The sequence below is a fragment of the Numida meleagris genome, chromosome 2 (genome assembly GCF_002078875.1).
Source record: "Numida meleagris isolate 19003 breed g44 Domestic line chromosome 2, NumMel1.0, whole genome shotgun sequence".
Classification (NCBI taxonomy): domain Eukaryota; kingdom Metazoa; phylum Chordata; class Aves; order Galliformes; family Numididae; genus Numida; species Numida meleagris.
In genome coordinates, this window is record NC_034410.1 from 123,354,849 (window position 1) to 123,499,027 (window position 144,179).

Consider the following 144,179-nt stretch of genomic DNA (forward strand, 5'->3'; position numbering starts at 1 on the left):
AAATAAGAAAGTCTACAGACTACAGGAGTTAAATGTGAACCTCGTATATACAAAAGAATTGTATCTCTAGTCCCATCAACACGACTGTGGGATAAATCACCCGCCCACTAGAAAACAGACACAGAACATTATCTGGTGCAATGATGACTCAAGAAGTTGGCAGCAGCTAATGGTGCAGAAACCGGCTGTTGTTTTCAACCTGCTCCTTCACACCTACAAATGCAGGACTAGCAGCACGCAGAGCAGTAGGAAGAGTCATGCTCACTGCAGTCAGAGCATTCTGCATGTTGCTTCTGTTCCCAGAAACCACTGATAGCATTTAGCCACTGACTCTACAAGCCTATTTTTGGTAACTTTTTATCCCATACGCTTTACTTCTGTCACTACAGAGCACTCATGCAAATTTATGTATGGAGGTTGCTGTTACAAAGCCACAATTTATTGGCCTGCATTAATTTTACTATAGTAGATTATGACAGACAGAAATTACCATGGTAAAGATGTCTTCATTTACACAAAGGAGACCTCTTCTTTTATTCCTAACTAGAATTGCAGTTATTGTAGAGCTTATTATTATTATCTATTCCTGATTACACATCTGTCACTTCTTTTAGTCTTGGTGCTATTCAGCTAACCATATTTTTAGAATAATGGAGGAATTTTCAGTCTCAATTCAGAAGTAGTTCATGTTGGAAAATATAATCTTGATTGGCAAGAAAATTGTTTATGTGATTAAAATTTTTTTCCAGCCTAGCTTCATGTCAGTACATTACCATAACTGCTAAGCTCCTTCTTGGTCATCTTGACACTAGCTGCTTTCAAAAATCTTAATTTAAAATATTCACTTCTCCCTAATCACATTGCATATACTCAAGATTCCTTCATTATCTATCAGATGTTTCAACTCAATCAGTGCCAGCTGATCCCTTCCGTTAGAAAACATTCCATTCATTTAGTGGTTTGTCAGATGTTACTCCACGGTTGCTTTTGAATAAACTTTTAATTCCCTTTTTCTACTTTTGTCTTCTTGAATGGATGGATATTACAGAGTGTGCTTTTTTATATACTTCTAGATTTGAAGATACTTCTACATTTTAGTTTATATATGATTTTCATTCTATCATTGATTTTTGACTGGGGGGTCTTGTGGGAGGAACGACAGGGAAGAAGCGGATTACTTTTCTAGCCAGAAATGCCTCTTAGTCAATGGCTAGATAGGTGACATTCAAGAAAAATTGTTGAAGATCTAAAATGACTCCTGGTGTTTCAGTAGATGGCACTCTCCTCTAAGGAGGAATGGAGCTGCTGTATATTTGTGATGCTAGCTAGAGACTAAGTATAAAGAGGTAATCTTAAAATTGAAGTCAGGGTTATGATGACTTTAGATCATGAGGTATCCCATGACAGGTATCACAAGAATAACAGCATCTTGGTGAAACTCCACTTTGGTTAATTATTCTTCTGACTTGAATTCCCTCTGCCATTTCAGTCTCAAAGAGCAGCATTCTTCATTTTCAACCAGAACTTGTTTCACACAGCATTTTAATTAAAGGCTTACTGCATTTCAGGAGTGGATGGATTAACATAAATGAGTTTATGATTTGCTGAGGACAAAAAAAAAGAGTAACAAGGCCTGTTATTTTGTGAGTATTGATATCTATTCTAAGTAAGTACAGTCTCTCTGATGATCTAATGCTTAATATGTTCATGACAGTATTTCAAGTTGTATTGCAAAGACTGTTGCACACACACATAAAATCACAGAATCCTTAGAGTCGGAAGGGACCTCTGAGGGCCATGTAGTCCAGCTCCCCTGCAATAAACAGGGACACCACAGCTAGATCAGATTACCCAGGGCCTTATCCAGCCTCACCTTGAAAGTCTCCAGGGACAGGGCATCAACCACTTATCTGGGCAACATGTTACAGTGCCTCACCACCCTCACTGAAGATTTTTTCGTTTTATCTAACCTAAATCTACCCTCCCTGATCTTGAAGCCATTTCCCCTTGTTCTATTACCACAGACCCTGTGTCTGTCCCTTTCTTTCTTGTAGCTCTGCTTTAGATACTGAAGGGCTGCTATCACGTCTCCCTGGAGCCTTTTCTCCAGGCTGAAGAGCCCCAGGTTTCTCAGGCTGTCCTCATAGGAGAGGTGTTTCATTCCGTGGATCATTTTTGTGGCCCTTTTCTGGATGCAACAGGTCTATATCTCTGCTCTACTGAGGACTCCACATCTGGATGCAGTACTCCAGGTAAGGCCTTACCAGTGCAGAGCAGAGGGGTAGGATCACCTCCCTCACCATGCTGGTCATGCTTCTTTTGATGCAGACCAGGATACAGTTTGCTTTCTAGGCTGCAAGGGCACATTGCTAGCTCATGTCCAACTTCCCATCCACCAGTAACCCCAGGTTTATCTTGGCAGGGCTATGCTCAGTCCTTTCATCTCCCAGCTTGTATTGATAATGGGGGTTGCCTCAGCCCAGGTGCAAGATCTTGCTTTTGGATTTGTTGAATCTCATGAGGTTCACCTGGGCCCACCGCTCAAGCCTGTCTAGGTCCCTCTGGATCTCATTCTGTCCCTCTGGTGTGTCAACCTTACCCCACAGCTTGGTGTCAACAGCTAACTCGCTGATGGTGCACTTGACCCCGCTGTCAATGTCATTGATGAAGATATTAAAGAGTATCAGCCCTAGCACCGACCCCTGGGGGACACCACTCATCACTGGTCTCCATCCAGACATTGACCCATTGACCACCGCTCTCTGGAGTTGATCATATATGGATTGTATGGATTGAAATGGCATGGTGCTGCCCTTCAAACTTAATTGCAGTTGTTAATACAATGCTCATATGTGAGCATAATTCTCATATGTGATCAAAACTATTCAGTTTTTTATTCAAAGCTGGCAGTCTTTGAATCACTAGCACTTTGAAAGTAAACATTTGAGATCAGACCGGGGGAGTGAAAATGCTGGTGGTGGCCCTTCTCCAAGATAAGCTTTATGACTGGGAGCTGCCAAAAGAGATGCTTCTGAAGGAATGTGAATGAATGAAAACCTTAAAGAGCACTGGGTGCCTTGAGCATGGCTTTGTTAGGGCTCCAGGTTCAAGGTGTTAGGAAACATTCACGTAACTTGATGTGTGTTTGTATGAAGTGGAGAGTGAATTTACTGTGAATACCCAGAAATTATGCTGTTTGCATGTTTGCATCTAAATACTGGCTCCATCTACATGACCTCTTTAGTTGATTCTTTTCATAAGGAAATCATTTATTTATACAAATACATAATCCTATTGTGTGTATCTCAGCATGTGATGCCAGGGTGGCAATAACTAGTCTAATCACACCACCAGTAAGAAGAAAATTGTAATTAACTGCAAAACGTAGCAGCAATGTGAAACCAGACAAATTAGAAGCCTGGAGGGACTCCAGCTGCTAGAAAACTGAATTTCCACCTCTAAGAATAATGGATTCTTTTTTTGATCTCTGTCTAGATGTTATCAGTATATACTGAAAATGGAAAAGTGAAAAAATAGGTTATTAAGGGAAAAGACGTGACAAGTGAGTGATTTGCAAGGACTAATGCCTGAACACTAGAGAAGCTGATAAAGGCTTGATGAGTTCATTGACATCCAATGAGAGGACAACAGCCAATGGGTGCTAGCTGGAACATAGGAGGTTCCACATAAATATGAGAAAAATCTTCACAGTAAGGTAAGAGAACACTGGAACAGGCTGCCCAGAGAGGTTGTGGGGTCTCCTTCTCTGGAGACATTCAAAATCTGCCTGGACACGTTCCTGTTTGACCTAATCTAGGTGTTGCAGCTCCAGCAGGGGGACTGGACTAGGTGATTTTTCAAGGTCCCTTCCAATCCCCTACATTCTGTGATTCTGTGATAAATTAATGCATAGGGAGAGCATTTCTTGCATGAAGCCAAGAGATGTGGAGATGTGTCTTGAAGAAGGTTTCCAGGGAATCAAAAGCAGAACTGCTCAACATCTAAAACTGAGCAAGGGCATAGCACAGGCTGAAGGAACGTGTTAGGCAGAAACACACCAGGAACATCATGGTACAGTACATACATTGTTGAATGCATGAAGGATTGAAGGAAAATTGTTTAGTATTTGGGGACCACAGCAAAAAGAATAAATGAAAAACACTTTCTTCATGTTCCAGTGGCACAATATTGATACACTGCCAACAGCTATATAGTATTACTGCCTAGCAGTGACCCATACAGTGGATGATACCTTTAGGCATACTGTAAATATGCGATTAGATCACAGCTGAGGAAGTTATTGCTGAGTACATTCAATTATAGAGGATGCTAATAAGAGAGGGACTATGATGTAGATGTAGTTGCTCGAGAATATCACCACTGGAAGGTACAAAGAGCCAAAGAGCAAGAAAAACTTTCAAATCAGATTCACCAGCGTGCTAATACCTTCACTTTTGATATTTCAAACAAACCAACAAAGCATGAACAAAGCGGAGTGCAACAGGCCATAAAATAATAAATACTTCTACGAATGGACAGCTTTCAACAAGCAGATGCTAGAGGAGGCTGTAGTGAGTGATGACTAATGTGGGCAAGAAGCGATTTTGTTTAAAGTGGTCAATGAATATGTATGGCAAATTTAAAAGCTGACATCAGCTGTCATGGATAAAGTTGATCTCTCATGTCTGAGAAGATGCAGAGACCTCCACTGACTGTATGGATACTCACTTGACATGGAACAGTGCAAAGCATGCTAATATTACCATGATCTTCAACAGAATAACAATATACTATTCATTGATGAAAATCCCAATATTATCCTTAGGAAGGTCTAAACATAGGTGTGAGCTCCTTATTCCTATCAATTGACCAGCGTTGAGACTGTTGGGAAAAGATACAGGATGTATAACAAGGAGAAAGAATAGTAAATAGTACAATCGGGATAACAACTGAATAGAAAAAAATCCTTTTAGCAGTTCTACAAACAAGTTTCAAGATCCATACAATTAAAAAAGGTGCAATAAAGTGAATGTAACTTCCATTGCAGCATCTTTAAAAGTAGTTTTCCTAATGAAGAGTGAATAAATATGGAACCTTTGCACACTGTTATTCAGCAGATAATGGCATGAAAAGATTCCTGCGATCTCTTCACCTGGAAAAAAAGAAAAAGAAAAAGGAAAAAGAAAAAAAAAGCACAAGAGAGTTGTTCCACTATATCTCTGCAGAAGATCTTCAGGTGTACAACAATGTTGGGACCCAATGACCCAATTTCCTTGTGATCTTGCCATCAGGTTACTCGCTTAAATTATATTTTGCTCTCTCCCGATGGAGCTGGAAGATGTTGCATTCTGCTCCTATTTATTATGCATATAGCATTACAGCTATTAGGGAAAGTTCCAGCTTCACTTTTAACCTGCAGGCAACTATCACTAGTCTGTCTTCTTTCCATAATCCCTCCCAGATGACCTACTATATCATTTAGCTCCCTATTATGCTATCTATTATAGATCACAAAAAAATGTTGCTTCCATATGAAATCTATAATATCTATGTTGTCTGGTATATCCTTAACATATGAAAGCCCCATGGCATCATCTCTGGGCACTTTACTAGAACAGATGATCAACCAAGAACGTGAACAACTCTTCAGTGTGTCTGGAGAGCATGCTCTTTGAAGTTGTGGACATCTGGAGTTCAAAGACAGACAAAGAAGACCAAGGAAGCAGAAAATGCAGTTCTGGGACAGACTCAAGTCCTAAAAGCAACGTTCCTCAAAAATAAAACAAAAACAACTCCTCTCTAAAACAGCAACAATGAAGGAGTAATGGCAGTTTTTTCATGTTAGTATTGCTTTCTTTAGGTATGGAAAAGGATTTTTTTGTGAAATACATAACAAGATGAATAGATGTAGGCATCAGCTTTGTTTATTTATTGCTTTGGCTTTGAGGAAACTGCTGGATTTTCTTTTTTCTTCTGTAGGGTTATACTGACATTAGACAGCAAAGGCATACAGAGCTTTGGCAGGTGCTTATTAATAGGTGCTATAAATCTAGAGATAAAACTTCATGAAGCAATTTGAAGGAAACATTGAAAGATGGTTTACATTAAGTGCCGACACTAGTTTGACACAATGGACGTAGTACTTTCAGTCTTGCAGCCCCATAGTCATAATATGATTCTTCTGACCTATTCTCTTTATTTACCAAGTGCTGTGCCCTCCATATGCTCTGCACCTTTTCAAATAATTAAACTGTCCTTATTGTTTAATCATATGTTGCTTTATTCCATCTCATCAGTCTCCGCAATTCAGTCATAACTCACTCCCTGTAGAGGCTGTTCATTCTAACAGGCTGGAAGAGCAAACAAAAGTCTGTTGCCAAACTCATCAACTACTTAATCAGCTCTTTGTTTGTAAATGTTGAACATAGGGTGATAGTTTTCTTTGGAGTGAGCACAACAACATCTCTGCATGTCAGTCAGTATTTGTGTATTTGTGTAGCCTACTCTCCTCGGAATCGCATTGAAGAGTTTTGGAGTTCATCCATCTGCTTTGTAAATCTCATTTAACTATTTCCTTGCCCCGGTACTGTTTTTCCACTCCAGGTCCTTATCCTGTTTTGTCCCTTTGTCTTCCATGTACACAATTCCTTAATTCTCTCTCTGCTCATTCAGTTTATCTTAATTTTATCTTGCAGCCTTGCTTCTTGCCAGAGCTATTTCCCTACTCCACCTACAAGAAACAGGGATCAGTGATTCCCTGTCATCTTATCCTACTAATTCTAGTCCCATTGTTCATCCCATACTTTAAAATTTCCCTCTCTCTGTCAAACATACCTTCTCCAGTTCCTCTCCCATTTTCTGTACTAGCTTCCAGACTGTAACTCCTCACAGCCACGATCCTGCTGTCCAACTACCTCCTCACTAGGCCAATGCTCCTTTCACAGGGTTGCCCTGTCTCTTCCCCTTGTCTGGGTCTCCAGACTCCTTTTCTGACTTCTTTTCCTTGTCCTTAGGGCACTTAAGCTGGGAAGATGCATTTCTACCCTCCTTGAGTATGAGCAGTGGGCTCCAGCACTCAGACTCATAGAGGGTAACTGCAGCCAGGCCTTGCAGGTAGAGCTCAGGTTTTGCCTGTGCTTCAGCCTTAGCCAGAATGTGCTCCTCCAATCTGCAGGACCCCTCATGCTCTGCTGAAGTATGAGGGGCTCTGACACAATCTGAGAATAAACATTTTCAGGCAAGATTCCTACCAGCCATGTTCACAACAAAAAAGCGTTTCCAATAACATAGCTAGTTAAGAATCTGTTCTGGTGGTTTCTTCAATCTTGTGCTCAAACATTAAACTGAGCAAGCCAAATACTTACTCCTAGGTTAAGTGTGCTTTATGCTCTATTGTAGGCGAAGGTTCTACTCACAGATCTAAACATGTGAAAGTCTTTATATACATTAGATGGGATTTGGAGCTATTCACAGACCACCAGCATTTAGGATTGTGAGCCAGCTGGTTTATTCTTGAATCTCCCATGTCCCCCTCATTGCTGTTGAGTACATCAGGTGTGTATGTAGGTTCTCTGCTCAACCATCTCAGCTGTTTTTCTGATGTGGACAGAGTTGTGACAGTGATGGAGAGAATCAGACAGTGGTTTGTATATTGGACACCTCTGGTCTGGAGGAAGGTGCTAACTGTATTTTCTCTATATATGGAATGATATTGCACTAATTACAGTACACGTTTTTAATGACATATTTTTCCTGAAGTCTGTTTATGTACACATAGAGTGGAATTTTAGCTGAAGTTCCTGCTATTGAATGATACTTGGACAGTTTTAGAGATTGTAATAACTGCCCAGTTACACTTTTTAGCAGTTTAAGGAGTACCTAGGATTCCTCTTTTGTTCTCTTTCATTATCATGAGATCTTGGAAGATTATCAGATTACTGGGAATAAAAGTCTGCTTACATTAAGACATTTTCTTTCATTGCTTTGTAGCCATAACACAGGTAGCACTTGGCAATACCACAGTCTAGATAGTAAATAACTATCACAGTGAAAATTACATCAGCTTCAAGGGGTTTAGCAGAGCGTGGATTGTTGGCCAAGGTTCTTGCCAAGACTACACCAGCAGAATTTGATAACATCCAATACTAGCCCTGTGAAACCTGATTCACTCTCTGCTGAATGTATTTAAATGGTTGTTAGTACTGGAAATCCCAAAAGTCTAATTTTGAAACAGTTTTTTTTTACTGAAATGTAGGGTAAAGAGCTGGAGCTGGGCTATTTTATTTTATGTTATTTTATTTTATTTTATTTTATTTCATCGTGTTTTATTTTTTGCTTTTTATTTCTGACAATTTAGTATGCATTCAAGTCACTTCTTGGCAAACATAGGTTACATCTCTTGGTCACATAGCCAAGAAAACTGCTTAAAAATCCAGACTCAGGCTTTCATGAAAACTATTCATTCTAACTGCTGTGCTAAGAAGACATTTGCAGGGCCTGGCAAAATTGTGCTACCACTAACACACACACTTCTCAGTAGCAATCTTCACAGAATTCAAGGACATCTCCAGATAACACCCACAGTTTCTCTGTTTCCCAGTGTTTGTAAGATAACTGTGAATAACGAGTGACCCTGAATCTGTTTGCATTTGCAAAGAAATCTGAGATTCTTTTTACACTTTCTAGTCCAACAGATAGAAGGGGTAAATAAATTTGGTTTTGTGAGCACCAAAATGTCGAATTCAGAAGTAAGCCCCACTATTTTATTTAACTGATAAATGTGACTGATTACTGATTGGATTTGCATTAGGTCTTGACACTCAGAATCACAGCATCATTTAGGTGGGAAAAGACCCTTAAAATCATTGAGTCCAACCATCACTTAACACTACAAAGTTGACCATTAAACAGTGTCCCCAGGTACCATATCCACATGTCTTTTCAATATCTGCAGGGATGGCAAATACCACCACTTCCCTGGGTAGCCCATTCCAATGCCTAAGCACTCCTTCCATGAAGAAATTATTCCTGATATCCATGTAAACTTCCCCCCTTACTGCAATCTCCTTACAGAGTTATAGAGTGATTAGGTCTCTCCTCAACCTCCTTTCCTCCAGATTTAACAACGCCAGTTTCCTCGCATTCCAATCTATATGTCTTGTTTTCTAGTCCGTTCACCAGCTTCGTTGCTCTTCCCTTCACCTGTTCTAACAATTCAATGTCCCTCTTGTGGTGAGGAGCCCCAAACTGAATACCGTATTTGAGGTGTGGTCTCAACAGTGCCAAGTACAGAGGGACAATCCCTTTCCTAGTCCTGCTGCCACACTCTTCCTATTGCAGCCCAGGATGCATTGGCCTTTTTGGCCACCTGGGCACATTGCTGGCTCATATTCAGCTGGCTCCCGACCAGCATGCCCAAGTCCTTTCCTTCTGGGCAACTTTCCAGCTACTCTTCCCCAAGCCAATATTTGTCAGATACAGGGCTATACTTGTCAGAATTGTGTTGATAAAATATTAGAAAACAGCTTCACAGATCAGTGATTTTAGCTACAGGTATCCTGTGACTAAAATCTGTTTGCACTGATACCAGAAAACATCAATTTGTCAGTACTCTGATCCATGGCTGGCATTTTTAAGGTAGAAGGTTGACACATGGAATCAAAACATCTTAACATGCATGTAAGCCATGTTAGATTTTGGGAGCAAATAAGAAAGTGCCTCATGTTCTGTGGAGGCTTCAATGTAATTTAGTGTACACTTAATTCACATAGAATAATAGCAAATGTTACTACAATCTGATTTTATGGCACCAAGTAAAGGAAAATTTAACTATATCAGATCCCAATTGACTGCTTACATATTGCATGAGTCATAAAACTCAATAAAACCTCACTGAAACAATAAAGCCACTTTAAGAGTTTTGTGTATGGCTGCAACCAGTCTGTAATCTATTTTAATGCCCAATGAGCAAGAAACATCTTGGAGATAACAGAGGGAAATGAGATAACACATATACCTGAAAGTGGTAAGACAGATTCTTTGCTCAACCAATGTTTTATACACCACTTAGCTGGAGTAAGATTTGGATGCTCTTTACTGCTGTCATGAAAACTGTCTGCTACACAGCATTAACTTACTGGTTTTGGCACTGAAGAAGCAATTGAGATTTTCACAGTACCAGAAGTACCACACATCCCACTCTGATTTCCTTATAAAATGCCAGCGAACAAAAGACCTTCCTGAATTTCAGCATGTTTACTAAGTACTTGGAAACCATCGGGAGGAAGATACTCAAAAGGCTGCTGAAGTGTAATGCTGCAAACAGTCATGCATGCTTTCCTTTTCAGAAAATAAATATGAAATCAAGAGAACATAAGAGCTGATAAAGTCATTGTCCTAGACAGCTGTTATCAAAGGTAACCTTCAGTCACTGGTTTCAGTGACTACCTTGTCAACATTGAGACACATTTCAAAACTGCCCCTTAATTCTGAAAATATCTATTATGACAGTATGCAAAGCAGACTGTGCTTAGTACAAATCATCTTATAGCTATCATTGGTTTGGATGAGAAAATAGAGTTTCTCTTAATGAAATAGATTAATAAAGTTGTAGGTTTTTCTATCAGAAAGACCATTATGATAATCCAGTCTGATTTCTTTGAATTCTGAGAGAACTTAAGAAGCATTTCTTGCATGGAGCCTGTAACTTACAGTTGAACTAATCATATCTACAGGGAAGCACTCACAAGTCTTGATTTAAAGACTTGTGTGTCAGTGAATGTATCATATCCTAGATAAAGTGCTCCAGAGGTAGTACAGTTAGTTACCTCAGATTTCAGTTCTTTTTTTTTTCATTTTGGCTTCTAGTCAATAGATTTTATTATGACCTTATTGTTAAACTACCCTTTCTGTCCAGAAATTGTAATTAACCAAACTAAGCTTAGACACAGTAAGGCTTTATTTAAGCATTTTAATGATATGTCAGAGAAGAAAAAGGCATAGTTTTTTTTGGGGGGGGGTGGGGGAGAAATGCATGTACATAATCCTGATGTACATGGTCCTGAAAACATCCTTGAGGAGCCAGGGATTCTGGAACAAGCAGGCAGGGAACATCAGGGCCCTTGGCACAGACAGGGAGAGCAGTGGCACACGTACAGCCCTGGCAATCCCACAGAGACTTCATGACTGCAGATCCCATGATGATAGTTTCCTCAAATTAAGAAGTTAGTCCCTTTAAAATATGTTTTCTAGACAGCTGGCAGTCTTTGCTCTCTGCCCCCTAAGCTATAAGCATACCTTGTGATAATGGAGAGCCTTACTTTCTCAGGTCTCAGCAAATGCCTTCTGTTGTTTGGTTGTTATTCTCTTGCTTAACTACTACTGCTGCTTTTCTTTGGCATGCTCTGAGGAGTTTTTCTCATAGCTTGCGATGCTGTGTTTTTTCAGTGATTTGTTCACACTTTTGCATCTTCTATTTTCAACCTGTTCTGGTATTTTCAAGGCCTTTGTTGCTATCCCACATTACACTCCACAATAGATGTCTGGCACCAACCTCCAGTTGAAAGAGCAGGTTCTCACAGCAGGTTGATAACCAACCCAACAGGTCAGGATTGAGGCCTTGAGAAATTGGGATTAATCCTGATAGCCATGGCAATGCTCTTTAATAATTCTCACTTATTCTGTTGCATGGCACCAAAGGAATTTACTCTCTCATGCTTAATGGAGGGTCCTAAACCCTCCAATCCTACATAACCTTGACTTCAGTTGTGTTGAGTGGTGTTCAAATAGGGGTGACATATCACAGAATCATAGAGTCATTATGGCTGGAAAAGACCACTAAGATCATGTAGTCCAAACATTAACCCATCACCACCATGCCCACTAAACCATGTTCCTCAGTGCCATATCTACACCTCGCTTGAACACCTCCAGGGACGGTGACCCCACCACTTCCCTGGGCAGTTTGTTCCAATACCTCACCACTTTTTCTGAGAGGAAATTCTTCCCAGTGTCCAACCTGAACCTCCCCTGGTGCAACGTAAGGCCATTCCCTCTCATGCTATCACTGTTACCTGGGAGAAGGGGCCAACCTGCACCTTGCCACAACATCCTTTCAGGCAGTTGCTGACAGCGATAAGGTCTCCCCTGAGCCTTGTCTTCTCCAGACTGAACAATCCCAGCTCCCTCAGCCGCCCCCAATAAGACCTGTGCTCCAGACTCTTCACAGCTTTGTTGCCCTTCTTCGGACATGCTCCAGGGCCTAATCATGAGATCACTTCAATCAATCTGCCTATATTATCACTTAGCACTTCACATTTGGTCACCTGAGGATTTCACTGGTATTTATTTTATATACGTTTCAGATTATTGCTTGAAGTATGACAGATGTCTGACAGAAGGAACCAAAATGTAGGAGGTAACAACAGCATTTATTATTTTAAAATATAAAATATTTTTAAGGACATGTATTGTATGTGAGCATATTCATATATGCATACATGTGTGGACAACAGTGTTACTAACATATACACATATATGAGGGCTGCTCTGAAAGTAGTGTCTCGTATTTTATGATGTTGAGCCATGATGAGGTGGACATTGGCTGTATGACAGTAGAGGTTGAACCTTCCTGCCAATATTCTGTTACACATTTTTGCTGCGTGACAGATGGCAGCAGAGGGGCAGTCTGACAAAATGGTGTCTGACATGGAAATGCATGTGAAGCAAAGTGTGGGAATGAATTCCTACACGTGGAAAAAAATGGCACCCATTGACTTTCATTGATCCTTGCTGAACATTTATGGAGACCAAACAGTGGATGTGAGCACAGTGAGGCAGTGAGCAGTGAGTTTCTGCAGTAGTGCTAACAACACTGGGTCATTTCCATTGGAGCAGATTTTTATGAGCGCGGCATGCAGGCTCTTGTTCATTGCTGGTGAAAATGTATAGCTAATAGTGGCAATTGTGCTGAAAAATAGTGTTTTATAGCTGAGAGTTTGCTCGATCAAACAGCACTATTGTATCTGTTGTGCTCTTTCTATCTGCTGTAGTTTCCATGGAAATAAACAGGAGGCATTACTTTCAGAGTGAGCTATGTACTTCTTTCCGTTTCTAAATAGACCCATAGGCAGCCTTGGATCAGACAGGAGATTCGAGCGAGCCGCTCCGCAGTTATTTTCGCCAAGCGACAGTAATGTAGAAGGGGAGTGCTTCAGCCTTAATATCAATCAGACACGAACGGCAGCGGCGTCTCCCCGGCTCGCCTTCCTGCGCTCTCACACTGCCCACCAAAGAAACGCTGCCACCGGCCAGGCTCACGGCCCGGAACGCGAGGGCTAACGAGGCAGGGAGAAGCCGCTCATCTCACCGGCGGGCCCACCCCACCACAAACAGCAGAGCCCGGAGCTGCCCGAAGTCGGGGAAGCCGAGACACTCCAGGCCCGCCTGCAGGGCGGGGCCGGGCGGCGCGGCGCTGCCGGAAGCACGCGGCTCCCGCCGGGGTCGGGCTGAGGGCGTCCGGCGGGCGCGGGCCTGCGGGGGCCCATGGAGGGCTCCGAGGACGATGAGGCGGAGGTCGGCGGGCCGCTGCAGCAGCTCGTCAAGCGGCAGCGGAGGGAGAAGCGCGAACTGCAAGGTGAGGCGGGCAGGGTTCGCGAGGCCGGGAGCGGGGAGCGGCCTGCCCGCTCGGCAGCTTGTGGGGCGCCCGGCAGCGAGAGAGGCCGAGGGGAGTCATCGAAACATAGAATTAGCTAGGCTGGAAAGGACCTACAAGATCATCCAGTCCAATCATCCGCCTGCTACCAATAACCCCACTAAACCACGTCTCTCGACATCTAAACATTTCTTGAACGGGAAGGCGGCGGTGGGCGCTTTCTTACGTTAGCGTGTCTCCCGGCCCGGCGTTGCGCTTTTTTCCTTTGTTGTGAAGGGAGGTGCTCTTTTATGAGGCACTTTAGAAGCGCTTGCCGAAGGGACCCGGCTGGCCGCATGGCCGCGTGTCATCGCTCACGGTGCGCAGCGGCCTCCGGGCCCGTCCGGCCGCGGTGACATACGGACACTGCAGCGCTGCACCTCCCGGCGTGCTGGGCTACGTTAGCCTAACTCGGAGTTCCTTTACATGGATTCCGCTGAGCTTCGTAGTTGACCGTAGCGTTTTCGTTAAGCATTTCCCATTGTTGATGTATCAATAAGGCCTTTTCCTTATTTGGTTTCTTTAGTATTTAATGAAAGAGATGAATCTGCGGCCTTTAATCAGAGGGCTAATTTGGCCATGTATTGTCATTAAATCTATAGGAAGATAGTGTTTTGGGATGCATTTTCATCCGTCAGGTAAAGCTGGTATTAAAAAGAGAGGCAGTAGTCAAGGGGTCCTGGTAGATGAAAAACTTAACATATGCCAGCAGCGTGCTCTCGCACCCCAGAAGGGCAACTGCGTCCTGTGCTGCATCATGAGAGGGGTGGCCAGCAGGGAGAGGGAGGGGACTGTCCCCTCTGCTCTGCCCTTCTGAAGCCCCATCTGGAGTACTGTGTTCAGGTCTGGAGACCCCAGCACAGGAAAGATGTGGAGCTCTTGGAATGGGTCCAGAGGAGAGCCACCAAGATGATAAGAGGGCTAGAGCTCCTCTCTTATGAAGGAAGGCCGAAGGAGCTGGGCTTGTTTAGCTTGGAGTAAGCCCTGGAGAGACCTCACTGTGGCCTTCCAGTACTTGACGGGAACTTATAAACAGGACGGAGATTGACTTTTTACATGGGTTGATAATGATAGAACAAGGGGGTTTTGAAGTAAAAGACAGGAGATTCAGATTAGATGTTGGGGGAAAGTTTTCCACTGACAGGGTGGTGAGGCAGTGGCAGGAGCTGCCCAGAGAGGCTGTGGATGTGCCATCCCTGGAGGCATTCAAGGCCAGGTTGGATGGGGCCCTGAGCAGCCTTATCTGCTGGGTAGCAGCCCTGCACACAGCCGGGCAGTCCTGTGTCGGCGCTTGGTCCCGTTACAGAATTCCCTCAGTCAGTGTGGCATCAGAATAGCAAGTCTTCTTTATTGTGTTTTACGCACACCTTATATATCCTTCATTCGTAAGCAGTAAATCCACTCACGGTTAATTATCCTTAAGTTCTTCACAACAACGTAGACAAAGGGTTGCTTAACTGTCCCAGAAGTGACCACATTAGCTGTGCATACTAAAGAGTATTCTGTTTACACCTTAGCCCTGTCTCCAGACTCCAGAGGCCTCATAGAGATAAGATCTACCAGAGTCTGTTGAGCTCTTTGTTGTTAAGTCTCCCCCCACAGTCCTGCTTGAATTACTCCATCTTGAATATCCATTCTGCTTTATATAATAGTAACATAGTACACTTCAGATGTCATGATTTCACCTGTTAAGAAAATACATGTGATTTAAAGTGTGATAAGTGTGATGCCCAGCCTGATATCTAAACCGTTAAAGCATACCGATATCTTGAAATATGTAATTTTTTCTTTTTGACTCGCAGTCCTTTAAGCCGTGACTGTGGAGTTGCTGTAACATTTTATCACACTAATTCCTTAACAGCAAAAATTCAAGGCATGAAAAATGCCGTTCCCAAGAATGATAAAAAGAGACGAAAACAGCTGGCTGAAGAAGTCGCCAAACTAGAGGCAGAGCTTGAACAGAAGCACAAGGAGGAATTAAAGCAGCTGAAAGAAGCTATGCCTGAGCAGAATAAGGTATGTTCTTTAACTTCAGCTGAAGTTGTGTGGATACAATTTGAGTTAGGACTTCTTTTAACTTTTTAAAAATTATAATTAAGTAATGTGTAATTTTTTTTAAAGCATTTCTACCTTTCCTTGCAGTATTTCCTTGCAGTAACTCTTGCAATCTTTCGAAAGATCCAGCTGCTATGTTGGTTAGGCAAGCATTGCTGGAATGGGCATTTTGTTGTATTTGTGTTGGTGAGCAGTATTTGGTTTTACCCTTAAGGCTAAGTTAATAGCTAAGTCTTAATAAATAATATGTATTTTTATAGTTCTTCTGTTGTCATTCTAATTATCTTAAGTAGTATTGGACTGGTGGACTTCAATAGGCAATTGAAAAATGCATTCTGTTTGGTTTTGCAATTCTGAGAACAGTATAGGTGACGTTTTTATTCTTTTTTTGCAAATACATTTTTTGTGGTCATGAGAGTTTTGACTTAAGTGCTACTGTTAGGCCATGTTGGCAATATAGCTACTTACTTCACTGCTTCCAGTGTGCTGTTTCATGGCAAACCAATTAATTTTTAACAGAAGCTTAGTATTATTCCAATTTAACTGCAGGAAATACTGACGAGTAAACTATGTATGAGCATTTAATTGAATAATGTACAGAAATTAACCTATGTTTTAGCGATTACTAAATAAAGTAACTGAAAGTCCCATTGCAAAGAATTTGCATTCCATAGACTTAATTCTGTATATCCAGTACTGAAAGGAACCCTCATTTGTATCATGTGCTTGAGTTTAAGCGCAGTTTGTGCAAGCAGGCCTGTTCATATACTTTCTTCTGTCTAAATGGCAGTACAGCTTGCAGCTAAATTGGCACAACATTGGCACAACGTAGTTTTCTCTGACTGATGCTATGCTCCATGCTTATCCATCTCCTTAAGTGACTTTCTGTGTCTTTTTGCTGTGTAAATCTTGTAAAGAAACAAACAAAAACCTGTCTCTGCAGTGCTTTCTGAACTCAAATGGTTTCTGATTTCTAACTTGAGGAAGTAAGCAGGTTGGCCTTTTGTTTGAAAACAAGAGTGAAAAAGATTAGTGAATGACTTTCAGGGAAATAGGCTTGACTGAGAAGAATCTGCTGAGAATCCTTTTGAAAAGTATTTTCAGTTGCAAGCACTATGGCCATATACAAATGTTATGTAGTGGTCTTTAATCAGATTCTTAAGCAGGTGATTAACTTATAAGCATTAAACATAATGCTTCTTACATTTTTTGTCTCATTGGTTTGTTTCGTTTTGCCAGTGAGTTGTCAAAAGCTAAAGTTCCTGTGGCAATCATAGATTTCCCTCAGAGGCTTTTGGTTTGAGATATATGGGTTCATTCGTTTCTCAGCTTCTCTATTCAGACCACAAGAACACCTGTGCTTTTCAAGGTGACATCTGGTTCGTACCATAATGAGATTAGTTTTGACATTCTGTCTCAGAAATGTCAATTCTCCATCTCTTCCAAGAACTACTTGTTCTTTTTTAAGAAGGGTGGAGCCTTCTGCTTTAATTGGCACAGAACTTGCTAACAGCTCTTTGGCTACTTCAGCTTAACGTGTATCTGTGCGTAAGGAGAGGAAAACTCCCCGGCAGCAGTAAGCTGTGTGGAAGCTTGTAAGAGAACATATGGATTAAATATGAGCTGTGCAGTTCACAACCGTTTATATTTTGAGATTAGGAGAAGAAGAAGGTAATCAGACGGGTTGAGATGTGAAATGCTTGACTATCAGCTTTGAGAGGCTTTGTGCTACATTGATCTCTGTGGAAAAAACATTGTAAATATACATTGAGACTACCTGGAAACAGCATAAAATTGTTTCAGGAGATGCAGATCTCAGTTATTTATACTGATAAGAACTTTCAACACTATTTTTTTTTTCTCTTTTTAGATAGATTCTATAGCTGATGGGGTTGCAAATTTCGAGCTTGAGGGACGGGAGCAGCAGATTCAGCATCCACGAATATCAAAAGCACAGAAGAGACGGGTATGATATAGCATTTAAACATTTCACAAATATTTGATTAAGTTGTTTTCAATTAAACTAAACTGTAGAATCATAGAATCATAGAATCATAGAATTAGCTAGGTTGGAAAAGACCTACAAGATCACCCAGTCCAACCATGCACCTACCACCAACATAACCCCACTAAACCAGGTCTCTCAACACTATATCTAAACGTTTCTTGAACACCTCCAGGGACGGCGACTCAACCACCTCCCTGGGCAGCCTGTTCCAGCGTCTGACCACTCTTTCAGAAAAGTAGTATTTCCTAATGTCCAGCCTAAATCTCCCCTGGCGCAACTTGAAGCCATTCCCCCTCGTCCTGTCACTAGTTACAAGAGAGAAGAGGCTGACCCCCAGCTCACTACAACCTCCCTTCAGGTAGTTATAGAGAGCGATGAGGTCTCCCCTGAGCCTCCTCTTCTCCAGACTGAACAATCCCAGCTCCCTCAGCCGCTCCTCATAAGGCCTGTGCTCCAGACCCCTCACCAGCTTCGTCGCCCTCCTCTGAACACGCTCCAGGGCCTCAATGTCTTTTTTACAGTGAGGGGCCCAAAACTGGACACAGTACTTGAGGTGGGGCCTCACTAGGGCTGAGTACAGAGGGAGAATGACTTCCCTACTCCTGCTGGCAACACTATTTCTGATACAAGCCAGGATGCCATTGGCCTTCTTGGCCACCTGGGCACACTGCTGGCTCATGCTCAGCCGAGCGTCGACTAATACCCCTAGGTCCGTTTCCTCCATACAACTTTCCAGCCACTCTGCCCCAAGCCTGTAGCACTGCCTGGGGTGAAACTGGTAATAATTTTACGGATGGCATCACCTTGCTAATTCAGCATTGATTTTGCACCTACAGGGTGTTGTGAAAACTTGAAAGTTGCTACATAGTCATACATTAGCCTTTTTAAAATAGTTGTACTTTTTTACATTCAGCAATGGGCTGGGCTGGAAGTCTGAATAGATCAGGAGACTGAAGACAGAAAAAAAAACAAACGATCTAAACCAAACAATTTTGTAAGAATTTCACTGGAAGTACTAATAAAGAAATAAAGTAAAATAACATAGAATACGTGGAAAAAATGGAAGTAGTAGAACACCACAGTTTTAACAAAAGAACCTTAATAGTGAAGTTCTTGTAAATTTTTGAGTTTTGGGATTTATTGGTCATTTAGCATTTGCTGAAGTTTGGGTTTAGGAGGTTTCTGAGACTTAGTAGTACTGACTCAGGAGAATGTTTCACAAACTTTAATGTACTGAGGAAACATTTGAAGAGTTAGAGACAACTGCTAAGCGAAGAGCTGTACAGACACCTTCTGAATCTTAATATTTGATATCATTTGTGTTTACAATCTAAGGAAAAAAAAGCTGCCTTGGAGAAGGAAAGAGAAGAAAGAATAGCTGAAGCTGAGATAGAAAATTTAACAGGGGCGAGGCATCTTGAAAGTCAGAAACTTGCCACCTTGTTGGCAGCAAGGCAATTGGAGATTAAACAGATTCCTTCAGATGGCCATTGCATGTACAGAGCTATTGAAGATCAGCTCAAGGATCGCCAGAATTCCTGGACTGTTGCAACTCTGAGAAATCAAACAGCAAAGTATATTCAAAGTCACTTTGATGACTTCCTGCCATTTCTTACAAACCCCAACACTGGAGACATGTATAGCAAAGGTAAGAGTTGTACTGTAAAAGATTATAGAAAACATACTATTTCTGAGAATTCTTGCCCTTGTTACAGCTGAGATGTGACTAACTCATCGTTATATATTTGTTCCTGAACTCGTTAGTTTATTGGTTCTGCTGTGTTCTAAATGCTGTAGAGGTTAACAACAGTTTGGCTTATTTGGAATTTAAAAAGCAACAACAAAAAGCAGCAGATGAACTACATATAGTTACAAGATATTAAAAACATATCAAGCTAATATGAGAATTAAGCATAATATCTGCTTTCACATTCTATTCTAGACTTAATACATTTGGAAACATGTATGCAATTTCATGGTTTTTGTTACTAACAATTCCTTGATAAAAAATTTACATTTTAAACTTCTTTTTTTTTCCCCCCATACTTTTTCTTATTCCTGTCTTCAGTCTTCATTTTTCTTTTCAAAACAGTTAACGCTTTTTCTTTTTTTTTTTTGGCCTCTTGCTTATCTTTCCCTTTCCCTCTCTTCAGTGAACGTATATATTTTCCTGTGTTTGGACTTTTCATATTCTAGTTGTTCATTGTCCAACCATTATTCTTCCTCAGTTGCTTGTTCTTAAAGGAGAGAACTACTAACAGCTGACTTTTTTCTTTCCCCACAGAGGAATTTGAGAAATACTGTGATGATATAGCAAATACGGCTGCGTGGGGTGGTCAGTTGGAAGTAAGTATTATGTTCACTCACTTCAGAATTTTGCAAATTATCAACGTATCTTCAGAAAAGGACTTCTTAAGAAATAGTACCTGTAGATAGAGAAACATATTCATAATTTTCTTCTGTGGTTATAATTTTCCTCATATCAGCTTTTCTGGTGGTCCCCTGATGTTCTGTTACATTTGACAACATAAAAGGTAAAAAATTCAGTAGCTTAAAATATTGTTAGAAAGGATGACAGGAGGGTTAGGGGAAAACTCTTTCTTAAGGGGAGGAAAGCATTTTCTTGTGCAGACTTGCACAGTAACAAAGCTGGCTGTAATGGAGCAACGCTGGGTTTTTGTAATAAACTTTGAGGTTGAGAAAGTACGTTTTAGTTTGTGCCCTTTTTTTTTTACTGCTTTCTGAAAGAGTAGTTATTACTGTCGTTAGCACAATGTTGCCTGTTTTTATCAAGACAATAACTTAAGGCAATTTGTTTTTAATTATAGTTGAAAAAGTTGAAGCTATTTTGCTTTTTAATCAAGTTTAGTTTCTAACAAAATTTGAAATATTATACCTAAACTCATATTCGCTATAATTAAATAGCATGTATGCTCCCCACCTGGATTTAATTGTATTACTGAATCTTTTTCTTTGCCTTACAGCTAAGGGCTTTGTCGCATATTTTGCAAACACCCATTGAGGTAGTGCAGATGGATTCCCCTTCTATTATTGTTGGTGAAGAATATTCAGGCAAACCAATAACACTTGTGTAAGTATGTAATTTTTTCCATTCTTAAACTTCTTACTAACTTTAAGAAAACTTTTTTTTCTTTTATTCAGAGCTTATGTCAATCTGTGTCTGAAAGTCAGCAACATTAAAAACTGCCTTTATTAATACTCTCCTTTTTTTTAGTGGCCATTTATTTTTCTGTGCTAAAACTTGAACTTATTTAAACTGTCTTCCAGTGCTGCTTGACATGCAGTATATTTTAGCTAAACTAAATATTTATTTTCTAACTTTTTTCAGGTATATGAGACATGCTTATGGATTAGGAGAACATTACAATTCTGTGAAACTTCTAACAGACATGGCTACAGAAATTGGCAGTTAGCACTAAAAAAAAAAAATCCACGCTGATAACAGTTGCATCTTGATATGCTGGGCTCCAGACAATTCTTAGATGGACTAGAAAGTAAAACTACCTGGAATGGATAAAAAGTGAAAAAAAGATGTACAAGGTTTTGCTGGAATTCATAATCAGCTCTTGATTTGAAACACACAAAAAATTCCAAACACAACAGTATTTTGAACTTGTTGGTGTTAATCATATTTAAAAAAAACTCTAAAATGCTGACTGTGTGGGTCAGAACTGTTTTTTTTTTTTCCTCCTAGAACTTAATCCCATGCCACAGTGAAAATAGTCAGCAACAAATGGTTAATCTGCAAAATACTAAAGAATTAAGGTTACTAGAAAGGTTGCTGTTGCATTATTTCTTGGAGATTTTCATGATCACGGAAGAGTTGAGGACTTCAAAATAATTGAGTTGTTTAGATTGATGGAGTATCCTTTGCTGTTTGTTAGTTCCATCAGACTCTAGCTTTAATACTATAGTAGGGATCCCCTTTGTTTGGGCAGGGAAGAGTTTCACTGAAGGAATCACAAAAAGTGTCTTAAAATTTTACAGACTTTTATCAAGTTTTTTTACCAAGATCTGAGGGCTTCACTTTAATTTTGCAGTAGGAATACTTGATGCAGTTCCTAGTTCTGACAGATAGAGAACTGTTGACGACTGTACATCATAACACGGATGTGAGTCAGCTGTGCTGTTCATCTGTGTGTTTTGATGGTACAGAGATCTTACAAACAGGTCCTCAGTCTCCTCAGCTCAGGTAGTGAAACTTACCTGAACTCATTATATATGGATCTACTGATCTACATGTGGCCTAAAATGCATTATTTTATAAGACTTAAAAGAGCTGGTTGCATACAAGTTTAAAAATAACAACCTTCTCTTGTATCAGTAACTTTAAAGGTGATATGCAAAATAATTTATGTTTTCCTTATTATGCACAGAGAAGACTTGAAAGGTTTTTTTAAATGGTTTGTTTTTTTACATTGGAAATGTAGGTTTTTGTCTTGAGGTTGCTATGACTCCAAAACTGACAGCAAACTGTAATGCAGTCAGTTGCTTTTTAACAATAGAAGTGTTGTTGCTCTTAAAGCTGTAGTCAATAACGTCGTAATTGTCTGCATTATTTTAGTGCTGATAAGTTGCTTTGGAGAAAAGCAGTTCTCATCAGATTTAAACATGTATGCCCTCAACTGAAGATTATGAGGTAACAGTGCACATATTGTAATCCTTTGGTGAATTTAGCCAGTGGATTGACATTCCTTGGACTTAAAAATTGCAAATCTGCTCTTCATCAAATAGATAAATGTTCACTTTATGGATCAGATTATGTCTGAGTTAAAGCACTTTGAGAAAGGTAAAAGTGAAAATAAAAAAGCAATCATAGCAGAGGTCTGTGGGTAGCAGAGGTGCTGGTTGAACAAGCAGAACATGTATTAAGAGTTCTTTAGAATGATGCCTGCTGGGATAACCATGTATTAACAAGATCAAGAATTTGTTGCATCCTTATTTATCAGATACAGCATAGCAAATATAGCTCTATTTATAGCAGCTGTTCTACTGCAGAATTTGGCTTACTACCTTGATTGTATGAAACCACATTTTTAATTTCAAACAAAAAAAAAATCAGATATGTTATTATGGAAAAGGTGTCTCTATTCATAATACCTCTATGAATATCGCTAAAAATAATAGTTTCAAATACTATTCTCAGTGTTACTTAAAATTGGCATGATATGAAATGCATACGCTGCTTTTCATAGATACCTTGTGAAAGAAGTTCTTTGGTTTATTGGGTTCTCATTTTTTTAATTGGCGGAGGAAAATGTCAGAATCCTGGAATGCCTGTACTAACAGTTCGTGCTGTTTATTATGTTTACAATCTGTATAAAGAAAAAGAATGTTTTAATATAGTGAGCAAAAGATCTTTGCTCGTGCTGTGTGGAACTTGCCAAAAAGTAATAAATTGGTTTATATGTGGCAAATTTTGTTGTGGTCACTTCTAATTTTGTACATGAATTGTTCACTTCTTAATTTCTAGTATTAATAAATCTACTAATTTTTATGTCTTCAGGATCCTACTGTAGCATGAATTCTCTATGACTCGTCCCATTCAAGCAGACAGAACTTTGCTCTTTGTAAAATTGTGTTTATAGATGAGTTTTATGCTCAACTTTGTAGTAATTTACAGAAGAATTTATTTGAAAATATTCTTGAACTTCTCTGTATATGAAAATGACCAAGTGAAACAGAGTTCTCTTCAGAATTTTAATTTCCTGGTGAACCTGGGACATCTGTCTGTACCTGTCACCATCAGCCTCCCCCATCACATGCCCTTCTTAAAAGTCTCTCCCCAGCTTTCCTGTAGGCCCCCTTGAGGTACTGGAAAGCTGCTATAAGTTCTCCTTGGGGCCTTCTCTTCTCCAGGCTGAAGAGCCCCAGCTCTCTCAGCCTATCCTCGTAGGGGAGGTGCTCCAGCCCTCTGATCATCTTCGTGGCGCTCCTCTGGACCTGCTCCGATATCTCAACGTCTTTGTGTTGGGGGCTCCAGAACTGGATGCAGTACTCCAGGTAGGGTCTCACAAGAGCAGAGCAGAGGGGCAGACCTTGACCTGCTGGTCACCCTTCTGTTGATGCAACCCAGGATACAGTTGGCCTTCTGGGCTGCAAGCACACACTGCCGGCTCATGTCGCATCTTTCATCAATGAGCAGTCCCAAATCTTCCTCCTCAGGCTACTCTCAAGCCATTCTCCACCTGACCTGTATTTCTATTCCTTGCTGTGCTGCGTGTCACCTCATTGCCAAGTTGGTGGTGTGGGCTGCAGCCAGTCCCAGGAAGCAGAGCAGGTGATGGCAGAAGGGGGAGCAGGTATGTTCACCCCGTGTCCAAGATTTTTTTTTGTAAATTATTGCTTTATTGAATTTCATATTTTTTATTTATGTTCCTTATGTGTACATGTACAATTTTCATAATCCATTGTGTTTACACAATGAAATATGATACTGGAGCTAAAGCACTGGGAAATGGGGAATCTGTTTCTTAACAGCTTTCCTCGGGGCAAAAATGTCATTAGAGACACATTATTATTACAATGGTTTGTCCTTACCTTCTGTTTTTCACAGGCAGTTTAAGAGGAGCTGTGACAGGCCACAGTGAAAAACCATGAGACTGGAACTTAGACACATGGGGAGCTTGTCCCCTGTGCTCCTGCTCTGTCTCAAAGAGTAGGAGGCGCTAGCTAAGTGTGTGATATGATCAAGATTCTTTGGTGTGTGGCTTGGATTTGAGTAACAGAGGTATTTTAGGAGAGTCTTCAATGAATAACTCCCTCAGGAAATTGATACTTCTCTTGGGATCTGAACTTTATTGATCAAAGTTTGAATCCAGACCCTTATGGCCTGTTCCAAAGCAATGACTGTTTGAATGTCCATTGAATTCAGTTCTTAGTCACAAATCTGGAGTAGTATTAGCTGTTCCTTGAGAACTTCAGCAGGGATTAAGGACTGCATTGACTCAGGAGGAGTTCCTTAAACACAAAGATTTTTTGGCCTTTAGCTGGTAGAGACATAAATAAAGTTGGCCTATTCTGTACATAAAGGATTTTTTTGATTGTTAACTGAATACTTTTTGCCAGCGCTATATGTGATAGAAACTAATGTAAAAATGTTCACTTACGAGTTGCAGATTTCATTTTAATAGCAATTATTGTAAGCATACTGGAGGTAATTTTTATATTGTGTGGGAATTTTTCAGTTGATTAATATGTGATTTACAGAAATATAAGCTTAGTCTTTGTGCAACAGGAAGAGAGATTTTTTTTTTTTTTTTTTTAACATTCTTGTCCACATGCTGCACTTGTGGCAGCTTATGGCCCTGAGCCTCGGTTGGCGGTCCCAAGCCTTCTCTTGATGGCCTAGCCCCTCAGGTTTGGGGCCCAGGGTCTCCTTTTTTTGTGACCAAAACCTCCATGTTAGGGCCGTGGTACTCATTTTTGAATTCATGGCCTTTCCCGGGTCTCATTTCTTAGGGTCCACAGCCTCGTTTGAGATGAAGAATTGTTGTTTTTTTTTTTCTTGTACCTCAGGGGATCATTCCAGGGGCCAAGGCCTGAATTTTAGGTCTTTTAAAAGCCTCCTTCAGGGTCCAAGCATCCATCCATCAACAGCCTCTTGTTCCTATTTCATGTATAATAGGGTGCAACACTCCATTTTTAAGGGTCCCGAGCCTCAGTGTTTAGTGTCCAACGTCTTGTTCTCAGGCTCCAAGCCCTTACTTTCAGGGTTCACTGCCTCCATTTCCTGAACCTCGCCTTTTAACGGCCAAAGCCTGACTTGCGAAGCCCTGAGGTTCAGGCTCGCCCCGGGGGCCTGCCATATAAGGGCAGCGCTGGGTAGTAGAGGCGGCGGGTTCGGCCGGGTGCGTGGGCCGGGCCCGTGAGGGCTGGGCCTTGGTGGGGTGTGGGGCTGTCTGGCGGCGGGGGTGGGAGGACAGCCCGAGGTTCTCCTTGTCGCAGCATGTCTGAGAGATGGGAGAAAAGGCACTTCCCTGGCCGAATCCAGCCGTTGCCCCCAGTTATTGCCACCGGCAGGAGGGAGTAGAGGACAGGCATGTCCTCTGAGCCTTTTTCTGATCTGTCTTGTGCTGCCCTCTGAGCTCTGGGGACACATGGCCCTGTCAGCCATCCTAGCTGCTCCCTGGGGCACAGCATTGAGGGGCAGGGACAGGGGAAGCTCTTACTAATGCCTCTGGAATCACAGGCACTGCTGCTGTGGCAGCACTTTCTCTGGGAACTGGGGACACCCCTGCCACTCTGAGGAAGGAGTTCTTACCTGGCCATCTCCTGCACACCCTGGAGGTGGGTTGAGGCACTGAGAAGCATGTCTCAGCCACCCCACTCCTAAATGGCCTCCATCTGGCTTTGGAGGCCCGTGCTGCAGAGCAGCATCTTTGAGTTCTCACACCAGGAGCCCCAGCACTGGGTCCCTGGGAGGAGCAGGGGGATGGGGATGTGGCACATGATGTGAGTGAGTTGGTCATGCTGGTGCTCCTTCCAGAACATTGCCACCTTCTGCAGTGTCAGCTCTGTGGTGAAGGACAGTAGCAAAAAGGAGGGCCAGGAAGAGCTGGGGGAAAATGGCTTCCACCTCCTTCATGACAGGAGGCAGCTGGAGTGTTTTGGGGATGGTCCAGTCTACTTTGAGAGTTGTAGGGATGGAAGGACAGATAGGGAGGAAGATCCCTGAGGCAGGTCTATGAGTGTGTCCCAGGCCAGGGACAAGCCAATGGGGTGGACAAGAGAAGGGGAGCAGGGACTCAGCCTCAGATGGGCAAGTGAGGAGCTCACGGCCAGGATAAGGAGATGTGCCCTGTGGATGGAGCTGTGTGCTGCAGAGAATGGTTCATGAGCACCATGGCTGGGAGCTCCAAGAGCATTGCCCTCCAAATGGTGACGGCAACACTGAAGGTCCACGGGGCTGTCAGCATGGCTGCCCCTTCCTGGGTGATGGCTGTGGGGTGGGGAGGGGAGATGAGCCCTGAGGGCTGTGGGTCCCATACCTGGTACACGTTAGAAAGCAGCCCAGCAGACTGGTAACCATCTCCCTGAGCTGTGTGCTGCCCAACAAAGACATGAACACTGTCAAAGAATTTATTTACAGAACTCTTTGACAATTGCATTAGTAACTACTAAGACATTTTGGTGATAACTGGGTTCCCTGTGCTCCCTTTGTACTCTGTCTTTTGCTGGACGAGTTTCTCTCTCTGCACATCAGATAGGCAGGGTCAGCTGGGGCTCTCCTCTTCAGTCTAGTTCTTTGTTGGCTGTTTTGGAGCAGCTGGGCATCATCTCAGTTGAAGATGGGGTTACAAGAGAAGAGTAAGTAAAACAAATGCAAAGGAGAAGTGTTAGTTGCCGCCATAAAATCAGAAAGATGAGAGAAAGAAGACTTTGAATTGCAAAAGAGAAAGCTGTACATAAAGAGGCGTATTGTTTGGATTCAACCTCCAATTCAGGCTAACGCATTTTGAAACTGTCATAATTCCGTGGGTGTTTTCACCCGAGAAGTGCCCTGAGCAAGAAATGAAGATGCAGAATGTTTCCTGCCATCCTCATCTCCACTGCCCAGGCTTATTTCATGGGAATGTCCCTCCCTGCCAGGAGAGCATTCTGGGAGCTGGGCCATGTGCAGAGACATGGACATTCCTTGGTCTGAGCAGAAACTGTTCTCCCCAACGCTTGTTGCCCAGGCCAGGGCTTTCCCAGAGTTTGCGCCTCTGCTGGGTGCTCTTGGCAGTCCTGCGGCGTTTGCTGGGCACACCAAAGGCCGAGCAGTCATCAGCTTTGTCCTAGCTCTCCCCAGACAAAAGGTGAGCGCCTGTCTGGGTGCTGTGGCCCTTGGTGTCACCTCAGCAGTCCTGTAGTTGTTGTGCAGGTGCTGGGGCAACATCAGGTGCTGTTCCAGACTTGCATGCTGGAGGGGTGGGCAGAGTGGCCCCTGTGGCCTTAAACAGCTCCTCTGCAGCCGAGGCAGATGGAGTTTGTCCCACAGATGACTCCCTTGCCATGCCCTGGGTCCACATGTGCTTATAGTGGGCCTGCATGGCGCAGAGTAGCCAGGCTACATCCTGCTGTCTGCCTGCGGATCCCAACTGCCACCAGCCAGGGTTCCACTGGAGGGGTTGCAACAGCCCCTGAGGCCCATGTGTCATGGCAGCCACATCCCCATGCCACGCCCCAGGCCTGGCTGGCTGGAGCAGCCTGAGCAGGCACTGCTAAGCAGCTGTGCCTATGAGTCCTGCACAGAGCTGTGGGTGCTGGGTTGTGGGGCCAAGGGGAGAAGGAAATGGCACTGAAATGCTGTAAGCAGTGAGAGGTGAGTGCTGTGTACTGTTGTTTGCAGGGGTAGGGAATCCCTTCAGTGACTTCTCCTGCTCTAACGCAGCAGTGATGCCACATCCACTTCCCACTTCGTCATCCTATCTGTCTCTGGGTTGGTCCAGAGAACCCAATCAGTCCCTGGTGCTGACAGCTCCAAGAACAAACTGATCACCATAAATCAGTGAGGGCACCTGCCAGCTCACTCACCCCACCGATCCCAGAGGGTAGAAGGATCCCAGATGAGCCCTCAGGTTGTTGGGAAAATTTCTGCTCAAATAGGCTTGCTCAGTTATTTTTATCCCCGAAATAGACAGTAGAGAGTCTCCAGCTTTCTTTATTTGAATAAAGGCAGAGTCTGCTGGGGGCACTTCCCCCATAGGGTCTCTCAAGGTATCAGGGGTTCTAGCCCCCTTTTTACCCTCATCTCCCAACCACATTGTCCCTCCTCCTTTCCTCATTGGCTGAAGTACTCAGAGGTTATGTGGACAACAGGTTGGCCATGAGCCAGCAGTGTGCCCTGGTGGCCAAGAAGGCCAGTGGCATCCTGGGGTGCATTAAAAAGGGCGTGGCCAGCAGGTCAAGGGAGGTGATCCTCCCCCTTGACTCTGCCCTGGTGAGTCCTTGCCTGGAATATTGTGCCCAGTTCTGGGCTCCCCTGTACAAAAAAGACAAGGATCTCCTGGAAAGAGTCCAGCAGAGGGCCACAAAGATGATAAAGGGCCTGGAGCACCTCTCTTATGAGGAAAGGCTGAGCGACCTGGGTCTGTTCAGCCTTGAGAAAAGAAGACTCGGACAATGTCATTGTATAGACAATGTCTATAAATATCTAAGGTGCAGGAGGCAATAGGATGAGGCCAGACTCTTTTCAGCAGTGTGTGGCTATCACCACAAGGACAAGGGGAAATGGCCACAAACTGAAGCGTAGGAAGTTCTGCACAAATGTGCATAAGAACTTCTTCACAGTGAGGGTGATGAAGCACTGGAACAGGCTGCCCAGAGAGGTTGTGGAGACGTTCTTCTCTGGAGACGTTCAAGACCCGCCTGGACGCCAAGCTGTGTAACCTGGTCTAGGGAGCCTGCGTTGGCAGGGAGGTTTGACTTGATGATCTCTAGAGGCCCCTTCCAGCCCCTACAATTCTGTGATTCTGTGATTCTGTTACAGACTTCCTGGTCTGCCTAATACATATTCCCCCTTGTATGTGACCCCCTTTTGTATCACTCATCACATGTGTAATTGACTTCCACTTTATGCAGCCCAGGGAGGAGAAGTTAATATTAATTAGCCTATTAAGCTTGCACAGTAAGTCCAAAGTTCGTAAGTGCAAGTTATCAATTGACCTTTGTAACATAAAAACTTATTCGGTGAGAGTGTACAGACACCAAGTGGGGAGGAATTTGCAGGCTTCTGCACAACATCTTGTGATCAAGGGCATTTGTTTGCAAGCCTCTGTGCAAATAATTATGTTTGCAAGGATATCTTGTTTGTAATTTTTTTAATCTCAAAATGAATAGAAAAACATTACACATTGGAAAAAAATTTCCAAAATTAAACTTAGTATGTTAACAAATCCTCAGTTTTACATGGAATCATTTGCCAAGCCAGGTTTTATCAGAAACATATGGTGAAAAAGAGAGGAAAGAGGAGAGAAGAGAGAGGAAAATGTGAAAGGAGAGCTAAAGAAAATTGTCATTTGCAGTAGTTATATTAAAGGTAAAAAAAATGACTTTCTCTTAAGCATCTCTCCTTACCAAACTACTGCTTTCACATACAGCATTACTATAGAACAGTTTCAGACCAAGACTGCGGATTGAAAGAAAAAAATTAAGCTGAAGATTGTCCAAAAACATCTCAAGTGTTCTCCTACACAGTACTCATTGTGAAAAGCATCTCTGAAGAAATCCCCAAGATAAATAGGTCTGTGTTTAACATCTGCTGTTTAAAAAGAATGTAGGAGAAGTGATAGAATGCTAGAAAGGTATCCAGTAAGCATCTTAAATAAGTTTTCTGACAAGACACCTTCAGTGGAAAAAGAAGCAGACAAAGAATATAAATGACATGAAAACCTTCCATTCTGGGGATTAGTCCTGACTGTATTACTTAATTGACAAACTGCTTAACTTCATCAGTTTGTATTTTTATTGCTGACAAATGGAGTTGACATTGTTTATAAGAAGGGCTTGAGAATCCATCTTCCGGCATTTGACTTCAAAAAAAAACAATTTGACTTCGTAAACGCAGAATTTGTGCTGTGTACAGAGCTCTGGTGAAGACGATTCTGAATCCTTTTCTGATGTACACCTACACAGATGCATTTATAAAAAGAGATTAAAAAATAATCTTCTCTGTACTTAATTTTAATCTACACTTTTGAAGTTTCATTCTGGCCGAGGAAAAATGTAGATTTTCTGGACATTACTCTGCTCAGGATAGTGTTAAAAGGTCACGGACTTAAATAATCTTTTCGCACAAGGTGTATTCCTTCCCAAGTTGTCATCTGAAAGATGCATGAGAAACACCCACTGACCACAGAAGGGAATAAATAACTTAATGGACAAAGGTGACAGCTGTTCAACCATATTTTCAATTCCACATTTATCCAGGACAGTGAAATATTTGGTTCTTAGCCTTCTGAAGCTGTCATATATGGTCTTTCCTCACCACAGCCAAGAAAAATGAAAGGCAGAGCACTCCGACATCTGATTTCACTGAAAAGCCAAACATCTAATAAAACAAAGAAGTCAACTTCTGCTTGTGGCAGAATTTACAAAACCCTTTGCCACTGCTTGAAAGGCTGGGTTTGTTTTGTTTTCTGTTTTTCTACCTCCTGGCATGTGCTTGCAAAGACTTGGGCAGAACTCGTTTTTAGCATTCAAATTACATTTATCTGTGGCATGTTTGGAAAAGCTCCAAGACAGCAGGGGCATGCAGGCTTCTCTGTGCTGCAGAGTACACGGTCACCGTGATCTGCTGGGACACCGGCAGCACTCTGTGACTTCTCTCCTACAGTGACTCAGTGCAGAAGGAAGTACAAAAGGATGTAAACAGTTGGGTTTAGATTTATATTTTTAGGCTCTGAACAACACCTTTGTGCTATATGTCAAAAAGAGAAAAACAGAGTCATCAGCGGTCAGTCTTAGTCAATCACGATTTCTTTAGTTCCTTAGTTTATTTTGATGTCCCTGCAATATTTTCGATGAAGTATTTTTGTAACTTTCTCTTAATGAAGCAGTGAGGAAAACAGAGTACCTTTCTGGCAACAAATCACTACCTGAAAGGACTCAATTTACTGAGGTTTTCTTTAAGTCCTGTTACTAAAACACAGGCTGCACTTTGCCAAAACCAAGATGTTACTGTTATTAAAAAGTGGATTAACTTCAAAAGATAGTTATTCCTAATGCCCAAGGAAGCACCCCTTGATCTGCAAAGACAGTTAACAGCTGAGAGAGCAATTAGATTGTCCTGAACAGGACAACATTTCAGCTGACCTTCTCATAGTTATTAGTAGTTCACTTTCCTCAAAGGAAAAACAAGCTACCACAGATTTTTCTCCCCCCTCACGTTTGTATTAAAGAATGGATTTGTGGGCCAGTTATACAAGCTCCCTTAGAATTCTTTTTAAAAATTTGCATGTGGTAAAACAGAAGTTTGTCCGAAGAATTTAAGCTGTCAAAAAGTTCTTAATTGATCCACTAATTTAAACAATTTTTTGCTTTATTTTATGAAGTGAATTAGGTCATATTAACAGATACGGTCATCACTGCCTTTCAATTTTGTTACTGCTCAGCGTAAGAAATCAGACCAATTCTTCTTCTGTATCCCTTTCTTATGTCATTGTAGCCGACGCACTACCTCCCTAATGGAAAGAAATCCTTTTGCATATTTTAAAAATGCACTTTTTCAGAGCATGTAAACATTTCTGCTGACAAACCATGTTCTGAAATACTAACTTCATTGATAACAACTTAGACAATCAAAAAATGGTGTGTCACTGGTAGGTGAACACTGTCATTCATAAGTATTTTACAGTCAGATGTAGTAAGAATACAAGAGATAAGTAACAAGTCCCTCAAAATGAAAAGGCATTATGGCTTAAGAAACATGAAATCACCTTTTACCTGTTTTTTATTATTTAGTTAGCATCAGGAATACATAGGTAAAAAGCATACCAAATATTCTTGGTATCCACATCACATTCTGTGTGAAAATTCCTGTAATAACAGAAACTTCGTTTGAATTATCCTTTCCAGCATCCCAGTCACTCCAGGTATCCGCTATTTCTGGCTAGCTATCGTTTTGAAACAGTCAAAACCCAGTAATTTTGAAAATATAACTTATACATATCACCACAGTTATCCAGTACAACAAATGTGATTTAACAATATCCAAAAGGATGTGTAGCATCTACCCTTTTGTGCAGATCTTCTGCTTGAAATAAAAGCATACATACACCCAGAACTACTAAGATCTACTAGTCACTCTGGAGAGCTACTTCTTCTGCAGACAGATAGCAGTAGGACAGGGGAGTATGGTTTTAAACTAAAAGAGGGGAGATTTAGCATAGATGTTATGGGGAAATTCATTACTCAGAGGGTGGTGAGGCGCTAGCACTGCTGTCCAGTGAGCTGTGGGTACTCCATCCCCGGAGGTGCCGAAGGCCATGGAGGGGGCCCTGGGCAGCCTGATCTGGTGGGGTGCAGCCAGCCCACAGCAGGGGGTGAGGCTGGAGGTGTCTTTAAGTTCCCTTCCAACCAACCATGCTGTGATTATGTGGTAGTTAACTATTCTGTAATAGTTACAGGCAACAGAGCTGAGTATATGACTCGTGATGACACAGATCTGATGTAGTGAGATGGTGGCACTCCATCTGCTGTAAGTTGACTGTGTGTAATGCTTTGATGAATTGCAATTGTGAGAATTATCGCTATATGTGCTGGCAGCAGGCAGGGTAGGGACACTGCCTCTTGCAGCTGGCAGGGTAGGGACACTGCCTCTTGCAGCTGGCATTGGCTGTATGGATTTCTCCCAGCTTTCCAACCTTCCTCCTTGGCTGTCTGTGGTCACGTTGTGAATTCACTGCTAGGAAGATTGAGTAAATGGAGATGGGCAGCAGCTCTTAGAGGCAGTCTGGTGTCTTTTAGGAAGCCCTGATCAGATGTTTCAGATGGACCTGTTGAAGCACATCCAGAAGAGGGCCACAAAAGTGATCTGAGGGATGGAACACCTCCCCTATGAGGACAGGCTGAGAGAGCTGGGGCTGTTCAGCCTGGAGAAGAGAAGGCTTCTGGGAGACCTGATGGTTGTCTTTCAGTATCTAAGGGGGTTGTAAGAAAGAAGGGGACAGACCCTGCTAAAGGTTTTGATAGGAGGAGATGGTGTCAAACTAAGAGGGAAGATTTAGATTGGATATAAAGAAAAAAAATTTTACAGTGAGTGTAGTAAAGCAATGGCACAGGTTGCCCAGAGAGACAGTGGATACCCTGTCCCTGAATACACTCAAGCTGGATGAGGCTCTGAGCAACGTGATCCAGCTGTAGGTGTCCCTGTTCGTTGCAGGGGTTGGACTAGGTGACCTTTAAAGGTCCCTTCCAACTCAAATGGTTCTGTGATTCTATGTATTGCCTTGCTGTGTAGGAGAAGTGGCATCTTCAGGGATGCAGCAGCCTTCATGCAAAAGGCACGGATGCCGAATGCCTCAGAGCCAACCTGAAGGCTTTTGTGAGAGCAGGATTGAGGATGTCCCAACTGCATCATCTGGTTAGTCCAAAAGGCAACACTTCATATGGTCTTTTTTTGTAAGCCGTACAATTGTTTCCTGTACAACTTTTTATTTTTAGTTCTCAGACACACGCTGCCCTTTATCTTCCAGCTGATCTCCTGTGATGCATTTATTAATGACAAGCAGCCTGTGTTGATTACTTAATCTATGTAAGCAGCTGAGCAGACTTAAAAATAGGGCCCGAAATAGAAAAGGCATTTTCTCTGCTGCCCTTGGCTCTGAGAAGAATGCTAACCCACCAATTCCTTTGTTTTGAGAGACTAATAAAAGCAGCAGATGGGTTATGATTAATCACGAGAGGCATATGGTATAGGTACTTTCAGATACAATCTTAGCAACTGCCTCCGTATGTTATAAGTAGGTATATCATAAGAACTGTTCACACACCAAAAATCAGTAAAACCACAAATAGACCAAGGTAATCTCTGTGTTCCAAATTAAATGCATCAACAGCGTTGTCCGAAAAGCTTTATCCTCTTTGCACGTTGGAAAAATTGAAATGTGCACCTTTAAATAGCAAAAAATAAAAATTATATATATCTGTTTCTAGGGAGCTATGTTTTCTGCAAAGTCTTCCCATATTTTATCTGTCCCACAAACATTTTGTTGTGATATCTGAAGAGATCAGATTCATGAAGAGTCTGAAGGTGCTGTGCTGGTTCGGAAACAAACTTAAGGACCTTCCAGATGAGAGTAGTATTATTTTATTTTTAAGGATTTTTTTCCTTTGGTAGAACACTGTTGTCTTATTAAAGATCCTTTTGATGAAACTAATGGCATGGAGATTTTAAACTAACAGCTCTTCCTCATGTACACACGTATCTTATAAAAATAATACTAAAAAAACCCTTGATACTTAAAACCCTTGATACTGTAAATAGGCAATAATTTGTTGTAAAATTCTAGTGAGGCTGCACTAAATTTGCAATCAGTGTGGGATAAAGGGTGGCACATCTAGTAAAGAAGTGGTTTTTTTCTTACCCCTGTGCTGAGTGTTGGAGCACGAAACACCGAAAGTAGAACAGAGAAGGCTGTTGGAAATCATAGAATCATAGGATCATACAATGGCCTGGGTTGAAAAGGACCTCAAAGATCATTGAGTTTCAACCTCCCTGCTGAGTGCAGGGTTGCCAACCACTAGACCAGGCTGCCCAGAGCCACGTCCAGCCTTGAATACCTCCAGGGACGGGGCATACACAACGCCCCTGGGCAACCTGTTCCAGTGCGTCACCACCCTCTGTGTGAAATCGGGGATGCCTCTGTGAATAGCATAAAAAGGAACAAAGAATACAAACTTGTAGCCACAGTAGCTGTAAAATTAGCCAAGAGACAGTAAATGAAGCCAGAAGCATGTTTTCCAGAAACAAAGCGTGATTTGCACAGGTGGGTCATGTGCTACTCCACAGGTTCTATTTTCCTGCTAAAATATGGTTCTAAAATGGGAAAGAAACTGAGACAGGTGTTTGCCGCAGTGCTTTTACTGCTTTTACTAGCTCATAATTTTCTTAATAATATGAAAAATACCTGTATACAGGCAAGAAGTTGGGGAATGGAGTAAGAACGTTTTAAATCCTACTTGCAAAACTGCACTGTTTAGAAAATGAAAAAGATCCTCAAGGAAAATTACCTACCTGCTACACCAAAAGTTTACTTTTTCTGTTTTAGTTGTGGAAATCACAGAAAAATCTTTGTTTGCTCATTTTTAATAAAGAAACTGGATGTCACACTTCTTCTAACAGTGCACTCCGTTCTTGCAGACCATTATTTCTAAAGAAGTGATAGCTTTCCCCGACATAACAGTGAGCCTCCCCCTCTAGTGCAAGGACGTGTAACAAACATTGTGATAAGGGTCTTATTCTAGTTGGACAGCTTTTAGTTTGTATCATCTTCACTGACATAGCCTTGATGCTGTCTGTAGGAATAGTGCTGCAGTTGTGGGGGTTTTTTTTTTGTTTTTTGTTTTTGTTTGTTTTTTTTTTTTTAATTAAAAGGTGCCCTTACATGACAGTCCCTTCAGAAAATTATCTTAGCTATAGAGTTTTTCCCCTGATGATGGAAGCCTGTGGACCATTGCGCATCTAGGACATTGTCATAGATAAAGAGAGACGAGCGTGTGTTGGGTGCAGGCTGCCTGGGGCGGGCAGCTGGGACATGAGGAAGAGCATTGTGCTGTGCAAGGAAGAGCAGCTCAGGTGTGCAGTGCCCTGCTGTGGGACCAGGACCGGTCTTTTCACAGCTTGTGGGCCAGAATGAAGGGGGGTAGGTGCCTGCTACACACCAGCCGGTATTGAAGAGGAGGTGTGCAAAACCTTTAGAACAACTGGGAGAGCCTCTAAAAGCCATTGGAAGAACCTGTAGGACCAAGCAGAAGAAATTCCTTGTTTGTGGGCACTGCAGTCAGATTCCATCACTGGTAAGTTGATTGCATGCATGGCTTCATGAGGACTGTAGCACACCCACATGACCTATTTCTGTCCATCAGAATGGCGATGGTGGAATTCAAGGTCTTGGGATTTTGATGACTGACAAGTAATATGAGCACAACCTTTCTAATCATTTTCTAGGATGCAGACTTTTTCCCTGTGTTCCTGATGTAATATTTGAGAACTTTTCTAATTACGCTTCCTACAGGCTTGACTTGAAAATGTGTTCAGTTGATAGCTCAATTTCTGTCTAGACAAAAACACTTGAAAATGCAGATAGCAAATGTGTGCTTAATAAAGACATGCTGAGAACTGTAAAGATAGCAAAACATGACCGTACTTTTCAGACATAAAAAAATGTTTTCACAGGCAGGAGTGTAGTAATTGAAAATGTATTGTTTGAACAAGGTCAAACATTATTACTTCCGATGTAATTTTTCTCCTGTAAGCAATGCACAGTTGTTTTACTGGCCTTTCCATAAAGCAATTAAATTTTTCCATTTGCTTCATTTGTCGCAACTCCCGGAAGAAACTAGCACATTGTAAACTACCATTTCCTTACAGAAGTTCCCTTGTTCACTTCATGCCTCTAGTACAAAATATAGGGCAAGACTGGGCCAACCTGAATAATTTCTAAAAATCAATACTTGGTACTGTTACTCAGGAACATGAGATGACCCAACACATTTTAGCAGGAAAACCTAAAATATGGATATGATTTTGTATAGTCAGCTACACTTTAATGCATCTTCAATGGAGTGAAAGCCTATAATTGTTCATTTAAATTTAAAAATGAATTCCTTTTTTTTAAATTTCCAATTACAGATGCTAATGATATCTACAGAGATAATTTCTCTGTATGTACTTGTCTGTTTTTAAATTTTGTTTGCTTTCTAGAAAGGTGCTAAGTCATGATTTTCAGATGACAGTAGATATCCTTTTTTAATGTGTTCGTTCTCAAAAGAACATCCCATTGTAATTTTCCCCAAGCTCCCTGACCTCTCCTCGGATGTCTACCTTTATTTCCTAAAAGGAAAGCCTTTCAAGGCTTCTCTCCTCTATCTCCTCTTCCTTTCCGTCCCTTGAGTATTGTCAAATACTTGAGCATTGATAGGGATCATGTCCTTGCGAATCTGATCTATTCAGAAGATAATCATAAAACATCATAGCAACTAAAGAGGAAAGTACCGTAACCCCATAACAGCTCGTGATCTGTCTACATCCCGGTTTACTATGGGATCATAATATATGAGCTGGATGTCACAGCAGACTCCAAGTGGAATTTGAGGCAACAGTGCTTTCTCTCCACTAATAACAGAAACTGCATTGTGGGCTACATTCGGAGAGGTATAGCGAGCAGATACTCTTCTGCTTGGCACTGGTGAGGCTACAGCTGGGATAGCATTCCCAGTTTGGGGCTGATGCACTCAAGAAGGTCCACTGGAGAGCCATGGAGTTGGTTGGGGGCCTGTAAAATGAACACTTTGAGATTGAGGGAATTGAGTTTGCTGAGTATAGAGAAGATGCTAAGGGAGGAACTAGTCATAATCTACTAATGTAAAAGAACTACAAAGATGATGGAGCCAAACTCTCTTCTGGCTTTCTAGCAGAACAAGTGGCAACAATTAAAGCTGTATTTTGAGATGTTTCAGGTAAAGCTTTGGGCCTAGGAGGCAAGTGCAGCATTGGTGCAAGTTATCCAGAGAGACTGGAATATCTCTTTGAGTACTTCCTACACATGGCTAGACAAACCGGAGCTGACCAGGTCTTCCATTGTCAGGAGCCCCATTTCAAGCAGGAAACTTGATGAGATGGCCTTCAGAGGTTACTTCCACCACCACACCAACATAATTTTACTAAGAGTGTTTATTACAGTTCCCAGGCTAATTCTAGACTTTCATCTAATAAGAAGACAGAGCATGTTAAGTTTGAAAACAATTGCATAGTAAGTACCTTTAATAGTAAGTTCTCCATTTAATCCTGTGTATGAGATTCAGTGTCTTTTCCTGAAAGATTTATTTATATATTATAAGAAGAACGCACAAGATAGCCTATTTGTATTTGTGACAGATGAAAAAGGATCTCAGTAGATGTTTTCTTGTATTATTGCTTACTCCACACAGAGTGTGAATATGCACTGTATGTAAGAGTAAATTTTGTCAGAGAGGCAAGCTAAGGTATTACCTTCAAGGACTGGGCTTCCCCAGATTGATAACAAAGGTTACATGATTTAAGAAGAGCCTTGAGCTGTTTTTACAAATTTCAGCTGCAGCAGCATGCAAAATTTTTCAGATCAGAGCAGTTATAAACGATCATTTCAACGACCACCATAAAATATGCGTTTCAGTGTGTAAAGAGCCCAACCCTGTGCAGTGTGCTGTAAAAGGAGATGAGAACATCTGAGTAATGTTACAAAACGTAATCCAGCTGAGTAGAGAGCAAACAGGATATTGGTTAGATGTGTAATTTCTTAACATTTTTATGCATAAATAAAGTACATTTTGTGGGCTAGAAGTTTCTTTATCTAATTAAAATACCACCTTGAATAGCATGATTATGATGCAGTGTTAAATACGAATATTTCCCAAGGTTCCTGTAATTCAGTTTTCAAAGAAACTAAGCACAGATCTCCAAAGCCACTTGCCTGTTTCTCAGAACTTATTTCTCACAAACCACTGACTGGTGCAAGACCTGTGATTTCTTTTAAAACAATAATTTTCAAAAAAATCCTGCATCAGTACATTAAGTGGTGCAAACTGCACCTTCAGAGTGATGAAAAAAATGAACTTCCAAACAGTTGTCTACACACATCTCTGCCTCTGATTGTGTCTGCATTCCTGCTTATCGCAAGAGTGGGTATCACCAGAAGAAGCAGCACAGAATAACATCAATAAAGAGGATAATGTGGAGTTTCTCAAAACGTTTTGCATTACTGAAGAATTCTTCCAAATAGCTGGGTTCGAATGACTTCAGTTATAGTAAAAGCAATATTCGAATTACGTCATTGTAATCTTAAGAGGACAAACTTGTTCATTCAGAATGATACTGATTGGCTGTTCCTAAGGCAATGGGTTCCTCTCATTCTCTTTTATTCCTTCTTTTATTTCAACAGAAATTGCTGATATCAATAACTGAGCAGTTTGGCTGCTTCAGTTTACATTAACTCTTACAAATTAAAAAGCAATTGAAGGAAGTAAAAGCATGAGAAATAGACAGGTGCTCCAAGAAGTAAAAGCATAAGAAATAAAGGCAGAGGTTCTAAGCAGTATGCTAAGTTAGAGCTCCTCTTCCTTTGAAAAAATTTTAGGAGCACATAGTCCCCTAAAGCTTCTAATAAAGAGTTCATGTACTTTAATCAGACAGCCAATCCTCATTTGCTCTACTAGATTAATCTTGTTGCTTGAGTGACAGCTTGCTGGAGACTTAGAAACCGCCCAAAGTAGCCCATTGAGGATGCAAAGTAAGATCAGAGTAGCTGACATTAGCTCATTAAAATGTCTTCTGCTTGACTTATTTTTAGATGTACTTAACTTTTGTTACCTAGAACTGTTTCAAGGCATATTACTGAGCAGTTGAATAGTATACTCTCTTAGCAGAGAAACACTTCTTGCTTCCAATTTTTAAAATGAAAGTTGACAGATCATTAATTAAAGCACCGTGAAAATTAATTATGCATTGTCAAGAATATAACTGTCAGTAAACTTTGATGGAAGAGGCTTAAAAATTATGGGAGCAACTGTAATTTTGATTCTGCATATAGTACATTTAACAAACATTTGCTTTTTCCCAGAAATACAGAAGTCTGGGAATGGGTAACCCGTAACTATACGTTTATATTTCAGTTTAGGAAACAATAATTTGAAACATAAATACCACTCATCTTCCCCTAGGCATGTAAAAAAATCTTCTACATTGTCTCTGTTTCTGCCTTCTTCTAAAGCAAAAGAGTAGTACACAAGCACAGTTCTGGAATCAATGCTGAGCACACAAGGTTAAAGCACATAACATTTTCTTCACTCAGTGAGTGTCCACAAGAATACTTTACCAAATATTTGAAGGACTGTACACCAAGATAAATGACCTGTATTAATTCTACTTTTTATCTCTAAAAGTTAATAATGTGTTTTAAAAGAACGTAGAACAAAAAGTGAGCTGGAGTGGAGTTCGAATATAGTTATTGGAAATGGGCAAAGAATTCTTAACAGGGTTATCAGTGGCCTTAGTGACATCCATGTTATGATGAAAGTGAGCTTACCACTCAAGTACCTTGTAACAGCTGGTTTTGTAAATGGCAAAATTGAATCACGCTTTTCTAAAATTCGGTACAAAACAGATGAATGACTGTGAAGCACTAATTTTCATAGTTAGATTCAGTTCTAATGTATCTTATGAAAGAATTGGAGAATATTTCATTTTTGAAGAGATCCCCAGAGGCCTTCCAAATGAACATCCAGATCAGAGCAGCACTGCTGTCAAATAGATCAGATTACTTTTTCTCTTTATGAGCCTCATCCTGCATGCGAAAAACAGAGGGGAGGAAAGGATCGTGACAGCTTTGTAGGTCCAGACAGGAGAAGCACTTGTTCTGCATGTTTCTGACTGCAGTTCCCATATTCCTGTGGCCTGTCTGGTCAATGGGACTACACTTCTGAGAAGTTCTTCAGTTGAGGGTTTCCTCGTTTGCGTTGAGTTTTACTGCTTCTCTGGGTTCTGCTTCCTGTGTCATAGTGAAGGAATGGGTTGGGGTTTTCTGCTCTCTTACTGTTTTAGATTGATAGAGCCGACTGACAGACTAGAACAGCTTGAGAGATATTTCTGTCTCTTTGGGCTATTTCTGATACTGGTGTGTTGTGCTCAATTGGACAAAATCTTCTGATGCTGATTCCTTTAGACAGGTCTTACATTCAGTCCATTCTTATCCTTAACCTTTCTTTAATGAGCTCTCATACTTGGGTCTTTTCAGATTAATCATTTTACTGGAAAAACTGTTAAGGATTTTAGTGCTGTCTTCTCGTCTCTTTTTAATGGGGCTGGGAACAGTTGAAGTTGTTACCTAAGAAGATCCTTTGTTTGCCCTCAGTCCTTACTTGAGGATCCCAGAGCTGTCACCTGGGAACACATCCCATGCAAAGAGGTGTTCTTGCCACATTTGTGCAAATGGTGAGGATCTCACACTTCATTATCCACTTCAATTTTAGTTTGTTATTTTTCATTTGTATTTCCAGAGATCTCTTTATTATAGTATCTCTCTCCAATTTAGCAGCAGCTGCACATCTTATTAAAGCATTTTCTACTTCTTGCACCTCATTAAATGAATGTTGCATAAGTCGGGGCTGGACAGCAGTAATGTGCTTTGTCACACAGCATTAGCTGTCTCACTTAGATAATGCCGTGTCCTGCAGTTTGCCCTGAGTCTATTTATTTCATGGAGCTCCAGCCCCAACAATTATGGAGCATTTCTGGAAGATTTTGTTATGTGGCACTGAATAAATCACTGGCTGTTCAGACCTAAAGTACTTAAATCATTACTCATTCAGTATGACTTACATCTCTTTTCAAAGAACTTCCCTGTCTTAGAGTAGGTAACAATTTCTCTGCACAGTCAGTGCTTAATGCTTCTGCTGCAGCTGCCAGTAAGGGTTCTCACTATGCAGTGAATTTTCATGAACCTGGGCATCATCCATGAGTATCTGGATTGAGACCAGGGAGTGAATACCAAACAGTTTGTTTTTACAACTCTCGATTATTACTCACTGAGTAGGTAGTGAAAAAAGCGACTTGAAAGTGAAGATCCTAAATTCCTTTGCCATCTCCTGCAGCCATACAGTCCCCAGGACACGCTTTTATACATATTTACTTTCTCCAGTACTGATAATCCCAACTTTTCCCTAGCTCCTCTTAAAGTTATAGAATTTAGGATTCATGCGTTGGGTAATGAACTTTCAACTCTGTCTTAAATGATGTAATGCAGTTAATAACTGCTTTTGAAAGAGACTTAAGTGGATATTCCTCATCTCAAATGTGAGTGACTTAAAGGATCACACAATGGAAAAATAAATGCAGTTTCGTAGCCGTAATTACTTTAGCTGACATGTTTAGCTGAGCAGCAATAAAACATATATCATCTTAATGTGTATTGTTGTTAATCTTGCCAGTGATTTATAACATGCCAGCTAAAATTACCTCACCAGGTTGGACAGAATGAAGTCAACGAAAAGCAGCTAAGCTTGATAATAGTGCTTGAGAAAATGTCAAGCTCTTTTTTTTCCCTGCTTACTATATGTATATTATTGTCATATGTTTAAGTGCTAAGAGACAAAATGAATTTCCTTATTTTTAGCTGTGATTGGTCCTGCTGTGAATATGTTTGAATAAAACAAATTTCAGTTATTTCATAATACTAAAAACACAGTGTTTTATTTTATTTCGTATAATCATTTGAGTTGGAAGGGACCTTTAAAGGCCATCTGGTCCAACTGTCCTGCAGTGAACATCTACAGCTAGATCAGGTTGCTCAGAGCCCCATCCAGCCTGACCTTGAGTGTCACCAGGGGTAGGGCATCCACCACATCTCTGGGCAGAGAGAGATTTGCAGAGGTATGTTGGAATTTGCTGACATTTTACATTAAGAAATACCTCTAGCCTTGAAATCTTCTGGTAACTTGTGGAAACAAAGGAACAAAGGAGAACTTCATTGTTTGTTTGTTTTTGTTATTTTATTTTGTAGTTTTGTTGTTTCCTTTGGTAGCATTTGGGATAGGGCATTCTTGTTTAGTTGTTTTTCTTGTTATTTTTTCTGATCTAATGCAAGCATAGAGGTGATAGGAACTGGGGATCTTTGTAATAACGAAAAGTCAAATTGCACAATCGTTTACCCCCTTCCATTTGAAGATAATTATTATTATTTCAATCAGATGGACAGGATTTTTATACTTATCAGCATGCCTTCACGTACTTTACAGTAAAACCAGATGGTTATATTTCATCTGTTAACTATGTTGTGTTTTTTTTTCAGTTTGGCCTTTATGACTGTTTCTGTAGCAGTGTTGTGTGAGACAGACTTGTCAGCTCACTAATTTTTTAAGCATCCCATAGTGGAAATGAGAGGAATAACTTCATTTAAATCAAACTGAAAATTTAGAAGGAAACACAATCCATCTGTCTTTATTATTATTATTACTCTTTGTTGCTGCTGCTTGACATTCCGTAAGAATTTGGAGCAGTGTCTTAGTCAAAGATTTCCAACAGGGCATGGTTGGCTTCTCAGTCACAGGCACACAGCCACTTAAGTGCGCTAACACTTTTGTACACCACTGAATACAGGGAGGTAAGTCACTTCAAAACAAAAGCCTGATTAGATAGCTCCTGTTCCATCTTCTCTTAGTTTTTGTTCATCACTGAGTTGTAAAGGATGTGCTCTTACACAAACTTAATTTTTATGAAATGTTGTGATTTATGATTGCTCCTTCTGTACTATCAGTTGAACACAGGTGCATTGTGATGTTAGTTACACAGGCCACTGCTTTGCTATAGTAGATAAGGTCACAGGTTAAATGATTTTCTGTAGTATGATGAATAGTACAACAGAAAATGGAATTGGGTTAATCGTGAACGTCGGTTGGGAAATTGAGATGGAACTGTAAATCTGCAGGAACCATTTGGTTGCGCAGTACTGAGAAAAAGGAAATCCTGCTCATGCCCATCCAGCATGAGCTTATGTTTCTTTGGAAGTAAGTGGGTTTTAAAGGGGTGGCAGAAATTTCTGAATTTGAAGCTCAATTGGAGGATCCTAGATTAATCATAGAATCATAAAGGTTGGATAAGACCACTAAGATCAACCGCCAGTAAGCAGACTTAAGTGCTTTTCATTGGAGGACTTAATATTTGGTTGGTTTCTTACACATCTGCCTAATCAAGTAAGGTCTTACAGTACATTCTGTTCAATGATTTATAGGGTTACAAAGCATTTGAAGACATCAGATATGAATGCCTTGCATCCCAATGCAAGTGTTGGCAGGGAGGGATGAATATGCTCAGCACCTTGGAAAATCAGATCTACTTAGAGCCAGCTGAAGGTGACCTGTTTTATAGAGGACACATAAGCATGTTATAGACTGCAGCATGAGGATTTTTAGTGGTCTGTGGGGATGTACAGACTTCTGGGATATAGTATAGAAGCACTGGAAATGCAGAAGAACTGAAGAAGCCTTATTCATGCTGCCACTGGCTGCATTTTTTGGAGTGATCCCTCCTCCTAACTCTGCACAGTTACTTGGAGCAGTCCCAAAGACCCAGCAAATGAGTTAAAAATGACTCAGTATAATCACTGAGGGTCCAAGGTGTAATTTCATTTTCAGCCTTCAGACTATTTATTGGAGCAGATATTTTCCATGGTGTCCAGTCCAGACAGGCCTATCATGTTCCCATGCAATGATATGTTAATTTCTGCTCCTTAAATTAAACATAATCTAAGTTGCTTCTGTGTATTTAAGTATCTAAGTACTTCTGTATATTGCAGATACAAACTTTTCAAATATGAAGAAGAGATGTTATTTTTTGAGGCAGATTTCCAGCTTTAATTATAAAAATGTCTGAATTACAGAGTTGGCGTCAGCAGCTGCATAATAAATAAACTTTAAGAAACTAATTGCAGATCACCCTGAATAAGGCAGTGGCTATCTAGAGTCTCTGGACATGAAGTACAACCATTGGCTGCCACTACTTAATACATTGTTCATTTAGGTAGTTTAAGGGATCAAATTCCTTAATATCATGTAATACTACCTTCTGTTATAAGGTATTGAATTCTGAAGTGTATAAAAATATAACAGTTCCAAATATTGCCAAATCTTTTCATAGGAGGTCATCATTTGACAGGATTGTATCCTAATGTTTCAGTCATTCTTACAAGAAATATTGCTGTCTGCTTAGTGTTGAATATCACCCAGAAGATAGCAGTGGTCCCCGTCCTAGTGATCTTTAAATACAAATGGTTTAAATGTCTTAAAGACAAAACTTGAGTTTAACTTGTGCTCTTGGAAACCTTTGTGCCTTGTAATCTGTTCTGAAAAGCTAACGGTATTTACAGAGTGTTTGACAGAATAAGAATTCAGCAGTATCTGTGGTAAAAAATACTGGAAAGTGATTTCAAAACACAAATGTTACAGCTGTTCTTCAAAAAGTATGTAAAATATCAAAGGATTTTACATTAAAAAAGGAAATATTTCCTTATCCGCTCTTACTATGAGAAGAAAATTAAAATAGTTCAAAATGTACACCTGCTGCCTTCAGGGTCTTTGCTATGCTCCAGTCCAGCATGGTCTTTGCTGCAACTGCAGTACAAAGCAAGGAAGGAATATGGTCAGTATATCAATCAGATTGCTCTCTTTCGCATTGTTTACAATGATTGTTAATTAGTTTCCTAGCACAGTACCTAATTTGTGGTCAAAATAAGATGTACACCAGATGGAGAGAAAATTAATTCTGAAGTAGTAATCTATCCATATATATAATTATTCCTTGTAACTGTGTAATGGTCGTGGTTTGGGCTGTTGGAACTTCAGCAATGCATAGATCAAGTGGATGACCTTTCTTAAACATTATTCAGGGTTTTATTGGGTAAGCTGTAAACAATTGAAATATGATTGCTTTTTGATTGGCTTCTTCTTGTGATCCATGTACTTTAACGAGATATCCTGATTAATGGTTTTCTGTTTAAAGACTTTGGGTTCACATGTTACTTGTAATACATTTTGCCATTTCCGTTATAAATCCTACTTTTCATATGTTTATAAATTGCCTTTTAGATTTTGGTACATAGATGTCTTGATAGAGAACAAAATGAAGAAATAAAGGAAAAAAATGAGGTAAATCGATCAGGTTTGAGACGTTTAGCGGTTTTGTGGCTTTTTTTTTTCCTGGAACTACTTTCAACTTAAGGAGGCTCCTATACCTCATAGAAAGCATTGAAAAAATGTAAATTATTTTATCTTTAGAAATTCTGTACCTGTACTCATTGTTTCAATTCCTATGCATGCTTTTATGTGGAAGAAAAAATATTCTTACTTTCTTTTTTGGTAAAAATCAATGTATTTGTGTCATTTCTCCCTCCCTTAAATTACAGCTGTTTGTCATTTCACACCTTTTGGAAATAATCATGATAGTACACAGACAGAGTGGGTTCAGGAAACAAACTCCTAATCCTGAGTATCTAACTTGTCAGTAGTGTCAGTGAGATTCCCAATGTGCCTGAACTCAGAGATGTGCTTTGTAGTCTTCTGCTGCTGCTCCAAAGCTACTTTGAATTTACTTCACTAATGACTACTGCTATTATAGATATCGTAAGGCTTAAGAATTAGCAAGTAGAAGTTCCATACACATGCAGATTCTTCTGTAATTGAAGTACTTCTGTAGGTTTTATGCTTAGAATACAGAATCACAGAAGTGCAGACTTTTCTGGAGACTTTACACCATATTATGATCTTTTCACTTTGAATGGTGTGAATTGCTGAGAGAAGGTGAACTATTAGTTGGACTGGATGATCTTGTAGGTCTTTTCTAACCTTGGTGATTCTATGATTCTATTATACAGCTGTGCAGGCTGTTAGAAGTACGGGTAGTGTCATTGCAGGAAAGCTGCAAATATTCAGTCACCTTCCGGAGTCTGAGTGTTTGAGCATAAGGGTAGTTTAAAAGCACTTAATTCATTGTTGACATTAAGACTGAAAGGTTATGAGAAATGTAAATATGGCATATTAAATTAATGCGTATCATATTACGAAGTTGTTAAAAAGACTGTGAGGGCTGCCCAGATGTATGGGAACGACAAAACCGAAACCAGTGGGGTGATCCTAGTGGTGTTTTTCATTTAAGGTCTTCAGAGACTGGTGTTTTATGTGCAGTCTGATTGTGGTTCCAAATATGAGAAGATCAGAGCTAGGATAGTTTCATATCTGACTAGTCTAAGAGGTATGAAGGTAAGGTAGGAAGGTTGGTATATCTCTATGTCATCAAGCATTATTTCAAAAGTTAATGAGAACCTATGCCGATTTTATTTTTTATGTGCACCTAATCTATTTATATAATGTTACATGACATTGATTTAAGCTGTTGGCTCTTTAAATAACATGCCTTAAAAACCACCGCACAAATGCAAATAAGGCAATATAAAAGTGGCAGATATTAATTACATATGCAAATTAAGTAATTGTTAGCAGACTGAGCCCTCATTTATCAGACACGGAGGTCTGAGATGGCCTGAAGCAGCAGGAGGTAAAAGAAAGGAAGAGTTGAAAATCAAAGTTGTGGTCTAACAGCTGCCCAAATCTTTGGTCTGTCAGTGTTGGTTCCCTTTACTTCGCTTTTGTTCTTTACATTCTGTGTCAATGAAGGTCTTCAGGGCATGCCACCATTTTCCCTTTTTGTCAACTTCTCTGTAACATTTGTTCCTTTGATTCAGAGGGCTCATTCCATCCATTGTAATAGAAGATCACAACTTTGGCCCACAAAGACTAACGTTTTAGTTGAAGATGAGAAACTGATGCCACCTCACAAAGGTGCCATACTGCTCATTCAAAATGTTTGAGTGTACACACCACATCTCTTTGAAGTATGGGAAGACACTGAATTATCTGAGTTTCTCTCACTACAGATAACAGGTTTTCTGCAGAAATTATCCTAAGGTATGTTTTAAACAATTTTTTGTTGGTAATTGTATCTTGGAGAAGGCTTCCCCTCTCTCCGCTGAAATCCTGTTGCAGTTCTAGCTTTGGCAAAATGAACTTATTACAGCTCAAAGCAACAAGTTTGTGCTATATATGCGCTCTCTGAGGCACTCTTCTGCCTAACTTCAAACTTACAAACACTGCGCATTTCTGAAGGACAAAGAAAGACTCGTTTGAGGGAAATAATTCCAAAGCAGGAAACTGAATAACTGACCTGCGGGAGAAAAAATCAGTAAATAATCAGTGAAAATCCCATCCCATCAGCACATTTGAGCACGAGAGAGATTTTAACAAGGTGGAAGGGAAATGTCTGTATGGAGTATGAGAGTCAGAGCATCCTCTTCCAAAAGAGGAAAATGAGCTGCAAAACTGTGGGACAGAAAACAAAATCAACACAGGATCTAAAAAATCGAAACTTCAAAAGTAGAAATATGAGGGGAAAAGGCAGAGGAAAGTGGTTTGTGTCATTTAAGAAAATAAGGAACTAAACAAAAGCAACTCCTGAGCACCTGAATCAGCAAACTATCCTGCCAGATGCTCAAGTGCATTTTTTATTTAACAAAGCACTCCACAGTAAATTAAGCAACCACTGGGGTTTGCAGAAATCTTTCCATAACTGCTACGAGAAACAGTTTAATCCCTTGGACGTCTTTTGCACTTCAGTAAGACATAGGTTTTGCGTTCCCACTGTTTGTGGGATTACAGAAAATGAGGCTGAGAAGATGATTATAAAGATTTTTAAAAGTTTATATCAAAGATTTTTAATGCAAATACACTAAAAAGCACAGTCTTCCTGATGACTTTGAAAAGTGCATTTGGAAAATGTACATATAATCAATCAGTGTATTTCTGTTTGGACACAAAATAGTCCCAGCTGCCTGTGCTCTCTTGCCATAACAAGAGAGGGATGACATCTTCTTAAGAGCTGGGGCTGATACTGATTATTAGGAAAAACAACCGTCGTTCTGCAACAGTTGTGAAGCATGTGGTGGATTTCTTTTGCCCTGACAAGCACATTTCAAACATCTTAAAATCATGATTTAATTAAAATGCACTAAATTCAGTCAGATAATAACAAATTAAATGTTTCTTTTTAATGGATAATACATGACCAAAGGTCTTATCCTTTCTCCCCACTCTCCCAAGTGAGGTTTAACACTGTATGCCACAGCCATGCCAAGCATGCAACCAGTGGCGACAAAGATGATGAGGAGCTTGGAGGGGCTTCCTCATCTCCCATGTGAGGAAAGGCTGAGAGACCTGGATACGTTCAGCCTGGAGAAGACGGAGAGGTGTTAATCAATGCTTATAAATATCTAAAGTGTGGTGGGCAATTGGATGAGGCCAGACTCTTTTCAGTGGTGTTTTGTGATAGAACAAAGAGCAGCAGCCAAAAAACTGGAAAGTGGAAAGTTCCACACAAATACAAAAAAGAATTTATTTACAGTGAGGGTGACAGAGCACTGGAACAGGCTGCCCAGAGAGGTTATGGAGTCTCCTTCTCTGGAGATATTGAAGATCCATCTGGATGCCTACCTGTGCAACCTGTTGTAGGGAATTGCTTTGGCACTGGCTTGGAGTGGATGATCTCTAGAGGTTCCTTCCAACTCCTGTGATCCTGTGATTTTGTGATCCTTCCCAGCTGTTCTCCATTCTCTGATTGCTGCCATTTTCATACACCTGGGAAAAGCTATACGTACTATGTATGTGCTGTAGCTTAGTTCCCAAGAAGAGTCCTATTTTTCTTTATTTGTTTACGTATTTATTTTTAATTCCGCTCTCCGTCCTTTTCACTCAGAGTTTTGGCTAGTCTCAGCTAGGACAGAGTCTAGTGTTACACCTACCTACTAAGGGCACCATATTGCACCTAAGATATAGCTGTAGCAATTTTAACCATAGATTACTAACTTGATTACAAAACTGTTTTGTCCGTTCCAGGAAAGAACTGTGTCTAATTTTAAATTGTCTAATCTGAGAAGCAGCAGATACTTAAGAAAGCAGCAAAACAAGCATTTCTTCATTCTCTAACTTAAGCCATTCTATTATTATATCATTTTATGATTCATATATGCAATCTTTGGTATTCACATAATAAGTGAACAGAATTAGATCTTAATAAACACATGAGGCAGAGGTACAAGGACAGTATGCATTGCTCAAGGTGATCTAGAATAGATTTTTCTGTAGTAAATATAGGACACTGAAAACTGGAGCATAAATGCACAAATAGTAGTGTCTAGGCCGTGCAAGTCTTTCTCACATACTTGGTCGTATAACAGGTACCCAGTGGCATAAAATGGGTAAGCAGTTGCATTTGGTTGTGTTCTCATCTCATTTATTCTGTATTTTCAAAGCAAATTTAAAATTTGGAATGAGGGAATATACATCTGAATAGTGGAAATTTAGAATAAAGTAAATGGAGTTGTCTGGATGTAGACCTTGAATAAGTCATGGCTTGTTAAGGACCTGGCACGCAGAGTCACTGTGTGCTGGGTGACTGCTCAGAGTCTGCACTGGTTTTGTTCCCAGCACTTGGGAAGAAAGTGCTGGAGAGGTAGCAGCAAAGTTCCCGACTTCTCAGCAGTTGGCAGGTACACCTGGTGGCTTACTCTGACTTATGTCTTAACCATTAGCATTTATAATTTTTTGATAGCTGTGGACACGTCTATGGAGTAGTTTAAAATACTTCATGTCAAACCTAGTTATTTTATGCGTGTCTAGTCTAAGCCACAAACAAGGCTAAGATTTTTTATTGAAGGAAGATATTTGTAACAACTCTTTGCTGTATTAATTTTCTGAGGCTACTGTCCTCTTTAGTAGCTAAAATTTTTAGAATAATATTCTTATGAATATATATATCTTTACGGTTTATATTTAGAATCAGTAAATACTGATGTTACAGAATATTATTAACAGCAGTTTTTGTCTTCTCTCTAACTTCTTGGCCACTAGGATAGCAGAGTATAAATATGTTGTGTTTTCATGTGTAATTGATGACCATTTTTAAGTCTATTTAGCAAACAGGTTATGGAATGGAAAGCATTCAAGTGTTTTTGGGCTCATGCTTGAAAATGAAACAATTTTTAAAAAATTAATGTGAACTGTACATTGTTCATGTGGAACATTTTTGTAAAGTATGCAGATTACAAGATAGTAGTTTCATAAAATACATTTTAAGACACTTTGAATTGCCATGAGAAAACCAAGGATTTCATGAATGTGTTATTACTTTTAGATCTTTTTCAGGAATTGTTTTAGCTGTTCCTTAGTTTCAGGGAATTCATTTGGTTGCCACTTTGTAATTCCATTGGCTCACTGTCTCAGAGGGCAATAAGATGTTAGCTGCTTGATTAAACTAAATTTTAATTACTATTCTTTATAGCCTTTCCTTTTTGAATGGCCATATTTTCTGTCATAAGTTATAAAATCTATTACAATTGTGATTTATATAATGACAGCCTACAGCTCTGGATTAATATGCTGCTTTATAAATAAACAGTTTCTTCAGTTAAGTGATTGAGTTTCTATTTCAGTTGGACAAAATTAACCCAATGAATAAAGCCCATGGACTCTAAAGCTGCCAGTTTTTGTAACTAACACTTGCACTGAATCATACCTCTGTAAAATGAGTAGCAGTGGCACAGTGTGTAATAAGGTAGGTAGAAATTAAGCATTCATAGGCTTTCACACAGAGAAAAAGGAATATGATAAAATTATCATGGGATGCAAAATAAGGAATTTCATGTGCTGAAGCATCTGGAGGTAAAGTATTGTTGATTGTTCAGACAGCAGTAACTTATCTCTGTAACACTATCAGAACAAAAATTTACTTTTGAAAGAAGGCTGCAAAAAATGGGATATTTCAGTATTCTTTTCCTCTTCTGTGAAATTCATTTTGTTGATCTGTTTGCTCATGATTCTGCTGGCGGTTAAGGTTTTCCTGGTTTTAGCATGCCCACAGGCTCTCGTGGCTGTGGGACTGGGTGCGGCCTTTCTTAGTAACACATTACTGAGTTTCCAAGACTGAAAGTGAAGTTTGTTCTTAAATAAACATTTTGTGTCTGAAGGCTTAGAATCGACCTATGCTGTCAGTTGATATAAAAGTCAACACAAAATGCAGCAAGGGGTTAAGCATTAAAAAATATCCATCCTTGGAAGTTTTCAGAACACTGCTGAACAAGGTCCTGAGCAAATTGATCTGAGCAACTTGATCTGACATCGCAATTATCCCATATTTGAAGAAGTATTTTGATTAGCTGGCCTACGGAGGTCCTTCGCCTCCTAAATGAGTCTGACTCTAAAGATAGCTGGAGATCAGATTCTTCAGGAATGCTTGTTTCATGATAGTTCCCAAATAATTCTCTTCTAAGTCAGTGAGCACAAATGTTCTGTAGTTAATGAGAACATTATATTTACTCAGGTAAAAAGTAGCTGGATGTATGAGTCCTTTGAAGGCTTGGGAACAGTGTGTTGTACCATATGAACAGTTACATTTTAGGCCTATCTGCTGCTTATCTAGCTGTCAAGGCTGCTGCACCCCAGTTCCAGCAGGCCCTGTCACGGGAGGTTGGATTTGATCTTCCCAGCGCATCAGTGCCTTGATGTCCCACAGCCATGGGTAGGCCAGGACCCAGGACAAATCTCAGATGCAGAGGTGGATACTTCTTCGAAAAGTTTAAAAGCTCAGCATCCAGTGATCTTAAATGGAAGAAGATTTGTAGTGAGTAGAGGTTTTGAACCTCATTCTCTGGAGGTCAAGGCTAGAACTTGAAGCCAGTGAGCCTCTGCTCACAGCCAGCCAGCATAGTTTGAAGTGAAAAGAAGTCACTTGAACTTGGGAAAGAAAAATACTGAGGAAAGCCACTGGATGTCAGTGTTGCTTCACACAGCTTTGTATAGCACGGCGTAATTAGAGAGCGCTGAAAACCCATTTCCAGACAAGATCCGAAAGCTGAGCCCAAGCCGTGTGGGTCAGGACCCGACTTCTGTGCTGCCTGGAGGTTCGCCTTTATCTTGTAATAACTCCGGTTCATCACAGTGTGTCAAGCCACGGTGTCTCCTGAGTGTGCTGCATGATGAAGGGATCGAGTTTTGGCTTAGTGTCTTCTGTGAAGGGCTAGGATCTAATCTTTTTCAATCAATATCCACATTTAAGTGTTTGAAATCAGGAGTATTCTTAAACTTAGCACCAAATAAAAGCATTACGTCTGATTTTGAAAGATACATTGGGAAGCTTTGGACTTTGTGAAGTATATGTTGTTTTGACACCAAAATATTAGAGGTGAAGTTTCTTAAATTTCAACGGTAAATGATTAGAATACTTAAAGGAATGCAGCTTCTGCGACCCAGTTTAATGTTTTATGTAACAAATGATTGATAACTTGCTGGTTATTATTATTATTATTTTTTTAATTAATGCTCAAAATCCAGGAATGCATTTCTGAAGGTACGGATTTTTTCCACTGCTTTAGTCTTGTTCTGTTTTTCAGCACCCTCCTCCCAGCCACTTCAATAGCTTCTATCGTATAATAGTTGTTGTTCAAATGGTCTAAGTTCATACATACCACTGTTTATTTTAAATATGACTGGCATTCTCAATGTTGTCAAACATTCTTGGAAGTTTTTAATATTATTTCTCTTGGAATTTTAGCCAGCTTTCTTAATGAAACATTGTTCGTATACCCAATATTTATACCCATCTTTTATTCTTAAGTCTTTCACCTGGCACCCTCTGAATGCTTTGGCCATTTTTGTCTGAATATGACAGAAAGTTAGCAGTATTAAAACTAGATCGTAGAAATCAGGGTAGAGGACAAGAATGAATGGAAATTTCGTTCACTGCTGAAGAAAAGATGAGGAGACCTCAATATATGTTTTTGATTACTCACAGCGTGTACTTTCCCTTGCCCAGTGATGGTAGATGAGAGACAATGGGGAAGTGACTTGGATGCACAGGATGTTCTTAGGGAACAAGTGATGTTAATCAGCAGGAGCATAGGTTTGGTTAGTCCAAAGTCCAGTCGGATTAGGGTTGGCTGTTTGCAGATATTCAGTGAGTGATCTGTCTTCCTGAGAAAAGTTAAAAAGAGCAAGTCACCACATCATTTCCATCATAACACTAAGGTACAAAGAGCTTCATTTAACTTCTGAAGGACATGTAAACATATTAATAGTTATTGAATTTTCCTGCTAGTTTACGTGATGACTAAAAGCAATTATTGTGCAAAAGTTAAGTGATTTCCTACAAAGCCTGCTTCCATATGACATGGGATGCCTGAATTTCTCTCTCTTTTTTTTTTTAGGTTAGATTTTTTTCATCCTTTGAGGTCAGAGCCAGAAAATAAAACCTCCTATCTCTATGTATCCATCATGCATGTAAATACCCAAGGAATGATGAAAATGCAGGTTGTCCTCACAGAGAATGTACACCATTTTTCACTGAATCTATTTTAAACCAACTATGAGAAGCCCACCAAATGTGTAGTGCAATATTTTTTCCCTTTTATATTATCTTTATTCTAAATGTCAACTTATGTAGTTACCTTTTTAGTATTGTATATATGTCCATTGTTAGAATAATGGTACCATGTATTTTCCAGAAAAACAAGTGTCTAGTCACTTGAAAATAGGTGTTAGCTATTGAAGACCATCAAAAGAGCTAATTGTAAGCAATCCAACCTTACAAATGTCTGTGTGAACACACTGACTTAAATGCATAAAGTGAAGGATTTCTCATGCTTATCCGTTAGTATTCCATAAAACTGTTTTATGCACCTGTTTCAGGAGGAGAGGCTCTCACAGTCCTGGTAGACATTGTAATGCAGTTTGAAGAATGACACGTTTGTGTATTTTAGGGGCTTATAGATCGCAGGTTTATAGGTTAATGACAGCCACCTGGTGTGACAGTGTTTGTTTGGTATGGTATGGTGTGTGTCTCAGTTAGGGTACTGTTGTGTTTGACAAAAGAACAAAAGAGTTTGTTGATGATTCCTTATGGTTGCACTACTTTGTAGTAAAGAGATTTCTATTTTGTGCACCTGTGCATCTGCCCTCCCTTAAAAAATTTGATTTCTTTGTCTGGGCTGTTGTAAATGATGTATCGCTTTGTGTCGTTGGTATGAACACTTAATTAATTTCAAAGTTACAGTGAGGAACAATGTTTTCCATGACTGGTGATGATGTTGATCAACTTCAGATTTAATGATACTTCAATCTGTCTTTTACTCGTCAAAGCAGTTGCTGGAGTAAAATCAAATTTCCACACAAACGCCACACTGGCATGGACATCCCAAGGACTTTGCGTGTGCAATTCTGTCTGTGTCCAACTAGCAGTGCTTATTTTCAAGCATTAGCTGTAAGATGCTTGCATTCATGCATGCACGCAGCCACAGAGAGAGAAACCATCCCTTGTTATTGAAGGTGAGCAAAAGTCTGTTGACACGGCTCATCCTAGGAGTTCAGATATCAATCTGGGATTGACAAAACTGTCCAAATTTACTGACTCTGCAAATACCAGGTGGGAAAATCTCAATTACAGACTCTCAAACAGTTTCAGCATTTGACATGAGAAGCCCAAAGACTGGGGTTTATATTCTTGTGTGTTTAATCATGAATCTTTGCTTTCATAATGTGTTTTTTTCTGACTGTTCCAGAATACTCATTCATAGCTCCTAGTGAGCCATGATTTTTATTAGGTTAGGATTAGTCCATCTTACATCAGTACTTATATTTTGTACATGCATATCTATGTGTAGAAATGTATTTACATGCATTTTTGTTTAGTAAATGCTCTTACAATTGGCGGTACTGAACGTTTAATCAGAACCAAACAGTTCTTGGCAAGCAGAAGTTCTTGGCACTGTAGCTAGAAGGATTCCTGTCCCCTTCTGGTCATTTGAAAATACGCAAAGGTCTGTGCTGTGAAACACTTGACAATTATAAAAGCTTCAATTTTTAAGTCTGGTAATTGTAGTTTTAAGCTATAAGCAGGCGAAAAACAAAAGTTGATATCTGGAAGTTTATTGCCATGAACACAGTAAAATAAACGAGTTGTGGGTGTTTTGTTTGCTCTTTAAAGGATGTACATGTTTATAGGATGAGCAGGACAAATAATAGGTACACTAGAATATTCCTACATGGAAGCTTTGGCAAAAGCAATCTTTTTGTATTTTGGTAAACCAGTTTTTTCCACTTTTGAGTGATAGAAGAGCGCACACCACATGAGTGACATGGTAGAATGATTTGTGGTGCGTTTGCCCTTGTGCTTTTTCTCTCTCTCTCGTTTTTTCTTTTTTATTTGAATACAGGTTGTGCTTTTTTAAAAAGTTTGTGATTGCCTCCATTTCTTTTCAAAATTCGTAGAATTCATTTTAAGGTTCTACATTGAGTAGCCACAAAGCTTTTTTTTTTTTTTTTTTTTTTGAATATTTTATGTTATATTTTTGGTAATACAGTTTTGTAACACAAAAGCATGAACTAACCAAACAAAGCTTTTACATGTTAGAAAAAAAACACCTGTTATCTGTGATCTGTACTGATACAATATGGGAGATGTAATAATATTCAGAATAAGAAAAATGGAAGTGGAGCATAAAAAAAAGATGTAACATACGTTATAAGAAACCATTTTGGTAATATTCAGGAGACTAATGAAGTTATATTAAGCTCAGATTAACTCTGAAAAGTTAAATGTATAATTAAATATTTGCAAAATTGGAGCTTTGTTTCAGAACCACCAATGCTGGCAGTAAAAAAATTGAGTTAGGTTTCAGAATATTGGGAGATTGAGTTAATAGTCTAAAAATGAAATTTAAATATTTTGATTTGCCACTTTAAATTTCTTCTAACGTTTTTCTATGGTCTCAGGGACTATGAAATGGCTTTTATCTGAGATGAGAATTGAGATCCCATTTGAAATGAGTGTTTTGAGCTGAATATCAAAATTATGAATGGATGATGCTTCAGTTTTGTTCATCTTAATCTAAACATTAAAATGTAAATTAATTTATATGAATACAACTAAAATATTTAACAATGTATTTATTTTTATTGCTTACTCTGGAATAGTGTTTGGGAGGGCACTTTCACAAGGGTAACAGATCTTACATTTTGATCTGAGAGGTTTTTTTGGCATCTAGAGGTACAGATACTGTAGATCCCCTGTGCCCTTGTTCCATATGGAAGGAAGCATTTAAGCATCTTGACACTTGTACGTGTATGCTCTGTGCAGGAAGTTATTACTCTTCCAAAAGTTACGTGGTGAACTGAGCTCTGTTCTGCCCCGTAGAGGCAGCAGGGCTGATGGAGCTGAGCCCGATCCCTGACCTCAGTGCAGCACTGGCTCTGGCGTGACCCTGCAGTGGCCCTGAGATGTCCCCAGGTCTGGCACCTCTCCCGGCACCACGTAGCCCCTGGCGCGTGCTCGCCCCGCTGTGCCTCACGTTCCCGCTGGACTGAGGCCAACAGCACAGCGCTGCCCAAATATAAAGCGGGAGGTGACGGGGGAGAGCCACAAACTGACAGGAGAGGAGACGAGCTGAAAATGTGAGCTTTGCTCTGAGTGCTTTACGTGGCTATTTGTATGATTATGGCATTTAGTAAGTGCTTTTATTGAGCATAGTGAGAGCACAGCTGCAGAAAATGTGACTGCTTCTGTGTTGTTGTGTTTTTTTTTTTATTTTTTTATTTTTTTCCTGTAGTCTGGGAACCACAAATTCTCAGAAGAAACCTGGAGAACAACCCAGATCAGAGCGGTTTCTCAGCCACCCGTTCTTCTGCCCAAGGAACTTTTGGGGGTTTCAGGGATGACGGGGACAGAGAGGAAAAGGAGTGCAGTATGGGGGAAGATCCAGGCTGTTCGCTGTGAAGATATCAAGGAGTGGTGCGTGAGGCGGCTGCCCATCTTGGAGTGGGTGCCCGTCTATGACTGGAAGGAAAATCTGGTTCCTGATGTGGTGTCTGGGATGATGCTGGCCATCCAGCAGGTGACTCAAGGTACAGTTACACTTCTGAGACCCATATCTTGAAATCCAATCCTGCTGGATATGTCTGGTTTTCTTTTATACCCTCCTCCTGTTCATATTATCTTAAAACTTCGGTTAAGACAACTTATATACTTATCTATCAAAAGTTGATTTGATCTAAATAAAAATATAAGAAAAAATCTTAACTCTTATGTGTATACAAATGCAGATGGAAATACATGGTGTTATTTGAATAGATTTCTGTGAACCAAAACTTACTGTATATCCCATCCCTTTGACAACTTTTCAGACTTAATACAAGAAATGAGAAAGCATAACTCTATTCACACAGCATATGATTACATATAAGATTTTATCAATTGTGTGACCACATTTCCCTATTTTATGTGAAAAATAAAATGTATCTACATGGTAACTACATTATAATGTATCTACATGATGTCTGCATTTTAAGAAAATCTCTTCAGGAGTAATCATTGAGACTACACTATTACCTATGGAAGGCCAGTGCACAACAGTAAAAGATAACAGTGTTCTGTACTAAAAGGGCACTTCTGTCAGAGACATGACCCATGGAGAGAGTGTGTGCATACACAGCTTGCATATTTCTGCTTCTGTGTTGATTTAGTGCTGTATTACATTACCTATCTCGTCTCTTGCCAAGCAGCAGTACAAAGTGAGGTGGAACTAGACTCTATTTGGCATCATAAACATAAACAATAAAAATAAAAAAAGGAAAAGAAAAAGCTCCTAGAAACAAAACTCTGCAGAATAACCTGCAGAAAACAAAGGTCCCAGCAATCTTGAGTCTCCAAAGTGGTTGCAATTGGGAAATAAATGCTTTGGTCTGTTTTTGATATGTCTTCTGTAATGTCACTTCTTTAGGCAATATTTTGTACTTGTCTCAGATAATCCCAGCTGCTTGTCTGCCTCAGATAAATTTAAATCCCTTCCCTTACGTAAACTATACATATATATGCTATTTCTTAACAATTCCCCATATTGGCTATGCTTAACTATCATTTATGATGTTAAATTATAAGCACTATTTTAATTGAATTATTCTGCAGCTGAAAACAACTGGCTTGTGTAAGTGTTTGTGCTTCCAAGGTAATTAGTAACATCTGCATTGGCATGACTGAACTTTAAGAACCTTAATACTATAACACTGTAAAGTGCCTTTACTATAATTGTAATTTAAACTTTTAAAACAGTATGTTGAAATTCATCAAAAATATGAAGTTAACAGCAGTTCTATAATGCTAGTAGTTTTAGATAGAACTTTCTTGTTTGACTCTTGTACTAAAAAATAATTTAATGTGACAGATACATTTGAGAAGATCTAATGAAGATAGAAAATACTGCTTTTCTATATAATTTGTATGAAATCTAGTAATAATCTTACACTTTTTCTAAATGAGTGTATTGAAACTCTTTCCTCCTACTGACCTATTTCCTTTCTTTCTCCTCACTGCTTCTTCAGGTTTTAGAAGGCTTTTAGGTTATGGAAAAGGAGATGGGCTAGATACCAAAACACTTTTTATCATGTTTGTGGTGTAACTTGAACCCAGCTTACTTCTCTAGAACTTGCTGCATTAGCTCTTTTCCTGGTGCTGTAAGCCTTCCAATTACCATCATCCAGTGTTTTCAGGGAGTGACGTATAGAGTAGTTCAGAATAGTTGTTCTTATGTCACTTTTTATTTTGGGCAACATTTTATAGAGCTACTGTCACTCATTTAGTGATTTTCATGGTCAAAAATCTTGATATCTAAGTGTGACATATGCCTTTAAACCCAGTACCCAAATCAGGTACTTGAAAGTTAAATTACTTGAGCTCACATTCTGCTTAATTTAGGATTAGATGTGTTCCATCATGACACACACAAGCTAGAAACTATGTCCTGTGGGGCAGAGCCTAGGAACAGTGTACGAGAAAGGCACGCTACCTGAATATTTAGTTGTCTTTACTTCTATGTGCAGACCTTTAGAAGGCGTGAAGTGTTATGCATACTCTCTCCAATCAAATTCTCTGTCCAATTAAAATACAATCGTTATCAAATTAAGTCACGTTCAACCAAGTGGTCAGAACACACTTATCAATAACATCCCATGTATCCAACAGATCAAATTCTGATGTAGGGGAGGCAAGACAGAGGGAGGTAGAAAGATGGGAAGGAAAATAATGGGATTACCACGATGTGCTGCTTGGCATTTCTGAAGAATGAGGGCTCACACCAAGTCATTGCTGAAAACAAGCAGTCCTTCTCTGCATGTTCCTGTAGTTTTTTTATTGCCTGCTAAAAATGCCAAGTTAATCTTAATTAATGGGCCCCAGAATTCACTGCTATTTACCTATTGAAACAATACTTGTACAGTCTCTATGCATGTCCTTTAATATTAGAGCTTTTTGCTAATTCAACAGAGGAGAGAGAAAAGGGGTATGATATTAATCATATTTCTATAAATTATATGGACAGTTAAAATATACCCTATGAGTTTCAAAAAGTGATAATGGAAACTTCAAATGCCCTAATTACTGAAAATATTCAGCTGAAGCTTGCACTGTCTCAGACTGCAAAGCCAGTCAACCTTAGGTGTAAACCAATAAAAGAAACTAGGCTTCATTAGTTCAAGAGCACAAAACTATAATTTAATAACACACTTCTCAACACCTCATTTTTCAAACATAGAATCATTATTCTTACTCTGGTACCTAAGGCTGAAAAGTAACCTTAGAATCTATAATGAACATTGTCTCCCATCTTGAAGCTTGCTGTGTGCTTTCACAGATAGTTAAGAAATTTGAGTTTTCATGTTTTGGTAATTACTAACTAATTTGTCTGTGTTTCTGAAAAATCTATTTTTGATAGACTAGAGAAACAAATGTGTTAATTAACAAATAAATCCTCCATTTGCTTCTCAGACTAACGGTTCATTTCCCTTTTAAAACTCATTAATACTCCATCAACACGAGGATGATTTTAAAATAGGAAGAGTTTTCTTTCTGTTTCATTTGTTGTTCCTCTCCCATACACACAAGTACAATTACTGTCTCCATGTAGATGATTCACAAGTTCCTAACATGTTTTTTTCTTTCCAAAATGAAATTGTGTAAATAAAACAAATGTTCTGCATTGTAGTTGTCAGGAAGCTGTTCTTGCATTCCTCAGAAGTCAGTGGAGATCTAGTTGTAAGGGTTAGTGGAAGTTAGGGTGTTTGATCTTCTGGGAGGTAGCAAACAATTGCTTTTATATAGCTTTGTATGTTTTTGGTTAGTTCTCTCTTTTCTTCACTTATTAAACTGTCTTTATCATGTCCTGGAAGTTTTCTCACTTTTGATTTTCTGATTCTCTCTCCTGTCCTTCAAGGGAGCAAACAGGAGGCTGGGGATGTTTAGCTGCTGGCCAGAGCCAACCCACCCCAGCTGTGATTCCTATGAATCCAGGCATCTACTTTGTTGAGGGTAATTGATAATACTGAGAAGATTATATTGATTAGATTAGATAAGTGTAACAGGAGACTGGCTCAGATGTAAGCATAGACAATGCAGGATTCAGGTGAGATGTTTTCCCAGCCATTATAACTATGGCATTGTGGGTAATAAACTGTGTTTAAAAAAAGTTTAAGATCTTTTTTTTCTTTCCTATATCTCATCCATTAACCCGACATACTAACACCAGAATATTGCTTGTGTTTTTTTCATGTAACCTGGATTTCATCTACTTGGACAGAAAGTGTATTTTGATCAAACCATATCTGAATTTTTCTGAGTTTTCTTGCATGATAATATTAAGATGCATTATGGTGTAGTCTTTTCATGGAGCTAAATCTCATAAACCTGTCATCGTGCTTTCTGTAGCCTCCTGAACATGTACTATAGCCCATACATATCTGTTCAGAATGCACCTGCTTAGCTCATTTTCACAGTCTGTGGTAACTTTTTATTGCACTAAGCAAGTAATTCATCTTTACTTTCAAGGCCTTTCACAGGTGATCTTTCCTGGCATCATTTATTCATTACCAAGCTGTTGGTCTGTCTCTGATTAATCCATTTTCCTATCCTTCATCTGGTCTTATCTTGTCAAACAAATACCTTTGTGGCTTCTTTCAGTATTTGAATTATGCAATTACATACCCATCTCAGTTTTTGCCTTTGTGTTGCTATCATGTACTGTATTATATCGTGTTTTCAATACTGTCTACACAGACTGTCATCTAGAAGCCATGTAGGCAATGCTGCAACCCCTCAGTAAGCTTCTCTGACTTCCATGGTCTGCAAAAATGTTAATCTGAGTTTGTCAGAAAAAGACAATGCAAATTTACTGCCAGTCATGCAGCTGAGTTCATAGTTACAGTTTGTTTGAATATGTATATTAGTATACGTAACTTAGGTATGTCAGTTCTCTATATAATTAGGGGACATATTTGTGTCTGAAATGTAAATCACAGTACTTTGGTTAGGACATCATATAATGTGAAAATTAAGTGTTCTGATTAACAACTGAAGATGCCTTACTCTTTAATGATTCTGTCAAATTTGGAATAGTATTCTGATTCGATAGTAGCAGGTGTAGTGTTGCATCCCAGCTACATGTCTGCATTGAGGATAAGAGACTGGACCAATGCAAGCAATAAAGGTGTATTTCCCTTTAATGGGAATAAATTAATATTTGCATGTGTAACAATAATGGATAGGAGAGGGATTGATCCTACTACCTGTTTCAGAGGTAAGGCTCTAGGTTTTGCTTCAGATTTATACAGTCTAAAGATAAATGTACTGATGCTCACAGTTAGGGATAGTTTTTATCAACTACTGGAAAATTATTAGCTTACTTGACACAAAAAGTATTAGGGAAATCAAAAGCTGAAAAGAAGGTGATGACGATACATCTTTATCTGAAATATACAATTCTGGTTGCTTGTGTTTGTGGAAGGTAACTTCAAGCTGTGTAGGAAAAGAAAAGGATAGGGGGAGGATCAGAAAAATAAAGATTGTATTTAGGAGCAGATTTAAGTGGCTTACACATATCAGTTGAAAGCTGAAAAGGTGAATGACTGTGTTCCTTATCAGATGGGTAAATACAAGAGTTGAGAGACATTTAAAGTCAACTGCAGCACATAAACAAATGACTGTAAAATAGCATTAATATGTTTAAACTTTAAATCTAAAAACAGTTAAAATATCAGGATATGATGTATGTCTTTATCACGTTATTTCATTCATTGATGTAGCAAATTACAAGTTTGCCAGTTATAAGAATCAGAACATACTGCACAAGGAGATTCCTTCACAAGGTTTGTGCCTTGTGATACCTGCTGCTCAAAAAAAAAAGGGAATTCTTAAATTGAGATATATCTATTGATTAACTAAGTGCTTTTCTAAAATAAATAAAAACCAACAGAAAAAATCCCACAAACTCTTACCATATTTCTCATTTCATCTTTATCTTGCTAAGATCTTGATATTTGGCTGAAGTCATAAACATGATATTTTTTTTGAAATAAAGTTGTACTCATCTGCATGTACTGCATATACTCAAAAGTTATACATCTGGAAGTACGTGGTTATAAGATTTGGACTTTCATTTTTATCAGATTTTTTAAATATATATTCTATAGTCAGCTAGCATATTGATACACTTAATTCAGAATTTGTATGTAGTGTTATACAGTAGCTGGCTTTCTTATGACCTATCACAAGAAAGAAATGCTTTGGCTCAATTTGGTTTTAGTGAGCCGTGTTTTTTTGCGGGGGACGGGGTGTGGAGGCCCTTGAGGCATATTTCTTCTAAAAGTGAAATATGTAGATGGCATCTGATGAAATCAGTATTGTTATTCCTGCCAACATTTTCATTCTTCAAGTCCAATAATAATTCACTGAGGATTGGCGTGGTTTGTATTTTTTAATTAAAGTTAATTTAATCTTGAGTTGGACTTGTTGCTGAACAACTAATTCTTAAACACTGGCTGGAGACCTTGTTGTTTAAAAAAATGGACTATACTGCCTTCATGCATTCCAGAATTGTTGCCCAGTGTTTTGGAAGGCATGATGCCAAAAAGTTTTTTTAGCTTTCCATGGAGGAGCTTCAGCTGTATCTTCTCAAGGGTGATGGTTTCTGGGTTGATTTTTTTGTGTGTGTGTGTGTGTTTTTTTTTAGTGGTCTTTTTTGTTGTTTGTTTTTGTGGGGGGTGTTTTTTGTTGGCTTTTTTTATCCAGGTTCTGACCATAAATGTAGATGTAAATATACTCTGAGCAGAATAACTGGAGCTAATCATTTTATTAAGGAGCAGATCTGTCTTGCAAATATACATCTGTCATACAAATAGCATGTGTAGATGAAATTGAATAAGCACATTTGGCAACAGAACCAGAAAAGTTTCCTAGAGAATGCATTGGAGAATCCATGCAGTTCATAAATGATTTGTGGAAGAAAGTCTCCATTTGAACTCTGTTATTGTTCTCCCATACAAAAAAATAATGATGTAAGCAGATAATGAAATGTAACATATTAGTAAGTAAATGAGGGACAATGTTTCATATTTATACAGCTTTCCAGCAAAGGAGTAAGGAATTGATGTTGCAGCACATGCATTATTTTCATTTCTAATGTCCGCTGAGACTCTTCCAATTTTATGCGCTAATGTAGATCTGTCTGACAGAAAGCTAGAAATGAGAATTCAGCTTCTGAATGACCTGTGAAGCCACTGGATCCTACCATACAAGGTCCACTTGTGTTAGTGTGGCCAGATGAGCTGTGCAGATGCACCATTCTGGCGCCTGAGAGGTGCCTGAGCACCATGGACAGAGACTGACAAAGCCAGGGAGTGTTGACTCCATAGAGGAAGAGAAAGAAATGACTTCACCTCTAATCTTCTAGATCAGAGAGCTCAAGAAAACTGTTGGTTCAAGATCCTGGACCACCAGTTTTTCCAAGTAGGTGTCTTTTCCATGGATTTCATAAAGTCTGGTTCATCTCTGTTAAGGTTTGTCTCTTCAGTCATGATTGGCCTTTCTTTTTGCATAGCGCTGATGCTTCTCAAAAGGCTACCTCCTAGTTTGGTTCTCTGTTTATATTTACTTAGATGCAGAGGCATCTCCCTGTAATACTCTTTCAAAATACTTATTTTATTTTGGAGATAGCCATGTTCTTCGTGTATTATGGGTGACCAGCATGTAATACTTTGTAGGATTCTCTGTACAGTAATTTATAAAGTCTCTGTGATGTTCAGGTATTGTGTGAAATTCATCCTAATTAGGTCTAAACCTTTAATCACTGCTTTTCTGTCAAAGCTCTTTTTTTTTTTTTTTTTTTTTTCTCCCAGGAGCTCTAATAGAGAATAAGGGAAATACTAGATTTTCTTTCTGTCTGTCTTTGGGTATATCAAAACTTTGTTGTGTACAGAAACGTCAAGATATCTTGAATAGAGAATTCATAACAGAGTCACACAGTCTACTTGTTTCTACTACTGCGATATTTGGATATCCTACCTTCTGAACAGAAAGATGCAAGTGGCAGTATCTGGAGATGTGCATAATAACAGAGTAGATCTGTGCTTTCTGAAACGTACCTTCAATGTAATTCTCAGATGTTCGATGAGGAGAGCTGCATTTCAGAAACCATATGACTAATACAACTAAGATGCTTAATTCCCAGTGGGCTGAAGGTCTGTTGCTTGAGAATATGCTGCACTGAAGCATCCCTTTTTAAAAAAAAAAAAAGAATGGTCACTAACTCAATACTCTGTGGTCTCTGAAAGATTTATGGTAGGTTTTGCAGAATCTGTACGCATATCTTGCTTTCAAATTCATCATTTTTTTCAAGCTCTGAATGACAGAAGAAATGAGGAATGATTTTTAGCTGTTTGTATTTAAAAAAGACAGAAGGTACAATCAATTTATGTAGCCACAGCAAATGATGCCAATTAAGAAACAGAGATCTTGCAAACATAAGTTGTATGTATGTTCCATTGAGTGAACTGATACTGAGCTTTCAATTTTTTTGAGGAAAATATTATTTCCAAAGGATCATTTCATGCTGATATATTTTAACAATTCAGTGCCAAATAACATTTCAGAACTGTAGATTTGTACTAATAAATGGTTATGAAATATAATATTTAAAATGTTTTCTGCGAATCTTTTTCTTAACTCAGGAAAAATTATCTAGTCTGGAGTCATAAATTAAAACTTATGATATAGATGTGTCTAATTTGCTGGTTTTCCAAGGGAGATTGATAGGATACTCATTAAATATGTGTTAATTCTACATTTCAGGGCACCTACAGGAAATATCTTCCCTATTACATAATTCAGCATTGTGATAAAGGGGAGAAATTGTCTTTTTTTGAAGCATCAGAAATAGTCCAAGATTCCAAATAGCATTTTTGGTGAAAAAGATGTACCTGTGTTGTTTTGATTTCCTTAAACCTGAACCTTAACCATCTTAATATAGTCACATTTAAGAAAAGTTTACAATTCCAAAAGGTATTTGAATGTATATGTGACAGAAAATTTATTAAATGTTTAGCTTTTCACTTAAATGTAAGGTGATGATGAAAATTTTGAAGCTCCACAGATTAACTGTGGATTTGCTACTTTTTCTGCTCCTTGATTAGTTTGGTTTGCAGATCAAATTTCCAAAAGACTCAGTGTAGTCTTCCTTTCAACATATGTATGTATCACAAGCCTTTTTTTCCAGATGCAGATAATTGTTAACACATTGGTTGTATTATGACAGTTCATAGCTTTTTTTAATGGGAAATATTTTTTTGTTGTTGTTTTGAGTCTGGTTTTAGCAATATAGTTAGCAGAAACTATCAAATTAACAAACACAGAGAACTTTCTCCTGTGGTGGGATGTGGGCTTATTTCTATTTGCATTAAGCTGGCAGAGGTGCCACATCTCTTGCTTTTCAGTGCAGCTAATCATGATTGTTATTCTTCTGGTGCTGGCCAGACAGCATGATTTTCAATGAAAAAGCATCACGAAATCTTATCTTATGATAAGGAGTTAGTTAAAATAAAAAGATTCACAATATTAATGTAGTGTATTTGAACTTATTGTTCATTCTTTGTTTGCGTATCTTCCCATGGAATTTATATTCCTATATGAGAACCTTAATGTCACTGCCATTGAGGCATCAAGATCTTTGTTTATGATCTAAGTATTATTACTATTTGGAGTGAAAAAAAAAAAAAGTTTCATGTCTTTTGACTAGTTCTTGAGCATATGGAATGCATTGTAGGAATTTTTAATATGAAAATTAATGAAGTGATCTGAAATGTATGACTGCATATATTTTGAAAATGTATTTGAAATTTTAGAACATTATGTGTCTAATCAGAAAGCCTGAAGTCTTTACTAATTCTGTTTTATAATGTCCCTGTACTCTTACACACAATTGACATGCATCAGTAACAGGAAATAATGCCAACAAGCACAGCCAAGATTGGAATCAAAGCTGCAATTTTAGCTCTGTTCTGATTGCAGTGACCTCACCTTGAAGAGTATGAGCCACCACTTCTAGAAAATTAATACAAAATGACTATGCAGGAAAAAAAACAGTGGCCAGATTTATATTCAGATTATCTGCCTACAGGCAAGCTGTATTTCTCAGCAGTTAGCCTGTGAGCCAAGCAAAATTCCTTTATGGATTCTGGTATTTGCTAGGCAGGGTAGCACCTTTCACAGAGTTTTGCAGAACATGGTGGTAGATGTTCACGTCGCACCTTCCTCATCTTGATCTCAGCACTGTTCAGAGAACTGAACTGAGATGCTGGCAGTGTTTTTATGTGCATGATCGAGGACAGTGTTGCTTCCTGTGCTCTACCTACATCTTGCACAGTTTATGCTGGATCAAATGCATTCAGGCCATAATTGTCAAGTGTTTCTGATTCAGAATGTTTTAGGAAAAATAAAAACAAAGTAAACATATGTAGGGGGAAATAATTGACTTCTACAGCTACGTGGTGACAATATTTTGTGGTAGCTGAACCTTTGTTTTCCTTGTAAATACTGAGAGGAAAAAACACTGTCCTCCACTCTTAAGCCTGTATGAAATGGAAATACTGAATACTAAAACAGCTATGGTCCCTCTTCTGGGAGTATTTTAGCTTAGCCTGCGGTATACTACTGTAACCTCCAGATTTGTTTTGTACATCTTCAAAGCTAACCTCCTCTTGAATAATTTTCTGAGTGAAAACCTGTTAAAAGTGAAACACGTAGATTCATGCAGAAAACTTCAAGGTCCAAAATTAACACAGTTTAATTGCAAAGTTAAAAATTATATGAATGTAATGTAATTTCTGCAAAAAAATTGACAATAATTTAAATCATGTCTTTCGAAATTGTTACCACTTCCTAGTGAAGAGGGAGTTTTTGTGCCTCCCTTATAATCTCTGGTGGAGGCCAAACGCTTGAAAAATGTGAGGCAGAAAGCATGTAAAAGAACTAGCAGAGGTGACTTCTCTAGAAGTGATGCAACTGTTCTGTAGTGTGTGATTTGGGAATTTTTGGATTTGAACATGAAAATTTTTCCAGTTGACTCAACCAGCATTTATCAATCTCTTCCCAATATTGCTGATAAATATGCAACTGGCTCAGCATTCAGTAGTGAATCTTGTAGATTCCTCTTATAGTTGTTCACACAGAATGTCATTTCAATTCACTTATGTTATTATAATAAAAATACGCCTGAAGTTATACAGGTTTTGCTTGCTCTGTTCCTTTTTGGAGAGGAAAACAAATTAGTTTTGCATAATGCTCTTTTGCAAGACTAGAGTATTTATGTGAGTGCTATGTAAGCAGTTACAAAGTTTTTCTTGTTAGTAAAATATTTATAATGAAAGAGTTATTCAGTGTTGAATAGGCCATAAAAGTCTCATTCTCTTTTTCAGTCTATCTCACTTTTCCTGTGCTCATTTTTGTTAGCACGGGGTCATACACTTCTCTTCTGTGCTGTTTTATTCTCCTGAGGCACACCCTCTTCTGTTGCTCTTGGGTCAGAATTGTCTTTTACGTCTATTGGTCACATGAACATGAGCATAGATGTAATTTCAGAGATCTTCCTGGTTCATGGTAACAGTGTGCTAAAGAAGAGAAAAAAGCAAACTGATGAGTAGGTGTGTTAACTATAAGGCAGAAGAGCAACAGAGTCAGTTTGTGCTTGGAAGAAGGCATCCAAATTTTAAAATATGTGTTTTATAGTATCTCCTCCCCTCTCCTCTCCTCCTCTCCTCACAAGTTTTACTGAGAAAAGATGAACTGCTGGGCCTGGTTCATGGACACCTGGACATTTCTGGGCTTTCAGCATTTTGTTGCTTCCCCCCACCACTGTTCTTTGTCACAGATTCAAATACAAATTCAAGAAGGGAGCTCTTGAATTAAAGTGTACTACATTGCCACTGAAAGCCTATAAGCAAAGATACTCTTTGACACCCTCTGTATTATTAAAATCTGTTTTAAAATACTATTAAAATACTTTCTATGTTTCTGGATCCACAGCTTAATATACAGAAAAAAACTGTTAACAGTTGAAGGATTAAAAAACCCAGCCACCTAAAGAGAATTAACTCTGGAATTTTTTATTTTATTTTTAAATTTTTCTTTGAGAAGTTAGAAGAAAGCAAACTGGAGGGTCTCCATCCAAACCAAAATTATAGGTTTTGAACTGTTTGCAAGAAATAACCATTTTACTGCCTGGAGCTCTGGCAGACTCAAAACCTTGTTTGTTGGGGTTGGGTGGAATGGTGCTGCCTCCTCCTGCGAGAATTGTCTATTACAGAAGTTGGAAATGGTTGATGGAGACAATCTGGAAACACAATAGCTGATGCCACAGGTCCTATATGTGACCTATTTCCACCGGCGACCAAGACTCAGTGGAAAGTGTGAGGACTTTGACAGACTGTAGATGGACAACCTTTCTCAATTCTTTCTGATCCTCACTGTAAAGTAGCTGGCTTATACTCTACATTTTTGTAAATGAAAGTGTTTTTTCCCTGCCTTTATTAAAATCATAGACATTTCCTCACTAAAAAAAATTGAAAGCAGAATAATTTTATCTTTATGCATGGAGGTAATCCCATTTAATTTTCCACAGGATTGGCCTTTGCTGCTCTCTCTTCAGTCCATCCAGTTTTTGGTTTATATGGTTCTTTCTTCCCTGTCATTATTTATGCCATATTTGGAATGGGACGTCATGTTGCAACAGGTAAGTGTCTTTCTGATCTAAGCATTTTCAAAAATAAGAAACTGGAAAAAAAGTTTTATCAATGGAAGGAATATTCTTTAAAAAGTAAACAGAAATTAAATGTTTTTGTGCTTCTTTTTACAACTTACTTTTTTCCCAGATTGAGTGCTTTAAAAAGCCCCGTTAAGGATACACTGGAGTTACTTCTGTCATTGTAACTTAATGTTGTATTTACACTTCTTTTGTAAATGTAGTTTACTGGGGGCTTTTGGATTTTAACTCCTAAATTTTTTTTTCAGATCTTTAAGATTTTATTATTATTCTGAAATTTTTAAGATTTTAAGATCTTAATTAGAATCTGCTTCAAGATAAAATTTTAACAAAGGGCTCAACAAAGAAGATATACACAAACAACTATGAAAAAGGCTCTGTCCACAACTGCTATATAATTCAACAAGAATGATGTTCGTTAGTGGAGTCATTTATGTCAGTGAGAAGATTAATCACTTGAATAACAAATCCCAACATCTTTTTATTGACTACTTTTGATAAAGTTGCTCTTTGAGAATTGTCTGAAGGCAGCTTCTGCTGTGATGATATCAAATATAGAGTCATACATAAACTGTTCTCAAGTTCAGTCTTATTGGATAAAAAATATAAAAAGAAGAGAATTTTAAAGAAGAGGATTTTTAAAAAGAAGGAATAGACTGAAAAAAATATTAATAAATATCCTGAATTTTGCTTCAAAATGCATATTTTTTTAAAATATTAAAAACGCTGGTACAGTATGTCACGTCATTTAAAAAATTTGTGATCCCCTGAAAGTCCCTCCATGCCTCAACAGGAAAATTAATATTTCTGTCATAGGGAAGAGTTTAGTGCTTAAAAAATGGAAAAATTGACTAAATGAAGTGAGTGGGAAAGCCATGAAAAGTGGTAAGTCTGTATATATATGTAGGAAGATTAGAAGGCCAAAAAGAGGAATTTGAAGTTTGCCATGGAGAGCAAGTGGATGACTGAAAATTCGGTAAGTAATTGCATCAAAATGAGGTGGCTAGAAAGGAAACTGGTGAGACAGCTTTCCGAGGAAAACGTAACCAGTGCATTCTGTGACAAGGTCACAGGATTTTTGAGTTACCACTCTGATTTCATTTGCAAGAAAAGCTCTGGAGGGAATCCTGGTAACTGCAAACCTGAATGTCACCCCTGTTTTTACAGACTACAGTAAAACAATAAGACCGCTGAAAGTTATGTGTAATCAGTGTCTGTATAAAAGATGTTAGTGTGACTTCTGTACAGGCAAATCCCACCTCACTAAACTCATAGAGTTCTACAGAAGTGTCAGTAAGCAAATGGCAAAAGGAAATACTCTGAATATAAGATATCAAAATGGTCAAACAGTTACTGATAAGCTTGCACAGCAAAGGTTATTAAAGAAACTAAGTTGCCCTTGTGATAGAAGAAAAGTTCTTTTATTAATGATTAGCTAGTTGTAGGATAAGAAGCATAAGACGGGACTCAGTGGTCATTTTTTCAGGATGGTGGAGTCCCTTGCAGGTGCCCAAAGAATTGTGCTGGGAAGTTTGCTAGATAGGGGTGTAGCCAAGATGAGGGTAGAACTGCACTAACCAGGTCTTGCTATAGTAGAAGTAAGGATAGCTCAATGAAACTGGTAAGAGATCACTTTAGAAGAAAGTATAGACTAAAGGATATACCACAGCAGATGCAAAACTTCTGGAACCTGCTTCCAGAGAACACTGCAGAGGCAGAAAATACTATCAAGTTCAAACAGAGATTCAACAAATTTGTGAATGTTCGTCCATAAACAAAATCTAAAATACTTGCTAACATCCCTAGTGCAACAGCTACGGATGCTGAGGATTATGAAGGGAATGGTCTGCAGAAAGTGGCCAGGCTGGTGTGCATTGCCTGAGTAATACTTCTGATTGCCACAGTTGAAGGCAGTGTTGGGCCATTGGTCCGACTCTTAGAGCTCTCCATGATATATTTGTCCTTTTAATTGTTGAATTGTCATCCTTCTTTATCCATGTTTCATTAAACTTGCTTTCACTCCCTGAAAAAATTTTTATTTCCTTGCCTGCCTCCATTTATCGGAGTGCAGGTTATTTGTTGAGTACTTGAACACACACATCAGCGAACTATATTGGGCTGGGTACTAGGTCTATAGCATGATTTAATTATCCTAAAAATCTGAATGGTGAGCATTTGTGACTCTCAGGAAAAAGGGAACATTTCATCATACATATGGTGAACTAAAAGCATTTGTGTTAACTTGAAATCATTGTGAATTGTGTTACAATCTCTTTTGTTAATGTGTCTACATGACCATTAATATATACACAAATACATTCCATATGCATATGTATAAATGGCATTTTACATGAAGAAATTTACATTAAAAGTACCTTAAAAATGGTTGTTAAGAGTGCACAAAATGATACTTTCACTCAAAATGGTCAAGTTTTTAAAAGAAGGCCATTAGTAATTAGTATGGATATAGAATCATTAATAGCTAATCAATGGCTTTTTTTTATAGGAACTTTTGCTTTAACTTCCTTAATATCTGCCAATGCAGTTGAACGTCTTGTTCCTTCCACTGGCACTAATTTCACTGCAAAGAATAATTCAGGAGTCTTGGGCCTGTCAGAGTTTGAAATGCAGAGGATTGGAGTTGCAGCAGCAGTTTCATTTCTGGGAGGAATCATTCAGGTAGGCAGTGAACACATATCCTCTATGCTGCTGATGCTCAGCATTTGTGACAGCTGAGACATTTGTAATATATTTTTTTCACTTAGAAAAACTGACCCTGGGTCTGGTCTAATATTCGTGAATGGTGAAATGTATGTGTCTTAAAAATCTGTTGCTCCTTGGTTGAGAAGTAGTAATTGTCTGTGTAAAGCTCATAGAGTGTTGCAATATGAAGTAAAACCACATTCAGTCAGCGCTAATATAATGTTCAGTTACTGCTGGTGCTCCCTTTCCTTCTCCTCTGGAAACAAAACATCGGTCAGCTCTCTGGTAGGCAATGACATATTCCTAAGGTTTTCTGTTGCTCTTGTCTTGAAGAGAAATACTATACAGTATTCAATTATTAAAAACATTAAGGAAAAATTTTTTACATTCTCTTTAGAGTTCACACACCCATTGTTAAAGCATAATAAATTAGTAAAACAGATGTCTTCAAGTAATTCTCCAAAGTTTATACAAGTGATCAGAGATCTATTTTAATTTTTTCTTTTTTCCTCTTCTGACCATAATAACTGAGTTCCTTTATCCATTGACAATTGCTTGGGTCTTCAAAGAAGGCTTCTATCTTTCCTTGTAAATATTTAAATGGAAGAAATGTTTCAGTGCTTGGCATTGCAACACCTCCTGGTACCCATCCTCCTGAAAGAAACCAAGATCCCCATGCTTGGTGCTTTGGGTCCATCCACCACGTAAAGGATGAGCTAAAGAGCCCAGAACTGGCATGTCCAGTGGCTTGGCACTTGACAGGAATTGAGGCATGTAGTTATGCTAGTTGGTAGGAGGTATCAAGAAGTGTGCTCATTTCTGCTGTGTTGTTGCTGTTTTAATTCTTTTACTGCTTACTTCAATATGCAACATAAGGGAAAACCCAGAGGTGGCATACAGAGTAGACCTAGTTCTGATCACATCACACAGGTTGCCAAGAAGCTGTGGGGTCTCCTCCTTGGAGACATTCAGAAGCCGCCTGGCCATGGGCCAGGGCCCTCTGCTCTGGGTGTCCCTGCTGGAGCAGGAGTTGGGCCAGATGGCCCAGAGAGCCCTGCCAGCCTCAGCCATCCTGGCGTTCTGTGGGTCTGTTTTTGTGCTTGGCTTCTGTACATGTCTGCTTGTGCCAATGAGTGTATCACACCACTGCATCATGTGCAGAGTGCTTGTAACAGAAAAAAGTCCTTTGAGCATACACACTTGGGAGTGTGAGCCTGACAGTCTCTTACATCATACCTGCTTGTGTGTTAGAGGCCAAAATGCCTGTAGCAGGAAGCTGGTGACTGCAATTGATCTAAGTTCAAAATCCAATGCAGAAAATTGTTATTAGCAGAATCCCATTAGGTGTGTAAATCCACTTCCATTTTCTCTTTCATTCTGAAAAGTACTGCCTTTTCATATGCCTTAAACTGTCCCAGATGACTTATCTCAGCCTCTGCCCTGTTCAAGCTGGACTGGAACAAGAACAAGAAAATCCTCTGTAGGGGTCTTCAAAGTGTGTCTGGCAGGGAGCTGAGCCAATTGCGTGCGCTCCTCTCTGAGGTCAGTAAGGCTATGTTTATTATAGTCCTGCTAATAAAGCTGATTCTTGTGCTGCCACTAATGCTTCATGCAAGCAAAATGATCGGAGCATCTGCCTAGGACACAGAGAAAAGATTACGATGCTAATTTCCCATATCCCAGAGGATACTCACCAGTGATATTCAGGTGGAAGTCCTGATCAAGGTTGTGATTAAATTTTGCCATCATCTTAGGTCCATATTTCTCACCTTGATTCCAGTCTTCTGGCTAGCAGTTGCTGCAATTACTGGATAAGGAGACAGGGCAAATCTTGTTGTAATTGAGAGCTGTGACAGTGACCATGGCACGCTTCTTCTCATCAGACTAAACTAGAAGTTAATGAATAGCTTGGAATAAGATATGGCATTCTGGGATGAGAATATGATGTATTTTGGGGCAACAGATTTCCACTGAAGACATCTTGAATTGCAAAAAGTAATTGAACTGTCAGTGCATTTGGGATGATAGTTATCTCGGAAAAGAGTAGACCTTGGCCTGTTTCCTTATACCAAAATGCAGTGCTCTAACCCCAAAATTACAAGAAAAAAAGGCCTGATACTGTGACTGTTCCATACCTTGCGCATTTTCCTCACAAAGGATGAAGCGTCTATCTCCAAAACAGCTGATTCTCTCTTAGAAAAAATAGGCTGAGATATGAACCTACTTGGCTAGAAAAGGGATTTTACACTGTTTTTCCAGTAGCCTGGGTAAGCACTCTAAGCACATTCCCTGTGGTTGACCTCATTTTCTTAGCCCAGGAAGCAAATGATCTGAAAGAATACCACCACTTCTTATTCTGAGTAGTGCTCAAAAAAACCTCAGCACCTTCCAAAATATGGAGTTTTGAGAACAAAGTTTGTTCTCCAAAAGTGAGTTCATTCAACAGGTAACACATTATCAGACTGAATTACTTTGGACAGAAAGTTTGAGATTAGTCATTCCCAAAGAGCCTGTTATGTGATAAAAATTTTTTACTGTCCATAAAGTTAAATTGACTACACAATGAAAGTGGAATTTCAACAATAATAAACTGAGTTCGTTGTCATGGGAAGTAAGTATTGAAAGTGGACAAGAACTAAAAGGACTTGAATTAATGAACATAGAGGGGTTTGCTTTTTTGCAATTACTTATTTCTCTCTGGCTAAATCCCCATCCTCTTCTTGTAGTTATCAGGTTCAAATTATGGAGCAGTAAAGACGGCTGCAAGAAAAAGTTCCTTTTGCATTATCTTTCTCCCATTCCCACTTTGTTTAAATACTTTTCTAGAATTTATTTTTTGTTTCATTTTTTTTTCCCAGTAATCCTGTTTTTTACTACTTCTGTTGTTTATTTTTACTATAATTTTATAAAATTTATTGAAACAGAACGCATAGCTGTACAAATATCTCTGATTTTCTGGAATGATGCCCCATTCTCTGAAGAAAAATTTGTAGCTCCTCCTCACCTGAATACCTGCAAAACTAGAAACCTCAGCGTATGAAGCTGACGTAACTACTAGAAGGGCCATACATGTATTTGAAATCTTGATATCCATGGGGCCAGTGTGATATCAGGAAGCTTAGGATCTGCCAGAGCAGTGGAGAAGCTGTGGGATGGGGACACCAGTGTTACAGTGGCTTGGGACAGGGTAGACTTCTACAGAAGCATAAGACTCATATCTCTGTAGTTTTAGCACCTAATACATTTGGTAGCTATTGACATTACTGACTTTGGGAATTATACTATCGACAAGTTAGCATCGACTAGGTGGACTGTCGAATATCAGTGGAACAGGAATGAGTCTTAGTACCACCCTTATTGAAATAATCTTTTACAGTACTTGCTTTTCTCACATATTTGACCAGGATAACAAGAAGTGCATGAAAACAGTTTCTCTGAGTTTGCATTCATTACTAAGTTTAATATCAGATTCTGGTAAACCAGAGATGCGAATGAGATGGTGCAGGTGGTTCAGTGGTTCTGCTGTAAGCTATATTCATCCTTCAGAGGACTTTTGCTTTCAATCCTCATTTACCTTAGAGTTTACTAAAAGGGACCCATCTCACTGCTCTGTCACCAGGAAGCTGCACATTATCACCCTTGCTAATGCTCATGCCCTTGCTCTCCAGGTAGCAATGTTCATGCTGCAGCTGGGCCATGCCACCTTCTTGTTAACAGAACCAGTGATCAGTGCAATGACCACAGGAGCTGCGACACATGTTGTGACTTCACAAGTGAAGTACCTGCTGGGAATGAAAATGCCATACATGTCAGGACCACTAGGATTTTTTCATGTGAGTCCAGTAAAAGAGATGGGTTATTTCATTACCTAACATTTTCTTAAATAATGATGCTTTTTAAAAAAATTATTTATGTGTGAAGAAGTTGTGATGTGTGTGTGTGAAAGAACTGATATAATACCAAAATCTTCATTTTGCTGCTTCTTTTTGTAGGAACAGATTAGGAAAATTTGATGAAGAGTTAGCAAGACTGTGTCTCCTTTTGAAAGGGTACAGAAACCAAGTTTCAGTGTGTGTGTATTACAGCATCAGTAATTCTCTTCATTAGCCTCAGCAAGGAGAGATTCACCATCTACTAAAATATTTGTTAATTCTTTAAAAGCTTTTTCATAAATACTTCTTAACATATAATGAAAGCAGCCATTGTTTTTTTTATTGTGTTTCCAAGGAGACTATACTTACATATGGGCATATTAGCATCTTGTAGAGTTGATAATGGTATGTACAACAGCCAGGAAATAATCAAAACACACATTATAAGCAATAATAAAGAACAGCAGTGATACAAGGAAATATTTCCATGTTGGTGTGTTGATGATATCATGAATTAGGTAATTTAAATGCTTTGAAAGAAATCTATTCCCTCATCCCTTGTATATTTTAATGTATATGAAAAAAGTTCTTTGCCATTCAGTTCACTTTTGAAATCAACTCTCTTTGAACATTTTCCAGATTAAAAAAATCTTGATTTTTTTTAAGGTTTTCAATTGCTCTGTAGAATTGTGTAAAAACAAATGAATAAACAAAAACTCCTCTGTACAATTTAAAATAATAACAAATAAGAAACATTTAGAAGGAACAATTTTACCATACATATACTTCAAAATGTTTCTGGTATCTGTTTAGACTTGTGGATTGTTTCAAGAAGCTGCAGTATTTCAGTCCCCAGCTGTGAATCTGGCAGTATGTCTCTTGACATGTTCTTTACTCTAAATTCATGAAACCCAGGGACTGGGTTTTTGCTTACTTTTTGTTTTCTTTCTTCAAACCATCTCCCACTCACAAAGCCCATTGTTTTGTCTCAGGCAGCCTTCGGGTTGAGAAAGCAAGAATAAGGATGTTTAGTAAAGTGTAATAGGAGGGTTGAAAGTAGAGCAAGCCATTGAAGTGTGTTCTTTTATAGCAGATGAGATCACAATTGAAAACATAAAAACGAGCTTTGTGCATGGGAGAATGAATATATTTCACCTGCATCAAGCCTATGGGATTTTTGTGTTTACACATAGCTTATGTAATTTATTACATTTCACTTTCCCTGTGTATAGTTTGTAATACTGCAACTGAGCTGCACGTTGCAGAATCAGTGGAGATTTCACAAGTGGGAATGGCAAGGTGAAGGTGAGAAGGAAAATGGTGAGGGAAGGCTGCATGTGAAATCTGATTTTCATGAGGGACTGCAAGAAAACTATCATTAAATTTTACTTAGTATCTGAAAACAGAAAGCCATATCTATGTTTGCCCTTTATCCTTCCACAAGTTTCTATGGAATGCAGCACTTCAAAGTGAACTCCTGCAATGTAAGAAGCCTACTTTGCAAAATTGAGTCTTTTGTTGTTGTGTTGCAAGCTGGTTGCAAAATCCTTGTGGTTGTGCTGCAAGTTGGCTGAGAAAGCTTTCATGTTCACACTATCCCACTACCAGTCTTTTTCCTTTCTTCTCTTATTCTTTTTTTTTTCTATTCGTTCCCTGCCCAGTTCACAGTAGTTGCCTACGTGATTTTCCCATACAGTGTGTTGTATTTTTTTAAAAAGAAAAAAAAAAAAGACATTTTTTTGAAATGTAACAAGGTCACCTACTCTCAGACAGAACCAAGCATTTTAACCAATTTGTTGCTTTTTCTTTTCTTGTTTGCTTCAGTTTCCACGCTCATTTTTAAAGCTAATCTTCATGTATACAGTTTAAAAAAAGAGCTCAGGATTTCATGAATCTATCAGAATGCACACTCCTCCTAGAATATAAACCATGTCAGTGTGCATTATTACCATTTGAAATTATGTGAAAAGATAGTGGAATTCAAAGCAGTTAATTTCCCAGAAGAACAGAGGCATTATGTCTGTATATATATATGTGTGTACAATGTTAGAAAGTTGCTTTTTTTTTTTACTTATTTTCAAATTTACATCAAGTTTGCTGAAATGTTCAGTTATTCCTCATATTACCACATCACTTCAATTAAAATTCTTTACATGAAATTAAAAATAAAAATAAAAAGAGACAATTAACTAAATATATTATTTTATTCTGAAATTTTTGTTAATGATATAATGACACAAAAGATTATTTTGTACACTCCAATATCAAACTAAATTCTACTACAGATTCTAAATTATTTCAATATGTGCGTCATTAAAATGTGTATCTGAATATGTATAATACTGAGTTCATAGTGATTTTTGTGATGAAAACATCTGCAAATATTTCTTCTGAATCAGATTACTTGAGTTTTAGGTGTTTATATTTAGCATTTACACTTTTATGTTAGATGAGTACAGGAATCTAATGGACAGTATGAAATCTGAACTGCAGAGTTTCGATTGATGGCTTTAGTACACATTAACCACATGCAGGTTTTTCCTCTGAAGAAACAGTGAGTGGTCTGCGAAACGCTCTGCTTGCTTTGCTGATATCATCATGAAGTGTGTTTTCAGGGCTTCAGGGAATGATTACCAGGGAATAGCCAGTGGTAGCTCTGGAGTCTGTTGTGGTAATTGATGTAATATTTATACATATTACTGCCAGATTTGTTTCAGTGTATTACAGACACTGATATTTCTGATATCTTTTTTAGAAATGTCATCCTTTAGGGATACAGCTGTTTGCTGTTAGCTCTGAAGGATTGATTTTTTTATTGGCTGATGTAGAGTACATATTGAAGGGGAGGATTTAGAGAGAAACATCAAAGAATACAGTAGGCTGTTCAAGTAAAATGTTTGTGGCAGACTGATAAAGGTATGACAAAGCTTTACAAATTCGAGAGTGATACATCCCAAGAAAGAGGAAGTCAGTCAAAAATGCCAGAATGCTTGCATGGATCAAGCATCAGGACAAGAAGATCCTGACCACACTCGAACACAAAAAGGAAGCCTACAGAGGATAGAAGCAAAGACAGTCAACCTTGGCAGAGTACAGAGTTATTGCCTGACCAGTCAGGGATCGAGTGGGAAAGGTTAAAGCCCAGATGGAATTGAATCTGGCCAGAGAAGTCAAAGGCACCGAGAATGGCTGATACACAAGTATATCAGTGACAAAAAGACAACTAAGGGAAATGTGGTCCCTATGCTGAATGACAAGGGAGACCTTGTTACCTTGGGCAGTGAAAAGGCCAAGCTACTGAACGCATTCTTGGCCTCAGTCTTTGCCAGTAACTCCGGCCTTCAGAAATCCCTTGTTCCCGAGGCCAGGCTGAATGACTGGAACATGAAATATATAACCTTGGTGGAACAGAATCAGGTCAGGGATTCTTTAAGAAAACTGGACATTTGTAAGTCCATTGGCCCTGCTGGGAGTGCCAAGGGATCTGGCAGATGAGATTGTGAGGCTAGTATATATAATCTTCTCTTGATGAAGGCAAATGGGAGAAGGGCCTGAAGACTGGAGGAAACCAAATGGACCCAGAGGCCCCTGTCAACTGCAGCTGTCCTGGGATTCTGAGATTTTGTGAAAGCTCTAGAAGCTTGGGCTAGCTATTTAAAAAAAATAAGTGGAATCTTCTTTTTAGTTAATTTGTGAAGAAAGAAAGACGTTCTAAAAGCTTGTGCACATTTCTTAGTAATCTCTCATTAACATTATATCTATTCACCCTGCATTAGATCTCAGTTTGTCTAAGCAAATTAAATTAAACACAAAATACATAGATAGCTAATGCTGACAGGGCTCATTTGGAAAAAAAAAAAGCCCATGTCTCTTTGTCTTTGACAATTAAGAATCAATTTATTTTCTTACCACTTTATCTTAGATATAGCTCAGCCTTCTCTGCATTTGTGGGTGCAGTTTGCAGTGTAGTTTTCTAGATTGCTTTCGTTTGTCCTAATTAATCACAGCTTCTGCTGGGTACTGAGCCAAGGCCTGTGCTTTCTTGACAATGCATCCTTGGAAGATTAGGGGTACACAGTCTATTTGCAAGCCCCATTAAGACTTGTTTCACATTGTGTGATGACAGCAGGGAAATAAGTGATTAAAAACTGGGTTGATTACCATATTCATGACATAGGTACATCACATTATTTAATAAGTTGATTTTATAATGTTTTTTGGGTTATGATAAATGTTTGCGCTGGTTTACGCTGTTCATCTTTAATCGAAAATCCAAGGCCTATATTTCAATGGAGAAGACTATGTTTTCCCTTTATGAGAAAAATTGCACTTCTTCTGTTTTTCTGTGACCATTTTTAGAATTTTTTATTTTATTGTTAGTTTTTTAGCCCTTATAGATTATTAAGATCTTCTTAGGAATTATAAGAGAGGAAAAATCAGGAAGCTATTAATAATTTACTCATGTAAAAAAAAGCATAATCTCTTCAATGAGTGACAAAATCAAAACGGGGGGAAAATTATCATCATATTGACTGCCTTTCTGCTAGAACAGAGCTCTTTCCTAAGATAATTTATCTATTCTTTTTTCCTGTCTAATATAAATAAGTATTTAAACTCCAAACTGTCAAACTTTGTTAGTGTTAGGCATTTATTTGGAAATAGGTTCTGTAAGGCAGAAAATTATTAATATCTACTTTCATAAAACTACAGGTATTACCTTTCATTTATTCTTTTGATCTTAGAATCCATAGAATCATGGAATACTTAGAGTTGGAAGAGACCTTTAAAAATCATCTAGTCCAGCTCCTCTGCAGTTAACAGGGACATGCACACCTAGATCATGTTGCTCAGAGCCTGGTCCAGCCTGGGACCTAGGATCTTAGTTGTTGCTAGGAAAAAACAACTTTTACTTGTTTATAATTTATTTCAAGCATCAGTTGCTTGATTTTATTATGCTTCATTTTGTGGTTTTAAAGGAAGTTACTTGTGAGGCAGTCTGAAACTATAGCCTAGATTTTAACTTCTGTTTTCTATATAGTTTACATTTCTGGCTACACAACAGCTCCTAAAATCGTAGCGCAGAATTTAAGTGTCTGAGCCTACCTTGTTTTTTCTCCACCTTGCATCTTTATTAAGCGCATGCATTACTTTCATTGTCATGCTTCTTTGTTCCACTAAGCAATGGACTTACTTTGCAGCTTTTAACTTGCAACTTCTTGCTAGAGACAGAAACAGAGTCGAGTAGATAGCAGTAGTCATTTAAATAGCCAGCAGCGCATACACGCAAAGCATGACAGGTAGTTAGTGTGTGCAGCATCTGAACCTGATGAAAACATGCTTCATGGAGCACTGTTAGTGAAATGGCCATGAGCAATCAACAGGGACACTGAATGTATCTCGCTGAAATTATACAGTTTCTTTACAACATATTTGGATGGACTCCCCTAAGTGATGGAGAGGAGGCCCTGAAGAGAACAATCATCTGGGAAAAGATTCCTCTTGCTTCCCTCCCCAGCCACTACTGCATCTTTCTTTCTTTTTTCTTCATTCCTCTCTCTCCTTATCTTTCCCCTTCTTTCTGACTTCTTAATTCTTTCCTCAGACCTAACATTTGCTATTAGATTTAGATGTTGACCTGTGGACACAGATAATGTGTCTTTGTGCAAGTTTCTCTCAGTGTTTTCACGCAATTCTCTCTTAATTCACTGAATTTAACGAAACTAGAGAAGGAAAGGATATATATCAGATTTACTGGAATTTTCTTGCTTCCTCCAACGGAAACATATACATTCTTACATATAAATAGTCACTGCGGTTTTTTTTTTTTTTGAGTTTTCCAAAGATCATAGTATTTGGCAACGTTAAGTTGGTGATTTTTTTCCTTACAAAATGTTAAGTGAATGCCATTTAGGGGCTGGTCTAACTGGTGACAGGACAAGGGGAAATGACCTCAAGTTGCGCCAGGGGAGGCTTAGGTTGTATATCAGGAAAAACTTCTTTACAGAAAAGGTTGTTAAGCGCTGGAACAGGCTCCCCAGGGAGGAAGCTGAGTCACCATCCCTGAACGTGTTTAAAAACCATTTGGATGTGATGCTCAGGGACATGATTTAGTGGTGGGTTGTTAGAGTTAGGGTAGTATGGTTAGGTTGCGGTTGGACTTGATGATCTTGAAGGTCTTTTCCAACCTGAGCAATTTTATGATTCTATGTGTCAGATGACACAGCTCTTGGATTACTGATCCAACTCTCCCAGGTAATCCCAGGTATGAAGTGTAGAAAATACTGTAGCATGTGACCTGGAATTATGTTATTTTGTGATTTGTGAATATAATCTGTTGTTCATCTCAATCACTGCAGATTTATGCCTACATATTCAAGAATATCAGATTGGTTCAACTCGAGGCTTTACTTCTCTCGTTGCTGAGCATTGTGGTGCTTGTTCTTGTTAAAGAATTGAATGAGAAATTTCAGAGAAATATTAAAATTGTTCTTCCTATTGATCTAGTTTTGGTAAGTATGAAGTCAAATATCAGACTTTTTGCTTCATAGAGTTTTCAGTGGTTCAACAAATTTCCTGAAGTTTTCTGTTTTCTATAGTTACTCACACCTGCCACTTATTAAATGAATAACTGATTTTCATGGCTGTATATTAAATGCAATAACAGGAAAGAGTTTGGCTAAATAATTAAGAAAGAAGTGACATATGTTCCCAATTTTTATAATACTTTTACTACTTTTTTGCATAATTACAAGAGCATGAGGTCTAGAATGCTGAAGCATGAGAAGTGTAACGTAGAGAATGAAAAGTAACTGATATAACTTCGGGCAAGCATTGTGCTGAGTAGTTCTGACTTAGGTATTGCATTTTGTTTATCTGCAGCAAAGTTAAATACCTAAGTTATTGCTTTCTGTAAGTTTACCTACAGTTTTCCTTTCCTATAGCATAGGCTAAATTGAAATTCTCTATTGTACTGTAAATCTATACTTTAAGGATTAAACTATGGTCAAATAATCAGCTCTAGGGCAGAAGTTTCTGTTTTGCTCTAGAGCAGTAAAAGAAAATTAAAAAAAAAAGGCTTATTTCAGAGTGTATCATAATGATTACTTTTTTGTTGTTGTTGTTGAAAAAAAATGTTTACAAAAGAACCCTTTTTCTTGTGGAAAATGCTTGAAAATGAGATTCTAGTCTCTGCTCTGTGATCTGTTTCTGTATTGCCGATTAAATAATACTGGTTAAAACACTGCAAACCAAGGATGATGGACTATAGCATGTTCCTGTTCTGGGATTTCTGTGGTCAGCTCACAAAAAGTATGGGAAATGAGCTTGAACCTCTTCAAGGCCAAATTTTCTACTCTCTCAGCAAGGTTTATGCCTGCTGAAACATAAATGCGAGAGGTAACCACATCTTCTTCTGCTGGACTGTGTGCTGAAGTCAATATTGCCACTTGGGATTAGATGTGCTCAGAGAGCATCAGCTGAATCACACCACTCAGATGCACCTCTGTTTCAAATTACTTTAAACTGCTGGCATGAATGGCAGTGGTTTGAGGCACGTGTTGTACGGGGTAGTTTGACAACGACTGGCAAGAGTCTTTTCAGATTGACTTTATTATCACAGGGCATCTGAACTCCTCCATCATAGTCTTTCCTCAGACATATTTTCTAAAACTGTTCTTGTGTCCAGATCATTTCTTTTGCCTCGCTTCCATATTTACTATAATTTTAGTAACAATATTTCTCTATCTTACTGGATTAGTGTAAAGACAAATGCATGAACACTGTCATACTGTCATATTCTCAGCTATGGCGGTAACATGGACATGAGAGAACCTGAAAGCAATAGAAACATAATGTATTTTTCTGTATTGAATCAAATAGATAATTGCTACATCCATTGCCTGCTGCTATGCTGATATGGAATACGTCTATGGGCTAGAAGTCGTGGGGCATATTCCTCAAGGGTAATGTGCTTTTTATTAGTTTGTGGCTTCTCAGCATATTTAGTTCTGTGAACAGCTTGTGAGGAGGTCAAAGTAGTTTATTGGAATAAAAAATGATGAAATCTTATCATTTTCATTCCTGACCTTCTCAAATACTCTCATGATTCAATCTCGTATTAACAAGGTGTATTGATATAGATATTGTCATAAAAATACAGACTTTTTTTGTACATTTTCATAGTTATCTCATTACTTTATGCAGTAAAAAGTAGCTACTGTATACCTGTTGATGACTAGTGGATGGATGACAGGAGGGCAATCTACTAGATTATTGCTACCTGTGTTTTGTGTAACAGAGGACTGCAGTGAGATAAGTCCTCCAGATTGCTGCAATGAGTTCTTCTCCACTCATTTATACAGTAATTTTAGAAAATGTGGTTTCTGAAGAAAAGTAAAGCATTTAGCTATGTTTAATCTATAAAAGAGCATTCTTACTATGGACAGTGATATGTTTTCCTCTATGAGTTTGAAAAGAAGGAAAGAGATATTCAGTATAATTAGCTGTGAAAACAATTAGATTAGGTGTTAGGGAGAATGTTCATACTCCAAGGGCTGGTAAGGAACAGCACAGCTGTTCTATAATCTCCCTCTTGGAGATTGTAGGGTTTCCCTGTGTTTCACTAGGCAAGCTCTGAGTGCATGTGTAGCAGCTTGCACTTATGTAAAATAAGGGAAGCTGCTGAGAGAGAAAATTGTTTTTAACTCTTTAGGGTAGGCTATTAAAGGCTACGTTTCTGAGGCTGAAACAATGTTATATACTCCTTTTGATATGCATTATGGGCAGTTAAATTGTACTGATACAGCTTTAATCAGAAGCTTGTTTTCTGTCTAGCCTCACATGCCAAGATTCTGTAGTGCTGAAAAACATAAGGAGAAAGCTGGATCCTTCCCATGTATCTTTAGGCGCTTACCTGCAATATCTAACTGCCTCATCAGTGGAGATCATTAGAAACCTTAGGTGTTTTGAGCTCTGAGGTGACATGATTTGCCCTCTGGAGAGTCTGAAGTCCTTTTGTAAAGTGCAGAGATGGTTTGATGTGATTTGGTTCTTAACTGCAGTGTTTTATAGCATTAGAAAATCACCATTAGATGGAGTAAGTTTCCATACCTATGGAGATGCTGAATACTAACACTGCATTCTGATTAATCTAAAATATTGATAAATGTCATAAGTATTAAACAAAATTAACCATGCATGCAAAGATTGTTTCTCTTATATTGTCATGAATCGCAGATGTATTGAGGCTATCTATTTTTTACAGGCTGCCACGTCCAAAACTGCCACCCATGAATGTCCTACCTGAAGTAGTCACTGAAGCTTTTGGGGTAGCACTGGTTGGTTATGTAGCATCACTAGCTCTAGCCCAAAGCTCTGCTAAAAGATTTAAGTACACTGTGGATGATAACCAGGTAAAGTTCTTTCTCTTTGCTTAAGGAGACCAGAAGGTCAGTAAGCTTTGAAATTGATATGCCGTTTTAGAAAAGTGTTAAGATGAAAGCCCAGTAAGGGTAAATTCTGTATGACATTCTGACGCCTTCCAATGATTGCTGCTAAACTCAAATCTAGACCACATCAGCTCTCTAGAATGTCCTATTTGGATGAGCTACTCTTTTTGAGGAAATACATCCTTCAAGGATAATCTCATAATGCTGCATTTGGTGCAGACAGCAGCCAGTTTAAGTGTTAGAGTGTTTTTCCAGTGTATCAAGGTGAGACAGCTTCTCTTCTGGTAGCTGAGATCTTAAAGGCCATCTGAGATCTTAAAGGCCAGCTAAGATGTTAAACCAGTGACTGATTAGAACAAAAAGCAGTTTTAAAAATAAATTAGGTACTTACAGCCCTACTACATATCTGATGTTATAAAATAAGGATTATACAAAGTAGAAATCTCATCTGAAATTAAGGTTTATTTATATAAAAGGTGCAGGATGGTTTCAGAGAGCTCTGCCAAATTTGCAGCCACAGGAGCTCTCTGAGTAGATTTCCACTCTGCAGTGTGCTAACTTAAATAAAAGTGGGATGATTTCTTCCTGCATTACCCCACTGCTGGTCATGGTGAGTAGGCAGCTGCAAGGCAGGTAGAAATCCATGGAGTCAATAATTCAAACACTGTGATAAGAAAGTCTCCTAACTGGCAATTAATGCTGTGTGGTGAGAATTCTGCTCCCAACTTCCTGTTAAATGGTATGGGATAGATGACATAATGTTGTATGAAGAGCAGTTGGTTTTGCAGCTGGAGACCTATCTGAACATCCCATCAAGACAGCGTGGCCTTGCTACATCAGTGCATATCTTTTGCAATTCCTGCTATCAGTGGAAAATATGGTGACAATGTTCTTATCTCCTCGAGTCTCTAAAAATTTTTTTGAAAAGAATACATTACGCCATGAATTTCTGTTGGTGCTGCAGAGCCATGTTTTCTAGGGAGCAGAGCTTAGCATAAGTTATGCTTTAGGGCAATGTCCTGTAGTGTCTGGAGGGCACTAAATTGAGAACAGCAACCTGTGTGTCTTTTTGTACTTCGGGAAAACTTGTAACTTTTACTGCTTAACTACTGAAATGGTGGAAATGATGTGTATGTCTGCAGAGGATAATGAAGCAGAGAGTAAAACCTCCATGAGAACAGACCATATAGGGCAGCATGGTGGAAAAGCTGCACTGCATTCAGGGGCCAGGTGCAGCTCTTTGCATGGCGTCACGTGGGTGTAGAAGTCTACCTGGGGACCTTCCTGGTGGTGCTCTCCGGTGCTGTGAAGACCAGCACACCTTGGTGTGTTGCCCTGGCTGGATATAACATCAGATGTGTACCAAGCACTTCTGGCAGCACCAATGTCTTTGATGCACTGCCCTCGGGAGATGGATGAACTCCCACTGCAGGGCAGGAGGCTAGGGCTGGGAAGCCAAGCTGAGTTGCTTTCTTATAAGCTGTTCAACTCAGCTATCAGATACGAGGAGGCTTCCTCAGTGCATTCTTTTTTCTTCAGTAATAGTTGTTTGTACATATCTGCATTTTGCTTGTGAAAATAGATAAAATGTGTTTTTAATGAAAGAGAGCATGCAGATAGTGTTGCTACCATACTATACTTTCACTAAAGCATACTATGAAAAAAAAGTAATTAGTGACTGCCTTCTTCCAGCAGAGTCTTAAGCCAGAAAATACCTGGACACTGTCCAGATCCCACTACTTGAGCCTTTGGCCTGTTAAAAAGCAGATGTGGATCAAGATGCAGATATTTTTACTGAATTTTGTGTTCAAAACTCAGAAATATCATTTATCCTGTGAAAAAAAAGTCCGTCTTCTTCTGTTTTTGATGGCTCTAGTTCATCAGCTCTACCTTTCAAGTTACTTCTGAGTTGTGAGAAGATGTACTAAGAGATGTTTTATTATGTACATATCTTATGTTTTTCCCTAAAAATTACGGCCACTCTTCATCATGGTAATATTTTCATTGAGAACTCCTTTGTTGGCAAGAAGGATTGAAATGATGGAGCAACAGGAAAAAAAACATATTCTCTTTAACAACTTTGCAGGAACTTTTGGCTCATGGCCTCAGCAACGTCATTCCTTCATTTTTCTTTTGCATACCAAGCGCAGCAGCAATGGGGCGGACGGCACTGCTATATAGTACGGGAGCCAGAACACAGGTAACGGGATAGAGTGCAGTAAGTAGAAAGAAGGTGAGCATGCTGCTCACTGATTAATCCATTGTATTCCACCATCCTGCAAAATGACTCTGCCCTGTCAGCGTTAACAATCTGCATGGAATTACATCCACTTGGCAATAGTCCTACTAGAAAAGCTAATGGCTCCACTTATGCATTTTTACCTGTTTAATTTGATATAAACTGTAAAGTCTGGGGCAGTAAGGAGGTGAGGGTGTTGTGTTTTCAGATTGCAGGAAACTATGCAAGAGCCCTTTCAGTTTTGCGTGAATTTGTCAGCACTGTAACAAAAGTGCCCTCTAATGGCATCTAATGGATTTACTGGTACAGGCTAACCTGAGGTGTTGTGTTTTTTTAAAAAAATAATGATTTGTGATCCTATATGATTTTCAAAACAAAATGAATGTGATTTTAAGAGCTGCTCCTAGAAGAAGGAATGTCCTAACTTCTGTCCTGCGTCTTGGTGTATTTCTTCTGACCCTCACAAATGCATTCAGCCCACGGATATGACATATATTTTTTTCAGGATTTTTTTTTTATTGCTTTCTGTTTGAAATGAAACCCAAAAGTTCCCATGGCGGTACCTTGGGAAGCAGGGAATTGTAACTGAAGAAAATGCTCATTGTGGCTCTGTAGTGTTGTAAACTGTCCAATCTGTGCCTGGGAATAAGAAAGGCAGCAGATCGTTCTGCTGTGAACTTGGTGTGAGATGGCACCATGTGGGTAAGCACAGAGCACTGCCTCTCTGTTCTTACTCTGAAATTCAAGAGCCCATCAGTGCCATCCTGCTATATGAATGCTGTATCCTCGGGAGTATGCTGCCATTGTCCTTTTATAACTCCTGCCCTTGCCTGAATAAAGGTCATTAATTACAAAAAGAAAGGTAATGAGATGTGACTGACAAGGCAAAGCACAGTTTGTAGGTGGTGATTCTTCCTGTCTATATCCTGCAATTGTTTCTCTTGCGGACACCACAGTACTAAGAAATGATACAGGGTTTTATTTCAAAACTATGCATGCTAATTACTTGCTAATTAGCCTACACACTTCTCTGAACTCTGTTAATCATAATGAATAATTTATCAAATAATCATCCTTAAAAGCATTCATATGCAAATAGTTTAGCTACCATTCTGCTATTATCCACTTCAGATTTTTTGAGTTAGATTCAATGTTGTATCATGTGCCCTCACGATCACTGACATTCTCTTCTGTTACCTGTTCATATCTTTCCAAATTAAAGTTTTCCTGCGTCATGACTTTTCTAAGAAAGCTTTAGGGTAATCTGAAGGCATATAAGGCATCTGAGCACTTTGGCTTTGGAACACAAAGCCCCATTAGAAGGTCATTCAAGATATGACTTTAAAAAAGAAACCACCATGGCTTGAAGTCAAGGTGGGAAGTCCATGGTAAAAATAACTAATATCTGTTTGGTTTTATCCAAAAGTTTCATAGTACAGCAGAGTTTGTATCCACAAATTAGAGTGTGGTTATGCATTCGCATTATGACCATACTTTAAATTATAGTATTTTCTCACCTGTCTTCTTTGCCTATGTTTTGGAAAGCAATAAGTCTGCTCTTGCCCATTCTCTTGGAGCTGTCAGGCAGAATGAACAACTAAGAATATCTGTCATAGATGTTTGTCAGATCACAGACAAAAAGAAAAGCAATGGCTTGGTTTGTATATGCAGAGAGACGTGACAGAAATGTGCCCAGCTCCTTTTTCTCCAAAGACTAAACTTTGGATTCAGTGATGTAATTTATTCTTCAGTGATATCCTTTCCGAAAGGAGAACAGAAGTGAAGAACCATTTCATCGACTGAGAAGTGTCCTTCAAGTAGAATCAACACTTTGTTTGTTTGTTACATTTTGAACAGGCAGAGAAAGGCAAAAGTTCCTTGTGACTCTACCAGCAGATTTTGTGTCCTTTTTTCTGTAAACACTCTGCCTATCCCTTTTGATGGTATTTTGAAGTACATCATGGCTCTCGTTTTTTACTGCTTTAACAACTTGCCTGTTTTTATTTTTAACAACTCATCTCTTAAAATGAAAGAGTTATTTTAGTGAAGAAAAATTTTATCAATATAAAAATAAAGTGAGCATCTGTCTACTTACCATCAAAACCTTCTGTGAATCTGAACTGTATCTTAGCAAGACCACAAATGCTGTACTTTGTGAATAGTCAGAGTGGAGTGGGAGACTGCAATTTTACTGTAGTTCTCTATCAGACTAATACAAAGAGTACTGTGATGTAACATATAATCTGTAGACCATATGTTTGTCTGGATTCATGTTATTTTCATTAATTATCATTATACATATATACACACATAACTATAATTTGCTGCTGCATTTTCTAAAGTAAAATACATAGCTTCTGTAACATGGGGATCATTGGTGGCTTCTGACTGGACACAATAGCTTCCTTTAAGTGCTGATCCCAATGAAAGAAGTTAGGAAACTTCCTGTGCAAAAATCATGACACAGTTCTCCATATATAATTTTTGCTCATTGCAATGGCAGATCTGTGATTCGGTGCAACATAGAGTGCAATTTTGTAAATATGTTATAGGATAACAGTGTGTGCTGCAATACATCTGAAATATTACACAATAGATGTACCATTTAATAACTATGTAAGTGGTGCTGTAGTTTGCGCTTGCTGACATCAGAGTCAAACACAGATACTGGAATCCCTTACTGTGTTTTCACTGTAGTCGGCTAAAGATAATCACCTCCGATAAAAACTGAAATTATATATAGTTAAGCAGTCCATGGATACATTAATACCTGGCTGCTTCAACATCTCATCCTTGCCTTTGTCTACAATATTTGGCAATAAAGCTAAGCTAATAAAGCTTTTTTGTGTGATTCAGTGATTGAATCTTCATGTTTATTTGTTTTAGGTGGCTTGCCTTATCTCTTGTGCTTTAGTTCTTGTGGTGATCTACACAATTGGAGCAATGCTGTACTGGCTGCCCATGGTATGCTACCTATTCTTTTTTTTTAAAGATTACTTCCAATATTTTATAAAGACTGAGTTTCTATGTGGGAAAGATGGTACTATATCTAAAACAACTCTCTTTAATTTCAGTGGGAGAATAACAAGGGTATAACATGTCCCAAAATCATAAAATATAGAGTTGACTGCAAAATACATGTAGATTTTACACATATGTAGCTCCATATATAGGCTATCACATAGCTATAGAATGAAACATTTATCTCCTACTTACTTTTGGCATGTAGTTTGTGAAAAATCTGCATCCAGATTGTTACAGATGCACATTGACAGAGCTGAGTAGAAATTAATGACGATCCACAATTTTGCTCCAGTTATGCTTATGATGGATGATTTTGCTTTTCAAATAAATGCAACACACGTGATTGAAGGTAGTGATCTTAGCTTAATTAAAGTTCTTTTATCTCTGTCATGGAACGCATCCTTTACATTAAGACTGTAAAGCAATATGGTCATTTTTTTTCACCCCTTCCCACCTCCCTGTTGCAAATCGCTTGTTCTCCATCTTTCTTGATCTGAAGACTTCTTCATCCTTCTCCTCCTCTTTAATAATTTGGAGAATAATTAATTATTGTGTATGCCACAAAGTTAATGGATGTCTTTTTTCCTTTAGCGTCTTTCTCTAGGTGATTAGAAAGGGGAATTGAATATTTTTACTGTGGAGAATTTGAGTGTTTATTTGCTTTGGAATCCCTCAGATTATGGTCAAATGTCATTGATCCAGCAATGCAGGGAGAATCTTGGGATGTCTTAAAGTTTCTGTCATTTTCTCATAGTCAGGAGCCTTCTAGAATGCCTTCAAGAATGAAAAACTGGTTTTGATGCATCAGAAGAATACTTGTTCTTTACACCATTTTTGAAACAGTAGCACCAGATTTCCAATAATTGGCTTTTAATATTGACTGCTGAGTTTGAGTAAGAATATTCATCTCCTCTACTAATTCCATAATGAACTTTTCTTTTTCTTTTTTTTTTCTTTTTCCAGTGTGTGCTAGCAAGCATTATTGTTGTGGGCTTGAAGGGGATGCTAATGCAGTTCCGTGACTTAAAAAAATATTGGAATGTGGATAAAATAGACTGGGTAAGTGAGACCTAATCTTAGGAGGTTTTCCTGATAGCCATTAAAAATACTTGGTAGATAAACTATAATAGTTCTGTGGCCCTAGAAGAGATAACTGCAAGTCATTGTTATGATGATTTTTGTGTATTGTCAGCTTAATTTTTGTCTCAGAATAGGACCATCAGAAATGTCAGTTGTCTGTATAACAAAAAGAAATTTTGACAAATGGTAAAGATCACAGTTTAATGCTGAAGATGTATGTACATACAGATCTGGGCAGATATGTGTCTGATTTTGTATTCCTACTCTAGCCAGTTAGCATGCTTTTATTTTTATATCAAAAAGATCTCAGTATCTTTGTTCTCTGTGTATACGGAATGACTCTAAGGGGCAAACAGAACTGGAAACACTAGAGATGCGGAAAGATGTATGTCCTGGGATGCTGTAAATAAATTGTGCCAACTCTTAGAGATTTTGCAAAGAGATACAAAAATGTATTCTTTTATCATATGAAAGATTCTGCAGTGTGAGAGATGAAATAGACCAGAAAGAGCAGATAGACAGAAAGAGACATAGTGTGAAAATACAATTTAATGCAAGGTCTGAGCAGTCTGACATACATTTGCACAGAATTCCCAGCAAATATTAAAGATGAGTCATGTGTAGGAAGACTCCTTGATTTCTCTTCCCATGTTTTGAATGCCTTGATCATTTAGCAGAACAATAGGCCTCTACTGCTTTCTTGGTTGTATAAACACATACTGACATCCTGTAATGATTTGGAAACTCCCATTTATGCAATTTCAATTAACAAATACTCAGAAAGGTATTTGGCCCTATTTCCCAGTTCTGTGGTGGGATGTCGGCGCTTGGTCCCACTACAGAATTCCCCCAGTCAGTGTGGCATCAGAATAGCAAGTCTTCAGGATAGCAAGTTCTCAGAATAGCAAGTTCTCTTAATAGCAAGTTCCTCTTTATTGTGTTTTACACACACCTTATATATCCTTCATTCGTAAGCAGTAAATCCACTCACGGTTAATTATCCTTAAGTTGTTCACAACAACGTAGACAAAGGGTTGCTTAACTGTCCCAGATGTGACCACATTAGCTGTGCATACTAAAGAGTATTCTGTTTACACCTTAGCCCTGCCTCCAGACTCCAGAGGCCTCATAGAGATAAGATCTACCAGAGTCTGTTGAGCTCTTTGTTGTTAAGTCTCCCCCCACAGTGGGAGGTAAAGGTTTCTGGAGATAATTTTGGACTTTGTTGGACTCTACTGTGACTTAGTATTCTCCTGCAGTAGTGGTCACTCTAGCTGATTAAAACATCTATTTTTTTTATTTTATATTTTTGTAGAGTACTGAATTTCAGTGTGGAAAGCAGAGTTCGGTGAATCCTGCTTTGTTCAGATTTGCCTACATGATGTTTCCCCCATTCTATGATAGAAAACTAGAGTTATATTTTTTGTATCATCCAGAAGATGAGCTTTGTCTTTCATGAAGTCTCACATTCCTCAAACAGCAAAATTCTGAATATATTTTCTTCTACTTGTAATTTACTTGGTCTTCTTTCTAACCCAGTGGTAAAAACATTGGATGGTGTGGATCAAAAATTATTTTGGGGATAGTGGGCCTCAGAAAATTGATATGAGGGAGCTATAGCACCTCTAACTAGACATTGATTTAATAAGCAAAGTTTTTCAGCAGAATATTCTGCTAGACTTGATGCTTTTTTATAGGTAGAGTAACCTGATTGATTTTTGCTCTTGTGATTTTGGCAGAAAAGGATGAGTAAATAGTTACTACATCTCTGGCATCTGTTATGATTTTTAAGATAGGTTACAGGGAGGGAGAGCTTCCTGAGTTTGTCTTTTTGACTGAATACACTTGAAAAATGATTTATCAAGTAGTTGTACCATCAGTCCTTAGCCTGACAGGGTAAATCATCTTGCTTTAAACGGCATTAATCTAAAATAAAACTATAAACATCGGTCTTACATTGCTGCCTAGGCTGAGGAGCCCCACCAAGTGTAGTGATTTGAATAACTTCAGTGGTGTTGATTTTGGCCTGAAAGATTCACCCCAGAACTGACAGCATTTTGGAAACAAGTCAGTTCCATTACCCAGGTTATCCAGAGCGTTTTGAAGAGAAAAACGCTGACAAAACATTTGGAAATAATTAGCAGCTGTCCTGGAAATGATTCTTTAAAGGGTATTTATTATGTAATGTAGAAGTTAGGTTTGTTATGCTCATGTGTCTGGCAAATAATAGTGCATGGAAACGGATCATTACAGTTTTTGTTACCTTGCTCCTTCACACTTAAGCTTCTTAATGAACATGAACAGGATGAGTAATACTGTTTGATTGATGATTTATATAACATAATCCTTTTACATATAAAAGGTAGCTTGAAATCTCTCCATTCAGCCATGGATTGCATTTTCTTGCAAATTTAATGTTTAGAAGCAGCCAAGTTTGAAGGAGCAGGCTGATACAGTATGTTATCAGCTTAATGTTACTACACATATTTGTTTGTTTTCTTTCAATTTGTTTTTTATCAGCCCTCAGGAAAATCCTGTTTTTAAATCCCATCTCTCAAGTCACATTCAACTTCTTTCCAGCTAGAACCCCACTGTTCTTGCTCCGGAGTCCTTTCCTGTCATTCACAACTTTCACCTGAAGGTCTCTTTTTCAATGACTGTTTTCTGTCAGTTGCATCACCTTCTTAGATGACTTCAGTTATTTCAGATCTAAGCTCCCTCTGTTCCACTGATATTTATTGTAAAGCAACTGTATATATACATAACTGTATGCAATGCAGCATTTCTCCTTCCTCTGATGTCTTCATATTTTGGCTGCTTCCAAGGTGTTGATCCCTGAGTTATCTGTGTTTTGTACACTGACCTGAGAATGACTTTTCTTGAATTTTTCTGCTTTTTGGGGCAACTACAAAGAAGTTGATCTGGACTTCCTAAGTGTATCTCTCTTTTCATGTCATTACTTCAAGAGTTGATTTCCATATCCTTCCTGCAAGCCTAATTTCTTCTTGCTAAATAAGTTCCCCCTTTTTAGGGGAAAAGGCCAGTAAAGTTTTTGTTATGTTATGTTCCTAGGGCTGAAAATCCCAGATGAACCACAGCCATTTAGCCTAGGCAAAGACTGATAAAGGAGTGCCAAAGAAAAATATTCTTTTTGCTGTTAACTGTTGGACTTAGAAATGACCAAATGCAGGGAAAAGTATTTCAGTTAAACAATTATATAAAAGAGATTTAGGGTATTCAACAGAGAAACATTATTGCATTTAAAAAAAAATGTTAGAAATTAGAATCATAGAATCATTAAGGTTGGAAAGACCACTAAGATCATCTAGTCCAACTAGAACCCATGCCTGTGACTGCTGTAGACCATGTCATTCCTTAATGACCTTTTCTTGAAAGCCTCCAGGGATGGTGACTCCACCACCTTCCTGGGCAACCTGTTCCAATGCCTCACCACTGTTTTGGAGAAGAAATTTTTCCCAATAGCGAACCTCAACCTCCCCTAGCACAGCTTGGGGACATTACCTCTCATCCTATCGTTTCTACCTGGGAAAAGAGGCTGACCACAACCTTGCCACAACCTCCTTTCAGGTCACTGTAGAGAGTGATAAGGTGTTCCCTGTGCCTCCTCTTCTCCAGACTGAACAATCACATCTCCCTCAGCCGCTCCCCATAAGACTTGTGCTCCAGACCCCTCACCAGCTTTATTGACCTTTTCTGAACACACTCCAGGGCTTTGATGTCTTTCTTGTAGTGAGGGACCCAAAACTGAACACAGTACTCGAGGTACAACCTCACCAGTGCTGAGTGCGGAGGAACAGTCACCTCCCTGCTCCTGCTGGCAACACTATTTCTGATACAAACCAGGATGCCATTGGCCTTCTTGGCCACCTGGGCACGCTGCTGGCTCATGTTCAGCCAGCCACTAACTAACACTCTCAAATTCTTTTCCTCCACGCAGCTTTCCAGCCAGTCTGCCCCAAGCTTGTAGCAATGCATGTTTTTTTTGTAACTGAAATGCAGGACTCAGCACTTGTTCTTGTTAACGCTCATACAATTGGCCTCTGCCCAGCAACGCAGCCTGTCTGGGTCCGGATCCCTCTGTAGGGCCTTCCTACCACCTGACAGATCTACATTTCCTCCCAGCTTGGTGTCGTCTGCAAACTTAGTGAAGGTGCACTTAATCCCCTCATCCAGGCCATCAATAAAGATATTGAACAGAACAGGCCCCAGTACCAACCCCTGGGGAACACCACTCATGACCAGTCACCAGCTGGTTTTAACTTCATTCACCACTGTTCTCTGGGCCCAGCCATCCAGCCAGATTTCTTATCCAGCAAAGAGAACAGTTCTTCAAGCCAGGAGCTGCCATCTTTTTGAGGAGAATACTGGATATGTCATTGTCCGATAGTGAGTGTCATTTTTCTCTGTGAAAGCTCTATGTTTCAATTTCCACTTTAAATTAATTGTCACTGTTGTTTTCTATGCCATCTGTAAATTTACTTAAAACAGTTCACTTGTCTGTAATGTGCAGAAAACGTAGGCCATGTCCAGCAATAAAAAAGCCCAGCAAGGATTTCTAACAGTACTCTTATTGTATAAGTGACTTGGCCAGGAAATGACCACAGCTGAGACAGAGCTAAGTTGTACTATTGACTTGTAAAAGCAGAAAGAATAGCAACAATTTATGGTAAAAATAACACGTTCCCTGCATGGTACCATGACATGGGAGGTATTTATGGATGCATGAATTGTATATGTATGCATATATTTTTATTTGTAAGGGGCATAATGAATGATACGAACTCAGCAATTAAGGTAGTGACAACAAGATGGAGCTTACTTTTGACAAGTGCCCTCCGGCATCTTTCCAGAGAGGGTTTTGAGACACAAAGCCACCAACCTGTCAAACAATTTTGCCAAAACAGATTGGAGTAGGGGGATCAGGGAAGGCCTTTCATGGAATTTTGGAGCCCACTAGTGTAATTTCATGTATTTGAGAACATTTTAACATCTTATCCTCATGAGGGAGATAGCCTTTTAGGTTTGTTCAGGTATTCATCATGGTGGGGCCCTCTTTCATGAGAGGGCTCGGAGGGCTTTGCTGTATAGGCAATTTTTTGCAGAGTAGCAAGCAAGCCAGCTCTTCTATGATAATTTTACATGAGTATTTCTAAGTTATGACATCCCAGGGAGATTTTCTATCCCTCCTGCATTAGCGGATATGCTACCCTGAGTTATATTACTTTTGCTGTGGTTAGTTTGAGTTGGGTGGGAAGGGGTATAAAAGTGCTTAATCCATTAAGAGTGTGATTGCCTTATAAATTTGTTTTAATTAACAATATTTATATCAGTCCATCTATCTCCAGGGCAGTCAGTACAAACAAATACCCTCTCCAACTCTTGAGTATGGAATGCTTGTGAAAATTATGCTAAAGTATCATGCTACTTTACTATTAAGCATTTCCTGTTGTATCACTGCAGCGGACTTCACTTGCGCACTTGAATACTGAGTTTTGGTGTAGGGTACTCTGAGGAACGTATGCATACATCAGTCATTTGTCTGCAGAAGGACTTCGGAGCATGGGTGTGCTACACAGCCTCCTTGGAGTCTGAGATTACTCCTGAACTCCAGCACCTTCTCTGCCAAGGAAAATGCTGAATGAACAGGATTTTGATAGGATTCCCCTGGCTACATGCTGGTGATTGCAGTGTTGGAGCAAGTCTTCACAGCCTCACAATACAAACAGTAAAAGACTGGTCAGTGAAGCCATGTTAGGGTATGACTCCTCTTCCTAAACTAGGCACTAATGTAATCTGGTAGCATTATTCTAAATTCCCCTCACCAATGAACAAATCTCTATTGATTGTAGTGAGAACCTAGACTGCCCACTCAGCTGTAGATGTCAGTCCTCTAGATAGCTAATGTTAAGTGAAATGAGTCATACCCATACAGGCAGTAGCTGTTCATCTCAGATTACGATAAGAAGTCCATTATCAGTTTTCAAAGCTCTACCTAAAAAATACTCACTCAAGGCCAATATAAATCCCTGTAGGGTGACTGGCAAATGAGAATATAATTGTTTTGGCTTATATTCTGTAAAATGGAAATCTCTGGTTACAGTTAAAATGTAAGATACTAAAGTCTGTTAAAGGGGCTCTCAACTAGTTTTCTCAACATTCAGCAGTACCTGAAAAATCTTGGCTTTGATTTTTCCTGTGTACACTTTCTATTCAGATTTCATCCTTCTTTTTTTCTTAAGACACTAAGAACAATGCTGAAGATCATGCAGCTGAGATTTAATTGGATGTGATATCAAGAATAAGGTGACAACAAGGCTCTGCAGTTGAAGCAGATTGCTTGATGTCGGGTTTTGTCAAATGCTCATCCTTACCAGAACTCTTGATCCAAGTGAATTTGAAGTTCGTAGTCCTTATGATAGCCCTTTCATATTCAGAAAGCTTCTCTGTAACTATATAATGGCTTTGTAAACTGTAGAATTAGTTTCTTGTTGATTAGTCAGAACTCAACATCTGTTACTCAGGAAGGTACTCTTTGCAAATATTTACACAACAATTTGTATAAGATCTCATTTTAAGATATTACTGGTGATTGAGAATGGCTCTTAATGCAGCCATTAAGAATTTTTAGGACGAGAGAGGAAAAACTTACTCAGTAGAGTCCTGTAGCCCTGTGTCCATCATGAAGCACAAACTAGTAGAGTATGACTTACATTTTATAATTCATAAAATAACGGTTCTGAAATGTGCTTGAACAAAATTCCTGCGGTTAGGCTGAAAGTATGCTGTTGTCTCTGGCTCTCCTGAGCTCAGTGAAAGCATCAGAAAGGATCATTTTAACAGCGATTGTGCCATTGCAATGTGATCTGCTCCTCTGCAAACGTTATCACAAAGTGCTGTAATTGTTGAAATGGACACCTGTGGAGAACAGCATATTCATAGAAGTGAAAATACTTTCCATTCTTCTTTAACACTTTTTATATGAAGATAAGATAGCAGTCTTTGCTTAAGGATCCCTCAGGGAAAGAAATATGTGCTGAATATCCCTTATATTAGGGTTATATAAGAAATCAAGTCATTTATACTTTTCTCCTTTCAATGTAAAAATCTGGATATTTCTATGACAATGCAGCATTGTGGTATGGAAATATGAGTCATCTTTTCTGCTTAAAAATAAATTAAGACAATTTTTTGAAATGTAAAAATTTTGTCTTCTTAATGTTTAAAATTCCTTTCTGAAGCGACTTTGGTTCCTGATATTCTTTGTATTTTTAAAAAATATATTTAAAACGAATTCAAAGTATTGATAATCAAACAGTGAAAGATGGGGAAGCAATCTGAAAACTCACCATTTTAATGTCAACAAATTCATTCCTCAATAATTTTTAATTGTTATAGAGTTGGTTTAGTCAGCTGTACTCTGATAAATGCCACTTCTAATTAACTTCCTTGGAAATTATAATTCCCACTTACGTAATTAGTGGAAGAAGAGCTCTCTGTGTGTGACCTTTAGAGTATTTCATTGTGTAAAAGGGAAGGAGGATTTCAGCTGTGTGCTGCAAAGAAAGTGACAGTAACTTGCAATGTGAATAATCAAATATAGCTTTAACAAACCAACCGAGTTCATTCCAAATTAATCTGCTAGCACAACTACATGTACTATTTAAGGAACTCCAGAATGAACTTCTGTGAGCATCAGGAAGAGCAGGATGTCCTGTTACACGTGTTCTCCAGTGGAGAAATGTTATTTTGATGATAACTCAGATACTTGCCAGTTCAAACGTCTGAATGTTCACCTCTCAGAAACTACTGTCATTTAAAAAATTTTTATTTCTGATTTGTAAGATGTATATTGTTACAAAATTAGAGCTAATCACCTCTTTCTGTTTCCCTCCTTAAAGAGCATATGGGTTACTACTTACATGTTCACAATCTGCTTTGCTGCTAACGTGGGATTGTTGTATGGTGTTGTCTGCACTATAGCAATTGTGATTTTCCGCTTTCCCAGGTGAGATGTAATTTACTGGAACGTTCTAGTAGCACATAATTATGTTTTCTTTCTGGAATACTGCTTCACTGTTGGGATATACCTACACTACACTAAATTTAACAATGAAATCTCAGTTTTCAGTTGCACAGAATCCAGGGATGGCTGAGGTTGGAAGGGACCTCTGGAGGCCATCTGGTCCCACTCCTGCTCAGGCAGAGTCACCTACCTGGTAGTACACATCTCTTTCACTCACTAGGTGAAGGTCGCACAAACTCATCAGGATAACCAACAATACATTTTTTTTCTGTTCATACTCTTACTCCTGAAGAATATTTCTGGAAAGACTTAGTAACAAAGCTCCTTTATTAACTCCTAGATATTGCATTGCACAGGAGTTGCAAGCTGATACTTGCCTTGCTAAAACACATTCATGAAAGATAATTGCATGGCATTCTCTAATGCCTGAAATGTGCTTTGTAGATCCTATCTATGAATTAGGAAAATCAGGATGAAGTATCTTGAGCTAAAACAAATTCATATATTCTTTTTTCATATATTCTTTTTTCATGTATTACAGTTGCTAATTTTGATTAAGAGTAAAGGAAAACATCACCTGAGATTTATGATCATTTCATGATACAGAATTAATCCATAGCTCTCCAGTCCTATGAATGACTTGCTGCATGCAGGGAGTTGTTTGCCAGAACATTTAATTGCACGGGAATTAAATACAATATAGACAGCTCGATTAAGTGCTTGTTAAAGTTATGCAAAGCTCTGTTCTTACAGAATAATTTGCAGAATCAGCATGAAAATAGCTCAAAATTGCAAATTATAGCAGACGGTTTCTGCTTGAAACAATCAGAACCTTACTGGTAACCTCCTGCTGCTCAGAAAACTATTGGTAAATTCTTCTAGTAAAGGAAAGTTTCCATGTTATTTACATACTGTGTCTGGATGTCTGATGATCTGCAACAGAAAAGGGAGAGATATTTGACACAAAAAGTAGGATCCTCTGTTGTCAGACCAAAACCTCAGTATGAACCTGCACTAATTAAGTAAGTAGAACTCTTTCCATTGATTTCTGCGGTCTTCCATCAGGTTGTACAGGATTGTCCATGCAATCTAAAGGCACCAAAAGAGCTAACAACCTTAAAAATAGTACTGCACATGTGAGTTATCATGAAAACATGCAGTAAGTCAGCCTGTCATGGCCAAACGTGTTCTGACTAATGGCTGTTGCAAAAGAGCTAGAAGCTAAAGCATGAAAAATAACTTGATGATTTATTGTGAAATCTCTGTTCAGACAGCAGAGTATTGGACATGGTATGTTACGTATCAGGATGCATTAAAAACAGCAGCAGCTACAGCGAGATTTATGCAGACAGGAGAGAGCAGCTGAATTTTGCAAGCCTCATTTAGCCAACCCCAGTACTTGCAAATACTCCCTGTGCATTGCCTTATCTAGTTCTGGGATTACTCCCATTGACTTGCTTTAGGCACAGATCTCAGATGATAGCTCGCTTTATAGACTTCTTGTTCTGCACTTTAATGCATTCCTGCAAAGGATATATGGATGTAGAAAGTCCTATACTGAACTGCCTGTTCAAGGCAACTTTCCGCTGACTGTATGGAGAGCATAGGGACGCTGGTTTTTCCAATTGAGTCCACTTTGACAGCTAGAGTCCAGTGTTCTGCATTATCATACAGAGATGCACCAGTTTTAATGACAAATAAATTATTCTTAGTTAAAGGTCGAAAATGTTAATTAAATCTCTGAACTTTTGGTGGTACTTTATGTATTAGCTACCTTGACTTGAGACTAGCTCTCTGGCCAGATATAAAGTGGTAATAAAAATTAAAATACAGATTTTATATTTGCAGTTGAATAAAATAAAATTCTATTAAATTTTCAAAGTGATATTCTGTGATTCTCAAATTTGCCATTTACTCTTTCAACTGCATTACCATTTTGATAAATAAGCTTTATATGCAGAAAAATATATATGCAGAAAAATATATATGGATTGCATTGTCATAGAATCATAGAATAGTTTGAGTTGGAAGGTACCTTAGAGATCACCTAGTTCCAACCCCCTGCTGTAGGCAGGGACACCTCCCTCTGGACCAGGTTGCTCACAGCCCCACCCAACCTGGCCTTGAATGCTTCCAGGGAGGGGGCATCCACAACCTCTCTGGGCAACCTGTTCCAGTGTCTCACCACTCTCACAGTAAAGAATTTCTTCCTAATATCTAGTCTAAATCTACCCTCTGCCAGTTTAAAGCCATTCCCCCTCATCCTGTTGCTACCTGCCCTCATAAGAAGACCCTCCCCATCCTTCCTGTAGGCCCCTTCAGGTACTGGAAGGCCGCTATAAGGTCTCCCTGGAGACTTCTCTTCTTCAGGCTGAAGAGCCCCAGCTCTCTCAGCCTGTCCCCATAGGGGAGGTGCTCCAGCAGCTCTGATCATCAAATAATTGCCATAAGCTTAAACTTCTGTTACGGTTTTGGGTTATGTATCTTCCCTTTCTGTTCAAGTGTACTAATGATGTGACTCACAGATTTTCTGTATGTACTGATTACAGATCAAAGACGCTGAATTTGAAAAGTATGAAAGAAGTGGAATATAAATACAAAACTGAAGATAATTGTGTAAGTTACATCATCCCCCCCCCCCCCCTTTTTTTTTTTTGTGTGTGTTCTCCTAATTAAGGCTTGAAATCCTGTCTGTCTAGGGAAATCTCTTGGCAGCAAGGACAGACTACAGCTCTTTCTATGTTCTTGTCAGATTTCCTCATTTCCCAAAAGTCCTTTGGTACCCCAGCATCCGCTATCTCTTTTCTGCCCCTGACACTGCCACCAGCCCCAGTGACCTGACTTCCTGACGCCAGGTGTGGCTGGGAAGGAGACGCAGCAGCATGAAGCTGTCACGGGCTGCTTCATGCACCTCACTGCTCAGGCAAGCATATCCTCTCATGATAAATGGATGGAAGCAGTTCTCCTGAAGACAGTGTTTTTTAAATTTGCTTTGTAAAACTTAAACCTACCAGCCAGGGGTTCTAAATTCTTTTGGTTGTTTTCATTACAATTACCATCAAAGCTGCTTGTGGTCAAGCCTGTGGTAAGAAGAGATGGGTAACAACCCGGAGAGGTGACCTCCCTCCTCCGAAATGAAGCTTTAGGTCAGTAGCCAACAGCAAAGTGGAACCATGTGTCCTTCCAGCACAAAGTCCAGTCACTGGGACACCCTGGGCTGTCCATCATGGCAGTTTCTGTTATGTGTGCCTTCCCTTCCTAATGACCATGAAGGGTTGAATGTAATGTGTTCAGCAGTTATTACCTCATTATTAAGAAGCTCTCTTCTAATTTTTTTTTTTCTGGCAAATGTTTTCTATCAGAGCTATCTTGGGCTCAACATCTGACCTTGACTCGGGTGGTTTTACTGTTCTAGCATGCTGAACAATGCTGGAATGTGAGAGGCATATAAGAATGGAGAGTATTCTAAAATGTAAATTTAAAACACCATTGTTGAGGCTGGCCCAGCTGTCAATTATTGTATCACTTTTCATTCTTGAGGAAACTGTTAGGATAACTTTGCCAGAGATGGGCAACTAAAATTCAATTTGCCTGCTTTTATTTTTTATTTGATTATTTTTGGTATCAATTCATACAATACTTGTATGAATCTCTGTACATCTTTTTTTTTTTTTTTTTAAGCTAACTACTCCCCAGCTTTTTAATCATTAAGATTAATGCCAGCCACCAGGTAATAACAAAACTGGTGTCTGCAGGCACTGGGGAAAATAACATTTTGTTAAGAAAACAATTTGCTCAAGAGCTTATTATACAAATAAAGGAAAATATTTTTAAGATTTATAAAAAATGCTTTTAATTTAATTTATGGAGCCACTGAGCTGCAGCCGTCATTTAGGGTAATTTTTAATGTATGAGTGTTAGAGTTATCCAAATTCCTCTGGTAAATAACAGCTTAGACATAAGTAACAGAGCTTTTAAACATGAAAATATGCAAGCTTAATGATCTACCCTGCCATTAAAGTCTGTGGATTTATAGGGATTATTTCATCAACAGGAGAAAAGACACTTTAATGTGGAAAAAAATCAAGAGGGTATTTAGAAGCTTGTGTGAAACAAATTGCATCACAGGCATCCACTAACATGAATTCTTACCCAAGCATAGTGTGAGGGTCAATTGTAAGCATCCTTCTGAGTGACAGAGGGAACAGGCCACCTATAATGACCATCTTCTTTCTTTCTGGGCAAGAACATGACAAAAAAGAAATGCATTTTTCTTAGAACTGTTCTTATTAAGACAAGAGTGAGAACTCAACCTGAGCCAAGAATAACTGCCAAATTTGGGTTGCCCATTCTAGGCAAAAGGTTATACCTAAGTCTGCCCTCTGCTTAACTTTGTTTCAGTAGATAGCCTTTCTCTTGCAGAGGTATTTGATTCTATGATTCTACAATTTGAATCTTTCACATCTTTCACCTTTTTGATCACCACAGACTTTGAACTTTGCACATCTGTCTTCTTCTTTTTTTTCATCTTCTACTTTGCCAGTTCTGGTATGGCACCAAAGTTCTCACTTGTCTCCACACCAAGCCATGTGTAGGATAGATTTAAGGGAATTTATGGGATTTCAGAGTATTTCTTCATTCAACCATTGATTGCTCACTGTTTTGTCCCTTTTTTAGAGCCTTGTTTTCATATAATTTTGGCCATTTTAATTGCCATTTAGGCTTTGCCACTTGACTGACTGAGGCATTTTGGTGTTGTGATGTTTACCATAATCAGATTCATAGGTAAATTGCACAAATCACTATATGTAGACTGGGCTTCATTGCCACAATTTTGGATGTTTGAAATGTTTCAGTCTGTGTGATGGCTCCTGCGGTGGTGTCCAAGAGATTGCCTGGTTCCCAGAAGTCTGAGTAATAGGTCACAATGAGGAGGTAGTTATGTGGTTTGTGGTGAAGATTTCCAGTCCTATTTTGCTTGAAGGTCTGTTGGGAAAATTGTTTCTTCAATGCAATCCCATGCTTCTCTGAACTACTACAGAAGTGGTCTCTGTGTCAACTCCATTTACTTGTGTTTGAGTATGACCTAGTTAAGTAACTTTACATGTCTCTGACTTTGGTTAGGAAGAATTGAAACTTTTGGAGCTTATATTCCCTTACAAATTCTCTGAGACTTTTATCTGTTTTTTTTTACTTCTGGTTACCCGTTGTCATGAATAGTTCATTTTTGGGAGCTGACACTTGCGTAAATCAGATATTTTATTTTGGTAGTGAAAATGATTTCAGTAGTAAAAATTAATAATGAGAATTTTTACTGTGCAGTGTTCATATACATGGATCATATACATATCATATACAAGGATCCTCTTTTTCTATCATCTGCTCGCAAAGCGCTCTGAACTTTCACAAATAATCTTGAGATCCTGGTCTTCATGAAAGACACACCTAAAAGGCAAATTAATCCTTCTGTGTTTTTACCAACTGGGTCTTATTAGTAGAGTTATTATGGCTATTTAAAGATCTCTGTTCGTGTGCCGGTTGGGTGGAAAATGCTACTGAAAATACTGGTAAGTTCTACAGGCTACACATGATCCTCCTTATTCCTATTTTACATCACTAGATGCATAAAAACTTAATACAGTTATTTATTTGAATATAGACAAATAACATTATAAGTAGATGTAGTATCTTTTACTAGATAAGATAATACACTTGGAAAAGCAGAAGACTGCAACAGCCAACAGACTTTTCTTCAAGTCTGAAATACAAGCAGCAGACACCAAAGCAGGTGAGAGCTGCTGCACAGTGAGTTATGTCTGTCTCTAACAGTGACAGAGAACAAGTATTTGGTATCTGTGATATAGATGGGATGTTTGCTGGGGGAGCAACAAGAATATGATTATTTCCCAAGGAAAAGAGACGCACAGTTTATAACCTCAGGAAAGTAAATATATCACTAGAATTAGATTAATTCTGTCCACTTGCATAAGCTGCATGTCAACTGAGCTGGTGGTGATAATACCCAATATAATATATCTGTATAGATACCAGGGCTGCTCTGAAAGTAATGCCTCCTCTGTTATTATATTGGCCCATAATGTCAGAGGCTGATGTTGGTGGTATGATAGTAGAGGCTGAACCTTCCCACCAGTATTCCATTACATTTTGTTGCCGTGTGACAGATGGCAGCAGTGGGGCAAAATGGCATATGACATGGAAGTGCAGATGAAGCAAAGGTGTGTCACTGAATTCCTCCATGCAGAAAAAATGGCACCCACTGACATTCACTGGTGCTTGCTGAACACTTGTGGTGTCCAAACAGTGAATGTTAGCACAGTGAAAGATGGACTGTGTGGGCAATGTTTTCCTAACAATGACACTGTCATAGCAGCTGTGAAAGGATGGGTCACTTCTGCTGGTGCAATTCTTTACAAGCGCGGCATACAGGCTCTTGTTCATTGCTGGTAAAAATGCATAGATAATTGTGGTGACTATGTTGAAAAGTAGGTTTTTGTAGCTGAGAATTTGCTCTATTAAATAGCATTATTTTGCTCTTTGTAGCTGTTGTAGTTTCCATGGAAATAAATAGGAGGCATTACTTTCAGAGCAACCTACATACATATAGAGATTATTACTAGCTTTTGACAGTGTTTTATAAGTTCACCTTGAGAATGAGAGAAAAAGTGCATATTTTGTGGGAAATATTCTTCTTTGGTAGCTGGGCGTTTCTGACCTTTGTCTGTTTTCTTTCAGTATTTGTTCTGGTGTGTAATAGCTGTGCTTTGAGCTACACTGTTCCAGTGACATTTGGATGAAACTTTTTAGAAAAAAAATGGAAAGACAGGATCCAGAGAAGCTGATGGTTCTTTGCGTGTTACTGACTGCGTGTGCTATAGATAACATGCTAGATATGTTATAATGTGTCCCTCAGACTCAGTCTGGATCCAGTCTGGATCCATCAAGAATTTGCATTTGCTGAAGAGCTTAGTGAGGTAAGAGTGGCTCCAGGAAGATTCCTTCCCAGGCAGGAACTTCAGCTACAAGCTATAGCTGTTAAATGATTGTCAGTTCTAGCTCAGGGAGGTATGAGAACCAAGGGTGCAGAGCTGGTGGGAATTCCCTCCACTGCTCAAGTCGGTGCTGGCTTTTTTTGTTTCCAGGGAGAAATATCCCTATTGTACTATGATAGTCTTCAGGTGTCTGAGATTAACATCACGAGTATTCCCCTAACCAGACTCAGTGTACACTCCCAAATTTTGTCTACTTTTTCCAATACTTATGTTTGCATAATAGAGGATGTTTCCAGTCTGTAAACCTTGTCTTGTCTGTGTCTAGGGATTATGCCAACTGAAACAGTGCTCCTCCTATTTGCCTGATGATAGTTTTTGATATTGTGCTTTGTAATGAATGTGATTTTGCTTTTGTGTTAACTTGAATTATGGATTATATTCCTTGTAGATTTCTTATTTCCTCTTTAAGTCCAGTTGCATAAAAGCAGATCAAGACAGCTATCTGTTTAAACATCCTCACAACACAATGTTCATTCCGGGTTGATTTACAGGAATTGTCAGCATTTTTAAAGAAACCATTTAAGTATATATATATATATATATATTTCCAAAACGAAGATAAACTTTGCAGCATTTTGTTTATTTCACTCCTCAGGAATCATTAAAACAGGTAAAGATAGTTTCAATCAGCAACCCCTTAGTCTTTCTGAACGCCAGAAAGTTTCATGCGGACCTGATGAAGATAATCCAGAAGGATAGCACAAGCAGCCAGGCATGTGAAGATGTAAACAAGGTAGGATGTGCTACATGCTTCAATTATCATAGTGACAATGCTGAAGATCATGATTACTTTCCCTGCATTTCTTAGAGAATGACATCAGATACTGAAATAGATTTAAAAAAAAACAAAACTAATGTTGCAAATGATTGATTTAGGATTAAATAAATTAATCTAGTTTTACTCAGAATAAATACTTATTTTTTCTTATAATTATTTTTTCTCTATCATCTCTCTCTGTATGGTCCTGTAAAAGAGATTAAAGGACTGACACCAAACTCTTCAGAATTTCTGGCAGTCCTTATGTAACATAGCTAGCAAAATGATGTGACTTTATGAAAGTAATGAGTAGCTAAAATTCTATGTGAATAATATATTTTTTTTTCTGGAGATGAATTGTTCAGGGGTAGCTGTTTCATTTCTGATTCTAACTACAAATAATTCCAATAGAATTAGGAAGACGGTACAAATAGGTTGAAGTTTTCCTCTAAGGTAATGTTCTTTTCCATTTTCTGTAGTGTTAGTTTTGGAAAACAAATACCACAATATATATATGTATTGCTTGCTTTTTTGGAAAATGTCCCAGAAAATATTGTATTTTTCAAGTTTATTTGCACATAACTGTTGCAAATTCCTACAATGTTCCCTAAAAGGGAAAAAAATACACATCATTTTTCTATTATTATGATGAAAGCATTCCAATACAAATAAAAGACTAACTGTAGCCAAATTCATCCAGTTTGGTGAACTGGACTGAGGAAGTCACAGCCATTTCCTAAATGAGTTGTTAATAAAGAATTGAATAATATTTGTCTGCAACTTCTGCTGTTGCCTGCTAAAGAGCTGTTCTGCCCATACCTACTCTTCACTGTTCAGAAATTCAGCTCTGAAATTTTGCTACTTTCTCCCTTGGTTCTGTTAGCTGAACTGATTTGGATTAGTATGATTAAAAAAAAAACCTCTAAACTGACAGATATTAATTAGGATTTGCACTGGATTAATTTATTAGTTAATTTAATAAGTATAGTAAGTTAATAAGTTAATTTATAAGTTCATTTAGATATTATTAAGGAGGGAGATGTTATCCTTTGTCTATTCTAGAAGGTGCTTGGGAATGCAGCTACCTGAAATACTGTGCATAGTTTTTGGTATGTGTGTATAATAATTGTCTTTTTACAGAACACAATGCAAGTGAAAAAATTGTGCTTTGAATTTTGTTTCTGTGCTGTATTTCTCTTTAAAACTTATATTGACAACACTCATATGGAAATGATTATAAAAACATCTGAATAAAGGTAACTTGTTAATAACTTTATGTGTCAGAATTGTTCTCACTAAAATCCAAATGACATTTCATCACGTAGAAAGTGAGTCAGAAGCTTATCTCATAAAATTTCTATCTTGGGTTTATCTTTTCAAGAACATATTTCCCATCTTTCTATCACTCTTAAGCCCTACTTCCCCAAAAGCATCATTTTCATAATAGGCTTTATAGTGGATCCTGACATCATAGAGGTTGAGTCATGTGAAAAAAAAAAAAAAAGTGAGATATCTATTTGATATTGCTTTAGAAGAAATAGTCTTTAGTCTTACTCAGCAGATATATCCAATAGACTGTTGTGTACAATATGATTTTGGAGAGAAGGAGTTAACTCTGATGTTGAGAAACAGAATTCTTGTGTATTGCACTGATTTTCTCTGGTTACTCTGCATTGGATTCATTTTCTTTGGTATGCTAATTGTTCATTGCTTTTATTTCAGTGTGAGCAGAACACATTACTCTGTTCATTCTCCAATGGAAGTTGTCATGGTGAGTTTGTTATCTATACATTATATTAAAACCAGGATGGATGTAAGTGTGCAGAATAGCTCTGGATTTTTCTATTTATTTCTAGGTGAATTCAAATTGTCTGGATACTAATATTTTTTCAGATAGATCACACATTCAGTGAAGCATGAGTGCTAACAGTTGTTAAACTCCATTAACCTTGGCCGAATGGGTCCTGGTTTTAATCTGTTCTTGACTGACTTTTTAAGATTTCAAAAGTGAGGAGCTAATGAATATACATTTTCTGTAGGAGTCTCTGCTTATTTCACACAAATCACCTTGTGCATACTGATTCAGGTATGGAGTGGGAGGATCGCTAAGAACATTGCTACCTTTCTTGGTCTTCAGCCAAAGGCCTAATAAACAACTTTGTTAAACTCTGCTCCTGAGTTGTTTTTAGTTCATGGTAGGACTTGAACATTAGTATGCAAAACTAAAAATAGGATGAGATTAGAAATCTTTGTGGTCTTTTAAGGCACTGAAGAACTCCGTAAATGTCAGCTGAATAATCAGTGACACTATGGCCACCAATACAGTACAGTATAACACAGTTTGCTTTCAATTAGGGATTATGCTGGATGATTCTACTCATCCCACAATTTATTGGGCTTAAATCAAACCAGAGCACACACGTTCCCATGGGATAGCTGCAACAACCTTTTGCAGAAGATACTTTATATTGATGACTTCATTGTGGAGGGAATTCAAATTCCGTGTTTATTTAAAACACTTACAAACAGTGAGACCACAGTAGGGAATCTGATCTGGGGGCTGTTTTCTGACAGTTCACACTTATTAACTAGGCTCATGACATTTTTATGATATTGCAGTGTTTACTTTACTTGGGTGTAATAGAATGCTTTCTGCAACACACAGCAACATAATGATGATGGCTCTTGAGGACTATACAGTGCTGTACTGTAAAATAGTAAATGAGTGATCAGCATTGTATTTGTGAAAAGTCTTTTGGAAGATCTTGTCTGTATGCATTTCAATCTTCATTTGGTTAAGTTGGTTTCTTCTGTTACAGAAATCGCACACAGCACAAGACCTCATTTCTGGTTTCCTTGAGGACTTAATTATTGTACCTTGTACTGAGCAGAGTAGGGTGACTCTTCATGGAAACTTAAAACAAAAACTGGAGAGAAAAAAAGAGAAATCCCTGGCAAAGGATAATAAAACAAGGGGCTTAAATTTTTAGGAAGGAGGGGAAAAGGAAGACATAATCCTTGTTCGTACAGAGTTGTCCTGGAAAACGTGGCAGCTTTGTCCAAATCTTTCCCTTCTGCCTCTATGGAATACTGATTTGACATTGTCTATATCGGCACTATGTTAAATAGCTTCCGCTGCCTTTGCCCAGTTGTTCAGAGAACCCATAGGTTTGTACCTACACTCCTTCCACTGAAATGCAGGATGACACCTGGTGGGAGAGTCGTGTGAGATCCAGTCCAGCATTGCCTCTGTATATGCATTTGTACAGTGTGAGTGAGCATGGCTTGACCTTCACAAGGTTTGTCAGAGAAAAGATTTCTGAGTATAATAATACCAGAAGTTTTTCATATTGTGCCAGCCTAACATCAGCTAAGCACAGTTCATGTGTAAGGTGACCTCTGTGCTGGGATGCAGCATTTCCAGGCTGAAGCAATTGGTATTGTTATCCTTCTGTCCTTTCCTATTTATTTCCTTCTTTCCTATTTATTATTTTTTCCGCTATTCTGAAGTAAGTAATGTGCAGTTACATTTATTCAAAATCTATTCTTGAACTGTCAAACATTAACTTTTACGTAAGCAATGTAACAACCAAAAAGGGAAAATCAACCCCAGGACATTTTTTTAAGTAAAACTTTTGGAACCATGCAGATATAATTGTGTATGTGCTTTGTGGAGAGAATAAGTAGCAGAGATAGAAAGTTCTTCTGTTTTGGAGACAAAGGAGGTGTATAGAAAAGACGACAGTGAGCAGCGCGGCAGACCTCATAAATCCTTCCTGGGTTTCCACTACAGTAGTGCTAGGCTGCAGGTTTCCTTTGAAATTCCTTATTTATGTTTGCAATGCATTTATTCATGTACATTGGACTGCAAATCTCTGGAGGTGCAAATCCAAAAGGCTCTGACTCTCAGACTCCTGTCAGAAGGGAATCAACACCATTATAAATCTGCATGATAGGGAAATTCTACACCCCTTCAAGATTTTAAAGTCTTTTCCTCTGCTGTGTCAAAACTATCTCTATTAACCTATCTTTGCTTTCAAAATAACTCTCCCTTTTTGAGTTTTATGTTTTATGATAACTGATATTAAAGCTGTTATTTGTCCACAGAGCAGTGTAAATAAAAATGTACGTTATTTTCTCGTCTTCCTTTTATGGAAGCCAGGAATCATCTATGTGCTAGCTCAGGATACACTTACTATAGTGTGCGCTTAGATTAAGCACAAATTGGCCAGGGGCTGAAGAATAAATCTAAGACCTTCACAAATTTTACATTTTTTTTCTCTAGCATCAATATGTGATGGTGTATATATGTGGAAAATAAGCAGACAAAAAACAGGGAAAATGAAACACTCCACTTTACAGACTTTTCTTCTTTATAGGAGAATATTAGTTAAAGCGGAAGAAAGCATTTAGGTACTACAGAAATGAATGCCATATCAGAATCTGTGAGAGACATTTGCTCTGTGAATCCCATGTGAACTTTCCCAAACAAGCTAGGCTCATTTAGAAATTTAATGTGAAGATGAACTTCTTTTTTTGTCCTTGAGAGACTGTTTCTGTCTAATACATCTCACTAATAATGTATTCTGCCTGTCATCACCTCATCCCGTTGCTCTGATGGTACTTCATTTGTGCTTTTAAATTGTGCCATTTGCTTAATGCATATCCCAGTACACAATAGACAAATTTTACTATGATATTTTGGGCTCATTTTGTTGAACTATCATTATTCTTATACACATTTCTTGACTAATGCCTGGTAATTAAAATTTTTCTCCTCTATCAAATGCGCAGGTGAGTCGCTGCAGCCATGTCAGAGTGAGCGACGCATTTTGATATTGGACTGCAGTGGACTGAATTTCTTTGACTACACTGGAGTCTCCATGTTGCTTCAGGTATTAGGAACACCAGATACATTCTGTACATTAAAATATATAAATACACACAAGTTATTCAAGTCAGTTACTAGTCATATCACTCACAGTGGATAAAGGGGGTTACTCGTGGAAGAGATGACCAGAGATTTGGTACTCAACTCTGATTGTATGAAATTATATACAAATAATTTATATTTAATAGAGATGCATTTCTGAAAACACTCTTTTTAAAATTTTAACGCTGATTTATGTCATGTCACCCCATCAGCTTTAAAATTTCAGTTTTTATTTCTGTGAATTTATCTGTGTGTCCTCCTTTCTGCTAAGCCAGGGGTCTCAATGATCTCCATGTTGTCTTCTGTGGGTTACATACCTAGCAGGCTGGGTTCCTCAGGCATGGCAGAAGCTCCATGAAGCTCCCAGAAGACCAAGAACAGCAACAACAAAATCATAGATTCATAGAATCATAGAATTGCTCAGGTTGGAAAAGACCTTCAAGATCATCAAGTCCACCCACAACCTAACCATACTACCCTAACAACCCACCACTAAATCATGTCGCTGAGCACCACATCCAAACGGTTTTTAAACACATTCAGGGATGGTGACTCAACCATCTCCCTGGGGAGCCTGTTTCAGTGCTTAACGAGATAATGATCAGCTCTATACAGCAAATGAAAAAATATGTTTGAAAGCTACTTCCTATGTTTCCATTGGGTTTGGCATTTAATAGATTTGCAGCGGGTACAGATTTAATTGGGTGTACAAGGTTTGGTTCAGGTAATTTTTCTGTGTAAGACAGAAGACTGGATTTGAAGTTGGGTTTCATCCCAGGCCTTTTCTTATCCTAAGTGTTTTCTCAGTTTGCTGAAGTGCTTAATTGTTAAAAAAAAAAAAAAAGTGCTAAAAAAAAAGTTTTAATTTAAAAATACGTATATATGTGGGGACGTAGTCAAAATGAAAACTGGTGTAAATAAATAAGGTGGTGAGAGTTACTCTTTATTACTTCTCCCCTCAAAATAAAGAGCATTCAATAAAATTAGTAGATAAAAAAATAAGTAGTTTTTCAACTGATTTGCAAAAGACCTATGAGGCCTCAGAACTGCAAATTAAATCAAAGAGGCATTAGACAAATCTGTGGGACACAAATCCACCCTGGGCTATGGCATAGATGGAGGTGGCTTAATGACAAAACTGAGTTACTTGTAGGAGAAACACGCTCAACATGTTACACTCCTTCCCAGAATATCATCACTGCTGCTGAAGTCAGAGGGATTTTTAGTGTGGAACAGTCTTCTGGGTCCTTTTAAAAATAGGTTATACCAATGTTCTCACTGAATCACTTCTCTTAGAATTGTTCCACTTTACATGGGTTAGTTAAGCATTTTTTTTTTGCAACAGGGACTGCTTTGAATGCTTCTTCATCTGCCAAAAAATGCCCTACCCTCCTTCTAGAGTTATTTTCACTTTTTGTTACTTTCTAGTTTTCTGAATACCTAGTCTCTGTGAAATAGCACATTTTCAAAGACAGAATAAAGAACAACCTGCTGCAGAATGTGGCGTGCTAGCTATGGTCCTTATCTGATAGACTGCTGGAAGTTGGACTAGATGACCTTTAAAAGTCCTTTCCAACTCTAAGGATTCTATGAGTATATGAGTCTATAAGTTGCAAATTTTCCTAGATCCAGTTCTTGTCTTTGTGGGCTGGTAAGTAAGCTTATGGAGAAGAGATGGGAAAACCTGCAAAAAAGGCATACTGGGAAAAAAAATCTTAAAAATGTAATTTTAAATGGTACATTATTAATCAGATTTTGATGCTCTCCTGCTCAGCATGGTTCAGTGCTGTTCGTTTATGGAGGGGCTCTCTCTGGTGGCTGTTGTCAGTATAGCCTGAACTGCAGCACTTCATGCTCTGCTCATTTGATTATGTTTTTGTTGTGTATGGTGTTGGTATTTTAAACCCTTCTTTTTTTTCACATTTTCACATGTACAGATTTACATGGATTGTAAAAATAGACACATTGAAGTGTTGCTCGCGTGCTGCAAAGGCAAGTATCAACTTACAGCAAAACTTTTAACATGACATTTATATATCCTCCCTACTTTATCAGTGCTCATGCGTTTGTTTTGTTACAGCTTCCTTGATTAAAGCAATGCAGTATGGTGGAAATCTCGAATCTGAAAACCCCATCTTCTTTGAGTCTATTTCTTCTGCAGTCAATGCCAGTCAGATTCACAGGGTGAGGCTTACAGCAGGGGTAGGGGAGGTCTGGGGGCTCCTTGGGTGCTCACTGTGCTTTGATAAAGGGGAAGCTGGGGAAATGTCACATATTCAGTGAACCTGTTGTGCAGAAATGTTTTATCTGTATTCTCTGCAGCCAGTCCTCAATCTCTGGATGGCATTTACCACGTTTTTCCTGCTTGCACTCTCTTCCTGTCCCCTTTTCTCCTTTTGCAGTAACTTCTCCATCTTCTGTGCCAGATACAGAGGTGTGTTGTTCTGTTCATTAATCTGGGTGCATGCTCCATTGGAAAGCACAGTGACATTCCAGGATAACTAACACAGCCTCTTGGTGAGGCAAATTATCTTGTATTCTATCATGCATTGCAAAGCAACGCTCTGTTCCTCAGCCTGTGTTGCTTAAAGCAGCACACCTCTGTTAGCACAGTAACACGGCCCTGAGGTGCACATGTGCTAAGTAACAGAGAACCAAGATAAACTGAAAAAGGATACAGTGCTGGACTCACCAAAACACTTTTGGATCTTTGGCAGATTTGTTTGGAGCTAATAAACTTGTGTCTGCCCTGCAGTGCAGAGCGCTGTGCTGGCTTACCAGTGAGAAGAGGAGAGGGGAACTGTATGCGGTGGAAGGGAGAGCCTGAGGGAGAAGCAAGAAGAAAGGCTGTCTTCGAAATTGAGGCTTGAGGCTTGAAAGTGCATTTACTCATATATATTTGCTCAATAGTAATTGTTGCATTCCTTGCTAAACGACTATAAACCTGCTCAAAGACTCATAAACCATATGAGTCTTTTCCATTGTAATGTTTAGTGGGAAATATGTTGATAGGTGGAGTATTGAACTGAATGACTTCCAACCTTGGTGATTCTATGATTGTAATCCCAGTGTAACTGAGTGTGCGTTATAAGCAGTGTGCTTTCCTGTGGTTGTGTTTATGATTCCAAATAAGAGTAGAGCTCCACTCAGAGCCCTCTTCAAGAGACATTAAACTAATCACGCTCTGCGGTTTGTTTTCACTTTTCTCCCCTTTACTGTGATCTGGCACATTTTACTAACAAAATCAGAGTTGACCATGGACAAAACCACTTTCCATTGATTTTTCCAGATAAGGTGATTTTGTTGCTTTATGCCATTCATCCTCATCATAAAAAACTTTTTGATTTATAAGTCTTCCTAATGGTTGCAATTTCAAGCTAGCACTGTTACATCTGCTATTTTTACATGCATTTTTTTTACTAAGAAAACATGGTAATAATTTTTTTCTGTTTCTCACAATTTAGAAATACAGCAAGTTCAGTGAACAGAGTGAAGTGTGATGCCAACCCATCCAATGTGGATAGTTTCACCAGCTCAACTTCAGAATGAACTACACCATAGATTCTCCTTAGCTTTTTTTTCCCCAGGAGATATCATAGATGTTATTTTATATGCCATATATCTTTAGTACGCTCAGTAATGACAGATCTGCTATTCAGATCAAAGATCTTTCAGCTGCCATCACTCAGAGATTGTTCCTATAGTTTTTCTACAGTGGTTTTTATACTATTTTTATACACATTTAGAGACAAATTATTAGAAAGCAGATGTGGAGTACTGACTGTGTTTAACAGTGAGATATATTCTTTTAGATATCTTCTATTGTAAAATTAGTTTTAATATGCATCTGTAGCTTTGTGCATGGAATAACGAGACATTAGGAATTCTTAAAAGCACTGTGTTATAATCAATACATTATATTTGGGGAAACAATATACCAAAGCATACTTTGTTTCTGATGGTGTTATTTACCTTTTCGTTGTTCAAGATAGTCATTTATAATAACATCAGAACACAGCTAACATATCTTGCATTTTCCATACTTGGTTATTGTAGGCTTTTTTATGCCTGCCAAGGTCAGTGGGAGCACTATGTATTGAAAGAAGGCAGATGTATGTTGGTTGGATTGTCTCTAGTAGATGTCATGAGTAATTTTTTTTGCTATATTTTCAATGCCACAGGTATTCCTTAGCTTAGACTGAAGAGGAAAATTTGGTAATATTTTTCCAAAACTTTTTCTTGTTTTCAGCACAGAGTAGTCTGCATTTCTAGCTTGAGCTGTGAATCAGTCAATGCTGAAATTTGATTATGTGAGAAGTAAGTTTTATTCATTATCCAAAGTGCATTCATGTCAGATGCTGCAGTTGATTGCAAATGACTTTGACAGGTTATAACAGGCTATAACATTTGATTATTAAATTCATCAGACAATCTTAGTAATTTATGAACACTTTAGACACTATTTACATTGTACTTTCATTGTGGAAGAATCAGTTGTATGTCATAGCTGAATGGAGAACTCTCCAACCGCAAGCTGAGTAAATGAATAAAAGTTATCTTTTCTATTAAGTTCAGTATTTATTTTTTGATAGCTATATGTGTTTTCTGAAAATTTACAGATATGTTGGTTAAGAAAATTGTTAAAACATGGTTTTTAGAAAAGATAACACCTACCCATGAGACCTTCAGTTTTGTTCTGAATAATCTTGTTAATGGAGTAATAAAGGTGCTGTTAAAATTATTTGTAATGGCAATCCGTGATTGTAATGAAATCTGTGGCAACTCTGCATCAAATTAAAAATTCTGTTGTGCTAACCAAAATGGTTTCCACTGTCCCCAGTGTTCAATAGGAATAACTTTTCTACATCTAAGTGGATGTTTTGAGACAGGCATTTATTTCTCATTAGGTCAAAGACCTTCTTGTAGCATAATACTGTTTAAAAATGTGTTAAATCAGTGTAAGACTGCAATTTACATTGTCTTTATGCTGTGATTACTGCTTGACTGTCTCTCTGGGTATAATCAATAATGAAATACATTTCTTACCTTATAACCCTCAATTTCCTTGTCTTTCAGCATTAGGTTTTGGGATACTCATTATATTCCTGTATATTCCTCATTATATTCCACTTGCTCTATCAACTGAAGATGTTGTGAAGATTCAAGGAAGCACCCAAAACATTTTAGTTTTCGATTTTAGTATCAATTTCAAGCTGATATGGAGTTCAGTAACAATTTCAACACTTTTCTGTATAGACTGTCCACTGGCTTCCCTCAAGCTCATCAGGAAATATTAGACTGTAGATAGGTAGGAGTGTATCCCAAACCTCCCATTAGCTACACCATGTTTGTTCTTCTGAGTCGGGAGGGCAAGTGAGCCAAACACACCCTGCAGCAAAGAGACTGCACAAAGCAGTTAGCATTAAAGTATCACTCTCAAAACTAAGATGAGTTATACCCAGTAAGAATAAGGGGGTTTTGTTATTCTGCTCTCTTGAGACAGACATTCATCTTTCTACATTCCGGCCTTATTTACCTGCATAACCATAGGGACATTTCAGAGGAGTGCAGAGTTTTATTAATTGTGCTTGCATGCCTAAGACCGAGCAGCGTTACAAGAGCCTGGTCCTGAGAAGTGCTGAGTTCCCTTGGTTCCTGTTGGTTTTGAAGGTTTGAGAGGCTTGAGGAAGTGCCTCCTCTCCTAATGTGCTGTTCTGCATGGTTTCACCTAATGAAGCCAACAGAGGCTCTGGGCAGTAAGCAGTTCTGAAAGTCTAGCTATTCGTTCTGCTTCCTGTATGTGTACTGAATGCTCAGATTATATATTCCTTAATTCAAAGGATATGAATCATCTACATTATGAAAATCCCTGTACATTTTGGTATATTCTGCACTTTATAGGAAAACATTCAGATAATATTATTTTCAAGAGATGCTCAGTACTTGCATTGATTTTATTTGCTTATGTCTTTAGGAATATTCCGCTATTTTCAGGAATTAATTTTGTGTTAGATATTACGTTAAGTGAATGAAGAGTTTTCCCTCAAAATTTAAGATGTATTAATCAGAATATGTTAAAATGGAGATCTGATCATATGCTTCCTGCAGAATTTGTGTTTCACACGTTCCAAAACAAAGCAATCAAGGAGGAAAAAAAATTGAGTGCAAACTGATGTAAAGAAATGAACATAGTGACAATTACAAATTAGGCATAAAATATGTAATAAGGAAAAGACTGTTAACATTACATTTATGCAAATTAAATGTTTCTAATTCTCATCATATGTCTTTCTTTTTAAAGGTTATTTGCCCCGATTCTATGATTCAAGTGTCACAAGGTCTGATTTTAGCTGCTTTGACATAATTTATTTGACAGCTCTGTGTGCCATAAATATATAATGTAACGAGGAAAGGTATCTTCACTGTTGAATGAAAACATTAATGCGTCAATACTGTGTGTGAATACTGTTTGACATTTACTCGTTACAAAAATAAAATACACAGTATGCCTTGAAAATATGGCACTCCTATTTTTGGAAGAGATTTTCTTTGTCTACAGAAAGTAGCATCTCATAAATAAATGAACGAGTACACTTCCAGAGTGGATGCTAAATGGTGCTTTCATCATGAAGATGGATTTTCAGTAAAGATCACATAATCTGCATGTTTCCATATGTTTTACAATGCGTTTGATTATTTTTGTCATGTTTCAGTGTTGAGTATTAGCATACACAACAATAAATTTGTATGGAAATAAATTGCAATATGAGACAATTCACATGGGGAAGGAGGAAACTGTCCTCATTATTACAATACTTAGCAGCTTTTTTTTTAACCGCATTTTTTACTAACCCATCTGTAATGAGATACATTGTTTTCTTGAGACTCAAAATGTATTAAATGTATTAGATCTTCAGAACGAAAGAAGTTACATTATATTCAGAAGTTTGGCTTCCTCACATTTCTTAGGGTAGTATTGTATCTAACAGACATTCTTACCTCCACGAGAGGTACAGAAATCTCGGACTAATTTTCCCAATATTTCCACTATGCATATACAGTCATTTGAATGTCTTTTGCATCTACAGATGGTGCACACTGATGGTATATCTTATATAAAGTCCGTGGCTTACCCCAGTATTGAGGAAATTATGGGTAATTCCTTTCACGTCCCTAATAACTGTGATGGCATTAATGAAAAAGAGATTGACATTACCTTATAAATTTAGCCTCAAAAGTAGCAGCTTAATTTTTCATGCCTAGTAATTTATGAAAGCATTCACCTCTACCAAAATTAATGCATCATCCACATTTTTGACTTTATATTGGCTTGCAAAGTATAAATGACTGTCAGTGCCACAAATTCATAGTTGGTATAGAGCTAAATATTCTTAATGATAAAGGCTATTTTCTAGAGCTATGCTACCCAATGGCACCCACAAAATGGTGAGGCAACCACTCTGGAGTGAGATGGCTGAGTAGCACCAGTCTTTTTGTTCCCAGAACTGGTGTTGAAGTTCAAGGTCATCTCTCACCAGGGACTTGAAAGGTTGCCTGGGGAGCAACTCCTCCCATAAGAGGAATCCTCTGGCTCCATGACACTACTGGAAAGCATGACATTCAGAAGCAGAGAAATGGATGTCTGTAATTTTTTCCCAATGTGCTTTCCAATAGTAAAAAGGCCCTTTCGTGCTCTGAACCTTCAGGCGATTAAAGACTGAGAAGAACTGAGGGAGTGGATCATACTGCTGCATGGGCTGATTGTAAATGCTTTGTATCCCCATTGTGCTTTAAAAATGCAACCGCAATTTAAGAATTCCATAAAACTCCCCAGTGCTGAATTAAGCTGCACCTTATACATTCACCTAAATCCCACGGTCTCTCAATAATTGTGCATAGTCTTATATTCCATTTCAGAAAGAGTTTGATCCTTAACTGTTGCGAACAGTTGTGAGATTTTGGCGATCATAGTTTTTGCACTTTTTTTGCTTTTGTTCCATCACAGAGTTGCATTTTTCTTTTGTGTGTGTGATGTGGTAGCCTCGTTTTATAATCTTAGAGAATGATCTTTAAATCAAACTCATGACTGCTTGGGACTTGACTTGCTTTCTCAAACAGTTGAAGCCTGAACAGGCTATAGTAATTATAGCAGCAGTTCATCTGTGATAGTCTAAAGACAGAGTGTTCAGAAATGGGAAGCAATATTACCCAAGCAGCAGTCGTACAGCTCCACACTGGAGAACTTCACACACCTCCTCTTGCTATCACTTGTCTTCTTGCTGATTTTGTCTTCCACAAGCACAGGCTTTCATACAGACTTGTTCCTCGAGCAGCCTATTCAATCTGTAAACTGCTGGGCATCCTGCATCATCTCTATGATAAAGGAAGAAGTACAATGTTTTATTAATCCCATAGTTTTGAGGAGGGCTGTCTGCATACATCACATATCAGATGTAGAACATCATGCTTGCCTTAGGGTCCATCTCACCTGGAGCATCAGTGGTCACTACAGTAATTAGCTGTAATGTCTTCAGCTGATTTTTCGTTCTGCTTCTGTCGACCTGCAGTACTACATATCTTTTACTAAAGGCCTCTTCTAATATATTTTGAAATAACATAATGACATTTCCTGTCCAGTAAAATTTAGTAGTCACAGTACTGGACTTGTCAGTACATACTCCAGTATAGTACTGAAGTACGATCTAATAATTTCAGACATTCTTTGCATTTTCTTTCAGGTTCCTTTTTCTCTTTACTCTGTCTGTAACTCCTTTTAAATTTTGGAATTTCATTCTGTTTTATCTTGATTCCTATAGCCAACTTCTTAATTTAGAGAACCTCCATAAAAGAAGACATGTTTTGATAGAATGAGAACAGTCCTAACTGATAAGAGAAAAAAATAAATCTCTTTTTTTTGATCTTGCAACATTTCCGGATTTGAAACAGGTTTCAGAATATTACATTTGCAATCTGCATTTTCATTTTATTTTCAGCAGTAAATCTGTGTTTAAATCTTGCAATCATATTTCAGGTTCATTTCTGGCCTGAGTCTGTTGTTACCTCCACTTCATACATCTCCAGTATGCCTAATGTCTTCAATTCCTAATCCCATGAAATGGAGATGGTGACTTTTAGAGGACCCATGACACTGCAGAGATTGCAGGCTTTGCTTGTTCCTCCTTCTTTTGTCCTCTTTCCTACAGTCTCCTCTGCAGCTTGAGTAGCCCAAATGTTTTTGGGTGCAACAGTAACTGCAGCACAAGTGCAGCAGCACAGATGCAAAGCCAGAGACCAGGCTGAGATGCTGCTGGACTGTGGGACTGTGGAGGACTTGGGATTAGGAGAAGGCAGCGGAGTATGGTAAGAGACCAGATGGGAGAAGAAATATCAAGGGAATGGGAGCATGTGATATTGTGCATGAGTGAAAAGGCTGAAGAGCATGTGGGGCAGCTGGGATGTCAGGCTGTATAGGGATACTGGGTGAAGGAGAGGTAGATGATAAAAACTTGAACCATTTGCTATTGTCAGATCAGTAGGAAAGTTTATTTTCTGCAGAGATGCCACTTGCATCACAGAGGGATAGTTCCCCCACACTGCCATAGATCCTGCTAATGGAGTTTTAAAAACCCTTTAATTTCTTTTCAGCAATAAAAGAAGTTGTTGGTGTGGTGTCTTGTTGTGGTTTGTTTTTTTTTTTTTTCCTAGAGTAAGATTTCTTTTTTGGAAAAATTGCAGCATTTAAAGGTGTTTCACCCATAACAGCATTAAGTACATGTATGAGCAAGCTCACATCTGCTTCTTTCCAACCTCACAGACTACACGTTTTCAGAGAGACAGGTGGTCCATAAGGAGGAACAGGTGTATCCTGAGCATTACCACCTCCGTATTGTGGACATTGCGAACACTGCTCAAAGCACTTCAATCATTTCTCCATAGTGTCGCTACTCAGGTACTTCATCAGGAACCAGCAGGGGTGGTGGCAAGTGCAGTTCATGGCATGTTTCCAAGAAAACTTTGGATAGAATTAGAAGTGTGTTGACAAAAGGAGAGAAAGGTAAAGGAGAAATATTTTCAGTAATATGATTAATTCAAAGCTAGGATAACAGTTCTAGGCAGTCAGTCAGGGCCAGTCAGCAGTTAGCCACAATCAGTGTTCACAGTGTTTGTGTGGAGCTGGCACCCTCTGCCTTGATGTGTGCTACCAAGCAGGGAGCACAACAACAGGGTGCAGCAGAGAGATGACTTTAGCCCACCTGGGCAGGTCCACTCATGATGCAGAGGACAGCAGTAACTCATTTAACATAGAGGAAACACAGTTTATCCAGAGGTCTTACAGCCTTATTTGTCAGGATAGAGACATCCATGTAGGTTTGGATAGCGACGAAACCTACATTCTCCCCGGTCCTCAGGGATAAAGGTAACATCCTGCCCACCTGGGCTGAGAGCTTAAACTGTTTGATGACAGACCACCAAAATCTGTCCCAAAAGTACTGTATCCAGGTCTGGGCTTTCCAGTGCAAGAGATACGGGAGTCCGTCAAACTCCATTAGTACATAAGAGTCTGATGGAGCTGGGGCTGTTCAGTCTGGAGAAAACAAGGCTTAGGGGAATCTTATCCATGTATATATATATGCCTGATGAGTGGAGTAGAGAAGATGGAGCTAGGCTCTTCTCAGTGGTGCCCAGAGATGTGATAATTTAAGGTGAAGTTCCTGGGATCTGGTCTTTGCAGTAGTGCCTTAATGTTAAATATAAAAACTATCCTGGGAGGAGATAAGTGGAAAGAAGATAAGTTTTGGTGGCAGTCAAGCTCAGGCTTTTTATTTTCTGCAATTTCTCAGCAACATAAATTCAAGATAGGCCCTTAATGCTATCTTAACATGGATTTTTATGTGTCAATTAACAAATAAATTCATGATGAAAACTCATTTAGGAAAGGGATGACACCAGACAAAGCCTTGAGGAAGATGAGCAGTGCCGGGATGCAACATCTGCTCCATCAAATTGCACTCAGACGCTGCTGTTCCTCGCCTGCTCACTGCTGCTCGGCAGCGTCTCAAGCAGCCCTGTACCTCCCCAGGACATACAAGTTCGGATACAGACCCACAAAGGCCAAACGTCTTCTTTTATTCTCCCAGGCTAAAGGACATTGTCAAGACACAACACAACTCTCTGACATCGAGAAAAAACAATCTGAACAAACTACATGCCATGTTGATTTGTCAAGTGAGATTTGCTTTCATTGATTTATTTACTGTTTAATTTGACATCCATCTCAAGTATTGGGTCTACCTTTGTAGCCCCACTATTTGCTATATTATGAACCTCACTTTGAAACTTAGCTACTGTAAAAATGCCTCCCATTACTAGCTGTGGTGCTTCGCATGACATAACAGAAACTGACTCAGAAAGTAGCATATGCTGTTATCACCCATAATAGATCAGCCACATCTCAAAGACTGGAAGCCAAAATTGCCATTTGGCATGTCTGTAAATTCAAATATACCGTCTGTCCCAAGCTGAAAATTAATAGAATTTTGTCTACTTTATATATATATCAAAGGCTTTACTTTCACTGTTGCCATAAGAGATTTTTCATTTAGTATTTGTATTATAGTAACTCTCCATGGGTATTTAATGCTGTTGCCGAGCTCATCAGGCTGCAATTTGTAAAACAAATCCCCTTCTGCCTCTCTGCAGATTGTTTCCTCCACATCTAAGTTCAGTGCTTCCAGAAACGCAGAACTGTGAGGGAGGACCTAAGAGGTTGCTAGAAGACCTTTCTGTCCCAAGTCAGGACACAATAAGCCATCGTCAACATGTATTTGCTACTAAAATGACAAGAAATGCCAAAATATTTAATGCTCCTGTGCACATCTCAGTCTATATATCTGTAGTACAAAAAATTCCTCCATGGGGGCTGGCGTTATTAAACTTTTGTTTTAAGGACTTATAATTCAGAAAAGGGCAATTACAGAGGAGGAACCTTATCTACACACTTTCTGAACAGAAATCTCCCAGAGAGCAGCCAGATTTCCATGCATACACATGGCAGGATATCCTGCCATCCTGCCATATCCTTTCACAAATAGCTCATTTCCACACCTGTAGCTGTGACACTTCTTCAGCCAGCATGAAAACTCCTTTTGAGGGTATGTTGTTTTGTTGTTTTTTTGCCCATTGAGATTCATGGCCGTTTTGTCAGGCTGCCTCTGCCACTCACGTGTTTTGATGAAAGCTTCTTTTCGACAGCTACAGTTTCTAAAAGGGACAAATTATGCGTCCAGTCCTGCAAGCCTGCCTGCAATGAACGCCTTTAGAAATCAGTGGAGCTTTCACATGGCAGATGGCTTCCTAGGATTGAGCTCTACATAATTTTGCGATATTTTAGATGGGGATATTTTAGTGGCTTTTTCCCTATGCATGACAGCATGATTTGCTGGCTGCTAGAAAATGTCATCAGACCCTTTCTCATTCTACAATGAAACCTTTGGATTAATTTTTTTTCCTTTTGAAAGAGCAAAAATGTTTTCTTTTTGTGTTGTACAGACATTCCTATCTGATGAAAAACAGTTCCAGACAAAAACTGTGACAGTAGAAGGGTGGAAGGACAAAATAATCACACTATATTTCAAAACAGTCCTAAAGATAAATGAAAGGGGAAGAGTATTTTTTTTAAATATAAAAAATGCTCCGCTATTGAAAATATTTCTGTCCCTTAAATTTTTTGTGGTCTCTCTTATGTATTTGATTTCACTTATGATGCCATCTGAATTCTTTTGGAATGCAGTAAAGGCAAGCACTCACTATGTTGAGTTCTTCTGCACTCTCTCAAAACAGACAATTGCTCAAGAGCAAATTCAGCAGTCACTGCAGAACGATCTGCAGCCAACTTGCTTCCTATAAAAACACAGCAAGGGGAAAAATATCAGTGCAAACTTCTAATTTGCTAACCTTCATCTTAGCTCTGGAGAGAATTAATTCATTATCCCTGGCCACGTCTATCTTTGCATGCAAAGAGTGCAGCAGGTTAACTTGAACCAGTTTTCCTGACAGATATTGCGGTGTAGATCCTTATCCTCAAAGCTGGTCACACAAAGGGGTTAACAGTAACAAGACATATTCCCATCAGCTATCCTAGTGCTTGAAATGTCCTTGCATGCCCAACAGATGTTTAAGTTCAAGAGACCAGTTAGTGAGAAAAGCAAAGGCTGTCTGGCTCCTTGGGCAATCTATCAAATGACATGAGAGCCGTATTCAGACAGTTTACATTTCCCAACGTGTCATTCCCATTGCATGTGTATCTATGACTTACAGGCTCTGGCTACTAAGTTGCCAATAATTTCCTGAATGTAGGTGTAATTCTAAGCGTCTACATCTGTATTATAGACAAATACAGTAGTCTGAATACATTTCACTCCTCCCTAGACTTAGTAGTCTGTAAGGTCTTCAATAGCAAACAGAAATACACATACCCCAAGTATTTTCTTCATTCTTATCTTGTGAATGATTATTCCTTTCCAATCTTTCCACTTGTTTTCATTAGGCATTCATTCTTTAACCCTTCACTATGATGAGTATTTGACAACACTAGAATTAATGCAGCTTCCTCATTTCCTTCTTCATACCACTGCATAATCCATGTCATCAGCTGATCTCTGGAGACAGGAACTGCTAGTTTACTTTCCTTGACACTCTTGGCTGAACAGTTGTCTGGCTTTCCAGAGGATAAGACATTGTAAATTACAGAAAAATTGTGTCTTTACTTAAAAATATGGTCATAACAGCAATTTTAACAGCAGGTGTCTGATTACAGCCATTCATTGTTCATATAATAAACACCTCAGGATTTGAGTGCAGGCTATGGATGATTTTGTTGTTGTTGTTGTTCATCATGATTTTTAACCACTGGACCAACAATACTCTGAGCCAGACTCTGTATCAGAAAGGTCTGAAGGCTTGGGGGAGCATTCAGAATCCCACCTCATACATGGGAATCTCATGTGCTGCCCAGCCTAAGTCTGGAAGTACAAATGAGTAAAAACCTCCTCCATTGACTATGATTTACGATTTCCAAACCCTGTCCAGACAGCATCTAACCTCGTTGTTTAGGCTTGTAGATTTAACTTAGTTCATGAGGATGAAAAGGGAATTCATATTTTTATAGGATGAATGTATCAACATTGACTTTTTTTTTTGCATAAACTTGCTGAACTAGACCAGTAAAATTGATCCTCTACGCATTTCACTTTTAATAGTCTATCATTTTCTAAATATTCAGATACTCCTCTCCATATTTTGGAGGAGCCTATGGTTTATTATAGTTTGACATAATGCCATCTAAGTAGTAACTTTCACACGCACATGTGCTAAGCAGTAGTCTACTGCAAAGGCAGTCTTAATCTCCTTTTCTATTCCAAAAAAATTAACTACTCAATGGCTTTAACCTTGAAACTAATTCATCTCTTGAAGATCCTCACTGTTAGAAGTCCTTTGGTGTAACGTACATCAAAATCCAGCCACAGAAAAGTGAAAACAAGGTATATTCATTATCAGAGGTAAAATATTTTTGGAATTGCCAGAATTTTTCAGAATGATTTTGAGGGGCTACCTCTGGGATAATGACAGTGGGGCTGTTTCCAATCCAGGATTTGAGAGGAGCCAGACCTTGCAGTGACAGAAACAGCAGAGCATTCCTGAGAATCAATCTTTAACAACATGACAGAGATCCGATCATTGGTTATCAAAAAATATCACTGGAGAACTGCTGGATTCATGGAACAACCCCTCCCCAAAAATTTTGATGAGCCTGAGATATTCTCTGCCATGGCTAGGAGGTGAATTCTGACAGCACCCAGCAGCACTGTAAAACAGAGATTGTTAAAGAGAGGATAAGTATGTCAGAAGAAATTAATCCTTATGTTTTATTCTAAGAAAATCTTAGTTTCACGCTTTTAGGATGGATTGGGGGGAAAAAGATACTGTTTTGATGAAAAGAACAAACATACAAAGAAAAACTTCTTCCACAAATTAAATTGGTTTGGCAAGTAGAAGAAACATGCACATAAAATTGCTTTTGCTCACCACTAACAGAACATATATATTTATTTTTTTTTTTAGATTTTCTGGTTGGTTGTTTTTTTTTTGTATCATTAATTAAAGGGCTCAACATGCTTGAATTCTTTTAATAAATCTTACATGTTAATTGCAAAGTAATTTTCACTATGGAAAACATTCTGATAGCAAATTGTCAATTCTGTCTGTTGTAAATGAGAAAGATATCCTTCCATGTTGGTGGAGAATAACAATGATGCAAATGAAATTACAATGTCCTGGGGAAAAATGAGTTTAATTTATAGGAGGCAATAACCACAGTGGCTCTTCAGCTGAAATTCTGAGCTGCATCTGATATTTTGGATGCTTACAGGATCCAAATTTTAATTCAGAAGACTGAGCTGTCTTGACCAGAAGTTCTATGTTGTTTTGTTTTCAAGTTGTTTCACATTCCAGGATACACTAACAAAGGTGGGCTTGTGAAGGGCTGGTGCCTTCCAGTACTTTGATGCTGATTCCTGAACATTAACTGAAGTGGGAAAATTCTATTTCTTCATTTATTTTTCATCTTTCAGCCACAATAAACAAGAAACCTAGCCAACGTAACAGCATATTTAATGGACTTTCAATACATTAAACAATTTTTCATAGTCAATTTTTGCATTTAATTCTTACTAATATTTGAAGAACAGGTATTTACAGACACTATTCTTCATTGATACTGAGTCTGAAGTACATGCAGCTGCACTTGGAAACTGTTTTCAAGAATAAATGAAAAATAAAATACTCTCGATCTAAGAACAGTAACAAAGCAGTTTGATTCCTTCAGCCATTTACAGTGATGATTTTAACAATAATATTGATTATATAATTTATGCATTATTATAGAACTGTAAGTCATATCATTGATTTCCTTAGTATTAAGGAGATACCTGCTAAAAACTGCTTGCATTTTATTTGTTTGAGAACTTTTACAAAAAGCTGAACTGAGATTGAATAATGAACTCTGTGGGAACGCTGCCAACTAACCAGGCTTGTGACTTGCTGTACAGGAGTAGTGCTGCCTGAAAACAATTTTGTAGAAGAGCTTACAGTTTCATTATTTTCAAGATACTTAATTTATTGTTTTTGAAAAAATGTGTTTGGAAAAAGGTCAAATCAAGACTTATTTATTAATTGACTATCCTATTCAAATGCTTTGTTTATTGAATTATATGTATGTTTTAATACAGCATAACATCCAAAAACAATATCTAGCATAATAAATGGAAATTCATAATTTTTTCAATCTTAAGTTGAAAAATGTTTATCTTTTCAGAACTATGATATTGAAGTCGGAATTAAAAAAAAACGCTGAAATAGGTTACTTCAATGAGAATGTACTAACGTTTTCAGGAATGTTTATTTCATGGGAAATTTTGGAATTTCAGCTCACCATTTCAGTTAATGCAGAGAAGAGGAAAAAGAAAATATCACTCAAAATGTAGCAGAACTGCATAATAAATGGAAAACCTGTGTTCCAAACAGTATGAAAAGAGAGGATGGAAAACCGTGGTCTGTGAGGTTGCACTTATACGCATAAGGACTGATATTATATTAACAAATTTGCATATGTTAAATGAAAACAAGGATTTTGACACGACAGTTAAAATAGTTAGGGATTCATCCTCTGTACTGCCTTATCTTGCAGTATATACTTATCACTTTTATGAGGACACATAATTTACACCTAATCTTCACTTGACCTGATCCACTAAAGCCAAAGTGCTATCATCAGTTCAAGTCAGTTTATACAAAGTCTCTTTTCACCAACAGTGTGCTGCTCCAGCACAAGAACGTAACAAAGACCCAACATAAAAGCTTCTGTAGTATATCCTTAAGATATTTTGTATAATTTTATCTACTTCACTCTACTTTGCATACCTTCATAGAATCATAGAATTATACAATGGCTTGGGCTGGCAGGGACCTTAAAGATCATCCAGTTCCAACTCCCCTGCCACAGGCAGGGCTGCCACCCACCAGATCAGGCTGCTCAGGGCCCCATCCAACCTGGCTTTGAATGCCTCCAGGGATGGGGCACCCACAGCTTCTCTGGGCAACGTGTTCCAGAGCCTCATCACCCTCTGAGTAAAAAATTTCTTCTTAACATATAACATAAATATACCCTCTTCTAGTTTAAAGCCATTCCCCCTCATCCTATCACTAACAGACCATGTAAAATTTGGTCCCCTCCTGCCTGTGAGCTCCCTTTAAGCACTGGAATGCCACAGTGAAGTCTCCCTGGAGCCTTCTCATCTCCAAGCTGAACAAGCCCAACTCCCTCAACCTTTCATCATAGGGGAGGTACATCTTCACGGCCCTCCTCTGGACCTGCTCCAACTGCTCAGCATCTCTCCTGTACTGGGGAGGGCTATTCTGCTCTCTCTGCTCACCCTGCCTGCACCAACTGCAGTACATACTGCTGCGTCAAGCTATTACTGATGTACCATCCTCTGATTGCCCACTGTTTGCAGTGCTCCAAGGAGCTGCACCCACTAGGGCTGCCTTTGTACTGGTAGAGTGTGACACCACTGCTCCTGGCCCTGCCCCTGTCGTGACAGAGCTGCTGCAACACAGAAAGCAATGGTGCCCAGCAGCTCCTTGCTGACAAGAATTCAGTTGCCCTGCATTGATGATTCCCTGCTTCAGTGTAGAATGTGACCGTGAAAGAGCTGTCTGCCTCTGGGGAAAGATCATTAGGGGTGGTAACCTTTGCGATAATATTATTTGAGTTCTAACTACAATGGACATTGTATAAAACTACAGAGGAATCAAAGAAGGAATTTAAAAAAAAAAAAGAAAAAATTATTTCCAGGCTTTCACTTGTGGTCAGTCACCACTGTACTACCTCTCATTTCTTTAGAGATTTGTAGCCATGAGCAGATCTATGGCCATCTGTTTTTAATCTGCTATTCAGGATGATAGTCTGTGGATCAATGAACTCTAGCCATAGTCCATAAAGAAACTGCAAATCTCTTTGGGATAATTTCCAGAGGATAATACTATTCACAAGAGACTTCTTTTGCCTTTCTTATCTCAAACTACAGTTTTTCATAAAAGAATGGTATCATATCTGCCTGTTCTAACAGTTTCTTCTGTCATGGTGCATTATTGCCAGTGAGCTAAACAATTGAAGCCATAAATCTCTGAGCTTTTAACTATGCTTCCACTGCCCACAGAAGATCCTGTGAGGCAGCAGCGAGCTACAGAGAGTCAAGCAACTAAAGGCACAAGGGTGAAATGGGACAGACAATCTTCCTTCTAAGACATTGTCTGGATTTTCTTGGAAGAAGACTATAACATGAAATAAAGTTACTTGGCAAGTCTGAAAGTAAAAGAGGGTGTGTTTGCCTCAGCTACTGTCCAGTAGACACTGAACTTACAGATATGAGTTGTTCCTCTGACTGTACACTACACTGAGAAAAACACGTAAGCAGGAAATAACTTCTGCTTGGTGTCCTGGTGTCCACTGACTTGGCCTTTGTTGAGAAGAAAACATGGAACACTACTGCACACTCCCCCTACGTTTCCCTATGCACACACTGTTGTGCAGGACCTGCGGCAAATCTGCCAAAGCCAAAAAAGTGCTGTGTGATTTAACCCAAAGATGCCTCCGCAGAGCTGCTGGTTCTCCCCTGAAGAAAAATCTGGGGCAGTATGCTGAGCTGAGGGGATGCAGGCCCAGCAGTCACAAGCAGTCTCCTCCAGTGCAGCTGGACAGCACAGAACTCTGCAGGGCTGGCTGGAAGCCCTTGGCCCTTAAGGATGCTCATTATTACACACGCACTACTGTTCCTTGCACAGGGGCATGAAGGCATGACAAGGCAACCTACAGAACTGTCCCAAATAAATAAAAATATACAGCACTCCTAGGCATTAACTCTCCCATCAGGCTTTGTAATTTCTTTCAGAAATCCGTTGGAAATGAAACCAGCACAAACTCAAGATCAGCTTCTGGTGGAGCGCTGCTACCCAAAGTGCATCCCTACACTGAGAAATCCTTCTTGATGTCAATACCCATCTCTTCAAATTAATGTTATATACTCCATGTAAGCTGTTGCATCCTCATGCCTCTTGAGAAAAACTTAACTTGACCACTCTTTCAGATTCTTGTAACAGTATGTGTAGAAATTCTGCATTCTAATAGGAACAGCTGAAATCTCCCCTTAAAAACATAAATGCAATTCCCACTGAAATCAATTAGAGCTGTCTTGAAATCTAACAGAGTACCATAAGCTTTATATCCATTTATATCTTGGATGTAATTAGAGATATATTATGTGAATTGTCTAATGGAATGATGAATGATGAACCACCCAGAGAGGTGGTTGAGGCACTGTCCCTGGAGGTGTTAGTAAACGTTTAGATGCTGTACTGAGGGACATGGTTTAGTGGGGAAATACTGGTGGTAGGTATATGGTTAGAGTGGAGGATCTTGCAGGTCTTTTCCAATCTTGGTGATTCTGTGATTCTATGATTCTAATTTTGTGAATCACCCCCATTTCACTACCAAGACAGTTTAAGTTTAGATACTTGATCCAAAGTTTTTCTCTTGGTGTAATTTTTCAGAACTGTAGCATCTCTATACGTCTCCATTTGTATAAATTACTTCAATTTCATTGTGCTAATCCTCTGATTTTGTGAGTCTTATATGGATTTTCTGCCAGGAAGGAAAGAACTATGGAGAAAAAATTGTATTTTAATTGAGACAACTCTTACATAAAATATTTCTACTCTGTAATACTACAGAGAGCATTTAATAGCAAAGGAAATTTTCTATGGAAATCAGAGAAGTTACTGTTTTTAGCTGGGAAATATTTGCCGGGGAAATAACTACAATGATGAAAATTCAAATTGTTGAATTTTCTATCTAAGTTGAAATAGTTTTTGTCATTAATGTTTGTGCTGTGTAGGATTTCACCGGTCCAAGGGGTGGCACTTCAATTGTCAGTAGAATATTTATTTAGAGCATGTAAGAAAAGAAGGGAATGGAAATTTCTTCCAAAATACTCTTTAAAGAGCAACTAGAAATACTGATAAGCCTGTCACTGAAATTAAAATGGCTTTTTATTTCCAAGCCATATTTATTTTCTACTGGAAATAGTAAGGATTCTTAGCTTAACACAAAATAAGCCAAATTAATTGCAAAATATCTTGTCTGAAGCAATTTCTTGGTTTTCTTGGTTTTAATACGTTTAATTTTAGACTGAAGTAAAATTAGGTTGGAGTGGAAAACCCATATTTAAGATATCTGGTTGGGAGATGTAAGCACTGGTCAGAATCTATCTGTAGCCAGTGAAAAGCATCATTGATAACAGTAGTATGAGGAGTCATAAGCAGGAGGAAGTACTTCAAGCTATGGGCAGGACAAAACATCTTCTTTGTGTTCCTTTCGTTTCTACCACAGAGTAAATTAGCTTCAGCTTTACAAAAGAAATTGTCTTCCCAACTACACTCTTAATAAAATTATCATAAATTGTAATTAAAAGATAATCTGAATGAAACAGAATATTTTCATAGAGCAATAGTCTCCTGCTGTCTGACAATTGAAAGAAGATTTATCTTCAAAGCAGAAGATATTGATTGTGCACTATCACAATAAACATATTATTTCTTTGAGCAGGTGATTGATAATGTTGAAATGATTTTGTTTGATGGATGTCAGTGCACAGGAGAGACAGCGGTTTCATGCAATGTTACCTAATAGATTTCTGAATAGTTCAAATCATAATTGCCCCTTCTGGGGATCAGAAGCATAGGAAAATTTTAGAAAATAATTTATGGTTCTTTCACAGAATGGATTTTACATTAAAAAATGCCATATAAATCAGATACCTTTTAATCAATGGTTTTATAACTACTTATAACTACTTATAACTACTACAATAATTTATTTTTTAATGTAAATGTTTCCTAGTAATGAAACAATTTGGCTAATAAGGCATAATAAAGAATACATTTGTCCTCAGAGTTTCATCCAACATTCACACTGAGTTTCTATGAATGCAGAATGCACCTGCTGTTGTCATCCATGTCTTCATTTTGGGTTATGAATTCATTTGTCTGTGAGTTTTGTGGCAGTGTTTCTGGTGTCCCTCTCCCAGAGCTGTGAGAACCTCATTTATGTCTCAGGAATGGTGAGGAAGTGTGGGACAGAGTCCCGCCTAATCTTACCGGTGCGATCCATTTCCTCTTTAAAAACATGCACCGCTAATTCATCCTTTCTCAGCATATGCAGAAAGTATGTGAAAGTATATTCCTTTAAAGAGAGGAAGGAAGAAACTTGTTTCCTATGGTGACCATTTTGTGCTGAAAGCTGTAAGTGAGGGTTTCCTCTTCCAGAAAAATGATAAGAATGCTAACATCAGTTTCACTTCATTTTTCAATTTATTTTATGTCTTGTTCACGAGGACTTGGTATATCCTCACAAACCACTGAATCTATCCTAAATATCCTGGTTGATTAGTTTCACTTAGGCCTGTCTAATCCAAACAAAAAGATACAATCATATTGGGTAATAACTTCAATAGCAGTGTCTTCATTTTTACTTCCTTAATTAATTTGCTGAGATTTAGCAGCTATGGAAAAACATTTGTTTCCTGCAGATTGTTACATATTATGGAGGGCTGGAAACCTTACAGAAACAAAATGAGAAATAATAGTAATATATAAGACTTTTCAGATATTTATTTGGTTGATTCCAAATTCTTTGATTTTTCAAAGAAAGCTAGATGTAGATATGAATATGAATAAAGTGTTCTTAAAAGATTGCAAACAATCTTTTGTAAAATACAGGGCATGGCAGGTCATGGCATGGTCAACCAGACGTAGATCAGTGTTGTGGGTGCTCAGCAACACTGTCCTGCTAAAGTCTGTGCTTATGTTCCCCAGCAGGTAACTGGGAGAGGTGAGAGGTTCCGGTTCTCTAGAGGCAGACCATTTCTGGCGAGCATCTAAGGAAAGACAGCCCCTCCCTCCCCATAGGAGTCTTAAAAACAACCTAGGGTTTCTTGTTGGTTAAACGCTGAGGATGGAGATGAAGTCTTGGGGCAACCCTTTTGACAAACTGTTGCATCCCTCCTGCTCCTGCTGCAAGGACAGAAGGAAGGGACAGGGACAGGAATAGGGTGCATAAACTGGTGTTTCTACTTTCACCGAACATTCTCTTGGCGTACATCTTGTTATCCATGTCTGTCTGGCACTCCTGTGATACTGACCTCAGTGAGTGCAGTATTGTGTTGTCACCTTTGAGTCGTGCTATAATGGACTATATGGATACACTGAAATTGGACCATAAAATGAGGAGGCAGTATACGAGGAAGGATGAAAACAGGACTTCCTTTCTGCTTTAAAAACCATCTTTGTTGCCTTGTTCTACGAGAAGGAGCGATCTTGGCTTTTCAGGGCCTCATGGCGACGCATATTTCACCTCCTCCTTGCTCACAGCAACAGCAGCAGGGATGTTACCGGTCTTCGCTAGGGGCTCAGCCATCTGCCTTCCCCAGAAATCTGCCACCCGGCAAACCCAGCTCCTTTCATCCACAGGGGAAAGGCAAAGCCAAGCCCTAGTGACTACAGAGACTCTCACTGGTCCCACCACATCCTGTACTGCCGGGGGCCTGGCAGCCAGGCGGGCTCTGTGTGGGGCCACAACACTTCCCGGACCCCCGTCACGCTTGGCGCCTGCCCCCAGGGCCGCCGCCGCTGCTCCCCAGCCGCTGCACGCTGCAGGCACAGCTTGTTCCTCATTTGAATAAAACCATCATCAAAACCATTCGGTTGAGTCAGCTATTAAACCACTTAATTCCAAAATCCATACCATGGGTGATTTAGAAAGGACAATTAAAAAGCCAGGGAATGGTCTCTATGGTTTTTTTATTGTGAACTTCATCAGCTCGGAGTGCCGCTTGCCATCAGCTTTGCTAATAAAAGTCTTGATACACAAATTGAAATAGTGTTTTATAGGTGCCTGCTTTGCTTCCCCTCCTCTAGCCCAGTCTGTCAGAAAACGCTTTCTTGGTTATAAATCATGCTTTTCTTTTATTTTTTTTTCTGACTGCAGATTTAGGGCCAGATTGAGAGCAGCCACAACAGCGAGAAGTGATGATGCAGCCGCCCAATGAGATCCACAGGACTCTGCACAGTTGGGTGTGAGGCTTCCTGGGCCACGCTGGGAGCTCAGCACCCTTTTGGTCAAAGTCATGGAGTGACCTAGCTGGGGATTGAACGAGTTTTGTCACCACTCTGCTGCAATGCCACCAATGAACTTAAATCTTCCTTAGGAGGGGAGCAAGGCTCACCCTTTCCAGTCAACAGCAGAGACAGTGGGACCTAAATCTACAATTAAACTGGGCAAAACCTTGCTTTAGTATCTATTAATTCCAGATTAATTAAACGGAGAAGTGCATGACTAAAACTATACAAAGCTCAGCACAGAATTGATCTGAAATTAGTTTTGTTCTCATGTTGTTCCTCTGTTACATCGTGCTTGTATCACGCTATGGTTTCCTTCCATAAGCAGCCTGCATGAACCTCATTTCTTGTATGCTCCAGTGTTCGGTCAAGCACTGAGCCCAGATTGCTCCTTTTGCGCTTCCATCTGTACTTGGGGGTCAGACTGACCTGGGAAAAGATCTCCCTGAGAGGTCCTCGTGTTCAGCCTCAACCAGTGATATCCTGACATGTTGGGCATGCTAACGGTTCGCTAACCCAGACTGCTGTAAGCCCATGCTCTTTGCTGGACAGCATTAGCAGAAGTGTGTTTCCTTGCAATTTCTACACGTCTGGTTTTCCACTTCTCTCCCTCTTCCGTTTCCTGTTGGTGCTATGTCCCAAGTTCCTAACCTCTTACACACATGCACATTTTCCCCCTTGCTGGGAGGTGCCGCACAATGAAATCCATGTAGCAAGAGCTCAGTTGCTGTGTGCTGGAGCAGCACAGATGCTAGCCAGTTTTCTCACCCACACCCCTCTCCGTGGGATTTCTCAGCACACTTGCTTCCCAGCTCCTGCACTCAACATGTGGTGCAAAGTGTAGGGGAATATCCGGGTCTGAGGCCCCACGGTGTACATGAGGACTCCTCCTGCCTTGTATTAATATTACTGCCAGTGAGATCTGTGGCATTTTGATTGCTTTGGAGCCCCAGTCCTGAAACGCCTTTCCCTCTGCTTGCCCATATGAGCCTCCTTTCAGCTTTTTGTCTTCACTTGAAAGAGAAGGCAAAAAGAAATCTTTTGATGTTTTTCAGAATATTGCAAGATATTCTCAAGAAAACACCATTTCATTTGCTCAGGCTCTTGTTCATACAGGCTTTCATGACTTCCAGGATTGACTATTTTAATTTGTTCCTGGTGGTGTTCCAGATTGTTTGCTAAACTGGCTGCAGATGGTTGTGAATGTTGCTGCTGCCAGAATTGTTACTAGGACTTGATCTGCAGATCGTATTTCTCCAGTCTCACGTTCCCTCTACTCCAGTGCCTGTTAAGCAGCATATGGCTTTAAAATTCCTTTACTGACTTATAAAGCTTGCAGTGGCCCTGATTCTTTTTACTTTCCTGACCTTGTAACTCTTTAGACTTTGGCTTGTGCTCGCAGCTTGTCTCATGTAATGTCCACTGGCAGTTCAGAGCCAGCATTCAGAATCTAGCGTCGATCATCGCTTGGGGTTTTGCTCCTTGTCATGCTTTTCCTCAGCTTCAGTGAAGTGAAAGGAGTGGGAATTTTTGGTTTGAGTTGCCTAATATTCAAATGATTATCCCAAGCTTTACACTAAGCTTTTCTGCATATAAGTACGCACAGTCACAGGCACTCACAAAGTCAACCTAAAGACCGTACTCTGCTCCCCTAAAATCAAAAAATGCAAACAAAGATGATTTGATCCCCAGCTGATGTGTAAGAGAAGAGGTCTAATAAATCCTGGAGAGCCAATTCCCAACTACCTTGTGCAAAGCGATCATTCCTTGTGTGTACATGGCATGACAAAATCAGGAACTGCTTTTTATTTGGGTGCCCTTCAAACACTGAATGCTGAAAGCTCAGGAGTGTCACTCATAGTTAATTCTGAGTAATTGCTTTCTATCAGCTCTGTGCTGTCTGAACTAAAAAACAAGTATTCAAGAATATGACCTTGCTCGGGTATACTTAATCCACAGCATTTCTTCCCCCCATAGTCCTGCTGCTGGTTTCCACTCCTGTTGCACGCAGAGCCAAAGGCCAGAGGAGAGAACTGGACTCCCTCTGGAAAGGGGTGTACTTGTAAAACTTCTGTTGACAATTGTGTTGTACAAATGCACAGTGGGTGAAATTTTCTATTTGTTGAAATCTGTGGGAATTTTGTGGGGGGCTTTGTAACAACTGATAATTTAAGGAGGGAGGTTTAGAAGCAGCTTGGGTACCTAAGATCGGCAAGTGTATGGAAAGCAAGTGAAAGACAAGGAAAAACAAGTGAAAGAAGTACAAGCAAAAAAAAAACCTGAAAAACTTATCTCCACTGCCCTTTAACTTGACTATATTCTGGCTGTCTTGCTTTTGTATTGCTCTGTCAAAAAAAATGGAGAAGAGAGGGAAGAATGAATGGACATGTCAATGCTTCTTCATAAAAATCCTTCTCTCAAGAGAATTGTATGTATTACGTAAAAACAAGTCAAAGTTCAGATTACTTTTTGGATCATATTAAGTTTATTCCTGTATGGTAAATTCGCCAAGAGAGGATTGTAGTACTTTTTATAAAGTCAGAATGCTCTAGAAGAGTTTATGAAGTATATGGAAAGGAGCTGAAGCTATCAGGCAGGGAATATAAGATACAGGACAAGGAAATTCATTAAAGTTCATGATAATTTACTGCTGTGATGGTGAGGCCAAATGACTTATATGGTCCCCAGTTATACAGGCAGGTCAGCTTGGAGAAATTCAGTTTTACTTTTCTTCAGAGTGTACACGGGTATAAGTAATATGAGAACATGGCTCATAGGTATGCAACAGCTTTTTAAACAAAATGTTTACCAATTGAAAAAAAGAAGAGTAAAGGAGAATTATATAAAAGAGTAAAGAAAATTATTTGAGAGTTAGAGAAGTTACTTTGCCTTCACGTACTTAAAATCTCAGTGTGTTTGAGTGGAAAGATGGATGTAGAAATAATCCTTAATCCAACAGAGGGGACCACAGCAAGAGTTACAGTTGGAAGTTCTGGCTGGCTGATGTCAGAAGGAAACAAGAAATGTACACTGAGCAGAAAGGGCAAGTAACCACTGCAAAACAACAACAACAAAAAAACAAAAAAACAACCCAGTGATATTGTCTAAACAATTCTGAATGCTTTTCTGGAAGACTTGCTTTTACTCAACATCATTTTTACTTTAGTCACACATGTTACTAGGCTCTCTCAAGACAAGATGCAGTACACTGTGATGTGTAGGAGAACACACTAAAAGAGGCGTTGGTCCATCCTGACCATAAATTTCAGCAATTTGGGAGATGACTTAGTGGGTCTGGCCAAGTTTCTGTCACACTTTCTTCACACGTAAAGGTGGAACAACAACAGCCTTGAGGGATTATTTTTGTTTGCTTTTAAAAGGACAAAAGCAATGAATATCTTTTTTTTTTTTAACAGAACTAGTTAAAATGCATTTCAGCAAATCCTTTCAATTGTCTTAACTGAAGTTAAATACCTTAATAATTTCCAAATAAAAATGTCTAGTTTTTGTGTCTTGACTTCTACTAAAATGTTGTCCCTATGAGCTCCTCTGATTCCTCATGGGAACTGTAGCTCAGATGCAGTGTTCCCATTTTTCCAGTGTGGTTTGGGCTCTCCAGCTGAACTGGATCTTTTCCGCTGTATCAGCTTCAGGAATATCTCTGGCATATCTCAGTCAAGAAAACTTCAGCAACTGGGGCAAGTGTTATCTGAACTCTCATGAGGCACTGCTATGACTTCTGTGACTGTGAAGCAAAGTTTAACTGATCTGATCTGAAATGCTTTAACTAAACAAAATATCTCCCTTGGAGTCAGTGTTGAGCAGTAAAGACTCAGAAACCTCTAGGAATATTAATATTTCCTCAAAGTAAAGTTTAGTTCTGCAGAAAATATATTTTCTATTAGAAAGCATTAATGGAAATTTCCTGGCTAGTTTTCTTTAAGAACAAGAGAACCAGCGCTTAATTGAAAGGGGGAGCATGCCAAATATTAACACCCCCAGGGACAGCAAAACTGATTAAATATGTTTCTGGGGCTCTGTTTTTAATCCAAGGGAAACTACATCAATGACATACATGTTGTTTTAAGTTTTTTTCTCATTTTTATGAAAAAGTGTCTGAGTAAAACAGCATGTTCTTTATACCGGGGTTCTATTCCCTCGGGTTACTCTGATCGTGCTCACAGCTGCTCTCTTCTCTGTGCAAGCAGACTTGCCAGCAACATGAGGGCTAGGAGCAAGAATGGGGAAGAAAACACCGCAGTGGTCCTTGTGTGCACCTGACTAGATGCCAGGTCATGGTGATCTTGAGACCTGAGCTCCCTTGCATGGGCATGATGATAGTTGCCTTTGACTTCCCATGTGGTGCTTCCTTTTACTGGTTTACAGTGTGGCACTGAAACTATCAGGGCATGTCAAGGCCACTGTCATCCTCACTGATGTGTGCCTTCTGGAAGCCACAGCTGATCCAAACTGCCCAGCTGGGTGGCCAAAGTGGCTGGTGTAGGATGGGTAGGTGTAGGAAGTAGCAAAGTCTTGCTGCTACTGTTAGAACTGGAAAATGCAGATTTTCATTGGAAGTCTTATTTTGGCCCTTGTTCAATCACTCAAAGCAAGCTCAGCTACTTAAATATCTCTGGATCTAGATGGAGGGTGAACAGAAATCTTTTTCTTGCAGTGATGTAAATCAGATATATCTTCTTTTTTTATGGTGTAAGTAAGCTTCAGTGCAAAGATGATTTTGCCTCTTAACTGCACACAGATTTGGATGATGTGAGGTAGTTTGTAGGATTCGCACATGGTTCAGAAAAATATAGACTTAATGAATGCAAGACATGAGATTTCAAGGAGACACTGAACTCTGCATGCTGAGCCACTGCTAGTGCCTCTTATATTTCTGGCTTAATAAATACCACCTCTTCAGATGTATTTTCCTTTATGTGTACATGTGAAGCTCTACAGAAGGAAGTATGACAAATATTAATTCTATTTTTAACATAAAAGTCTCCATTAAAATCTATACCTGAATGTCTTAAAGACTTCCTCCGGATAATAGTTGCTGCCAGGTAGACACAAATTACATTAAAATATAGTAGATAATCTAAAGAAAATAATTCTGATCTTCCATCAACTCTTACTGCTTGTGTATCCATCAACTGCACTACCAGAGTTGTCAAAACATCTTAGCTCCTGCTACACCAGATCCACCTGCTCCAGAAAATGTGCATCATTGATCAATATAATCAAATAATAATAAAATGTGAAGATGTGGAGCTGCTGAGACTACTCTTGATACTGAAATACCGTTAACCAAGGTTTTCAAATCTCCACAGCCAAGAGAAGAAAGCAAACATCTCAGTTTTTATCCCTTGACTTACTATCACTGGTGCCCATGCTGAGAGGCATAATGTGGCATCTTCGAGAGCAAATCTGCATCTCTGTAGCACAGACCTGTAGCTTTTGGACAGCGATCAGATGGTCTACTGCAGCACAATGAGGTGGTGTAAGGAGTTATGGATCAGAGTCAAAATTGCTTGAGTAGTTCTAACTTCTCGATTTTAAACCTGTAGGATGGGTTATAGCAATGCAATTTTAATAACTCTAATATTAGCTGTCTTTGTACTCATTAAGTTGCACCAAGCTGCATGATTTTTCTGGAAATATGTTGCATATTTATATGTATATGTGTTCATATACACTTTTTTAAAATGAAATTGCTATGATGTCCAACTGACATAAATGAAGGTACAGTGCCACGCTCTTTGTTGGTACTTATTCCTCAGAAAGGTTAATGGATACCTGTAACTCTGGCAAATATATTTCTTTAGGTGACTTTAAGGCTGAGAGCTATCTTTATCATCTGAAGTGTAAAGCACCATTCAAGAAAGCAAATGTCTCGTTCAAAAGTCACATGTAAATGCAGTCAAAGGTCAAATCTGAACTCCTTTTACAGTACAGAAATGCAGAGCTAAGGTCGCGCAGTCCTGTCCTGTAGACAACATCCTGAGAAAAAGCAGAAATTTGGAGAAAAAAAAAATCATTCAGCCCTAAAAAGCAGGTTCTTCTCATCAGTGAACACAAAACCAGAGAAGCAAAAAAGACCGGCAGAGCATTTGTTTACTTTTACCACTAATTTGTGGATGACTAATTGAGAGCACTGTGTGACAGTAAGGAACAAATGCTTCATGTTTATATCACATAATCCAATGAAATGATCAAAGACGAGCCAAATCACTTACAGGAGGCTTTCTGTGTGGCAAAGGGTTTCAGAGCAGCTTTGCCAAAACGCAGCTGATCTCTGTTAGGTGTCTTCAGCTGATTCTCAGAAGCTGATCCTGGTCTCCCCATTGAAGACTCATGACAGTGTCTTCTGCATAAAAGGGCTCGTTCTCTACATCTTCTGGCTGCTGCTGGCTTTCAGATGGTCAAGAACGTGGAACTGGATGAGTCCCTCAGGATTTCAAGTAGTATCTAGCAAGTAAATGCATTTTGCATTTCCTTTCATGAAGGCACCTTTAAAATACGATACACAATGAATTAATCTTGACATCACTGTAAAGTAAAGGTGGGAAAAGAAGGTGCCATTGAATAGTACTGTTAGAAGAAATGTAAACTCAATAGTTCTCAGCAGCATGATGTGAACGAGTAGTACATCTCCAATCTGCAGTGTCGGAGACATGCCTAAGGGAGGGAGCGGGAGAGTGGCAGTGATTGGCACTTGTTACCAGAGCTGCTCCTGGCTTAGATTAGGACTGCCACATTTGTGACAAGGGTTTCCTGGCCAGAAATATGTGTGCAGGCACCACCCAGATGGCCTACACATGCACTTTAAGTGCATCCCATCCTCAGCATGTCTGATGTGCATGTGCTATGCAGCTGTGCGCACACAGTCAGTCAGATGGATCCAGTACACATCGCGCTTACACTGTCATCTGTACAGTCTATAAACCACCGGGAGAAGTGCATATGGTACATGTACACAATGAGAGATGTCTGGTTGCTTTTGGACTTCTTACATCCTAAGATTCAGCATGGGGGTAAAAAGAGGACATGCCTGGAACAACCCAGACAAATGGGGGATGTCCTTCCTTGCATATGTTTCACCCAAAAGATGATTTTGTAGAAGCTGGAAGATGTCTGTTGTGCATTTACGGACTGTGACACAGGCAGCATAGCAAAACCAACGCTTTGTTCATGTAGCAAAAAAAAAGTGTTTAATACGCTGCTCCTGGACCAAGCTGAGAATGAAATCATATCAAAGCAAAAATGCACTGTTCAAGAAATGCAACATAGCTCCCAGATGCATCAACCTTTGGAGTAAAATAAAAGCACATGATCCCCATTCATGAAAGCAGCCTTTGGTGGCATTTGCTCTGCCTTTGGCTTGCAAACATTTGAGTGTAAAAGCTTTTGTTCATGAGGATATATGCAGGATTGTGAATACTCCTACACATAAACAACTGGTCAAAAGCATATATGTATGCAAACCTCTGT

General features: G+C 38.8%; 2 protein-coding genes across 3 annotated transcripts; both read left to right on the forward strand.

The window, feature by feature from the left end:
* On the forward strand, positions 13,453–23,191 carry OTUD6B (OTU domain containing 6B). Of its 2 annotated transcripts, none has more exons than XM_021388091.1 (7): positions 13,453–13,633; positions 15,552–15,706; positions 17,616–17,711; positions 19,089–19,401; positions 20,038–20,099; positions 20,738–20,848; positions 21,103–23,191. In XM_021388091.1, exons 1-6 carry the CDS (start codon positions 13,543–13,545, stop codon positions 20,846–20,848), a joined length of 828 nt encoding a protein of 275 aa, XP_021243766.1. In that variant the 5' UTR covers positions 13,453–13,542; the 3' UTR covers positions 21,103–23,191. The 2 variants fall into 2 exon arrangements, with proteins under 2 accessions (XP_021243766.1, XP_021243765.1); XM_021388090.1 differs by having other exon boundaries at positions 13,454–13,633; positions 20,738–20,844.
* SLC26A7 (solute carrier family 26 member 7) lies at positions 35,578–118,169 on the forward strand. The gene is made up of 19 exons (XM_021388733.1): positions 35,578–36,275; positions 57,707–58,001; positions 70,091–70,201; positions 72,738–72,910; positions 76,603–76,767; positions 83,163–83,315; positions 84,685–84,767; positions 86,069–86,216; positions 88,339–88,452; positions 91,378–91,455; positions 92,479–92,574; positions 100,515–100,621; positions 103,189–103,255; positions 108,305–108,442; positions 110,189–110,237; positions 113,261–113,361; positions 115,337–115,391; positions 115,480–115,583; positions 116,864–118,169. Exons 2-19 carry the CDS (start codon positions 57,812–57,814, stop codon positions 116,897–116,899), a joined length of 1,968 nt encoding a protein of 655 aa, XP_021244408.1. The 5' UTR covers positions 35,578–36,275; positions 57,707–57,811; the 3' UTR covers positions 116,900–118,169.

What these genes read in the sequence shown, in the direction of transcription:
- OTUD6B (XM_021388090.1), top strand. Translation starts at nt 13,543, where the DNA reads ATGGAGGGCTCCGAGGACGATGAGGCGGAGGTCGGCGGGCCGCTGCAG. An exon ending in TGGAGACATGTATAGCAAAG is followed by an intron (nt 19,402 to 20,037) that starts GTAAGAGTTGTA and finishes CTTTCCCCACAG; the next exon opens with AGGAATTTGAGAAATACTGT. An exon ending in GGCAAACCAATAACACTTGT is followed by an intron (nt 20,845 to 21,102) that starts GTAAGTATGTAA and finishes AACTTTTTTCAG; the next exon opens with GTATATGAGACATGCTTATG.
- SLC26A7 (XM_021388733.1), top strand. Translation starts at nt 57,812, where the DNA reads ATGACGGGGACAGAGAGGAAAAGGAGTGCAGTATGGGGGAAGATCCAG. An exon ending in CATGTGAAGATGTAAACAAG is followed by an intron (nt 108,443 to 110,188) that starts GTAGGATGTGCT and finishes CTTTTATTTCAG; the next exon opens with TGTGAGCAGAACACATTACT. An exon ending in ATGCCAGTCAGATTCACAGG is followed by an intron (nt 115,584 to 116,863) that starts GTGAGGCTTACA and finishes CTCACAATTTAG; the next exon opens with AAATACAGCAAGTTCAGTGA.